Source organism: Vanessa tameamea, chromosome 7, assembly GCF_037043105.1.
Source record: "Vanessa tameamea isolate UH-Manoa-2023 chromosome 7, ilVanTame1 primary haplotype, whole genome shotgun sequence".
Lineage (NCBI taxonomy): Eukaryota > Metazoa > Arthropoda > Insecta > Lepidoptera > Nymphalidae > Vanessa > Vanessa tameamea.
This window is the reverse complement of record NC_087315.1, coordinates 1,310,462-1,454,640: the sequence shown is the minus strand read 5'-3', so window position 1 is coordinate 1,454,640 and position 144,179 is coordinate 1,310,462. Positions and strand designations below refer to the sequence as shown.

Here is a 144,179-nt window from a genome sequence, read left to right as displayed (position 1 = left end):
TATCTTAGTAAGTACGAGCATCACTCATATGAATGCATGATGATAATAATTTAATATTTGTGGTGCGCTTGTATGAGTAACTAGATATTTGACTCTATATTTTACTTTATTTACCAAATCCACCTCTACAATTAGGGCTGCTTTCTACCACTTTGTCACTCGAATCCCATTGCTCTGGTGTTTTTGCTACTATGGATAAAGCGTGTACACCATTTTGAAGTTCATCTTTCAGTATGTCATTTACTAGCCGATGTCTCTGAAATGGGATTTGAATAATATTACATTCACTATTCAATAACTGGACTTAAGCCATTGTGGAAGCCTATAATACTTAATACTAAATATTTCTCTGTTTTGGTTTGAAGAATGAGTCACCTGGTGTAATTGTAGTGATGAGGAAGGTGTAGGTCAATTGATTGTTATGTTTGTTCCATCATGTTGGTGTACATTTATCCAAAATACTCTTTGTAATGAAGAAAAAAGAATTACAATCAGAAATAAATATGTTTTCAATGTTTAGATGAACTCATTTTTTAATACTTATCATTTTGCACCTTAAGAATGTTAACAAATTGCTTTATTTTCTTAACTTTTTTATACACAGATGTATTAATGGTAAATAGAATTAAATTACTTAAACAAATACTATTCTTCCTATGACCTATTAAAAAGTATGAGATGAATATAATTTTTTATGTATTAACATATTAGTGCTCTGTACATGATAACTGAGATTTTGAGTGTTAGGCGAATATGTGTAAAACTTCAAGCATCAGATGACATCAGTGTAAGACATATTTACACATCAATTCTTGTGAGTATGTTTGCATTCACAGATTTTCTTTTTATTAGATGGAGTACAAAGTATGGATCATATTGACAATCTATAACAATATTTTAAATGGGAAATTCTGTTTGCTACTCTTTCACAACCAAATCACTGTATCGAATGTGATGAATTCTGGTAAGGAAGGACCGAGAGTATTTCATGCTTAACAACAGATGATCAAACCTTAAATCGAAAGCGAAGCCGCTGGCGACAACTAATATATTTATATTCTTCTTTAAGTACTATTCAATATGTAATGAATTTTAATGTAATAATTTATTCACCTTTATTAAAGCTAGTCCGTCGAATTTGTCTGACACAACAACAACTTTGAAGTGCGTCTCCGCGTTTTTAGGTACATTGTGCATATGGGATTCATTTATAACTTCTAAGTGTTTCGTTTGTAAAGCTGATTGAAGTTTAGTTCTAATAGCATTCGTAATTATCCCCGTCGTACTCATTGATCTTGAATAACCTAAAGTGTTATAATAAAAATAAGATACACGCTCTGTGATTACTGATATTAATTTTTAGAACACTATATCACCTAAGCGAAGCGTATGATGCATAAATAATTTTGCCGTTTCGAGTGTTAAATGAAGAACGCAAATTGTTCAATAAATCAGCTGAATGCTGATCAAAATATTTTCATGTTAAAATTGACGTTTGACAATTAAAAGTTGGTTGACCGAAGGTGACATCGTTGACATTAGGCGAAGGTTCTGAATTTTTATAAAAAATAGTTACTTATAAATATTAATGTAATAGTTACTTATTAATAAAATTATAAAAATTAGTAGTTTTAGTAATTAGTATTCGTTAGTAGTATGATAACTTATAATCATTCTAAAAATTATTAACGATGTCTCCTAACTCCGCTTAGACTTTTTTTTATTAATAAACTTTCTAATTAATATTTCTAACCTATCAACTAACATTTAGTGTCCGACCGAACCTGGTTTTTACGACCGAAACCGAAACCGAAACCGAATTTCGGCAGCGGTCTCAGTTTCGGCCGAAACCGAAACCGAAACTTTCTTACAGGAATCATGTTTAGAGGGAAAATAGAAAAACAATGATAATCAGTCTGTTTTAATTGTATTCTTAAAATCACATAGTTTTAAAAATGCGTTAAAAAATAATAACTTAAATTATTTAAGTTGTTACCTAATATCACAATAGTTATAGGTAGGTACTTAATATTTAAACAGTTAGACTTATTGTATAACTAACATCCTCCGTGTAAATCCTCAAATGGTTTTCTATTTCTAAGTTGGCAATGTCAACTTCATCAGAATTCAGATATGTGCTTTTAAATCTTGGGTCCAGTAATGTTGCAGTTATTAGTGCAGGCTGTCCTTTGACGTATGCAAATCGTCGATTCATTGATTCATGCAACCGTGTTTTCATGTTTCTCATTATTTTCCTTTCATTTTCGTCTCTAGTTTGCAGCTTCCTATTTAATAGTGATATCAAAGGAATTGCAAGGGAAATGCATGCAGATCAAGTGTAGCTTCATAAAAAAACTTTAGTACCTCAGTAAGATACTTTATAATATCCCAGTCCCAACTCACAACAAACAAAACGCATTGCGAACACAAGCAAGTCACGGCATGATTAGACAATTACCGCTCCGATCATGACCGAGCACAGCGCGGCAACTCCCGAACGCAGTTTCGGTTTCGGTCGCAGTTTCGGCAAGTTTATCGCCGAAACCGAAACTAAACCGAAACTCATTATTTTGTCGAAACTCAACCGAAACCGAAACCGAACTTTCGGTCGGAAATTACTAAGATTATCGCAAAGATTTTATTAAATTAAAAACATTATAGAAATGTATAATGATATAAATAAAAATAGTAAAGCCTGTAACCAAAAAACATTTCTTACTCAAAAATATAACAAATTTAATAAAAAACTATAAGTAATCTTCGTGGTTTTTCACAATATCAATGTTCACGAGTGAGCGATCTAAAAAATAAATATCATTCCATGTCCATAGAATTCCTTAAAAAGGTCTCATTGGGTTCAGGCTTTGTCCTATACTATACTATGCAAGTACGGTGTTTAAACCACAACAAATTTTTGAATTAGCGATTCGACATATTATACGAATACTTTTTGCATGCCACGATGTGTTTTCAAATCTTATGGTCAGTAATTCTCGTTTGCTTTCGGAGCTATAACCGCTTAATTTGTTCGTATATTCTATTCACTGAACCGTATTGGTTTATTAAGCTTATTTTATTATATTTATTAAATTATTCTAATTCTTATACATATATATATATATATATATATATATATATATATATATATATATATATAAGTTAACTCATTCCAACTAAATTTTCTAGAATAGATCCTCAACATCCTTAAATTAAAGTGTATGAAAAAAAAAAGCAATAACCGCGATGAATCCGAATTGTGTCAAAATGCCAGTTCATATTAAATCTCTCATAGATTTTAACTTGCATTTTATAAGATTGAAAAGAAGTTATGACATACCGAATTAACCCTGAAAAAAAGAACTATGAAAAATCCTTCCGAGCCATAAAACGATATTAACTTTCCCTAACATTTTTTTTATCGAGTTTGATGGATTGATTTTTCATTGGATATTTGGGCAAGTTTGTTTTTGCGATCTGTCCCATTCCTTTGATATATAGCGCGATCAAATAATGCCGGTTATGTTTTATACTTACCAATCTTTTATGAGGTTTATGCGATTGCTTTGTTTCTTTTCAAAAATGAAATGTAGATAAATCTTTTTATCATTTTGTGGAAGTAATCTGTATGATAACCGTAATTTTATCAGCTATTCGACTACGATAAAATTATATTATAGAATGAACGACGTACTTATAAAATATTCTTATTCATTAAAGTATTTATATTTCGGACATAGACTAGAATACATCATAGAAAACTGTTTTAATGGGAAAGCGATTTGTTGAGTCCGGAGTCTCAAGATCTACGGTTTTAAGTAACTGAATTTTTTGACTACAAAAAGCCGAATAACTATTACTGGCGTGATATAGTATTTGAACCAAGGATATTGGCATATGCAGCCTATATATATATATATATATATATGTACGTTAGACAAACAAGATTTTTCTTTTTCGTTTTTTGACCAACGGAGCAAAAATTTCCACTATTGAATCTATTGCTAAATTAAATTTCACATATGGTTAAACTTGATCATCTGAGATACTTATAAATAAATATTAAAATAGATAATACGATACGATAATAAAACGTCTAAACAAGCACATCTAGCAATAATTAAATCAACTCATCAGCTTAAACACTCGTTCTCAATGTAGTTGTCAATGTCAGCATTCGTTACGAGTGCTTCCAACGCGTCCAATTTCCGCTTTTGTGACTCTAGTTGATAATAGGATAGCTCGCGAGTCAAACAATGCTATGTCCCTATGAAATGACTAGCAGTACGACTCACGCGTGTGCCCCAGTTAAGGTGATCATTGGCATGCTTTGTTAACTGATGTTAACGAATTTTTAGTTCAAGTTTCGATTCAGTTACAGCTAAATTTTTATATTTTCGTCGAATTGAATTTGATATTTTTTACAAGAAGGTTTTCTATAGAAGAGGATTTTCTAAATAAATAAAATAAAATGACTGGCTGACATAGTACCCTACAAAAGTACAGCTTTAACCAATGGGTCTAACAAGAGAAATCTGAGAAGAGAATAGAGGAGGAATTCCTTATAGAACGTAGATGAGCACTAAGGACAGTTTATAATATTTCGGTTAGGTTTGAGTTTTTGTAAATTAACTGAAATTCAGTTAAATGTATTATAATCTAATGAAAAATAATGCGTTAAATTCTAAGCAGTATGTTACGGTCAGCCGGTTACAAGTAGTGTTTTGGCTATCTCCTTTACACCCAAAAAATATTTCAATTCCAAGAATTTGGAATGGACTATTGGGGTTAATAAATTAAAAGGGGCGCCTGGGCACCCTGTGTTAAGACGGGCCTATAACCTATAACGGGCGAAGTAAGTATTATCTAACGTTGTTTACAATTTAACTTGGTGGTAGAGCTTTGTGCAAGCCCGTCTTGGTAGTGACCACTCACTTATCAGATATTTTACCGCCTAATAACAGTACTCAGTATTGTTGGGTTCCAGTTTGAAAGGTGAGTGAGCCAGTGTACTACAGGCACAAGGGACATAACATCTTAGTTCCCAAGGTCGGGAACATTGGTGTAAGAAATGGTTAATATTTCTTACAGCGCCATTGTCTATGGGCGATGGTGACCACTTACCATCAGGTGGCCCGTATGCTCGTCAGCCAACCTATGCCATAACAGAAAAAAATGATGACATGTATAATGTGAACAAATGCGCAACGTGGCCAAGGGAAACGAAAAAAAAAACTTCGAAAGGCACGCCCACAAAACTGTCGAGATATAGTTAATAAAAAATAATTTTCAATCGCGAATCGTATGAGTTAATTGTTTATAAATAAACTTAAAGGCGCATCAGATTAGCTGGAATTGTTACCGGATCGTATTACCAATAAAAGACTTTTTGAATATAATATCGTGAGTTCGTTTTATTTTTTATAAAACCATTATATGATTTTGTTTTCAAGAATTACGTAGGTATGATTCTATCATTTTATTGTCATAGACGAATATTGAAGTTTTTAAAGTGAAACTTTGAGCTCATGAGAATATGTATTTCAAGGTTGATTTAGATATTCTAGGGCTATATTCTATAGCCCAACACCAATATTTATTTACTGTGTTCTGCTTTGATACGTGAAAAGTTTAACTAAAGGCACAAGACACATCTTAGTTCCCATAGTTGGTGGTGCATTGCCGATGTAAGGGTTGGTTAATATTTTTACAGATTATATCTCTATTAGACGTTCTGGCAACACCATCAGGTGACCCATTTGCCTGTCCGCCTACATATATGAAATAAAAAAAAAAGTTGCAGGCTCAAGTAAGTTTCAAGTCACTAAAGTCTAATGTCGAACTGCTTATATAGAGACAGTTTAGGTAACGTAAAGTTGTACACTCATTGTAGCACCTCCAGTACCGTCTAGTACCATTCTAACACGCTGCTAAAGTGCTTATAAGCAGAATTTTATCCAAAAGATAAAGGTTTTTGCAAGCAGTTATGAGTGCGAGATGATTCATAAACACAAATTAAGAACATAAAAAGACAAAGGTGACTGGATTTTAATCCGCACTCGATTACATTCCACATATTAAGTCCGCTGAACCTTTTCGGTTCTTCAAATAAATAAAGTTCATAACCGTTAGGGTACCTGTATACATTTTATTTCTGGAAAAATATTTGTTGTGGCCATGACCACTTACAATTAAAAACATTTATTAATCATGTATTGTATCAAAAATGTTTCGTGTTGTAAAGCCTTAAAGCCACTATCAGGAAATCTTCGCAATGTAATGCAGCTAAAATAATGTTCATTGCAGTGCAATAAACGGAACGAGGAACAGCTGTATGGCGACTGTAAAAGAATAAAAACATTTGTTATGATACTGTTAAGCTTTGCCGGATAATTCTAGGAAAAATAATGAATAGCTTCTGTTCCAGAGCGGTAAAATAATGTTGGCTATGATCTGAAATTTAAATCTTAGATCTTGCGGTATTGTTGTACGACTCTTCACATTTACTGAGATTACTTTACAAGATTACAACTTATAGTACCTATAACTTTATAATATTCATAATTGCGGAAAACGCTGGCAAGTAGCACTGAATTTTCATGTGCTTAATTTGTGTTTATAACCAGGAGACCGGCACTTTTCTAATTTCAACTATATTCTAAAAAAAATGTATCCAACCCACATTGGAGAAGCGAAATTTATAAGTTGTTATTATACTAAACTATTTTATATTTACCAATAAAAAAATTAATTAAAAGCTCGTATTTATAAATAGCCACATTATAGTAAACAAGATGATATCTTATAATAATTAATGCGAAGACGTTTGTTTCGTAATGCCTCACTGAAAAAACTTCTGCGTCTCGGAGAAGGTACAATATTATTATACGAGTAGTTTCGCTGCATATTTCCAACCGCTTTAAGTTTAAGCTTGACGTACCAAGCGTGAAAGTCATGACTTAGCTAATAATAGAAAAGATTTGAGCTTTCGTTTTCAATGATTTTCGTATATGATTATTAAATGACGTATCCAGTATAACAGGTACAAGAGACATATATATTATAAACATCTCAGTTAACGAGGTGGTGGCGATAAAATATGAGGTAAGCTTAAAAAAAATTACGGCGCCAATGTCTATTTTTTATGGTATCGATAGGCGGACGAGAAAATGGGCCACCTGATGGTAAGTGGTGACAACTTAACACACCATTGGTTCTTCTAGGTGGAATCTTCACTGTAAGAGCCAATTTGAATTAAGAGAATATTTCTAACCAACGATTCAAATATCCTTTGCAGTTAAAACTGACCTTCGTTAGAGCGAAAATTCTTATTAAACGTATTAATTTGTTTTATCGCCTCCTGGTGACCGAAGAGTTTGATTTTTCGTGATACGCCACGTGATAGGAATCCTACCAATATTCCTCGCAGTAAAAATACAGAAGCCATTGTTAATTATGTTTAAATATTTATTTAAATGTCAACAATTGTTTTGTTAAAGAATAAATATATACAGACTTTAAAAATATATAATTCGTCATTTTCTTCGGTAAAGGAAAATATTTTGAGGAAATCTTCAGACATTGTCTCGTAATGTTTCCTTCAAAAGGGACGCATACTAATGATCCGTGGAGAAAATAGTACGATGTTGCTCCCAACAAAAAATCAGTTGAAATGAAACAAAAAATTGTTAAAGAAGAAAATTCAATGTAAATATTTCACGAGTTTCATGTTTATTGTTACGATACTGCTTACTTAAATGTTATAAGTGTAAAAAGTGCTTAAATTGTTTAATATTATTTTTTAAAACTAAAATAAAAAGCATGTATTATTTATTAAAAGCATGCAAACATTTTTTACTATAAAAATGAATTAATTAATTATTTCATATAATATCGATGAATCGATAAAATTGACAAAGAAAATTGTTGTTGTAATGAAGAGGTACAAAAACAGTCACGGGCAGCCGAGTAAAATGAAACATTGAAAACCAATTTACAAGTAAGGCGCAACTTCGATGAAAACATAGAGTTTTGTAACGATAATAAATACATCATTAAATAAATATGTGTCTTATTAAAAGATTAATTATATAAAAATGACGTATATAGTGTACACACACACTCATAATTACTCTCAAAAAAGTAGAGAACGGCGGTAGAAAGGGGTTCTGACAGTATGGAAAAGTCTTGCCATTAAAGTGGAATGAATTCATCACATCCAGTCAGTATTATATATTAATAAAACTATACTTTCCATATTGATACGAGCGTTCATGCTGTCAACCACTTGAAACATTTATTCATCGAATATAAATGAACATTTTCAATCAACTACCACTGCAGTATAATCGTAAATAGACATTTATAATTTATAGAAATATATTTGAACGTTGTGTTTAATAATTTTAATGTTACTAAAATGTTCTTTAATGCTTTTTAACTTATATATATATCTATGTATCAAATATTTATTAGGTCCTTCTGACAGTTTTTGCCAACGCAAAAACTTCTCAACGAAAACTAGCCGTGAGACAAGACGAAAGTGTGCGTGTAAATAAAATGAACTCTTTATTCTTTTACTATTGTGATCCGATGGGATTGCATGGATATGAAAGACACGATCGAAGAAATATTTATATCGTTTCAACAGATATAACAGGTTATCAGAAGGTTATCTAATATAATCGGAATCCGATCGGATGTGGAAGTTTTAACTTTCTGAGACATTCAGAGAATTGGAGACCTGTCTGGATGCAGAAGTCGGATCACCGAGAGCTTTGGTGATGATGATTGGCTGAATTATGATGATGAAGAAATGTTTGGTCAATGGGGAGTGGAAATGGTCCAGTGAATAAAATGGAGCTTAAACAAAAATCGCCGGTTCGTACGTAAATTTCACTTAATTTTCCATATGCTAAATTAATTTTGATCATCGTTGGCAACGCTAATGAAGAAAACATCAGGTTATTCCGATCACAGGACTATTGAAACCTTCTTACTAAATATCCGCTGCGGTTACCATTCTTAATGTAGACGGAAGCTAAAACGATAACCTATCTTAATATTTATCAGTGATCCAAAGAATATTGGCTTCAAGATAGTGATATTTTGAAACATTTTTGTGAAGAGAATAAATTACTTGAATATATTTCATTAAATTAAAATACGATGATGCGGTTTAATTATGCAAAAATAATTAAATGTAAAACAAATTATCTCGCGCTAAGCCGCTAGGAGCGTAACGCTCTATAAATAACGACCAAGGCCAGAAGAAAATGTTTATTAAGCTTTCTAAAATGCAAGCGGCACTGTACCGGCACGTTGGCTAAATACGCGATTATTTCGAATTCACAAGGAGTAGAATATTTTTCTGCTATAAATTAAAAATACCCCCTACATTTAAGTGAGTCTTAGAATAGAGGCCACGGATCTAGACTGCTGCGTAACCAGTGCAGTTCGCTTTCCAGCGAGGTAGAATGACCTGAAGAAGCTAACGGAATCCGATTGGATGTGGAAGTTTTAACTTTCTGAGACGTTCAGAGAATTGGAGACCTGTCTGGATGCAGAAGTCGGACCACCGAGAGCTTTGGTGATGATGATTGGCTGAATGATGATGATGAATTTTGAAAGAGCAATTGTTTGGGCAACCGTGTGACAGATAGAGATAGATATATACGAAAATAAATATTGCTTAGTATGTCAATGGAACAAACCTTTCAAACATTGGAACTGATATGCGATTGTAATTTCACCGATGTACCCACTTTTCGAATCGTAACATAGCAATAGAACGTATTCCTGCTTGCGGTAGAATAACTAACGAGACGAACGTACCCAACGAGCTTGCATAAAGCCCTATCACGTCTTGGAAACAGCTAGTTCATCCCTTCTTTGTGTCCATCAGATTTTTATGATTTTTATGTCACTTTATTAAATAGATATATTGCAGTGTCTACATTGAGCGGTTAGTATTCTGCATTTCAAATTACCAGTATTTATAGCGAAATATTTTTTCAACGATCATCGAAAAATAAGCTTTAAATGGTTTCCGGTTGCGTTGAAATTTGTATAAACCTCGGCAAATGAAAATGTATGAAATATCATTTGATGAACACGGAAAGCACTCACTTTGAATAAATTTGCATGTGGTTTACGTGATATGTAAAGGTATGCTCTTAATGGCACTTCTTTGATTTAAATAACTTGAGAGTGTTATCCGAAACACTTGGATTGATCATATTATTTTTTTCCATTATCTACTTTTCTATCTTATTAAATGATAATTACATTTTACATTTACATTTACAATTACATTATACACAAAAGGTTTGATTAGGTTAAATTAAACTCAGCAAATAAATGACTCTGTTGTCCCAGATTTAAAAGTAGTTTATTTTTTGGAACAGTTTTATATATTTCCATTGGAAATTTTATTCTAACGATGTGTGTTTACTTAACAAGTTAGTGAAATTGTGATAGGCATCAATAACGGTTGACCTGTTCTCTCAATGATGAATCCAAATCAGTTATCCCCACACAGCGTTCGTTAGTTTCATTAATTGGCGCAACTTAGTATTTCAAGCGCTGCAAAGGCTGCGCTATACACTTGCTGGTGAATATTTGAAAAAGAATATATATTGGCCAACATTATAATTGCATAATAATTTAATTTTAAGTTCATCTATATTTATAAAGTCCATTATCTAAAATATCAGTTGAAACACAGCTGAACTGTGACTGATCCCGTCACCTAATATGTATATTAGCATACCCATTCTGCAATTATTTAGCGTGATCGAAAATTAAATTTTAGGTCCTATATTCATGGTATTTTTAATTAATTTTGTGGTCATTTATAAGTCGTTATTGGTTTCCTTAAAGAAACGGTTAATCTGTTCTATATTTTCTCTGTCTTCCAAGCTGGCTTCGTTGATATTGTTAAGAATGAAGATACACAACTACGAACTTCACTTGTACAAATAACAAACTAAAGTCAACTACAAGTAGATCGTATCGTTGTTGAGTTAGTTCTTTCCCATCATAAGTGGTTGAGATGTTCACGATTATAACTCAAAAGTAGGATTGCATTCTGAACCTTAAGATTTAGGTATATAAGATTAGTAATTATATGTGCACATATAATTTACACTTAACATATATTTACAGAGCCGAGATGGCCCAGTGGTTAGAACGGGTGCATCTTAACCGATGATTTCGGATTCAAACCCAGGCAGGCACCACTGAATTTTCAAGTGCTTAATTTGTGTTTATAATTCATCTCGTGCTCTAATTTCAACGAGATTCTACCATGTGTATTACACCAACCCGCGTTGGAGCAGCGTGGTGGAATATGCTCTAACGTTCTCCTCAAAGGGAGAGGAGGCCTTAGCGCAGCAGTGGGAAATTTACAGGCTGCTAATGTATATATTTACAAGCATATATTATTAAAAAGGGATTCCGAAATCTAAACAACCAACGTGGACCAACATTGTTTTTACTGGTACGACAACATATGACAGATTTGTAGCGTGACCATTGAAAATACACATTATACTTACTATAAAATTATTATAATATGTTTTGGATTTAAATTTGGAACAGGTATATTTATATAAATTCGTAACAATTAAAATCTGTCAGACAAATTTAATTATTGCCAGTTCGACCGATTCGAAACAATACAAATGGTCAATAAATAATTGATACGAGTTAAATATAATTAAATATGAAAAGCTAAAACAACGCAAATCACGCCCGTGTCTATTTGAATGCTAAATATGGAAAATTTTAATTGCTGTTATTGGTATATTTCTACTGAAATGCTCGTTCATTTGTACTTGTAATAAATAATGTGTCTGTCTATACTTGAAATAATAAAAATATGATAAGTCGTATTGTCGTGTTGTCTGTTAATAAATTTTAATCATGTGTTAAGGAACAATAATATAGCTTAATACAATTCAGTATTCGTTGATTTCCATACATGATATATACATTTTGTTTGATATTTTATTTGAGTAAAGTTTTGGTTCCTAACCTGTTATAGATTAAGTATTGTATGTAACACAATAAATATTATTAAAGAGTGACTTCTATAGAGGCGGACTGGCAGATGACCACCACCTGACCACCCGATGGTGAGTGGTAACTATTGGCCATACTACGAGAAATATTATTCATTCTTCATATCATCAATGCACCACCAAACTTGGGGAGTACGAACACAATAATACTAACTATTGTTGTTTGGGGGCAGAAAATAATATGATAAGTAGATGAGCTCGCGCAAAGCCCTACCACTAAGTAATACTACTACTGAATCTTTTACCGGCTCTGTTACTAATCCTATAACATGACGATTTAATCCTACCTAGCGTACCTACTTCTATGAAGTAAATTTTGACGTCATCATGTTACGAAAACGAATAGTTTAAAACTACATTGATATATCCACTGACCCTTTTTGATATCATATGTATAACATATAAATGCAGACGAGTCAATTGATCACTTATGGGAAGTCATAACTACCATATTAATTGGCATTGAAACATTAATCTTATCATATACGGTGAATGTACCGGCAATCAAGGCAATTAAGATGATCTGTTCCTCGTGCTTTAACTACGCCGTCTCCCACTTCAAACTGGAACAGTTGTGTTAATATTATAAATGCGAAAGTAACTATGTCTGTTACGCTTTCACTGAACCGAATTTGATGTAATTTGGTATAAACTCAAGAAAAGATAAGCTCGTATTTTATACCCAAAAACCTTTGAACCAAAATACGGGAGAAGACGGGGCTGAGAATTATTTGTTGATAAATCAAACAAAACACAAAGTCCTACCAAGAAAAACTTACATTTTCAAGATTCATATTTTTTTATGAATACGTTTTGAAAAATTGTACCAATATTCAAACGAATTCGTAGGATACAGTTCTCTGTCTGAGTTCAATCGAGTTTATTTTGTCTGCTCAATACAAATACAGAATAGTCGTTCAATATTAAAAGGTCTATAAAAGAATAATAAACAATTCGTGTTTCAATATCTCGTGAATTATTATTGACTCCGAAATGGAACTGACTGGCGAAATATACTAAAATGATTAGTTTGAGTGCTTCGAATATATCGTTTTAATGTTTTACACGCAAAAACCTCAACGTCGATTAATTTTCAAGTATATCTGTGATAGCAATCGATTTTTTCGATTCCATTTGAAACAAGTTCTTTTAGCTTTGAGATGTCGCTCCATCAACGTTCGTGTACATTTTGTTACGCCTCGTGCGACGTGTCGATAAAGTATTTTCTGTATTTTCATCCGTTTGTTATTCTAGATGTATTTTCAGACAATACGTCGTTCTACGTTATTGAGCTGTATTCATTATACTTCGTCGAAGCTTTTCTTTGACGAGACTTTCCGGGGATTGGATCGCATCAAGCATATGAGTTACTGTTTTACCGTAGGATATATCAGAGTGTTTATTTTTCTTGTTTGATAAACTTGTAGTTGTGTTATTTAAAATTTTGACAAAGGCTATTATGTACTTCCGAGAGAACTATTTCGTTTCATAGAATAAAATATTTTATTGACGACCATAAACGTACTTACATATAGTTAAACAATTGTTTAATTTCTATATTGACGTCATAAAACATTTTTATCATTTAGTACAGTATAAATATTAATATAATGGAATAGGACAGCCTTTAAATTTCCCACTGCTGGGCTAAGGCCTCCTCTCTCTTTGAGGTGAAGGTTAGGAGTATATTCCACTTCGCTGCTCCAATGCGGGTTGGTGGCTTCCCATGTGGCAGAATCCAGACACATGCAGGTTTCCTCACGATGGTTTCCTTCCTTCGCCGAGCTCAAGATGAATTCTAAACACAAATTAAGAACTTGAAAATTCAGTGGAGCTTGCCTGGGTTGCACTCAGAGATATTAAATATTACGGCCTATAAAATTATGTAAATCATTTTTTTGATTTAGCCAGCTCGATGTTGAATGTGGAGGTGATACTTCCTCGCCGATTTTCATTGGCATCATGCTTCATAACATTACAATGCATTTCGTGTTTCGGTTATAGATTTCATAACACTGCTACTCTGGCAAGTAATTTTAAAACTTGTCATCCTGCATTACAAACTCAGGAATACAAACATCAAAGTTTTCCCACTAACGGAAAGAATACTAGAATTCCTCGTTTTTTATGCACGACCGCCTTTACAGCGAGCGTTAAAGTTGCTCTAACTATTAACTTTTGTTTACGTGATGGAGGCGTTCTTTTTGAAGGGGGGAACAAATTTTGTTGGCCCGCGATAAATCTGAAGAGTTCGTATTTTTACGCTCGACCGTGTTGAAATGCATTTCATCGTGTCCACTATCTCTCGTTTATTTGCACCGCTCGCTTTAAGGTACAGATTAATAATCTTTTAAGGTTCAGATTTACTTGATGGTAGCGCCTAGTGCAGGCCAGACCATGATTCGTCAGATATTTTACCGCCATACAGAAATATTTAGTATTTCTGTGTTCCGGCTTGAAGGAGGAGTGAGCCAGTGAAACTAAAGGCACAAGGAACATAAGATCTTAGCTCTCTAGGTTGGTGGAAAAATCTTCTCATAAACTTATAAACAGCATAACAAAATACAAGATGAATTACAAAATAACCTACAGTTCATTATAAATATTACATAATTAAAAACTAGTTGCTTGTGTTCAAAACCGCAAATTGATTAAGATTTACGTGTGCCTCGCAAATTATATTTTTATAATTGCTACTAATTACCTAAAATAAGCTCTGAGTGTTAGCTACTCTGTGGATCGGATTGTCGAGGACAGGATGGTAACGGGCGGAAGGAAAACAATTTATAATATAGTGCCTTGTTCGTAAATAAAAGCAGCATTTTAGTCATCATAGCCCAGTAAGCACCTTGGGAAATGGCAGTTGAAGTTTTATTTCCTTAGTGTTTATTCTTAAGAGCTTTAGTACTTATTTTATTTATTCGTACTTGCTTTCACTTTTAAAGTCATGTTCAATACTCCTATATAAATAGTTCTTTGCATGTAAACTTAATATTTCATTTATAAATTTAAAGTTATTTGAACACCGTATTGTTCAAGAATAAAATGATAAATATGATTTAGTTTCAACTTGTAGTCTGACTTTTTACGTAAAATAACTTGTAAAGTAATTTATTCCTACTAATTAAAAGTTATTAAACTGAGTTAACAATTGTTTGGCTTCAAAGAGCACGTCTAATTATGGAATTGTTTGGAAGGTGCATGCTATACGAATACAATTCATCAATTGCTTTTTTTTATCGATACTAAAGTTACTAAGTTTTAGTTAAGGGCCCTGGTACCGCATCGCCTTGCTTTGTGATAGCTACGTCACTGAAATAAATATGATATCTCCTATTCCTTGACCGAGCTGGTTCCATAGTTAATGCTATTTTATAATCATTTACTAGTTGCAATCTGTCTTAAGCCATCCGCGGTACTTCATCACGAGCTCTTCAGGCAGCGCTGCAACGACGAGAGCTCTCATAAAAAATAAAATATTTAATATTTACATAAGAAAATATTTCATGACATGCTTTGTTTCAAATCATTTATAAGTAAAAAATAATTGATATTCACAATTCTTAAAATATATACGAATAATTTATGTGAGATTGATGTTCAATTGTTTAATGTACTGTAATGTGATTTCTTTGTACGTTTGTCCTTCAATATAAACATTCTGTGTAGGTAATCTACCCGTACGAAACCGGAACGGATTGCTAGTACAGATATAAATGTATACAATTTTCCGCCAGTGTACGACCTATTTTCAACTATTAAACACTAAAATTTCATGAATGAAACAGTGCTTAAGGCTATTATTCGACGCGGAACTCATTTAATGTTACGTATTATTCATATCTTCAACGCTATATACCTCAAAGGTCGAGTGTATACTAATTGCACCGTTAGATAAATATCAAGGCAGGTAAAATATCAAAGTTTATAATTAGAACGTCCCAGGCATACATTTTAGATCTTTTTAAATAATATGAAATTGGTCTTAAGATGCTTAAAGTCGGAGTACGTCTCAGCTCTGGACTAAGACCGTCTCTCCATTTTTAGGAGAAGGATTGGAGCTGATTCCAACACGTTGATCGAATGTGAGTTGTTTTTTTTTGTTTGGGTCACCTGATGGTAAGTGGTCACTGCCCATAGACAATGGCGCTGTAAGAATGATTAACCATACCTTACATCGCCAATGGGCCACCAACCTTGGGAACTAAGATAATATGTCACTCGCCTTTCAAGTACAACAGTACTGGGTATCTCTGAACACAAAGTCCTATCACCAAGAATCGAGCAAGAAGATTTTCACAACACATGCATGTTGCCGTTCTATGTTTTCCAGCGCCGACCACGAGATGAAATATTTAAGAACATAAAAAAAATCTGGTGCTTGCATAGGTTTGAACCTGCAACAATCGGCTAAAAATCACAAGTTCTGATCGCTTGGCAATGTCTATACTTGTATCATAAATGCGAAAGTAACTCTATCTGTTTGTCTGCTACGCTTTCAACGAACATCTGACGGTCCCTAAAACTTGAGCGGAGCCGAAGGTGATAATTAGTTAAGCATAAAACTCAATTATAAAATTTTCTTTTCTAATATTACACTTACTGTGTACAAACTGTGACTGCAATATGTAGTAACTTTCATTCTTTCAAGTGTTCATATGGTTATAAAGCAATTTACATAGAGTTTAGTCAACTTAGTCGACGTTGTGAACTTTCAAGACGTTAAGACGGGGCGGTACGGGGTGACAATTATCGAATAACTTTAAAACGTTTCTCCCCTTTCAGTGTTGCTAGCTCTTAGAATATGCTCCACATATTTAGGGGATTACGGAAAATGAATCGGTAATCGTTGACCGTCGTTTTAATTTTATCCTATTAATAATTATTAAATATTGGTTTCCAGAAAAACCATCGAATGGAATACACGTTCTAAATTTAAAACCCCATTCATAGTCCCATCGGTAGTCCCAAAACATGTCTGTTCATTTTTTTATTGGCCCCGAATTTTGAACTAAAGACCTCAGGATTTGCAGCCTTAAGATTTTCTTACCTTTGTAATATTAATTATTCGACAAAGATTGACGAATACAATTAAATATAAATATAACTACGTCATCACGGTATTGCAAGGTTTCGAAGGTATTGTTTTTATATTTGAAACGAACGGTAGGTAGACTAACGAGCTACACCTTTTTACACTTCGACGGCCACCGACGACGTGAGGGTCGAAACGCTGATTGAGAAAGAACTGCTGAATAATATTATTTTCTTTTGCAATGTTTCTAGATGTGTTATTATTTTTTGTTATAATCTAAGGCAGTTTAACTACAGACAAAAGGGATATCTGATGAGGAATGCTTATTAATATAATTTGTTACTGTACCAATGACAGCGGTGACCACTTACCATCAGGTAGATCATTTGCAAGTAACCACTACTATATAAAATAAAATAAAAATTACAACAATACACAGCACACTCAAAGCTACTGAGCCTAAAAAGCTGAAATTTGGAACATCAGTTTATTTTATAAATATACTAGCGACCCGACCCGGCTTCCCACGGATGCAATGCTGATACTAAAATATACTACAGAATGTCTTACAACGTTCACAGTTTTTCAGCCATTAGACAAAACAAACCGCTATGTCCATGCGTTTATATTCATTATTAATTCAAATTACACGCTGTAAAGGACCATATTGATCTATATTAATTGGATAGGGATTAATGATGTATTCATTGTAATATCTAGACGTTTCGAAAAAAAGTTAATTGTAATTTCAGTAGTTCGGGATGGCAAAATAAAATTATGTTTTACAATGATGCTCCAATCTCTCTATATGTCTTTACAAACCCCTCACAATCATCCAATTGTTTTCCTTATGACAGCTCAATCATTTATAAAATAAGAAATAGTGTTACATGCCAGTATTAAATGTTATCCCATAAAATAATATTAACTAAAGTTGTACAAATTATTGATCAATTAATTATAATAATAATTGTATATATTTATAATATGTGATATTATTAATGATATAATTAATTATGATATCCTATGACGTAGCACCGTATTGGAGGCTAGGGCTAGTCTCTAACATAATGTTTCTCTAGTATATTGTGCATGAATTATACATAGAAACCTTCTTCTTGAATCAATATATCTATTGAAAACCGCATCTAAAACCGTTGTGTAATTTTAATGATCTAAGCATACACAGGGACAGACAGCGGTGAGCGACTTTGTTTTATACTATGTAATGATGTAATAGAAATATTCTAACATAAAATATAATACACTAGCGAGCTACCCGGTTTCGCGCGGGTGTTATTTATGAATAAAGGAAATATTTTATATCATAATATAAATATAATTTATACTCTATACAACACAGGAGTAATGTATGTATCTTTACAATCATGAAGAAATTTTATAATTAGATCATCATTAGTTCTGGAGATTACTTCCTACATACAAACAAACAATTTTTACCTTTTTACAATATTAGTATAGATTAAAAAGTAAAGTTAAGATGTTTTAGTTTCGAATGGTTTTAAATTGTTTTTTCTTTTTGTTTCGTTTACCAGGTTTCCTAACAACATTTTTGTACATACAAATATGACAGTTTTAAAGTTATAAGCTACTAAAACGTAATGTTAAGCTTATTAGCGTAAACATCGCATGCAATAAGGATTTAAATAACAATAACTTACAACAAAAATTCGAGAAATTAACTAACAATAAAAAAATTATACCCAGTTACGTTAAATTGTACTGACTTTTTATGTTTCAATTGAAATATATAATATGCTAGCCGGTCCAAATGTAATTAGAATAGGACCTTTCGGAATGGAACATGTGACGTCAACTGATGCCTCCAAGTACCGTTAGCAACATTATCGATGTTACATATTTTTATTATACTTTGAGACCAATGTGTGTTTAAATACGAGAAGTGCTCGGAAAAAGCGGATAACAGTATTAGTGTACCGTTTGAAAAACAAAGATTCGTGTGCTTTTCAATTTTATTTTAGTATTTATTTAATTTGAAATGAAAATGACGTATTAAATATTAAAACTTATTTATTTATATCCAATTGATTAGACTGGAAACACAACACTGACTTCGAGAGAAATATATTAGGTCTTTATCAGTAACTGAGAGTTTGATTTAAAAAAAAAAATCATTAAAAAGTTTTTAGTTAGGCTATTATAATAGGCCGTATGACTTTACACTACGAGCCTCAGGAACGGGCAGTGACAATACACGTGAACCAATCTGCTAGCTGTACTCGATTTTAGTTAATGACATGCACGTGGTTATAGTTATCGTATATGTATATTTGAATCATGTATAGTATTCATTTAAATTGATGAAACCGCGATGATGTATAATATATTATATATTCATCACGCATTATTTCATAATATAAAATATTTAATTTAAAGATTCTATTTTGCACCCCGCTGCGTTCGTGTTAATAAAGTCTTTCATTAAGCTGCGGGCCTTTACGCTCCGACACGTCTTTATATTAGGTATCAGTTGTAATTTATGAACGATGCCCTGCTTTTATCTTTCGAAGGATGCGTTTATGAACTGGTTTGACTTCTAAGCGATTGTAGCCGAGAAATTTATCAATATCAAATTATAGTATAAAGTTACATATTAAAACTATTTCATTATGTTGTAGTCCAAAATTTATAAATTTTTAAGACATAATTTTATTAAGATTGTTTTTTGTTTTTATGATCTCCTTCTGTATAATAAAAGTCAAATGAAGTTTTAAATTTTTACATGAGACGTAAGAAATTTAGGAACACCGCACGAGAATTAACGTACGCGTCGCCAGAGCTAGAACCTTCCTATGTATTGGAGGTCTATATAGGGAAGCCTATCGTTGGGACGTCACGGTAGCATGTGCAATTGATTCTCTGTCCGTAAAGACGTGAAGTAGATACCGCTGGTTTTTATTAGTAAATAGTTTTAAATTGTTTGTGAGGCCCACATAGTTCCAAATGCGTAAAAGCGTTTTCAGCGAAACAAAAAAACAATAATGGCTCTTATTAAGTCAATTTAATTACTAATTACTTTTACTTAAAGTAACACCCAGTATTGTCCGATGCTATGCAGATATTTCCTCTTAAGGAGAAAGTTTGTAGATTTTCCATGCTCGATGCATGCCACCGTGCCCGATATTGGATACAAATGTGTTTAAATTTCAACCAATACATGCACGATCACGATGTTTTCCTTAACCAATCACGAGATGAGTAAACAAAAATTAATCTCATACAGATCTAGAGGTGCTTGTTCAGATTTCAACCAACAATCTTCGTTTAAATTTCCGGTGTTTTAACCACTGGGTCATCGTACCAGTAATGAATGTCATGAATCCATAAATATATATTCCATTTTAAATTATTTCCACGAGTCGTGTTGTATAATACTTACTATTTGTATTGGAGGAATTTTAAGAAAAAAAATTAAGTAAAAACGAATACTAAAATTAACTTTTGCAAAGTTATTTATTGTACAGTCTTAGACTGCTTTATGGATAAAAATAATATTTTTTTAAGTCTGAGCCTTGTTATTCTTCAAACTAACATCCCAGTTTTCTTGACTTTAATATTCTTGAATAAATCAAACGTTTTGTTGATACAGATCAAGAAAAATAAAGCCTGTATTCTCGTAATACTCTTACGAGACTTACTTTGATCTTGAAATCATATCATTATGATATGCCTACATATATGACTTTATGAATAGTAGTTACATAGAAAATTAATTTTACTTTAAAATGTAAAACTTAATATTTCATCAGAGAACAAAGGAGGTTGTATAACAAGTCAAACCTCAAAAAAAAAAAAAAAAAACTAAAGTATTCCAAGAATATTAATTTTAAGAATTTAAAATAAAACAAGAAACGATAGAAAAGTCTAGTTTAAAATTTTCAGTTTTATCTTCCATAATTACATAATTTGTTGCGCGTCGGAGACTGTTCCATTAGTGACTGTCCTTTTTGATTCTATTAATTTTCCGTTTAATTCGTTCAGTGTAAGCAGCAACTATATTCGAGAGCAGCGGTAATGTTGATGACCTTTCATCATCTTTAACACCGACCTCTGCACATAGTTCCGTCCTTGTCCTCTTAACTGTCGGCATAGCTGCCTCTGAAGTCATCACGGAGGCGGTGTAGAGGTACCCATTCCACTCCAAGTATTCCTTAACAAGCTCATTGACTAACAAAACTTCGTCGGTCGCCTTTGGTGCACCCAAACTTTTGAATCCAGGGTTTAATGACATTTGTCTCTGTTGGAGAATTTCTGTAACTTTTGCTCGCATCTGAAGACATAGAACGTGAACAGTTACGAAACTATTGATCAATAAGGCGTATTACTCGATAACATATCATATAGGTGATACATAATTATGGAGTGAGCATTCATTGATTTATATGTAGAAAAATTATATTACATTACTAATACATATAATTAATATAACATAAAAACTATTAAATTTACATTATTATATATAAAATTATTATTGTGATTAATTGTTTAATAATTTGTATTAGTTTAGTTAATATTATTTTATGTGGCATAATATTTAAGACTGGCTTATAAACTATTATTGTTTTTTTTTTAAAAGATTGATCTGTCACGGAAAATAATCACATTATTGCGAGGAATTGCGATATGTATTTATCACACTTGAATTTATTTTGTTCATCCTGACCTACTGCAATTACACTTGTTAAATGTCGATTCTAAGAGCGTACTTCAAAAAAATATAATTTTAGTTGAATTGGCTCAAATCTATTTGAAACATTCATAATAAACTGTGTTTTATTTAAGAACGGGGCATGTCTAAAAATAAATCGTAGACAAGAGTTTATTTTATAAAACCGAGCAAAATATAACAGAACAATGTTAAATGAAATTTACTTTTACAATAGAAGAAATGTTTCAATTCGAAGGTAGCAAATTTTGATGTTAGCTTAATTGAATTAACGAAGGTGCGCATTGCACTTTTCATCTATTTAAAATGAGATCTAAAAAATTAAGCTTTTCATTCAATTAGGACGTAACATCGAGCAGGAATTTTTAATTTCTTTGCAGGGAATTTTTTACAGTATTCTGACATCAAACAGCGATGTTTAACGAAGAAAAAATTAACTAGTGCCTATATCTTTGTTCTTATTAAATATTTATGGCTGAGGGGTACACGTGACGTCATTATTCGTATTAAATGATCACTAGAAGTAAAACACTCAATTTTATATAATAAACGAAATACGTTACGCTTAAACAAGAATTTGTTTAAAGAAATTCGTACCTCCGCTTGAAATTTATTCAGCTGACCGCTCTTCCTCAAAAGATTTTTTATTGCGTCCAGAAGCTCTTTTTCGGAAATTGTCTGGTTTTCGTTCATTTCGTTTGAAATTTAATTATTTCCAAACGAAGTATTATTTGTGTAACGATGTTAATTTGTTGTTATCTGATATGAAGTACTCTTTTTGTATTTAACGTAAAATAATAACGATAAATAATTTTTCATGTGATTCAATATGACAAGATATCAATCAAATGTCAATGACCCTTTATAACGGTTTTAACGGTTCGTTGTTTTCTTTTATGCTGCCAGGGTTTTTAATAAATATATATTTGCTCCATCGGAAAGAATTTCATTTAATAAAGATATTTATTTGAATGATAAAATAAATTGCATCTTTATTAGTTAAACTTATATTTTTACTTAAATCTATTATTAGAATTTAAATTAAAATATTAAGGCATCGTACTAGGTAGCAGGAATTCACTCTCCGCCAAATACTCTTATATCACTTTCATAGTATATATATAGAAATATATTAAATAAAAAGAAAACATTTTGAGATACTCTTTCCTAAAATTCTCTCTTTCATAAACAATCCCACACTAAATTATAATTTTAGGACAGTAAATGAAAGTTTTGCTCTTCTCTAGAAGGAAGACGATTGATGATCTAATGATAGCTAGAAATGTCTTTGTAATAAATATATTATATACTAAATTCACTTTAATGGCCGCCGAGATGGGCCAGTGGTTAGACCATCTAAATTTTAACCGAAGATTGTGGGTGAATTTGGATGTATTTAATTTCTGATTATAATTCATTTTTTGCTTGGTAGTGAAGAAAAACATAATGATCATGCATTTTGCGGATTAAATTCTACTACATTTCTAACCAACATTCCACCCGCATCATGGTGGAACCAATAAACCTTCTACATAAGTGACATTTGCGTAATGGTATATTTACTGGGTGTTTAGGTGCTGGATTTTAAGTTAAAAGTATTATCAATTAGTCCTACTAAGATCACTAAGAAAACTAAGATCATATACAAGAACGCACTGCAAGTATCCTCACAACTTATGTTTAATATTCAGGTAACCAAATAATAAAAACTGTATTAACACCCAAAAGTAAATTATTACCCGAAAACAAAGCAGAAAACATATTATTATTATTTATAAAAAAAATCTAATAATGCCTAAAACCTCACGAACCTTTAACGGTGCCTTTAATTTTCTACGAAGACTAGAAAAAACTTCATGTATCAAAAACCAATCATCTTTAAGTGATACGTCGAAGCAATCGAAGCTAAACCGAGGGACAATTTTATATGAGAGACACGAAACTATTCGTGTTATCGGTCTATCCGCCTAAATTGCCGTCACAGACGATATTTCAAAATCAAATTACTTCCACCGCGGCACCGGATATGACTAACATTGTGTAGCTACCACGAACACAGAAATTATTCTGTTGAAAATGTATTGGAAGATATTATATATCGTATTTGATTGGAGTACTTTCTGTCCCTTTGTTTTGAATGGAGTGACTCGTGAATCGTAAATTCGCCGAGTGTGCTGTATCTAGTGACTAATTCGTACAAATAATGCGTTAAATTGCAATTATATTTCACGGTGCACAATATTTCGACAGTTTACAATCTGACGAGAGAGATTGTAATCTAACGATGTATGTAATCTTACGGTGACATATATAAAATTAATTGTATTTTATTGCCTAAATTCTCTAATTAAAATATTGAATAAGAGTAACTACTGAGTTTCTTGCCAGTACTTTTTAATATAATCTATTTTTCGAACGAGCGTTTGATTTATATTTCATTCAATACTGTTACATGATTCAAAAGTGATTTTATGTGCATATTTGAATAAAGAATATTATGATATGATTTGAATGGTTTAATTCAAATACCTGTAGACATTACAATTTTTTATATCTGTATGTAATAAATTTAAATACAACGAAACTTGATTAAAATAATTATTAATTTACCGCACGTGATGGTTTCATGTCCCAAAAAATCAAGAATTCTTTGTATTTTTTTTTCAATATAAAAAAAATATATTTAGTTCTTGTTCTGCCTGTGGTCTCCTATAGTTGAAGGAGCACACAACATTTAAGCCCTATATTGTTTAATATTAAAAATATTTAGTGCGTATCTTTTGTTGGAGATTATCAGAAAACTTAAGAGCGTTTATGCCGTATTAGGGTTTTATAAAAGGAAATGTGACCCAAATATTTGTCAAAGACTTAAAAAAATACTATAATTAATCACAGCTAACACAGGAACGTCACCTGTCAGGTAAGCTAGTTATTAAATAGTTATTTGTTTTAAAATTTCACCTTGAAGTTCTGTATATTGTTATTATATAATTCAATGAATGGTTATCGATTCGGTTGTATTTTTTTATTTTATTTTTGTTTACACAGAATTTACGAAGCTATTTGGGAAGTTATTTTCTTGTTTGGGATATTTCTCGTTTGGTTTCATTTTTATTTTAAGGAAAAACATGATGTCGGTTATTTTTTTGTTAAATTTGCTGTCGCTGATAAAGTTGATAGTTAGATTTTGTTTTATGGTATAGATGGACAGGTGAGCAAATGAGTCACCTAACGGTTAGTGGTCACCACCTCCCATTAGCCCTATTAAAGCCCTACCATAAAAAAAAGTGTGTTTTCATTCGACAAAAAAAACTATAAGCTATTAAATCTTGGAGATCAATCCTTAAGGATATTTTAAATAAAGTATACTTTGACATTTAAAATTTTAATCAATAATATTTTTTTAAGCTTACTTACTATAAAATAAATAATTAGTTTTTTACAATACAGAATCAGCGTTTATCATTAGATGTTTTTGAGAACTACAGTTAAAATCATCTCTTATTAAAATGTAAAACTAAATTTCTACAGATACATACATATGTTTGTTAAAAACATGTATACATAATACATGACGAAATAGAAGAATGATAACATAAAAGCAAAAAGGTTGTATACATTGATTTAAATAAAACATTTTTTTGTAACAGTTTAATCCTTTTTGATTACCATATTCGAATTCGGTAAAAAACTAACTAAGAAAAGGTAGTAAACGACAATTACTTGTTACAGAATATTGATATAGATTTGTTTATACGGATGTCAGTTAGAAATCAGACAGAAGCCCTTCACCGGGCTTGTATCTGAACAAAATAAAAGAGAGTAGATTGAAATGTTCCAACCAGCAGTTCGTAGTGACGATAAGAGTTCATCAAATGTCACAGCGCGTGTATCGTTCGAGCACCACTATGGAATAGTTTTAAAATGACCGCAATCTAAAATAATATATTTGTAACGTATTTTTTTCTGTAAAATATTGCGTTAATTGACGATATTAACAAAATGTAAAAAAAAAAAAAGTATTTTTTATATTCTATTTGAACCTAGATCACCTACTAGTTGGAACAAGAAAAACAAGGAAATCGAGTTTTAATCCATCTACCCATGCCATGCTTCAAATTCTTGATATAAAATATTTTTATAATAATCTCCTAGGAAATAAAATGAAACAATGAAGTTTTACTCAAAAGCCTATTATTGGTAATGCGGTACGGTAACATCGGCTAATTTTTCCGGCTAACGTGATGTTCCTTTAAATTGATTTATAAACATTTATCAATTACGATTTGCGACACGTTATTTTACCCCCATTGCCCTACCGCCAAGTAAAAGATTTCATTCATTCAACATTATATTAATCGCTGCTAGATGGATACGATAATCTTAGCACCCAGTGAATGAGATGATCGCGTCCAGGCTGTTGCAAATAACGATGTTATTTTATGAAAACAATGATTGTAAAAAATGACATTTAAAATAAATCCCACTGAGTTTCTTTCGCCAGTTCTTTTCAGGTCCGACGTGTTAATTCCGAACCGGTGTTGGTTTTTTGACCATCGATAAGCAAGTATACAAACAAGTAACACTTCTATAATGAATAAAGATTTTTGAGTTTTGAATGTGAATCACTTCTAAAACAAGTTTATCCTAATTTGCGAGACATTGGGAGGCAGTAATTCCTTGAAAACCTTTTAATAATTTAAATAAAAAAAAATGTGTTTCTGTCAATATTTAAGAATGGCAATCACGGACACTTATTTACTATGTTTTTGTTATATACAAAAAAATATTAGGAATTTCCTCAAGAACACAACCGACAGTTCAATTTTTACCAGCGTGATAACCAAAGATGGATGCCCCTTTCTTTTACTTCATGAGACCGGTGACGTCACTTTACTCAGTTGAACAGTCAGTCATTGACCACGTTACTCAGTTTTCATGCAAATATATAACATGTTTGCATAATAAACGTATATTATGAATTATATATGAATAAATGAACGATCATAAGTAAAGTCGAACATTTGTTTTGTATTAATAAGTAAATAAGGTTCAAATTCTCCTTCGCAGGACATTAGTGCAGCAGTTTGTAACTAATGTAACGGGTGTTATCGTGCAAGCTACAACTGTCCCAGACTTTAGTCTTTATAGCTTTCGACTTGGGAGTAAATAACACATTAATATAAATCTTTAAAACAATAAAATTTATTAAAGCTGATTAAATCCTCATTAAAATGTTATTAGTACTACTATTCGTTTAGATAATGCCAACAGTTCTACGCTTTTAATTTTTTTAGTATTGCTATAATAAACGAACTTATTATATAGTTTTTCCAAAATAAATAACCTTGAACATTGTTCATTTTAATAGTTGTATAGTGCTCCACTGACAAAGTTGGCGTTCTGTGGTATTTCGTCCAGCGATGGACGGCAAAAGGCTGAAAAAAAATGCTCCACTCCATCGTAGCGTAAAGTTAAATCAAATCAAATCAAAATACTCTTTATTGTTCACCAGTAAACATAAAGTTGAATCACATTTAAGAAAGATGCACAAGAGGCGGCCTTATCGCTAAACAGCGATCTCTTCCAGGCAACCTTTGGGTAGAGGAAAGAAACAGATGTAGAAAGAGGTAGAGGTGTACAAGGCAGATATAACATAATATACGAATACATTACAGTGAAATAATAATATATTTAAAATAAAATAATGTACAGCACCCGGTAGCTAACAGGCATACATATATGTATGTATCTCATTAGATATAAATTATATATAAAATTAAACTAAAATTCTCTCGAATTAAATACAACATTAAAGTGCAAGATAGTATTGTTTCAACATAGTTTTAAATGAAGCAGGTGATTGTGCACGTCTTACTTCAACAGGAAGAGAGTTCCACAGACGAATAGCCTGAACAGTAAAGGAATTTGTATAGATGAAGTCGAATGAGGAGGAATTTTTAAAAGTAAATTATCTTCAGAACGAAGCGTTCGTAGATCATGAGTAGTACATAAAAATTTAAAATTCTCCTTTAAATAGAGCGGAGTTGAAGGATGAAAAAGAATTGAGTAAAGAAGATGGAGAATATGAGTATTCCTGCGATAGCGAATTGGGAGCCACTTGAGCTTTTTGCGAAAGTCGGAGATGTGATCATATTTACGAAAACCAAATATGAAACGAATGCAAAGATTTTGAAGACGCTCAAGCTTGTTTAATTGCTCCTCTTTTAAGTCAACATAGCAAGTGTCAGCATAATCGAGAATTGTTAATATGAGGCTCTGTGCAAGCGAAATTTTAGTGGGAATTGGTAGAAAGTTTCGCAACCTTCGGAGCGACCCTACAGCAAAAACACATTTTTTTACTTAAGTTACTTATATGTGGTTCCCACGATAAATGTTGATAAAAAATAACCCCTAAATTTTTACAATTTGTGCTAAACGGTATGTCAACATTATCCAAGCGAACAGTGTCTAAGTTAGAAAAAGAAATGCGTGATATTAATTTAGAACTCCCGATGATTAAAACTTGGGTTTTTGTAGGGTTTACCTTTAATCCCAAAGATTTTGATCATTTAGCAATTTTATCTAAATTGTCATTCACTAAATAAATAGTTTTAGCTAAATCCGAAACTTTACTTAGTGAGTAGATTTGAAGATCGTCCGCATACAAGTGGTAGAGAGATGTAATATGAGAGGAGATAGAATTTATAAATATTGAAAACAAGAGAGGGGATAACACGCCACCCTGCGGCAGGTTAGCAGTTGTAGGAGACCACTTAGAGAAAAAACCGTTAACTTCAACACGCTGCCGACGCCCACGCAGGTAAGAATGAAACCAATCAATTACTGGTGGAGATATGTTAAGAGAACCGAGGACAGCAAGAAGGATATCAAAGTCCACGGTGTTGAAGGCATTACTAAAAACTAATATGTAAAATTGTCCATTCCTAGCCTAATATCATCAGAAACCTTGATCAAAGCAGTAGTCGTACTGTGACCAGGTCGGAAGCTAGATTGTAAAGGATTCAGAAGGATATTTCTGGAAAGGAAATAATTGTATATGGATGAGACGTTCAAGTACTTTCGAAAGAAAGGGAAGGATAGAAATGGGACGATAATCAGAAAAAGAAGATGGATTTGCTTTTTTTTGGAGGGGGAATAATTTGAGCGTCCTTCCAGGAATCAGGATATTCACCAGTATTCATGGAAAGGTTAAAAATGGAAGTGATAATAGGAGAAATAATGTCTAGGATAGGAACGATCATTTTACGACTAATGCAATCCGATCCAATAGCGTTAGAATCAATTGCGAGGATATTCTTCTTAACATCACACTCAGTAAATTGATTAAAGACAAAAGCAGGAAAGTCAGGAGTGGATTTAGCTGAAAGTTCATTTAAAGTGTTACACTTAATAGTGGTATCGAAAGTTTCAGAACAAGAGAAATGCTCATTGAGCTTATTTAAATTAAAATTGGTATAATTTACACTTTGAGTAGCTTTTCCAACTCCTAAAGAATTGAGAAATTTCCAGACTTTAGCTGGTTCTTCCTCTTTAGAAACAGATTTATGAATGTGGCGTCGTTGACTGTCTCTACACGTCATGTTGCAACGATTTCTCACCTTTATATATTACGGTTGTTGTCAGTTGGATTAGTTTTATATTTTAATTTGGCCCCATTTTTCTTTTCTTGTATTAGATTAATTTCTTGAGTAAAGCAAGGCGCTAGAAGGTGTTTTATTCGGACCGGTCGAATTCGTGCGTGGACATCATATAAGTTAGTTAAGTAGGAATTAAAAAAAAATTATGATAATACAAAATATCTTAATTGTAACTTAGCTACTGAACTGTTTATGTATCTAAATTTTATTTTAAATTTGTATTAAGTAAGTTAAGTAAATATGTAAGTTTTTTTACATTGGTTATTATTTTAAATCAATTTTGTGGGAATCGGTCATGTTCGAATACGAATTTCCACCAGCGTCCTTTCTGATCATTTTATTTCGGTTGCTTTGAAATAAGTTCCTAGTTTTTATACATTTTCGGAAAGCTAAGTAAAGGATTATGTTTTTAAAATAATCTGCAGAACAAGTTTCATAATGTTTTTTTTTTGTTTTTCAGGCATATTTGAGGTAAAAAAAATATATATATATATTGAAATAATATCGTTTTCCGTCTCGCATTTTTAAATTTGGACCGATAATTATTGTTTAAATATTGAAAAATATCCAGTGTTTAATCGTTTTTATAAATCAGAAGAAAAAAATAGATTTTAATTCATACTTTTTTTTTAATAAATTTTTGAAGATGCATTTTTCACTTATTTTGAAAAAATCTAAAAAACGAGATAACTCAAAAATGGTTCACTTTTGCATAATGCATATGGGGGTTACAATTATTGAAAATGGTCACCCCTATTACCTCCTAACGGGAATACGTCGAATTACCAATAACCCTGTATATCTATAAACGGTCTGTCTAACACGAAAATATTTTTAAAAAACGACCGGTTCTTTTGCTAAGTACGTTCAGACACATAACCTCTCTTGTTTTATAATATCATAGATCAAGACTCTGACTAAGATAAAGCTATGAATTTAGATTGTTCATTTCGTCAGAACTTCAGCGAGGTCAGAAAATTAAGACGTCTGACTACAAAGCTAACATCGTTGTAGTCACGAGTTGTGTTTACTTATAATTAAAGAAATACATAGTAGAATAGTTTAAGTAAAGATTTATTTAATTTTATTTCGTATTTTTCTTGTAATGTATTACTACTTTATACCGTAAGAGTTTAGGTGTCCTACTGCTTGTCTAAAACTCCTCTGGGCATGTTTTTTTTTTTTAATGAAAATCAAAGTCGAATAGTGTCTTATTGTTTGTGATCAAATCCCTCGCGATACAATCTGAATTTATTAAATTAATTCACTAAACTTTTAACGAAGATATTTTAAGAAAAAAATACAAAGGAGCATGGAGTCTCCCTTTAATGTATTCAGGGTCATATTGTGAGAAGTATTATAACAAAATTGGCCAAAAAATTCAACAATTTTCATACAAATACTAGCCTTTGTATTAGATGAGAGGTAATCAATTGATCTGAAACGATGCAGAATGACTTCTAAACAAAAACATCAAACGATGTAGATAGTAAAATCTAATTATAATAAGTATTTCACTGAACCCTTAAAATAAACGTAATTTATTTTATTATTAAAATTTTAAGAAAATGCCAAATCGTAATATTGTATTAGCAACACCAATATATGGGAAGTAGGAAATGGGTAAACGGCACGGATTCAAGCGAATTGACACTTTTGTGACATTTTATATAATTAAAAAAAAAAAAATTATAAATATAATTTTTAATGTAACAAGGTAATAAAACCTCCCTGATTTGTTTACTCAATTATAAATAACGATAGGATATAAATTGCTACAAAGTCCCTCGTCCCTGAAAAAAAGCCGGCATGTGAAACATCACAGTAAATGGTTATTAAAATAAATAAATGAAAATAAATAAAAACATAAATTTCTTATTATAAATATATATGTATAATAACGGAGTCATATAGACATTTTTTTTTACATCTAACGATTTGTCGTATCTGACACTGAGAAGGATATTCCTTGCATTGGACAAATCACGTTCTTCGAGTGTGACCGATCTCAAGGATCGCGAGAGGTTTCCCGCAGACGTTCCATCGATCCGGACTTTATCAAATACCAGTGCTTTATCATGAGATAAATTGTAATTGGTTTTGTGAGATTAAATTAATAGATAAATTATCCTACTGTCTCAATGGAAACACAATTTGAATTAAACAAGATTGTATTAAATAATTCTTTAAGCCTACAGTAGGAGTTTCTTGCTGTAACTATTTAAAAAAATTAGTAGCTTAGCTGTGAAGAAAGACCTCCTTAAGAAACATGAACGCTTCAGATAATATATAGCTACATGTATATATATCTACTGTACACCAATTCGCCTCCACTTGGAACTTATTTCATCACGTCTTAGCAAGAGGAGAGCAGGCTTTTGCCCAGCGATGGGATATTTACTTTTCACGTTAAACATCACTGCTCCACTCCCTTGGGACATACCGTGTTATATTACATGGAATAAACCATTCCCAATAAATATGCTATAGTCAAAGAATGTTTCATATCAGTCTGGTCTGTCCGAAGGTTAATGCGCTCAAACTAACGAACAAGTTCTTCACCTTTGAAGTATTAGTATTTTTATATACGATATTGGATTTTCGCCTGGAGCTTGAATGACTAAGATGTTCAAAGAATTCAATCTAGACGAACGAAATGTGAAATATACGGGAGCAACAATTCTGTCATCTCCGATATTTTTATAAAATTTTATTTAACTTCATTCAAGTACGATTTTTTTTTAAATTAATAGGCAGACGAGCGAATTAACCGCCTGTTGGCAACTAGTCAGCACGGCCTACAATAATGCTGGCGTTGGCGTGTTGGCGCTGTAAGGAATATTAAGCATTCCTTACATCGCCACCAACATTGAAAATTAATATCTTATGTTCCTTGTGTCTGTTGTTACACTGGCTCAGTTAACAGAACACAACAATACGAAGTACTGCTGTTGGGCGGACCATAAGTTACCATCAATAAAGCTGACACTCACAAGATTACTTACGTTTTTTTTATTATAGTTTTTTGTTTTATTCACGGAAATATGAAAATGTTGGTATAAAAAAATTGAGAAAGGTTATTTTATAAAAATTTTTCGATATTTATAGTAAGCAATAGAATGATTCTGAATGATGATTTGGAAGTAAAATTGCTTGGTAGTAGGGCTTTGTGCAAGCTCGTTTGGGTAGGTATCACCACTCATCAGATATTCTATCGTCAAACAGCAGTACTCTGAATTGTTGTGTTCCGGTTCGAAGGGTGAGTGAGGTCAGTGTAACCACAGGCACAAGTGACATAACATCTTACTTCTCAAGGTTTGTGGCGCATTGGCGATGTAAGGAATGGTTAAATTTCTTAAAATTAATTAAATTTAATATTTCTTATAGATTTTTCTTTCTTTTTTTAATTAGCTCGTCCACCTACCATCATAATTTTTTTTAAGTATTTTAGTAGAACGCATGGCAGAACCACCAGCTGTCTCTTGTTATACCTCATCTTTATTAGATAATAGAAGTTTTAAGATTTATTTAGTAAATAAATGTTATTGGTTTACAAAGTCTCTTTTTGGTAACTGGATTATTGGTTTACTTTTAAGGTTAAAGGTTGAGCAATCGTGTGGAAATTCAGAGAAATGATAGTGATTTTTCCGCCAGAAAACATCTCACTAGTAGGCCGGAGTCACGAAGTTAGCGGCATTACATTCTCCAAAATTCAGATAATTTGACAAAACTCCTTTAATTTTGGTAATTATTTTACTGTTACATATGACATGAACCAGCGATGTTCTGTTTAATTTTCCTCTCTTTTGTGTCATTCAGACAACGGCGTGATAAATAATGAAATAAGTACTATTATACGTGTAGAAGGTCTGCTACTGGAGGAGAGTACAACTTTTAGGAAATAAAATTAAAGAAAATTTTTCAATTATTTTTTTCACGTTGATACTGAAAGCAATGTATATTACATATTTACCCTCTATATACATATACAGCTAGAGACAATTATTTGTATATTATTTTTATTATTAATATTTATACGTGTTTTGGAGATACATACATTTATTTTCAAAGGTATTCTATTAGGCAGTTAAAGTATTCGATGAAAGCAAAACAGAAAGAAGAAAATATTTTTTTACAAAAATTAAATATGTTTTTTTTTTGTAGCTTAAAATTTTATCGCGACTTGATATTCTGTCACATAATTATTAAGCAAAGGCACAAAGATAAATAGACACAATCTGTTAAACTCTCTTTAAAAAAAAAAAGGTACAGCGGTAATTCTGCTACGATGTTTTAATGTAGATTGGTATAGTTGATGTGATACGTATGTGGCTGAATTTAATTTATATATGCAGGCGTCCTCACAGTATTTTCCTTCACAACTGAGCACGAAACCCAAGACATTTGTCTGGACCTCATTCCTCGATATTAAATAAATAAATATTGGACAACATCACATACATTACTCTGATCTCAATGTAAGTAGCTAAAGCACTTGTGTTATGGAAAATCAGCAGTAACGACGGTACCACAAACACACAGACCCAAGACAACATAGAAAACTAATGAACTTTTTCTACATCGACTCGGCCGGGAATCGAACCCGGGACCTCGGAGTGGCGTACCTATGAAAACCGGTGTACACACTCGACCACGGAGGTCGATTTCGGTCGGATATTTCTATTGGGATGAACATTTTTTAACTACTGGACCTCTCAGCTCATAACTGATATTATGTTATAATTATATGATCGTAAAATAAATTATAGTTACGTAGTTGTCATTCAGAAGAGGTATTCTTGTAACAACTAATCGTATTGTTCAAACTTGGCACGGTAACTGCGAGCTACTTAGACACGCTGTATCACTTTGAATGAAGAAATATCAAAGATAATCTTCTTGGCAAGATATAACGCCAAATAATCCTGGATTTCAAATTTCGAATAGAGTCCCGTGCTAAAGGAACGTTCTTTAATCGAGTTTCAATATAATATTTTTTAATTTGAGCAGTAATAACTAATTCTTAAAAGAGTTTTATTTATTTTTTTATTAGGTTGTTGTTTATAGATAACAATATAAATTAATGTATTAATATATTTGTATTAAACATTACATTACATTACATTAACAGCCTGTAAAATTCCCACTGCTGGGCTAAGGCCTCCTTTCCCTTTGAGGAGAAGGTTTGGAGCATATTCCACCACGTTGCTCCAATGCGGGTTGATGGAATACACACGTGGCAGAATTTCGTTGAAATTAGACACATGCAGGTTTCCTCACGATGTTTTCCTTCAACGCCGAGCACGAGATGAATTATAAACACAAATTAAGCACATGAAAATTCGGTGTTGCTTACCTGGTTTTGAACCCGAAATCATCGATTAAGATGCACGCGTTCTAACAACTGGGTCATCTCGTATTAAACATATAAATATAATATAATTGTATTAAATAAGTATGTATTGATAATAAAGATTATTGTTTGTAATATTATATATATTATGTACCCATAGAATTCGTCAAAATTCGTTAAGGCAAACTCAAATAGATTGAAAATTAAATTTAGGAAGTTTCAAAACATAAGATCGCGCCATGAACTTCTTAAGTTATTCTTAATCGTTATTTATATCCTGAAATGCTTTTAAGAGATTAAAATGAAACTCAATTCGCGTAAATATCTTAGGAATAGGTCTTCGCTCTCGCTATATTGTTCGAGTGTATTCGATTTTCAAATTTGAATTGTTGGCGTCTGGCTCGCCCATAGTGTCGCCGTGTCGCTCAGTTTGCCAGTCTTACTCCGACCGTCAAGTTAGACGTTTGTTCCGACTCCATATACTTGACGCGTGTCCTGTGACAGTGAAATGCGCGTGTGCCATAATTTCGTGATCACATTCCTCGTGAGGACATAATATGAGTGACTGATTGTATATTGTGTTATTTCGGATTTTTTCAGGTACGTAACGAGTATTTATAAAGTTTGACGATAAAAAGATTATTTGAGTTTTAACTTTATTTTGTTTTGATACGTTCTCTTAATGTGTTGCCAAGCTTAAACTTCTGTTGGAATAAGTTTAAGTTGAATAGTTTTGGGTAGAAACATTTGAAGTTTAGTTGAAATGTGTTGCATAAACGGTTTGGAACTTCGTCTTTGCTTTTAAAATATTAAGTGGTTTGACAGACTGTTGACGAAAGTTGAAGTTTAAAGGCAAGGGACACATAAAAAAAAATAGACTTATTATTTTGTCTTGTATAAAAATTATATTCCATTTTCAAAAATCCTGTGCCAATCCTAGCTTACTATTAATTATTGAATCTTTGAAGACATATAATATTTAGCCATACATAGACAATGTTATCAAACATAATTATTATTTCATTTATAGACATGTTCAATCGAATCAATAAAAATAAGTTCATGATTAACTTTTAAATAATTCTTTTACCATGAATGTTCCACCCGAGACGAACGGATAAGTAAGTCATATGGATTGTAATAGATACATTTAAATATATGTATATATTAAACATTTTTATATCCTAAGTAATATTATACTTAAATGCGAAAGGGAGTTTGATACGCGTTCGTCCTAGTTACTCTGATCAGCATGAAATTTTATCATATCTTTATTTAGTATTCACCCACATTGAGAAACAACTACATAACATTTTTATTGCAAATTAATTACATACTAAGTTAGCCTATAATTAGCATATACTTTGTAAGATTATTTTTATGTATTGCACAATTAATGCATTCAAAAATCAAAATATACTTTTTTCGAGTAGGCTTTTACAAGCACTTTTGAATAGTCATTTTACAAAACTATAATAAAAGTAAAGTTACCACTGGTTCGGAATGTAGATTATACCGGGAAGAACAGGCAAGAAATTTGGTAGTTACTCTTTTCTAACATACAAATATATTAAAGTGAAAAATAAATAAAATATATATATGTTTAAGGGTGATATTAGTTGACATAGAGAATCTGCAACACAATGGCACTATATTAGGTTTAATAAATACTTTTGTTTTGTTTGTTTTTTTATATAAAAGTTATTTATCATCGTTCCTGTTTGATGTATATGTACTTTTAGTTGAATCAATGTACAGTTTTTTTTATTATAGTTAAAACTCTAAACGTAACGGTGCACAACTCGAATAACAGAGATTAATGTTTGTTGAACTGAAACAAAAGGTTGACTAAAAAAATCACAATATATTTCTGTGATAAATAAAATCGTGTACGGTCAGCAAAAAAATTCGAAATTCGAGTGTATGATCTTGATTTTTATACATTGCTTTGGAAAACAGGGGATGTAAATAGACATTCTCGCCGTTAAAACGTGAACGTATGAAGTTTATTCCACGTCGCTACTCTACACTATATTTACCATCACTGGCGTGAATAATAATGAAAATTAATTAAATAGATAAAAACTAAGATAAATTTTAATTGAAAAATTTTAATAATATTTTTTGTAAACAGTACATTTCAACCGTGAAATAAAAATTTGATACTACATAGACACATTTAAATAAGTAATATTTAATTCTCTAAAATAACAGATGTCAAACTTGGTATATAAGCATCGCGGGTTCCGTATAATTTTTGAAAAAAAAAATACGGTGACACCGAAAAAAAGATGAATATTTACTTATAAAAATATAAAAGAGACATTGATGGGATGTCGTCCTAACCGATTGCGGCTACTCTCTAGAGAGACTAGCTCACTCGCGACTTAATATATTACCTATAGTACACAAGTTTGTGCGCAAATAAATGTGTCCTCTCTGATCCCTCACTCTAATAATTCGATGGGACGGCAAATCCGACACGGCCGGATACATCTCTCTGTTTGTTCTGTATACGTTCGTATTAGTCATCATTCAGTTAAATATAAACAATGTATGGTTGATGTTGACACTCGTGCAAAGATTTATCTCTTGTCTTAGTACTAATGTACAATAGCTGGCATTCATTTTATATTGAAGCTAAAAGAAGTGGTGCAACTCATCCCTGGAATTCATAAAAACACATGGAATATTGAAATAAGTAAATTATAACCGCTGAGTAATTGTATGCCTCGTTGGTCTAGTGTTCTGATTTATTTCTAGTGTTGTGTCTAGTGTTCAAGCTCCGAGTTGGACTGAAAAAAAATAATTAGGTTATTCTTTCGAACCTCACTAACCATTTAGATGTTGACAGTGACACTTCTCTGCTTTGAAAAGTAAGCCGTTTGTTTTGCGCTCGAATTCTATTGGGATTTGCTGGATTATGACGTTGCGCACTACAATTTATCCTTCGTGGTTGACTAGCTAAGATTTGTCAAGATGACATGTAATTTATCAGAATAATTTTATCAACATCACCCCCAAATATGTTTTTGCCAACAAAAAAACATAATTGTCTTCGCTTTCAATGTAATCGTTCCTATAAGGAACCCTACTCACGAAAATTGCAAAACCCGCTTCGTTTCCTTATACGTAATTTCTAATGAGTTTCCTTAAATCCGAACAATTCACAGCGCTAAGCAATTACGTCAGCGAAGCCATTACAAGAAAAAAAAAATCTTAGAAAAATATTGTCTTAAAGTTAATTTCACCGTTCAGATTCAATTATTCCTTTTTGTTTATATCATTGAATATATAAATTGACCTAGTAACGGGTCGTTCGATATAATCGTTCAACTTTAATTTATTATATAGTAATACTTGAAAACTTAATCGACTGTATTGTAGCCGATTTAGGTAGGTTTACTGATCTCATAGCGGTACACTTCGTAGTTACTACTGTGTTATTATGTTCATAATAAATTGAATTTGAAGGTAAAGTCATCTGATATTAAATGTAACATATAGATATCGTCATTGTTAAAAATATCGACCATTCCTTAAATCATTGTTTACAAGCTTTGTAACCTTGAGAACTGAGCAATTATATCTTACAGCTGCTGTAACTGGCTCACTCACTCTTCAAACCGTAACTAAACAAAATACTGCTGTTTGGTCTTAGAATTTGGGATGGGTTTGGTACCAACCCAGACGTTCTCAAAGCCCATTAGCTATGCACGTTTATGATATTCCTTTTATTTTCAAAGTATAATAGATGAATATGATAGGTTTCAATTGCTCGTTAAAATAGTCTTTGAATTACATGAATAAGTTTTAGACAATACAGAGATTTGATATTGATTTTGAATGTCACGCTTCCATAATGATTATATTGAATGAATGTTTGACTTACGGCAGTGAACATACTGTTTAACTTATTTTTTATTTAAAATTATTATTACTTTTTTTTTTAATTTTATAGTATTTCTGTATTTTTTTTTAAAGTTATTTTTGCGAATGTGAAATACTTTTCATACAAATAATTCACGTAAATCTATTTACATTTAATGTTTTTTTTTATTAAGACTTACTATGAACATTATTTTACTTTATTGGATATAGTTGCTTAGACTGTCGAATGGGTCACATAATGGTATGTGGTCGCCACGGATATTTACTCTGTATGAAATATTAACCATCTCTGACATGGACTATGCACCACCAGCCTTGAGGCCGGCCAGATGTTCTTAGTGTCTGTACCATTCAAATCAGAACACGATAATACTAAGTATTTCTGCTTGTTAGAGGAATATATGATTCAAGTATACCTAAGGAAACGTTATACAAGTTATATAGTTTTTTGTTTTCTCAAATGTACAATCAATGCTTAATGTCTTTTGTGTATTTTTTTTAATGTTCGAATCAATGATTATTTGTATATGCCTGTATTTTTGTTTTCCACACAAGATCGCAACCTGAATTTTAACATTATTACTGACTACACAAATGTTAATTGGACTTTACGACGACGATTTATTCATTGATTTAAAATGTTATGTGCATATACCGATCGTATGTTTACACAATGCTCTTTCCTTTTCTATCAAATGTCAAATTATTGATGTCAGAAAGAGAAACACCGATGTGTCACTGCAATGTGATATGTCTACGTTTATCTTACTTATAATATCTTACTTTTTTATTACTATTATAAATGCGAAAGTTTGGATGGATGGATATTTCTTACTCAATCACGCAAGAACTACTACTTTTAATCCCGAAAAATATATGACACCTGTACGAGTGTCCACACAACAGAGAATATACATACTTAATGATAATATAATTTATTGTTAAGATTATCTATCTCTATGGAAAGCGACTAATAAATCATCAGAAGTCATTTTTCGTTTCTAAGAAAGAAGATTCTTTCCAACGGATAGTCCAAAATTGTATTTCCAAGTCTGAAGTCCACACAAACGAAGTTGCCGGCACGTATTGTATTTGAAAAAGAAATCTAAACTAAGAGAAGCTAGTAAACTGTTTTCTTTGTGATACTCTGTTGCTAACTTTAACTTTACGTAGGAAACTTAACTAAACTTATGTTATTTTATTACATAATGACAAAGAATCAAATTATTACATGTACATTTTTTATGATCGATGAAGTAGAGTAACCACTGAAATTTTGCGTGTCCTCTGGATAGAATACGATACAAAAATTAACGCAGTCAAACGAAAAAGTGCTTCTAAGAGCTTACTTGAATTAAGTACATTTTGATTTTGATATTTTGGTTATGTTTTACTTGGTGGTAGGGCTTTGTGCAAGCCCGTCTGAGTAGGTACCACCCACTCATCAGATATTCTACCGCCAAAGAGCAGTACTCAGTATTGTTGTGTTCCGGTTTGAAGGATGAGTGAGCAGTGTAACTACAGGCACAAGGGACGTAACATCTTAGTTCCCAAGGTTGGTGGCGCATTGGTGATGTAAGGAATGGTTATTATATTTCTTACAACGCCATTGTCTATGGGCGGTAGTGACCACTTACCATTTGCTCGTCCGCCTACCGATATCATAAAAAAAAAAAACAGAAATACTTATAATTATTGAATTAAGAAAGTAGTGTTTTCGTTTTCTTTCAAAATAAACTTATCATTAATTGTATAGACTAAAGATCTAAAGAGACTTCAAAAACAAAGAGGGTAACGATTTAGCCTTATTTTATTTATTTATTTTACCTCAGTTAGAGTGTACATCATCGATAGATTCATTGACTGTGAAACAAATTTTAATATTTCTTCTGTTAACAGCAACAAAATTTAATTTTTCTTATTTTATTCATAGTTTCATGAAAAAGGCTAAGAGTAGAGTGTAGGAGATTGTTGTGCTTAAAATACTCGATTTTTTCGATTAAATCCGAAAACACTGATTTTTTATCATGTTCTCGAATGATACATCTTGAAAAATAAATCGTACTTAAGGTTTATGAGAATGCATAGATATGTCAAAAGAAAATATTCCTTTACATAAATACGTTATAACGATCATTGCAAAGATGTTAAGAAATATTTCCATATCAACGTTATAACTCTGACGTTACTCCGTCGGTCTGTTTAGCTTACATGATTAAAATGGATAACCCATTATAATAATGGTATTAAGATAGATAGAGTCCGGGGGGAAAACATGGCGAATAGCTAGGGCTATTTCAAATCAACCCCAAAGAGGGTAAAATATAAAGTACTAATTTTACTTAAATGAAAACGCTGGCGCTGAATACATACTATAAGTTACGTATGCGGCTATTCACCCTAGCGATTCGATTTAACTCTCCTCGCCCGGTAGAGTTATTCTGTAATAATAAACTCGAAAATTATCTCAGAGTCCAATCTTAAAATGTCATATTGATATTGACTAATAATTATAACAAGCTTAGATTTTATCTAGACAGAGTGTCGCATTACAAAGTAACAAAAACAAACGAGCCAACTTCTTAATCGTGGTGTGCGTGGCAGCTACGCTTGACGCCATACGTCATACTAGAACTCGTTCTCAGCTCTGAACATCTGCTTCAAGGCTGAGTCTAGTACTCGCCCCAACGCCCGGTAACGCTGTAAAGGCCAGCAGGGCCAGCAGCACGACTACAAACCGACACAAAAAAATTGAGCATCAAGACGTGTAAATAATCGCAGATTAAAATAATGTTCACGTCGAAATAGCGTTTCAATACTATACGAATGCGATACGCACTTATCCGACTAACGTATCCTCATGCAGTAGAGTTATTCTGTAATTCTATAAAAACAAATCTGAAACTCACCGATGGACTTCATCGTGAAATGTCAAAAAGTGATATGCGACATTTCCTATAGTCATTCATTCGAGCATCAAAATAACGTATCTCCATACGTAAGTTCTGAGCAGTTCACGAATGAGATACGAAGTTCTTACAGAATAGCGCTGCTGATATCAATAGGCACTTGATTTATACTCGACTGTAAGCGGAGGGACATACGTGCGCATTGTATTGTAATTTGTTATGGTGTATACGAGGATTGATAGCACAAAAGTTGACCCTTTTTTTGTATATACTCATACTTTCGGGTAGCACTGGTTTTTTTCTTTGTATTTTATATTAACTTACTCGTTGATTGTCAAATTAAAAACTACCATATTGGAAATACATGTTATTAAAAAAATAATTAAAGAAAATATACAGATTATTAATATGTACAATATAAACATACTCGAACATGTACATATTTATAACACACACATAGTACAATATCAATTGAATTTTAAATATTCCAATTCTAAAGTTGTGTAAATCATCTTTTCGTGTAATAAATAATTTGAATTCTATAGATTACATTAATTTTAATTCATATTTGTTACATATGATCCAAACAGCTACACTCGGCCGTTTATTTGTGACAAAGTTCTAAATACTACGGTTCCTCATCTCGCTCACTATGCATAAGTTTTTGTTGTTTAGTAACTCAATTAGGAAGGCCTTAGAGCTATATAATACTGTTTGGTGTTGCACCCGAGCTTTACCGATTGCAGCCGAAGTTAAACTTGTGCAGTAACAACAGGAATCGCGCAGTTTACCCTCAACCGTCGTGGCGAGAGGACGTGTTGAATTTTCATAGTTTTCCTCTTACGCGACTGTGATTGTGAAATAAACGAGTGTATTTATTCCGTGAAGGGATATTTGAAAACATAATTTTGAGTGAATGTATGAGTTCAAAAAATAAATTTGTGGTTTTATTCAGGTTAGTAAGTTATGATTATTAATACGGATTTTGTAAATTTTTATTTTATTAAATTGTTCATTTGAATATTTTAAGTATACTAATTATAATTAATAATTATATTTTAATTAACTTAAAATATTTTCTTAGCATTTTTAGATTTCGGGATACCATTAGTAACAATTATAATTTATCGAAAGATTAAAAATAACCTATTTGTTCAAAGCAAGATTTATGTTCATCTGATAATTGTATTGATGAATGAGAGATCATTTTTGATAACGAAAAAAATAGTTTTTGCTATGTAACTTTAATTTCTAAACTTTACTTTTGACTAGATAAGTAATTCATTTCTAAGTGGTTCTTACTTAACACGAATAAGGAAAATATAATTATAAAAAACTTATTATATACTACGTTTATTTTTCGTTTCAATTATGTCTTCAAAATTAATATTGTAAAGCCTTTCTTTAACAAATCATTACCATTTATGGTATTAATTTTTATTTCCTCTATTGTCTGTAGGAATTCAGCGTTGTCTTGTTTATAAAATTCAATCTATTATGTTTTTGTGCCTATTTTTGGGACAATGACTTTTGTGTGAATGAATAAACTGTCATTGCCCTTTTATAAATACCATATAAATATACGACAATTTTAAATGTTCACGTTTAATATATTATATTTAGCTCTGTTATGGAAATTCAAATATTGATATATATATATACGATTGATTGAAATGACTTATTAGTTGTGTATTGAAAGATAAATCAACTCTGTAGCGGTCGCTCACGAGTTTGATTATAATATTGGTCAATTACAAACTTGCAGATTCTGGAATGTACTAATTGTTAGAACTTTCTTTTATGTAATATATGTTTTATTAATTATTATTGTAGACTAAAAAATAATTTATTTTAAAAAGAAAGTGATTGCTCTCGTCAGTCAGTGAGATTTAAATTAGAAGGAAGCATGTATCATAGCAATTTTTTTTAGTTCTTCCTTTGTTACTATGCATTATTTTACATAATAAGATTAATAAATGTTATTTTAAATATAAATTCAATTTTGTTTTGACGCAATGAAACCATTGAGGTCTCTTTGTTTTTTATAAAAAAAAAAATTAGGCAGACGGTCAAATGGACTGATGGTAAGATGTTACTATCAGCCATATATATTGGCACTGTAAGAATAATCGACCATTATTTTTCAATGCACCACCAGCCTTGGATTCTAAAATGTTATCTCCCTTATGCCCGTAGTTACACTGGCTTACTCAATACTGTGTTGCGTTACCCTCGAATAATGCTGTTCTGTTCTGTTGTCATGGGTAAGCAAAAGACGAATAAAATCAATAGCAAGTTGGCTCATCAAAACAATTTGTACTTGTTCAGATTGGAACCTGTTGTCTTCGGTTAAGATCTATGTGTCCTATTCACTTGGCTTTTTATATATTATGTATTGATTGAAATTGACTTTATTGGCATACATGCTATTAGAGGTACAGATAAAGACATAGGGAAGCACTCCTCGTCGCTTTCCGTCAAAGACGGATAAACCAGTGAACAGAAACTAGTTTAAATTTGAAAAAAAATCAAGTAATGAGTTTTAAGTTGTTTAATATACTATTATTTTTAAAGGTATTGAAAATAATTCAATTTCTTTTTGGACTGTATGAATAGTACACAATTTTTCGTAGAGGGTCTACGGCGTAGACGTATTGCTAAATCGAATTTATAAATATTTACACATATAATTAATATGATAAGCATTTAAATGTATGTAAATTAATTTGAATACGTCGATGAATATTAGATTTAAAAATAGTAATTCATCTTTTGTAAGCTAGGAATAAAAAAATATGGATGTTTCATCTAAGTCAAGTAGGGTAATTCTGTAAGATTTTATTTCGTATCTCACTCGTGAAATATTGACAACCGACTTACTGACATGCCAATTTGGTACGTGTATCCCATAAGTTTCACAATTATTTCTGTCAATATCGCATATTATAAATTCTAGTATTTTACGCTCGTGATCTGTGTATTTGTTATTTATGTAATAATATATTAAAATAAGAATGTAGATTCTACCGAGAAGAACCGGCAAGAAAGTCAGTAGTTACTCTTTTTCAAAGTTTAAAAATACAGTCGTGTAAGTTAAATACAATTATATATTTATGTAATATATCCTGCCTGGAAGTCAAAAGTATTAACTCCACGCTTTTTTATCATCTGTATAATTTTGTATTGAATAATATGCCTTCTTTACCAATGTATTGTTTACAAATGATTTGAATTTATGAAACGACAAAGTTAAAAATGTCTGCAGAAAGCACTAATAATACTGTATTTTAAACAGAAAAATTATAGTAAATAAATAATAAAATATCTTAATATCAATATATCTATCGAAATAAATTGATCTCCATTTAATACTTAGGTGTCTTCCCTCCTTAGTGGTAGGGCTATGTGCAAGACCATATGGGTAGGTTACCTCACCCACTCATAATATGTTATTAATATCTTACTTGGCGGTAGAGTTTTGAGCAAAGTTTTCTGGGTAGGTACCACCAACTCATCGGATATTCTACCGCCAAACAGCAGTACTCAGTATTGTTGTGTTCTGATTTGAAGGGTGAGTAGGCCAGTGTAACTATAGGCACGAGAGAAATAACATCTTAGTACCAAGATCGTCGGCGCATTAGTGATGCAAGAATTGGTTAATTTGTTAAATGGCAACTTAGCATTAAGTGAAACATCAGCCAGACCTCCCACCTACGGTATAAAAAAGAAAACTATAAATAGTAACTGATGAATAGAACGATTTGAACAATATAAGGATTTTTTCAAAACGTAAACATATTACTATAAAAAATTTTTTGGTAAGCCAAATAAGTATGATCTAAATATAATAAGTCTTTGGATAGTATATCTCAGAGGTGTGGTATCAAAATAATAAGCTCATTAACAAAGAGGGCAAAGATATCTACTATACGTTATGTTTTTAAGTCTTATTAATTGCGTATAACGTTTGCTGCGTTTAATAATGCTCAGATACTCGCGACAGAACGCCATTACATACCCCGACTGGTACGAGAAGCCATTGAAATTACTAAATATAGTAATTTCAATAGGGAAGATGGGTTTCAACTGTCGAAAGTACGGAATCCAGTGATAAAGTTATGCAAACCCTTGAATAATAATATAAAAAAATTCGCGAATCGATACGTTGAGTTTCGTTTGTAAAACACGGGATCGAGTTTCGAGTGTAAATAAAACAAATAGTAGGGGTGAAAGTGACAGTGGTAGTGGTAACCAGTGATACGCAGCAAACGTACGAGAAAGGAGGTAGTCCGATATGGACACTTCTAATGCCGTCAACATCTACCCGCAAACGTCAGTCTCGTGAACAAGACATTCGTAGATAATGTCGAAATATCGAGCTCCACCAAATAAAAATAAAAAACATGGTAAATATCCCGTTTTAAATACTGTTAGTAAGATATAGGACATTATTTAATTCTTAAATTACCGAAAGTACCTTAAATTCAAAGCTTTTATTACGAACATCCGGTCCAATTAACTTGGATGAAGCCTTTCTGTCCCGCGGGGCTTATTTTCATAAACGGTTGTTTAACTTGCCTTTTTGGGTTACATAAGTGCTCAACTCGATTTAGTTAAATTTAATCGGTATTGGATATTAAATTTTGATTTATGATGTTTTTACTTTGAGCAAATGTTTATTTGGGTATCATTTTTAAAATATCGTATAATTATGTTTATTGATATATGTATATATAGATTTAATTTTATAAGCTAAAGAATAATTAATAATTTAATTTATTCTAAATTATTTTATTTTATGGTTTTAAATTATTTTCTGTTGACTTGCATTGCGAATCATTTTTTAATTAATTTGATCATTCTGAAAAATCTATTCTAAAATACGAGTACATTCAAATACAAAAACTCATTAAATTTACATACCTAAGGGGACACCCGTTGGGCCATAGCCCAGCAAGCCCCTGATCGTCCGATGGGAGGAGGGTCTGGGGTCACCCACGGCAGGCCTGGCGACAGTGGAGGCGGTTCGTCCATACTTGAGTCGCTGGGTCAAGAGAAAGCGTGGCACGCTCACGTTCAGGATGGGGCAGGTACTTACCGGGCACGGATGCTTCGGTAAGTACCTGCACGGGATAGTGCGGAGGGAGGTGTCACCCTCCTGCCATCAGTGTGGTGCGTCAGTGGACATGGCGTACCACACCCTGACTGAGTGTGCTGCGTGGGGGCCCCAGAGGTATTCCTGGTGGCGACTTTGGGCGGAGACCTCTCGCTGCCGAGTGCTGGTCAGAAATGCGCTCTTTCTGCGAAAACGTCATGTCGCAGAAGGAGGCAGCGGAACGGGAGCGGGAAATGGACAAATGAAGTTTGACATGACGTGTCATTGACATGTAAACTATAGATGTCAACTATGTTTGTAACAAACGCATAATAGTGTATGCAATGTTTTTTATACTAAATATATATTAAATGTATTTCTAATGTATGTGATATAAAATATTAACTTTATGCACTTCTCCGTATGAACTTTAATCGTACCAAATTTCATATTCCATGCGTCTGCGTAATTTTCATACAAGCGATGTAAGTTTTAGCTTATCGTATTAATACAGATAGGAAAGGTAGAAGTGCTACCTGATATCTTGAATAAAATGCTACAGGACTATCTTTTGAACGGCGTATTTCTATATATTTTTTTATATTTAAATTGTATCTTATTTAAATCATATATTGTTTTAGAAGTGAATCTAGTCCTTTTTTAAATAGACGATGATGCAACTTGATGGTGAGTTGGTGGTGCATAATGTACAATAAAAAAGTGGAATACAATATTTTTAGATTAATTATTTAAAAAAAAATAAAAGCATAATAAATCAACGAGAAAAAAAAACGAGAAACTATTTCAAACCTTGTTTGGAAATTAAAATGTTGAAATATAAAATTTACGTCTCGTATATTTTTTCCATGTACAAAATAATAATTTACCTCACATCTATATATCAGTCAGGGCGAGAGATTAATGTATATCGAAGTAATACAAAAGTTTCACAAAAAACGACTAAATATTTCGCTATAAATTTTTTATACAGTTGTCAGAAAAGTCTTTCTGAGTTATGAGTACTACTGAAAACGAATCACAATGTTTGTGATATCTCAGTCTCTAAGGCCTAAATATTATCTTGACGAATATTTGCTAATATACTAAATACGAAAGTCTGTATAAAAAATGGTCTAAATAAAAAAAAGGACGTAACAGTCTGTAAATGTCTACTAGGGAAAGGCTTTTTGCATTTAAGGAAAATATTTGGAGTATATTGTACCACGCTATTCGTCTTTGCTCTAGATTTCATTTGATATACGATTTCTCAAAATGTTTACCTGAACTGCCGTGTATAGGATGAATTATAAAGCCCTTAAAACCCCTTGAGCTATTGTTGACTCCACTCTTAATAGAACCTTGACGGATAACTGGAGGGAAAATTGGAATATTATTATTACCATAAAAAGGCGTAGCTTGTTTAAGCGATGCACAATATATCAAATAGACTCTATTATTTTTTTGTTCGGATATCATAGAAAAGTTTCTCTAGATTGATTTAATAGATTAGACCGCTGTTGCTCACTCATTATCCATTGTCATTATAGTCTAATTTTAGTAAGTAAACTAGAGTGGATTAAAATTTAAGTTACTAACTAAATTTAAATAGTAATAGCCGGTGAATTTTCTACTGCTGGGCTAAGGCCTTCTTTACCTTAGAGGAGAAGGATTTAATTATTTATTTATTTATTTATTTATTTATTTAATCGATACACCACAGTATTTGAAATATAGCACTTAAAACAAGAATACAATAAAATGACAAATACAATTTCAAACACTTAATAGGTATATACAGCATTAATAGTTACGTTAGCCTCCAATAACAATTTTTTTAACAATACTCTATTTAATAAATACTACAGACCGCAATATAGACGCTTATTAATTATTTAACATTTAAACAATTAGCAGAAAAATTAAATGAATTAAAAAAAATAAATAAATAACTAACAATAATTACAACAATGACAAATTAAGATTTTTTGAGATAAATCCATAGTTTACAATGTTCTAATATTAAGTAGAATATAACAAACTAAATACAATAGTAAAGATATCAAAACAATAAGGCTCCCAGCGTTAATTTTTTGCAAAAAATTGGTAGTGAGTCGTGAAAAATGTCAATGCCTTCACTGTTGACTTTATTATACAAGTTTATGAGGTGGTTGAGTGGAGAGTATTTACCTATATTTGTTTTGGAAGTTCGAGAGGAGAAAATTTTTTTTAGAGGTTGTCTAGGTGCAGTACGTGGCACTGCTATGTTAATATCTTGTAGTAGATCTGTTGCATCCAAGTGGTTATTCAATAATTTATAGAGAGTAATTAGAGAAGCAATTTCGCGGCGTTTTTCTAGAGTGCACAGTCCAAAATACTTTAAACGTGATTCATAGTCGGCCTTATAAGGACAACTGTTACTTCTACTAGCTAGTAATTTTGTAAATTTGTGTTGTATGCGTTCCAACCTTTCAATGTAAATCTTATAATGCGGATTCCATACTACAACCGCATATTCTAAAGCGCTACGTATAAACGAATTGTACAAAGTTATGATAGTTGCCGGTCTCTTAAAATCATTGCAGTTACGTCTGACAAAACCGAAGTTTTTCCAGGCCTTCGTGGCAATATGATTTATGTGAGTATTAAATTTAAGTTTGGCGTCGATCATAACACCTAAATCACGAACAACCGAAACTTCTCCGAGCGGTTTGCCCTGTAAGCTATACTGATGTCTTATTATGTTTTTGTTACGCGTAAACTTAATAAACTGGCACTTATCGACATTTAGTTCCATTCCATTCAAATCACACCATTTTTGTATAGAGTTTAGATCGTCTTGGAGCAATTTGCAATCATTCATGGATGTTATAGAGCGGTAAATCTTTAAATTAGACACATTTAGGTTACCTCACGATGTTTTCCTTCACCGCCGAGCACGAGATGAATTATAAACACAAATTAAGCACATGAAAATTCAGTGGTGCTTGCCGGCGTTTGAACCTGCAATTATTGGTTAAGATGTACGCGTTCTAACTACTGGGCGATCTCAGCTTCAGGCTATAGTAACATGAAACTATATATAATAGTAACGGATACTCGTATATGACTTACATAATGTCAAACTACTATCGTTTTGTAAAGTAAAATACACTCAAAAGAACACTGGATTTTGCTTTTTTTAATTACTTACTTTTTATTACAGCAAAGTAATAAAAATAAATCCAGGAGGCGACCGTTTCATTACTGAGGTGTACCATCATTGAACTCACCGATTTTAAAACAACCTTTGCACGCAAGCGCTTCTATATATGTATATATTTATTTAATTTAGTATTTTTAACAGTTTTGGGATCCCGTTTTAAAACCATTGCCCCACAAGAGTTACTGACTATGCAGTCGAGCAACAGGAGTAATCACTTTGTGTTTGTTCCTCGTTATTTATGTATCTATACAGACTTAACCAAAGTATGAAGGGCATTTTTATATGGCATGTGTGATATATAGATGATATAGTATTAGTATATACTATTATAAATGCGACAGTAACTTTATCTGTCTGTTGCTCTTTGACGGTCCAACCACTGCACCGAATTTGATGAAATTCAGCATGTAGCAAGCTTGAACTTCAAGGAAGGATGATACTTTTTGATGTCTAACATCCGACGGCCAATCCCTAAAATGCGAGTGAAACCGCGGGCGACAACTAGTTATATACTTACATATATAGATTATGTTACACAGTAAAACTATAGGGAATTCAAAATTATAATAACAATAGCGACTAGGTAAGAGTTAAGTCATGCTTAGAATCGTTAGTCAGCTGAAATTTATTAATACCTTCATTTGTTTCCGAGATATGCAAAACGTAGACGAACATTACGGATATACGTAAGTATAATATAGACGGTTACCAAACGACTCGCTGAAGAGCTCGATTGATGGATGCACTTAACAAAAATTCCCTGAGTCGGCTCTCACGACACTGACGGGTTGAGATGAAGTGGCTCTATTCTAATTCACTGGAACCATACGATGTTCTTAGCATACATATACATTCAACATATAAAGTAACAGCTATTTACTTGGTGGTAGGACTTTGTGCAAGCTCGTCTAGGTAGCTACCACCTACTCATCAGATATTCTACCACCAAACAGCAATAGTATTATTGTACAGGCACAAGAGACAATATCTTAGTTGTAAGGTTGGTGGAGTGGTGACCACTTATCATCAAGTGACAAATTTGCTCATCCCCCTACCTATATTTTAAGAATGGTTATTAATTTTTTCTACTGCTGGGCTAAGCTCTACCTCTTAGGTTTGAAGCTTTAGTCCACCATACTGCTTTAATAAATTAGTGTTTTACTTGTACAATCGGTCGCTGGAGTATTTTCTGTATTTACAGAACTGTATTAAAAGTAAAGCTACCACCTGTTCGGAATGTAGATTATACTGACAAGAACTGGTAAGAAACTCAATAGTTACTCTTTTCCAACATTTGAAACAACAATACGATTATTTTATTCTACATATAGTATAAATGATTATTAATGCATTATTTCCGCTAAGACTCTTTTCAATACTGTTGCTTGTTTTGCAAGTAAAATAAAATTAGATATAGCTTAATTTTCTTAATTTGTGGTCAATTCCTTCAACCTCTCAAACCGAGTTTTTCTGTTGTGTAGCATACCATTAAAATTTCCCAAATATCGTCTTAGCACAATAAGTAAATGTTCTATAAATAACTACATATATATTATAGAAGTATCAAAGTAGATACCAAATACCAAGCGAAGAATAATACAACCCCACGGACAAAATATGTTCTATAAACCATTACGACTTTTTGTTGTTTAAATGCCTTATAGAAGTAACAAACACGATAACTATTAAGGCGCCATTTATTATAGACTTTGTTATATTAAAACGTTCGATAAACGTTTATCGACGGAATAATTCGACAATTATGAAATACATTCAGTCTGTTTAATGTTGGTGTAATATAATTGACTAGACGTTTAAATACACATAAGTGTATACACAACTTTATTATTCAACCATACGAATAATGATCGTTAACCTGATTAAGTCACCAATGGAAAAATCTTAATACGAATCATACATGACTATTGAAATAGTTAGCATAATATCTAGCATTGCCTTTAATAACAATTGTTTACAGATTTCAGTCGTTTTATATAACGTTTTAATAAAAAAAATAACCTAAGTCCTTCTCTAAACTCACTATGGCCATATAAATTTTCATCTGAATCGGTTCAGCGGTTCAAGCGTGGAGAGGTAAGAAAGATATTCATATAATATTGGTATATGACGGTAACATTATGGGTTTAAAGTCACACGAAACTCACGTAATAACTTTAGCTTTAATAATCGTCGTGTAAACAAAGTCCAAGTCAAAAATCTTTATTCAATATTGAATTGCTACACTTGCTTATTGATAATCAAAAATCTACCACCGTTTCGGACATTAATAACTCGGACTTGAGAAGAACTGACGAAAGAAACTTTTTTTTAAATGTCATGTTTTCAACTATTAATTTCATACACTAACAATAAATATATTTTCGTTATTTGAAACAGAGGCCTGAAGCCTAGAGGCCTTCTCATTCCCAAGGTGCAATCAACTAATATTATTTATTAATTAATAAACATTAATCAGATAATAGTGTTGCCATAAACATTATACACGAAGTGGAGCAGCGTGGAATAATTCTACCAGTCTCCTCAGAACTGTTTCTATGTTTGGGTCATGTATCAGTCAGTACGATTATAAAGATTGCATACCCATATAAAATAAGTATTCAACCAAGTATTAAATCACCCGCTGGAAATATCCATTCCGAGAATCTTACAAACATTTAAATGAATTTTGGCGTAATGGTGCAGTAGTCGGATTATCGTGGCCTACTTGTACTTTTCAGTATCAAATGTTTAGAATTCTACTGATACTACAAACGTTGAAATATTTCGTTAAATATTTAATGAAGACGCTGCAACTGCTATGTTAAATAATTAATAATAATTAACATTAAGATTATCGTTTTTTTCTTGTTATATTTTTATTTTGTGTATGTTGTCGATGCCTTTGGTGTATTTAACGTGTATGTGTTATTTCAGTGAATCTGCATGTTTTTTATTACCAACATCATAGTGATGAGCTTAAGAATATTATTTTGATCAAATGAATACCAATCCATGTATAAATATCTGTCAATATAAGCATATGTCTGCATTAGAAGCCGTGGCTTTCGGACGGCATCTTCATCGACTCGGGTATTGTGACAATTGTGACGGCGGTGTATGACTAACCCAAATCAGAGTATCGTGATGGAAAAAGCGATACTCCTTAGAGGTGTACTTCCGTTTAGCCAAAAAAACATCAATATTTTTATTACCTACAACTTTTATTGAGACGTTTTTTCTCTAACGGCAATATTTATCGCAATAAATAAAATATTTCTTCGATTTGACCTTGAAAACAATATTACGACAAGCGTAATCGTCAGACATAACATTGACATATACCAAAATTCAGATCAATCGAAGGTATGGCCTAAGCGAAAGATCCATCATTAGCCTGGATAACTCCTTCTCAGTTATTCTATGAACGCACCTCATTTGAAAGAAAGAGAAAGAAGATATTTAATTCATAGTATAAGGATAATATAAACTTCAATGACATTATGTGTTATGTAAGCGATGGCCGAGATGAAAAATAATTTTTCACTTACCTTTATTTATGAAGACTTGTAAAATCTACGATAAAAATATCTAGCGACTTTCATCTAAACCTAAAAGGGTCGCAGCGCTAAGCACTTTTTCGTCCGTAACCATTAAAGGGGAAATTTTCACACAAAATGTGCCCGTGACGCAACAAAAAGGAATCAGCTGATGAAGGTCGAGTCGGAAATTGAATGAGTGTTATTGTAATGTTATTTTTAAATCTAGCATAACATTTACGACGTAAATTTTTAATACATGACTCGTTGCCCGTCCTGTCTTCTTACTAGTGACATGAGAATTATATATTTTTGTTAAAAAAAAAAAATGGAGCTGATCACAGAACCTACTGGTCCTATTTAAACCATCCAGAAGCCCAAATACATTTTTGAAAAACATCAAAATCAGTCCAGCCGCTTAGGAGGGGTTTATAAATATAAAATCACAAGTGAATTTCCGTAATGGTTCACAGGACAAATGCCTCTTGTTCTATAAAAGAAAAACTGAAATCCATATCAATGACTAGTTGAGCTGTATAATTTCAAACTATATAATAATGAAGGTTTGTTATGAGCATGATGAGAAAATCTTTGTTGTTGAGCGTCAGAGTTATTATACGACTAGTTGTGGCGTGGCTTCGCTCGTGTTTTAGGAATTGTTTATTAGATGTTAGGCATAAAAAGTCCTGTGTCCTCCCTTGAAATTCAAATCTGCTTAGTATCAAATTTCATCAAATTCGTTTCTGGGGTTGGGCGGTGAAAGAGTGACAGACAGAGTAACTTTTGCATTTACAATTTGAGTATAGATTAGTTATCGCTCGTGGCGTCACTGGCGTAAGAGAGGGGGAGAAGGGGAGTGGATCAGGTATTGGATATCCTATGTTCGTATTTATGCTAAATTTGATTAAGATCGATTGAGCAGTTAAGAGATGAATGCGTAACAAACAAATAAATAAGCAAACTTTCTATAATGAAACTAGTACGAAATAAATTAGGTATTGGTTACCCAAACTACCGATAGCACGTACTCTGGGGAAGCTTTATCAATGGTTAAAATAGTGTATACACTCCATCTCGGCGAAGGTAAAACCATCGTTACTTAACCTGAATGTATAGAAAAAATGTGTATTGATGCGAGATTTCTATCGGCGCGCCTTGGGGGTAAGGCCGACGCGTATGTATCGAAACGGTATAACGCTCTCTTATTTGGTTCTGCTTCCTACTCCATTACGTGTAAACATATACTTTATTGCGCGGCCCGTTCTGGAATTTAACCGTTGGAATGATATCCAAAAATAATTTAATCTGTTAGAAATGTAAAATAATCATCAAAATAGTCCAAAAAATTTTCCTGTCAATTCAAGTGTGAAATGTCAAAACATCGTAACTTGCGAAAAAACTTACTTATTGGGTCGATTTTTTTAAATAAACTCTTCTAAATAATTGTAGGGACTGTGAATGGTTCGTGTCGTTTAATTGATAAATAAAAATAATCGTATATCTATATATACATATATATTTTTATACATCCACATATTGGTGTTTTCTTTGAGATTTACCAATAAGTTTAGCAATAATTTTTCGATTCTATGAGTGTTATGAGACGTTTAGATTTTCCAAATATTGGTATTATAATAAGAACATAAATTTAGTTTCCGAACGAATCTCTAAACTTATATTTATTTATAGGTTACCTTAAATAATAAATCCTTTTAATATTAATTTCACTTCGGCTGCTACGATAATATTTTTTTCATACAACTTTACTTATCAGATATTTATAATCTTACTTTTGTTAAAATGTATACAATACAAGTACTGCAAGTAACTGTATTTATCCCAGTGGATCATGCTACGTTTGATAGTTAATAAAACTTACAGACTTGTATAAAATAGGTAGATAAAACCCCGTTTACATCTTCGTCTCATCTTATATAAATGCCCTCATTTCGTATTCATTAGGTACTTTTCATAAATTATTTTATTATTTTAACTCCGGTTTTGTCATTGTAAAAATATAAAAGTTAAGTGTCTCTGTTTATTTTGAGGTTTTATTTTCTTCTATTTTTATTATATAGGTAGGCGGACGAGCAAATAGACCACTTGATGGTAAGTGCCCACTGCCCATAGACAATGGCGCTGTAAGAAATATTACCCACAGTTTAAATCGTCATTGCGCTAACTTTGGGAAATTAGTTGTTATGTCTCTTCAAACCGAAACACAACGTTACTGTGTACTGCTTTTTGGCGGGAGAATACTGAGGAGGGGGTGGCACCTACCCAGGCGGGCTCGCCCAAGACCTTATTAACATAAAATATTTCACCACTCTGACAGCCTTTCATACGAAATATATAGGTTTTCGCTCAATGTTTTTTTTTCACTTAGTTGGTCTAATGATAAAGCTGCAGATCCTGAGTCCAAACCCCAGGTAGGGCCATTAAAAAATTACTGGGTTTTCTGTTGAACAATTCTCAGTAGCAGACTTGAGTCTGGACGTTGGAAAAATACCCTAAAACATAAGCCAAGTTAAAAATAACAGTGGAATCTTATTAAAGAAATGAATACCGAGCCCCAGGCAGGATGTATTAACTTTGCGAAGTCGGTAACTAGGTGTTATTTATTTATTTTTTCTCCTCGTATTTTTTTTGAAGATCTATATGATTGCGAATAAATTATTGTAAATATTTGGTGCGGCAATTGAAAGTCTGAGGTAAGTGTAAATTTAAATTGAATTGTTTTATTTATATGTATTTAAAGTGTTGTACATAATATAGTAGTTGTCGCCCGTGGTTTTGCTCGCGTTATAGGGGTTGATCGTCAGATATCGGCATGACAAAATTAAAGCCTAAGACCTGGAGTGTCAAATCAGTTTTGTGATTTTCCGTGATTTAATGTATGTATTTTGAATCTTCGAAAAGAGTAATCACTGAGTTTTTTAGCTTCTAATCTACATTCCGAACCGATTCAAAAGAGCTTGTAAAAGTTTAATTGAATAAAGTATATTTTGATTTTGATTTTAAAGAGTAGCAGACATACAGACAGAATAGGACTTAGTATAGGTAAACAAAATAAAACAATCGAGAATTGAATACAATAGACTACAACCGAGATTAACATAAACACTGTTTGTCAGGGAAATATTACACAATTATTATTATCCAAACACATGACAGGCAACTGAGTGAGAACAAAATTAAATTATGATAATTTACTTCGCAAACATTTAAACTATTAAGGAATTACTTGAACCGAGTAGAAAAATAAACCCGTCTTAATCGTTACGTGGTAGAGTCACGCAGTACATTCAATGCACGTGTAGCTTCCATATAACGTATAAATAAAATGCGAAATAGGTTTTTGTTTTTATTCGAAGTAATTCCGGGGAAGCGGTCTGCCTGTATGAGCATCAATGGCTGGTATTACTTAAAAAACTTGCAAAGATAGTAAATATTGTAGTGTTAAATATGGCTTTGTTCAAGTCGGGGTAATACCATCTAATATATATAGCCATATAATCTAATAGAAGTACATACATAAACATAAACATAATATATAGAAATAGCTACAATAAATATTGTTTTGTTCTGGTTTATAGATTCTTCGTGGTAAGGCTTTGTGCAAGCCCGTCTGGGTTGGTACCATCTACTCATCAGATATTCTATCGCTAAACAACAGTACTCAGTATTGTCGTGTTTCGGTTTGAAGGGTGAGTGTGCCAGAGTAACTACAGGTACAAGGGACATAACATCTTAGTTCCCAAGGTTGGTGGCGCATTAGCTTCATAACCACATTGATGGGGTGAACAGTGGTGCTTGCCCAGATTTGAACTTAGAATTATCATTATAGATTCTCATCTTGTATCCACTGGGCTATTTGAACATATTCAGTCATCAGTTAAAATCCACGTATTCAAACCAATGAGACTATATCGACTTCAGTATGATTGTTTTCTGTTACAATTGAAATTTAAATTATTCTATTGTAGTAAATAATATTGATTCTGATTTTTAATTTACTCCCGAATTAATAAGCCCTGTTTATAGTTAGATTATCATCTGTCTTCTACTTTAAAATCTAAAATTATTGATGACAGAATGAGAGAAATTAATGATGAACTATTTATTTCAGTCAATGCTTTAAATGCGAAACGTATAAATATTCATTAATTCATTAAATTCTCTCATCATTTCCGAGTGTCATTATTATTAATTATTTCTGTCAACTCGGTACTGAATACATATATTAAAGTTTGAATACAGAAATAAAAGAATTTTGAGACAAGTTTTATATTCCTATTACTTTTATTCATAAAACTGTGTTAGAAAGATGTAAAATAAATATTAGTTTAATTATATTGTTCGCTAAGCTGGAGTATATTACATTTAATTTATAACTTCGCCAGCAGATGGCGTAGGCAGTGAAAAGAGGTCTTATTCGGTTCGGTAATAAATTATTATATTTAGTCTGTAAATGATTTGTAAACTTATTACTGTCGAAATAAATAGAGACTCAGTTTATTTGTGTGGGTAATATATATAATTTTTTTTTTTTTCTAATATAAGTTTTTGTAGATTTTTTTTTCAGTAACAACAAACCGTTATAAAGTTTATAAATAAACTCATAGAGAAAATACGTATTAATGAAATACTAGTGTATCGCCCGCGAAACTACGCGTTTATTCTGATATTTTTCAGGAATTTCAAAAGCTATGTCAGGTTTTGTTTTGATTTAATTTTATTGTAAACTACAAGTCACTCATCTACAGTTGACGCCAAAATGAATTTGCAAACAAGAATCCTCTTCAATTTTCTGCACATCAACTGCTGGAGCTCTAGAAAATGAGACCATAACCGATTTTTATGTCCCATTTTTATGACCCAAGAAACGTTGGATGGATTGCGTGAAAGACGATATGGTTAGAAAGAATGTTACTTGTGAGATGACGTCCGACAGAGAAGTATGGAAGAGGAAGACATGCTGCGCCGACCCCAAGTAAAATTGGGATAAGGGCGGGAGGATGATATATGAACCGATTTTTTATGTGCAGCTATCGTCCCATAATCACTGGGACAAAAATCAGCTAACGATATTAACATGTAAGATTAATAGGAATTCAATATAAACATAAAAAAAACAAACCAGAGAAAATATGAATTTCAATATAAATAATAATCATAATAATTTCGTAAAATGAAACTGAAATATTTGAATAAAATTTAAATACATTTTAAATACATCATTTTTTTTTAAATTCTGTAACGGATACGAAATACTGTTGTTCCATTTCTAAGCAGGATTATAATTGTATTCCCTTCAGAAATCACAGCGTAACTACAGACACAAAAGACATAACGTCTTCATTAATAGTTCTTAAAGTACCAATTTTTATGAGCAGAGGTGACTATTAAAAATCGAATGGCCAATTTGCTAGGCTGCCAACTTAAATGACGTAAAAAAAACTGAAGCCGATTCTCCTAACGGTTCTGATACGTTCTCCATCCAATTTCGACTATTCCTCACTAAAATTAACATCAGCTTAATCGTAACTGAGGTGTATTTCTACTTATGTATATAGGTTACTATAGGAAAGCCGAGATGGCTCAGTGGTTAAAACGCGGATTCTTTAATTTTTAAAATAAAAAGACGTCTTTCAATATATGACGATGTGAACAATGCTCTCTCTGAAATAGTAAATTGGTTTAGTGTTCATAATTGGGGTTCGGGAGAGTTGACGAAGAGAATTTACGCGCATCGTTCATTCGAGCATAGAAGCGCATGAACTCCCAAAATGCTGTTAACCAAACCAGTCTATGGTCGAAGTCTGTTATAACCGTTTTTCATGAATACTTCTAACGATTAATACAAGAGCACGCGAAATACACATATATTAAATTTAAAATCTTTTGTCTCAAGTGATTTAAGAAAGAAAACTATCGACTCTATCTAGACTTTATGGTCGTATATAAAATAATATTATTTAGAAATATTTATTCGTATATTTCGCATACCCGCATGTACCGCGTAACCGCTGACTCGGGTTCCGGCTGTGGAGCGCAGTGCAGGATATTCTCTTATTTCCTCAACATAAGGAACGTTTGTATTTATATTTCAATGTTCTTGAGTTTTATTGCTAGAAATATAATATAATGGAATTTTTGTTTCGATACTTTAGTCATCATAAAAATGGATTTAGTGGCTCGTTATAAAGGCGAGGTCCTGGATTCAAATTAATTGGCTGGTAATAAGATTAGTGTACAAAGCACGTAGAATTGGTCCTGCGCCTCAACTCTATGAGACTCTATGGGACTATGGGAGTTATAGAGAGACCATCTTTGTTTAAGCACATACCTGTACTCACATATGTACTGCGTAGTTGCCTACTCACCCTCAAAATTACCCGTCGTGGTTAAATCGGTTAAGACGGCGTTATTACCATGTTTCAAATTTTTAACATGGATTGACGTTGAGTTTATAATTTATAATGGAAAGGCAGATACACAACTTAGCCACGAGACCAAATTGGAGCAGTAGAAGATCTATATTTACAAATGATTTGATTTATGAATCGGCAAAGTTAAACATCTGTGGATTTTTATTATGGAAACGGATACCTTGCCCGAAGAAGGATTTATTGACTTTGAGGAGTCAGAAACTTGGCGTTATAAACTTACCCTTACGTCTCATTTACATACAATGTCTATCACAGATTTTATATTATTAAAGTGATCAATGTTACTGTTAATAAGAACATATACAATATTGTTGTAAGTGTATTATGACGCAATAGTGAGTATTCCTACTTTGTTAAAAAGATCCAGAAGGGATTCCGAACACATTAGTTGGGACGACAATACGTCGGGTACTTTCATCCTAACGAATATGAAAGTGAGTTTATTTGTTACGCTTTCACGTCTTCAATCATATAGAAAAGGACGCCGGGTATCTAACATTACCACATCCCCTCTTACTTAATTTAACCCCCCCCTAACTTAATCCTTGCACGTGGGGAAAGCTTGTTGTTTTTTTTTTTCGCTGTGCCATAGCCTCATTTAGTTTATTCATACACGTATAGAGAACAGGAATTTCAATTTGATTCTGATGTTTCATTGTGTCCATCTGAATGGAATCAAATATAAATTTATTATACGTTTGTTAAAATTCTACATAAAATAGAATGATTGAAAACAAACGCTTTTCCGGTATTAAGTTGCATTTAACTTAATTCTATAGATGGTGGGACTCTGCACATATGTGCGTGATGGGCTATCATTTGGCTACTATTATGCGACAAAGGGCCATACCATATATAAGTACAGCTGTGCAGCCAAGTTTGTATATAAAGAAATTACGTCACGGACGCCCGACAGATCTGATGTGATTATTGAAATAATTTATAATTTTATATAATATGCAATAAAATAAATACTGCAATAGATTTTTCTACAAAAATGAATATTGTTTTATTATATTTAAGATAGGATTCGATAAAGCCTTTACTTGGTAGGGCTTTGTGCAAACCCGTCTAGGTAGGTACCACCCACTTCACGTATTCTGCCGCCAAACAGCAACACTTAGTATTTATGTGTTACAAGTTGAAGGGTGAGTGAGCCAGTTAACTGAAGCTACACATGGGATTCTACGCTTGGGACATAACTCCCAAGGTTTGTTTGACCATTTGTCCTTTCGTCCGTTTTAATACATAAAAAGTACAATTGCAAAGTACAAGTAAAAACCAATTGCGTGTTTATCATCTAAATAGTTTCTGAAACGCTTTTTGTCCGATTACCAGTTGTCATAAGTATTTCATGAAACATTAGGTACTAAATAAAATGAAATCGATCCATTAAAATTTTACAGCAATAATTATAATTATCATTAATTTTCCAAAAAGTTAAGGTTATCTAGGAAAATTCACAAAACGAATAATCACCGAAACTATAGAGATATAACAAAATGGGGGATTACCGAAAATACTGCGCTTTGCGAACTCAAACCGTTAGGAAGTTTAACCGATTATTATACTAGTTCCGACGTTACCTCAGTCTGATAATGATTTTGGCTAACTTTTAATAGAATCTCGGGGTAATACGTCAAAGAAACACAAAGATTGGAAATTGGATTTGTTGGGTAAACACTTCGCGGGTAAATATTGATTGGAATTTCGTAATATTGGTACTTGATCCTGTATTAGCTAGATATGATGTATGTTGGCTGGTCCGTTGGCTTGTCCGTTGGCAAGATTGTATGACTGTAGGTCCCGTGGTTCAATTGACAGGTTGACGACATTATTATTGGCTGTAGCGCATATTTGCGTCTGTTCCAAATGATTTTTATGCAAATTTAATTGGACAAGCAGTGTTTTTTATCTATAAGTGCATTCATCAGATACATTTGAACTGATGATATTGCGTTTGGAATAGGTACTATATTATAAAAATATTCCTAGTGATAACTGTTCTTAGATAATAGTCTAAAACTCTTTACATCTTGAGTCTTTAAGTTGGAAGCACTTAGTGACCTCGCGGAGAAATAAGATAGTATTTTGTCTTTACAAGTGGTATCTTTATCGCAGTCTTACTTTATCTTAGGAAACATATAGTTTTTAGCTCTTTACTTATTTTTTCTTTCGTACATCTCCAAACAGTCACGTTAAGTGAAGTAGCATTATAGCACAAACTACGAGTTTATATGTCATAAGGATATATTTATTATAAAAAAACCAGACATTAGCAGCCTGTAAATTTCCCACTGCTGGGATAAGGCCTCCTCTCTCTTTGAGGAGAAGGTTTGGAGCATATTCCACCACGCTGCTCCAATGCGGGTTGGTGGAATACGCATGTGGCAGAATTTCGTTGAAATTAGACACATGCAGGTTTCCTCACGATGTTTTCCTTCACCGCCGAGCACGAGATGAATTATAAACACAAATTAAGCACATGAAATTCAGTGGTGCTTGCCCGGGTTTGAACCCGAATCCATCGGTTAAGATGCACGCGTTCTAACCACTGGGTCATCTCGGCTCAAAATCGTCATCGTGTTGTAAATCGTGCTACAGGGTGCTGTTTAGGTTTAGGTTATTTCAGTGCTCGTACAGAATTTTCTCCTTGATGGTCAAATCTTAAGCAATGATGGTCAAATCTCGAATATAAATTAAGAAGTTAAAATAGCTCTATCAAGAAGGCTTTAGGCGTTTACCATGCAGTTCTAATATTATATTTTATATGCTGGGGGACCTAAGAATATTTGATGAGTGGGCGATACCTACCCAGATGGATCTGCAAGCAGGCCTACCTACCCCACTAAGTGAATAAACATGTAATAATATTTCACTTGAAACATGCAGGTATTCTCGCTATTTTTACCGTCATTTTCGAGTACGATATATATTTTAAGCACAATAAGCACCTAAAATTCCACCAGCTCGGGTCATCCTGGTTTTTGAATCACAAAGTGAACCTCTACTCGTCTTACTGGAACATTAAAACCCAACTGAGAGCATACGTCAAAATATCTGGTAAAGAAGTATATATTTTGATGTTGTTTTAGGTAAAAATCGAATTTAACTGATCAGGCGAAACTCGTAGCGTGTTCAAAGCATGAAAAAACAGGAGACACATTAAGATTAAACGGTCGATCAGCCGATCGCTTTATTGAACGACAGACATTAGCCTGCCTTATTGCAGTCATGATGGCTTTAAAGATCGTGTTTCTGCTTTACTTTTGCGTTTATGAGAATTTCCATCAGAAAAAACTTATAAAGTGCAATGAAATTCCTGTAGTTTTATTAACGATGCATAGGAGATAATCTTTTTTAAATCGAAATTCAAAATTATTCGAATTCATTTTGAACTTTTGTAACGAGGCAGATAAAGAATTAAGGTTTCATAACCTTAAATAAATATTAAGGTTCCATAATAAACAAAGGTTTTATTATTGGTTATTTTTTAAATATACCTCATCTATATATGGTTATTGTAGTGGAACTTACCAGTTAGTTTGCCCGTGTCTGTCAAAAAAGCTACAAAAAAACAAGTTTAAATTTTTTCAACAACACCTTACACCAAAAAGTATAAATATATTTATAGTATATGCCGACATGGTCCAGTGGTTCGAACGCTTGCATCTCAACTAATGATGGTTCAAACTCAACTACGCATCACTGAATTGACATGCGCTTAATTTGTGTTTATAATTCATATCGTGCACGGTGGTAAAAGAAAACATCTTTAGGAACCTGCGTGTGTCAAATTCAAAGAATTTAATAAATGAAATGACAAATGGTGTCCGTAGAATTAAGTCCAATACCTTCCTCTTAAAGGTAAATGAGACCTTAGCCTGACAGTTAGTCATTTACTCACTGTTACTTCACTTTATATGAATAATAATAATAATAATAAATCTAAATCGTATTCTGTCTTGCAATATAAACGGGAATTACACGTCTTATTTTCAATTGTTGAAGATTAAACCAGGCAACGCAAACTCAATACGTCGTTCGTGTTTTCAAAGACGGTAAAAACTTCCGACAAGTACGTGAATGTCAAAATTTCAGTCTCGAGCACGGCGACACTGATGCCAAGATACAGAGGACTACTTAACTTTAAGAAGAGTCGTTCCTTTTAAAAATAGAAAAACTTCACCACAGACACGAGTGCGACAGGAATCTGAGGCGTCGAGACGTTTAATATTTTAATGTTTTGTTTTTCTTAAGCCGGGTCAACACATTCTGTAGTTTAATTAAGCGAACATAAGTTATTAGTATGAATAATAATTTCATACAAAATATAAGTCAAGTCAAATTATTTTTTGTCTCATTTGCTGTTGAAACCCTTGAACCTTGGAGTAGTAGTGCAAAAAATCAAAATCAAAATATACTTTATTCAAGTAGGCTTTTACAAGCACTTTTGAATCAACATTTAACAAACTATAAGTGAAGCTACCACCGGTTCGGAAAACAGATTTTAAAATACAAAGGCCTGTTAGTTACATACAATTATATATGTATATAACACATCCTACCTGGAAGTCAACAAGTATCAGCTCCACACTTTTTTATCATCTATATAATCTTGAATTGAATAATATGCCTTCTTTACCAATATATTTTTTTACAAATGATTTGAATTTATATTTGAAAATATCTGCGGAGTTTTATTAAACAGACGGATACTTGCTCGAAGAAGGATTTATTGACTTTGCGGAGTCGGAAACTTGGCATTATAAGCTTATCCTTACGTCTTGTGCAATGATTCTTTCAAAATGATCAATGTTATTGTGAATATATATAATAGTGCAAAAAAGCTTCATTAAAAGTATAAAACCTCGCGTTATTGCCTCCCCTGGTGACTGGTGGCTGGTTCATTTTTTGCCCAGAGAATCGGAATTGCGATTCAACGGGGAAATGCTGTTAGCATTCTTGTTACAATTCCAATGTCACCAGGTCAAGATATATACAGTAACTATTTTTTATTCATATTTGTGTATATTTAAGGAGTTAATATAAATAATTCTTACCTTATTATAATTATATTTATTAGTAATTAATTAAATCAAATCCTTATTATTGAATACAATATAAAGTATATATACAGTTATATTTGGTTTGAACGATTTATTATTTCATTATTTGAATAATATGTCGCATTTAAAAGTAAGCGTGGTATTATTAATTTGTCTTACAGGAAAATTTGCATGTGTACCATCTGATCTTGAGTTCACCACTGTACGTACTAGGTTTAATATATACAAAAATGATTGAAACAGCGACCGTTTTGTGAATAAACATTAAAATATTACATAACACACAGACAGTGACTAAAATACGCAAAATATTTTTCTGTCTATTCTTATGTCAAAAATCGTAAATACAGTATCAGGTATGTACTTAGAGTTTTTAGATAAAAAAAAAAAACAAGTAATGCATTGACGATCTCACTTGATAAAAGTTAGAAAGATTCATAGGATAGTTTCTTAAATTCTTTAGTACGTAGTAGCCAAAGCCTCGTAGAATGCCAATGTTAATGGCAAGTGGTGTCTACTTACCATCAAATGGCCCATTTGCACGTCTGCTTTGCTAGAATTAATAAAAAGAACGCGGCTCCCTCAATAGCAACGTTTTTGTCCTGCATTGCGGAGAGGTAATCTTTTCGCTATTTTTTTTTTACAACATAACACCAAGCTTTTAAGTGCAGTTTCGGGATAATGGCTCGACTTTTTTCTGACTAAATAGAACAGTGCTTTACACTTGAATATTGTGTGTTTTTTTAATACAACCATATTAGCATAGCTTTGATTTACGATACGAATTATTGTATTTATTGATAGAATATATGTTATATCTAATATACTATTTTTTGCTTTTGTCCAACCCTAAAACTATGAGCATATCTGTTCTGTAATGCTGTCATACTTAACATATAACACAAATAAATATACTCATAAAACATAATCAGCCTGTAAATTTCCCACTGCTGGGCTAAGGCCTCCTCTCCCGTCGAGGAGAAGGTATGGAGCATATTCCACCACGTTGCTCCAATGCGGGTTGGTGGAATACACACGTGGCAGAATTTCGTTGAAATTAGACACATGCAGGTTTCCTCACGATGTTTTCCTTCACCGCCGAGCACGAGATGAATTATAAACAAATTAAGCACATGTACCTACACAGACGAGCTTAAACATATCGCTACCACCAAGTGAATATGTAATTCCTGAGTGTTATAATGTATAAATTATAATTATATCATATAATTTTCTTTATTAATAAATTGCAACCGTGCAAATCTCGCGGTTCGCTAGTGAAAAATATTTAAGCAAAACTTGAAACTACAAATTCGTAGCTATCATTAAAAACTTATTAAAACTATTAAGGTTGTAAATTGCGATGTCCTAGAACTTCGTGTTTTTAGGTTATTCGTTCCTCGTTTTTAATTTATAAGTTTTGCTTTCCAGCCTCACGTCATGAAAGATTAAACATTTCTTTTATAAAACTAGCCTATATTGATTTATGCTGCCGTCATGAACACAGATAATATTTAAAAAAAATATCGTTCAGTTGTTCCGTTCAAAATGAGAATTAAAAAGATAAAATACAGAATCTGTGCACGTTTTCAGTCGAAGAGAATTGCTGTCCGCATTAACCGTGCTTTGTACAATTTAGATTCTGAATTTCTTTGTACAATTTGAAAAGCAATTTTTTCTTGTCTTTTATGAATTTTTACAAAACTTTTCTAATATGAACAAGTAGCCACTTTAGTAGCCAATTATGTTATATCTCGCATAACTGTAAATGTCCAGCTAACATAAATAAAATACAAAATTCCTACTGGCTGTGTGTGCTTCAAAATATTATTTTCAGTTCGCATTTTAATAGTGAATTGTAGTTCGAATTTCAAAATCAGTTTTGTTTTTAAAGAATATATATTTATATATACAATTGTATCGTCTTTATATGTGTGTGTCTATGTGATCGTGTTTGTACATACATGTAATAAATGCAAGTAAATACTTACGATGCTAAATATTTATTTCTTTTCGAATATTATGGTAACAAAATATTAAATCATCTCCAAGCTACATCTATTCGACGCGCATAATGTACAATTATACTTTTACACTTGGAAAAGTTCTCACTATCGTCGATACTTGGTGTCAAGGATTTGTGCGAGCCAGTCTGGGAAGGTATCACACGCTCATCATATATTGGCGGTAGAATATTATAAATACGTAGTTTTTTTGTGTTCCGGTTTAAATTGAGCCAGTATAACTACAGCAAGAGAGACATAACATCTTAGTTCCCATGGGTGGTGATATTGAGGAATCGATATTCTTCCAACACCAGCACCAGTATAGCCTATGGGCAGTGGTGGTTATTACCATCAGATGCTCCAATTGCCAGTCCTCCAATCTATAAAAAAAATACTGCACTTTTTTATTAATAAGAACTGCAAGGCTTAATTAATAATATGAGCTATCTACATACATATGTATTTTATTTATAAAAGATTGTTTTAAAATAAAAACTAGTTAAAATAAAAATAAAAGATGAAACGACTTCAATCAAATATAAAAAAAATACATACTTCTTAGTTATATTTTCACTTATTAAAAAACGAAATTGTTAAACAACTCTCGGTAACGAATATTTTTACGTAGAAAATTCTCGAAATTTATATATGATTGGCTCTTAAAAATATTTCATTAAGGCATGAAAATATTCCAACGGCTATTTCGTAATTAATCTTGAATATTTTCAAGGCATTCATTCGGGCTTCATTGATCTTATCTTATTTATTTTGGGTCGGCGAATTGTGTTATAGTAAAAATCTCCCGATAATATTGGTAAAATAATGGCAGTTCGTCTGCGTAATGCTAACCCTTAAACAGTTAACGTTAACCTATGCCTTAGGAGAGCTTTGTCGACAGGTTGATTTTTCGACATCAAAATATGTGGTCATGGCACTAATTGCTTTATGCCTCCAGCACGAACATTTTCAATATAAATGTAACTCTAAAAAAATGGTATAAAAGTTGTATGTATGGATGTTTGTTACTTTTCCACGAAGAACTACTGAATCGTTTTTAATGAAACTTTACAATAATATAGCTCATACATTACAATAACACATAGCTTATAATTTATAAATATATTGTGTGAATAATACCTGACAACCAATCCCTACAACGTGAGCGAAGCTGGTTTAAAATATATATTATTTTTATTCACAAATTTGTAAAATATGTATCACTTTATATATTTTATCTTATATGTAACACATATCACTGGAATATATAAATGTCGTATATGCCAACAAATATATCATTTAACTTATTTAATTTTGAACTGATCAACTTAATTAACATCCTGTTAATGTTCCACTGCTGGGCTAAGGCCTCCTCTCCCTTTGTGGAGAAGGTTTTGGAGCTTATTCCACCACGCTGCTCCTACTGATACTTACGTGACCGAATTTCTTAATTGAATAATTATGCTGGTTTTCAAGATCACGAAATCAATTATAAAAAAACAAATTTTTCACATGAATCCAGTGGCGATTGCCTGGGTTTGAACCTGAAATCTTCAGTTAAGTTGCACGCGTTCTAACCACTGGGCCATCTCGGTTTTTAAATTATAAATAGAATATTGATGAAATTTCTTCTCAATTTCTTCTGTCTCTCTGTCGTTCTTTTTTTTTTATGAGACACTGAAGGAATTTGATGATATTTGGTTGAAGCTTGAACTCCAAGGAAGGAAATAGGCTACTTTTTACATCTAAAACCTACAACTGCCCCAAAAACGCGAGCGAAATCTTTTATTTAATAAATATGAACGATTATCGGTTGTTCGTTTTTAAATCATTCTATTCACGAATCTCACTTTCAAAGTAACATTATATGAAAATTCAGTTCTAAATGTGTGAATAAATCCAGCACGCAATCTTTTCATTAGCAGTCGTTTATCTCATTGCAATTGTGCAAATGAATAGAAAATGAATAGTCTTGCACTATTCCGTGCAAAAAACATCACTAATGACCCGCGCACGTCATTCGAACCGGCTGCGAAGCTTTATATTGCAATGAAAACTAATTTCTTTGTAAACGAGAAAATAATTGGGTATAAATTTCGTGACGGTCTAAATTAATTTTCACTTTTAATAATTTCTATAGAAATGCTACAGTTGTACAAGGGATGCGACTCGATTGGACTATTGGAACAATATAAAAAAAAAATCAAATCAAAATGTACTTTATTCAAGTAGGCTTTTACAAGCACTTTTGAATCGTCATTTAACAAAATATTTAAAGTAAAGCTACCACCGGTTCGGAATGTAGATTCTACCGAGAAGAACCGGCAAGAAACTCAGTAGTTACTCTTTTTCAACATCTAAAAATACAGTCATAAATAAGCATATTATTACGATACATGTGTATTATAATTAATTCCAATATTATTTTTTATAACTCGCGTTACTGACGAGCAAATATGCCACCTAATGATAGTCCTAGATAATGGCGCCGTAAAAAACTTTAAGCATTCCTTACATCGCCAATGCGCCACCAACCTTGGAACCAAGTCCAACTGTTCAAACTGGAATAAAACTATATTGTTTTACTATATTTGGTAACTATTGGTGAGCTAGTGAACCTACAAGTACAGGGGCCGTAATATTTTAGTTCCCAAAGTTGGTGGCGCTTTGGTTATGTATAATTTTATACGGCGCTTGTGTCTATGGGCAGTGGTCACCATTTTATCAGGTGGCCCATTAGGCATCCACCTACTTATGCCATAAAATTGTTTCTTGAATATAGTAACACGACATTAAACAATTGAACGTACAGGTTGAAGCTTCTATTTACCTGAACCGCGACAGAAGTAGTTGCAAACAGTAGTATGTAAAGTTGCTGGACAGTATAAAGATTATTCTATCTAGCTCCACGACCATTCGAGAGATTTTTACATAGGAAATTGAATTCTTCTGCGTCCGCATATAAATCGAGATCCTCTTAAGCGAATCTATTTGTTTTACTTGAAGAGTTCTGAATGAATATCGACCTTATAATGCGGTAAATGCATTGTTTATTCGAAATGAAATTTCTTTTTTCTTCTTCTCCATTTTGATTTAGTTTAATTACGCTCACTTTTCAAACTCAATCAAAACGATAGAGTTACAATAACGAATTTATAATACCTATTCAGATGGATTTGTTCAAACCCTACCCATAAAATATTTTGTGTGGTTTGTTTGATATTTATATAATACAATATTATTGTATAATTCAGACATTGTTTTCCGTTCTCGCCAAGACGAGTTCCTTACAAAGGAAATAAAATCTAGCAGCATTAAAACTACGTCCGTACGGAGGTTAGAGCTACACGTTACAAAGGGACTTAGCTTATCCTAGGATTAGTTGGTAAAGCTTCGCTTGGGGACGGAAAGACATATTATATTAAGAAGGTATGTTATTTTATAACTGTCCATATAATTGATTGTTATTAAAAATCCCGTGAGAAATAAAACAATAACAAAAAATAAGTATTAATTAAACCGTATATAAAATAAAGTGAGAGCGACAAAAAGAAAGAGAGGAGAGATGTGCCTGGAATAACGCTTTTCCTTACGTGACGATTTCTGCCATTCCACCATCAGCTGACTACAGAACATCGTTTCAAAAAATATAAATGTATATTTATTACTAACAGTATTTAAAACGTGACTAGTCTCGAGAACAAGACATTCGTAGATAATGTCGAAATATCGAGCTCCACCAAATAAAAATAAAAAACATGGTAAATATCCCGTTTTAAATACTGTTAGTAATAAAAATAACCATGTTAATTTAAAATCTTGTATATTTATTTCTTGTTTACACACGAGTAAGATAACCTAACTGCTAAAACTGGTAGGTCTAAACCTACATTCTGAATTTTAAGGTCGCGGGGCGAAATTATTCACTTAATTTGGAAATGTTGGTCTATGATCTAAATTTATGTTCCTACTTAATTAATTTTATCTTATTTGTTTCCTTAAAAAATAACAATTTGATATATTAGTTTGAATTTCTTAATAGATTTCAATAAAAGGTATGTTACTGTGTTGTAACGACTCGTTAGATTTCTTGAAGAACCAAATAAAAGTTGTTCTACAAGGAAATAGTTACTAGCTTCTCAAGAGTTTGCGGTGTTATATTCTACCTAAGATAGGTACCTTTGGTCGTCTCGATCAAAGTTTAATTTGGCTTTAATTCCAATAGTCACTGATCAGAGTCAGCTGATGTGGTTACAAATGACCAATGAACATACGAAATTTAGTTACTTATTTTCAGAAACTGGAAGTTAATATCTTAAGCGCGTGTTGAGCTGTGATTAATTTTACTCGTGAAAACATTCGATATCAACTCAGCAGACCATTGATAAACGCAGGAAATTAGCACAAGAAAGGAATATATATTATTTTTAGAATTGTGAGCGGCGTTCGTTGTGTTTGCGTAAACATGGAGATAACGTTATTTTTTATACTCCAGGGACATTTTTATTTTATATACAGTCACTGACTTTTATAGAAATTCGAAGGTTTGCGAGTGTTCTGTTCACCGAGAGATAAACAGGTAGAAAATGAAACGTACACAATATATCAATTTCAAAAGTTATTATTGAAATAATCAAATAACGGAAATCTAATAGGGCTTTATATAAGCTTCTCTGGGTTGGTAGCCCGAAATTGACGACCGTGATAGAATTGTAACCATTTCTTAAAATATCTTCGCTCATAACTACAAATATATTATTTATATATCTGTATGTATATAAGGAAGTAGTGAGGTTTATTTAAAAAATATATTTCTGTTTAAATATAATAACGAGAGGTTTCGTGGGATACCAAATCAAATCAAATCAAAATCAATTTATTCAAGTAAACTTCACAACGAAGCGTTTTTGAATCGTCGATATTGAAATACTACCACCGTTTCGGAAAGCAGCTTCAAGCGAGAAGAAACGGCAAGAGACTCGCATAGTTGCTCTTTTCAAATAAACATATTTACAATGCTGTTTTTTTTTTTACAATAATTACTGTCCTGTGATGGAACCCGAGCTTAAATCCAGGCGTTTTTTTCTAAACAGTATTGTTTTAATGAATAATAAGATTTATTTATTAATTTAGTCTTAATAAACTGTTTTAATTTTAGTAAATGGTAAATTGGTTATATTTCCCGGTATCTTATTATATATGCGTATATCCTTGCAAAAACGTTTTCTGTACCGTATGCAAACGGATAGAACGGGATTGCCTACGCTATATATTAAGCTTTAAATAATAATAGTCACGATGATAAATTAACAACGTTTGAGAATAAATTGACAATAAATAAAATTGTTATTAAATTACCGTGTGAATAAAAACAATAACAAAAAATAAGTTTAAATTAAACCGTACATAAAATAAAGTGACAGCGAGAAAAAGAATGAGAGGGAGGGTGAGGGGGGGGGCGTCGTCAGCATTACGCTTTTTCATTACGTGTCGATTTCTGCCATCTCACTCTACTCATCTCACCATCAGCTAACAAATGGACATCGTTTCAAAAAACATATATATATTTCCTTGTTAGCACACGAGTAAGGTCTAGTGGCTAAAACTGTTAGATCTAAATCGAGGTTCAAAAGGTTTAAATTTTAAGGTTGCGGGGCGAAATTGAGCTTCCACATACTGTGTGCTTGTAATCCATCTCTTATCCGATTTGAAAGAAAATATAGTAAAAATGCAGCAAAGTATACATTACCCTATAATGTCGACTGGTGAAATAAAGTAAAAAATAACTTCTTGACGAAGAAGTTGCAAAGGTTGAGAAGGCGTTTTACACCTGTGCGAGATTTACGACCTTATTGCCTTATCTCGCTAGAGAATACTTTTTAAAAATGGTGCATATGACATTTTAATTTCCTTTCTTAAGATTACGTCACAAAACTCTGTAAAAAAAAACCACACGGATTAATTACCAGTTGAAAGTTTTTTTATTTCCAATCCTAAACTCGTGAGTTCGGTCGTTAACTTCAATATGAGTGACGTTAATTTTATTTTTCCAGATATCCAGTGAAAATGACGTAAACGCGTGTCACGATGAAGATCGTTAGCTTGCTGTTGACACTCGTCTGTGTCATGACATTCAAGGTCACGCATGCTAAAATCGGTGAGTTGTGTCGAAATGGTTTTATTATGCTTATCTATTAGCTGTCAAACTAAATACCTTCTCTAACAACATTATACGTTTACGTAAAGAAAAAAATGGCTTAAGATAGTGATTTGTACAATATAATGTAATATAACATATAAAATTTAGTCAAAGTTAGAATAAGATCATTATTATTTTTTAATTTAGTAATTCGATTTACTAAAAACAATGGAAAATGTTTGAGCGCAGTAGAGAAGGGGAGGTCCTCCCCAACTGATCGAAGTCAATCAATTTTACGACCGAATACGGAGACTTATCGCGGCCCCTTAGCGGGAGGATTCTCTATTGTAACAGTTCAGATTCGAACATTACATTAGTGACAGAAAAGAACCGAGTATTATATCGCTTCGTCCGACATTGTCATAACAACTGACTCAACCGCAGGCGAATGCTAAAAACGAAAAAGAGATTGTGACATTACAGGAGAGAGCTCCTTGTGAGGGGCTTCCCCTAAATATATTTTTTTATTTAGATGTGCATTATTTATATATTAAGGTTCCTATCCAACCAGTGGACACATAGTTAAATAATAAACATTAATCATACTATGTGATACGCGTTACAGGGAATGGATTAATTTAATATATACAAATATTATAATGGCGAAAGTAGCTCTGTATGTCTGTCTGTTGCTCTCTCGAGGCCAAACCACTGAACTGTATTTAACTCAAAATAAGGACAGCTACTTTATTATGCCTAAAGCTTGACGAGAAACGAAAAACGCGAGTGAAGTCACAGGCGACAACTAGTTTCATATAATTGACTATGTGTATTTCATTTAATAAAAATAGTACTGAATATTTAACGGTTCTTCTCGATGTCATATTTATCCTGAAACGTTGGTAGTTTTACGTTTCATTTAATATAAAATTACGATTCAAAAGTGATTATTCAATTATATATATTGTTATAATGTATGAGATAATAATCTGTCAGACTTAGTACTCACGCCGACTCATACCTGACACTTAACCTCGTATTTTCTTGTGTAACAATTTCTTGCCACAATACGAGTGGTTGAGGCGCTTACGTGATAGAGTGATGAATGAGCTTAGTAAAAATTCGGCTCTAACTATACCCATGGGCTCAGAACATGTACATATATAATATTATATAAATACTGTTAGTAATGTTGAAATTGAAGAGGTATTTGCGCATGTCATTAATGTTTAATGATATAATAAAAGATAATTTAGTAACCAGGTACGAGTAGGTAATGGTTCTGAGAATAATCAAAATATATTTTATTCATTATATTTTATTATGAAGTATTTTTTAGTATGGTAATTTGTTTATTGTAGATATTAAATACTAGCGACCAGCCTAAGCTTTGCGCGAGTGCAATTTGTTAATAATGAAAAGGATATGATAAAACGGTAACTTGTCCAAACATCAACCAGTGAATGAAAATCATTTGGGCCATTAGTTCCGGAGATTACTAGATACATCCAAACAAACAAATTTTACCTTTTTATAATATCAGTATAGATTCCTGTAAGTCATTAAAAAAAAAGTTCGTAGATGACAGATTATTTATATATAACTTTAGTTCTATTTTTTAATTTTTTTTTTCTTTAATGCAGTTCTTGTGTGAAGCTGGATATGAAGGTATATTTGCCTTTCAACAATACATTTAAAACATAGTACTATATAAAGAACGATACCGTTATATATAACTCTATATATCGAACTCTAATTTTTTTCGTTCATTAACTTAATTTTTTTTTTAAATAAGAATTGATATATATTTTGAATCATGTTAAAGTGAAAACAACGTAATTTACAAAAAAAACTTAAACATAAATATTTTTGGATTAAGTAATTGCAAGTATTGAAAATTTTATTTTTAGTATTGCTTAGTATCGTTTAATTATAATCATTAATAAAATCCCACAAGAAAGAAATATAAAAACAAAACATAAGTCTTTTTTTTGTTTAGGTTTAAGATCTGGCAGTAAGTAAAATTGTTTTTTTTATTCGAATCAACTTTTGAATTTTGATTTTTTTTTTTAAAATGCGTCTTCGTACTAATACTCGTATGTAACTAAATGCAAAAGCTTACGTCATTGAAGTCGTATAATTGTTTTCAAAGCATATATTTACCACTCGTATTTTTCCATTTGCCTCGGTCGACCTTGCGTTACGAGATAAATTTCCCGAGAGACTTGCATTGCAAGATTACTTTGAGATACAGCTTGGATGGAAGGAATGTTTGTATACAAGATTAGCTAAACAAAAACGTTTACGTGTCACCTTACGTTAAGAGAAATGTGACAGAAACATATATTACGAACGTCCATTCCAACTACAAGAAGATATAAAGCAAATAAAAAGTTTTGACACTGAATTGTCTCGATATCATTGGTCAAGATCTTGAATAATATTTATGATATTAATTATGGATTTGCGATTGATATCACCGAAGTTGTTATAGGAATTTTGGAAGTATAAAGTGGATATAAGTAGTTAAGGAGTATATTGTTGTGTTATAAATAATGATATATTCATCAAGAATGTTTGTAGTGTATTATATAGCAAATAATATGTATATATAAATCGAAACTTTGTCTATCTTTACTCCTTCTTTGATTGGAATAGGGTATACACGATATTTTACATATTACTAGTTTTTGTCTACGGCTTTGTTCACGTTTTAGGGTTTGGTCTTCAGGTTTAAGTATTAATATGTATAATCCTTCCCTGGAGTTCAAGCTTGCTTAATAATTCTAACACCGAATGAACCCTCAAAACAACAGTTTCATAACTAACAACAAATCACTACTACAGACTTGAGATTTTAATTGAGCTTTGACATAAATTGATAAGGCAATGTAATTTTTTATAAATTGCGAAAGGAGTTTTAATTACTTTTTAGTTGTAATTTCTTTTTACTCGCATGCGGATGTTAGCTGAATTTACGTTGTTAATTTAAAAAAAATATACAAATAAAAAAACCGACTTAAGATATCTGAACATGCATTTGAACTATTTTTTTTTTTAATGACGGTCTTGATATATGGCTAACAAACTTCTTTAGTTAAATGCGACCTCATATAATACGTGCGCAGTGAGAAATGTTCAACACGACTTAGCTGTTAACACTGTATAACTATTTTATACAATTAATATTTTTAATCAAATACTTAGTAAATAGTATTTTTACTTAAGTTTAAAAATAGCTTCAGATCAGATTTTACTCAAACCTTTAAAAATATAAAGCAGTTTTAGTATAGGAAATCGGTTGTATTGTTATTGTGAAATAAATCCATTTTAAAACAAATTCTCTTGTCTAATAAATATATTTATAACCGATTTTCTGTAAAATGTTCTGTTATCACTGTAAAAAAAGTATATAGAACCACAAGAAAAACCTAACACCATACACCACAGTTAACATCACCTCAGAATGAAACTTAAATCTTCGACACTGATGCAGTTGTTGTGATTATATATTTAAAAAAAAACAGTTTCAATAAATAAAAAAAACAGTGTAATTAATTAAAAAGTTTGAAATAATATTTAAATTTCAATCATAAATTGTAACCGAAGTGATGATAGAAATAATTCTAAAAGTTATTTAAAGTTTAGCTTGCTTGTTGTCTGCTATATTTATATTTTATTATTTTTTAATAATTATAATAATTTAATTAGAAATAACTCCTTACATTTAAATTTTACGTAAAAAAGAAGAAATGTTTCCAAATATAAAAAATAAACATTACATTCTTAAATCGTACTTAAGTGACGTAAGATTCAATTACAAGATTCCATTGCGTTCCATAGTTAAATATGTGTTAAGTAAAATACAGCGTTTAAAAATAGAACCCACGAATAGATTGCCCTCTGATAAAGCTTATTACCTTCATTCAAATTTTGTTTCAATCGCGATTGGTCATTTAAATGTCGGTTGAAAATACAATACGTAGATAACCAATCGCGTTTTAATTTTAGAACAAAATTGAAAGCTTTTCATAAAAGGAATGTCGATTGTTTTTCAGCGATCCTATGAAAATACATCACTTCAAATACAGGTGAAGTAATTGCGTATTTTCCATATGTAAATGCGAATGATTTGTTGGTTTAGCTTCGTTATACTTTTTGCCTTTTAGATATTGTTTATTTGTACACGGCGTCCCGCTGAACGATTTTATGGGATTGTTTCGAAAGGAATATATTAGGCTAAATTGTTTTTGTATTAAAAGTTATGTCACACGATAGGACGATTTGAATTTTTTTTCAAATAAAAATAAAAAAATTATATAATGCTTTACGATAGATTTTTTAAATGATGTTTTAGTTATTCGTCTTTTGTTGCTCTAGTGGCTTCATTCGACACTGAGATTCTGGGTTAAAACACTGGACTGTAAAGGTATTGGGTTTATCTGTTGAGCAAGTCTCAGCAGCAGTCTGTACCCAGATTAAACAAGTTTGTAGGTGTTTCTGCTTCTGTACCTCGGAAAGTAAGTAAAACCTTTGGCTGAATCTGAACTCTTTCCGTGTTGAATTCGCGTAATGTATTACAGAGATCGCAACGGCTTTGTATTATTGTAAAAGAAATATTATGTTACCAAAATCATACCTATTATTATTTCTATCTATCTATTATATCTGTTATATATATCTCTGTTACATATTTTTTGATTTGGTAGCTATTGACGACCTATACTATTTTCTATAATAAATTTAGAAATATGAGCGAAGAAAAAAGTCTTTAAACATAAAAAGTAATAAATGATTTCCTCATATTTTCAATTTCAATTATAGTCGAATTTCAACCAACGTGTCAACGCTTTGATTGACATATAAAAACACAACTGTTGATTAATAGAATATACTATAATTATCTGAGGGATACAGTCAAGACAATATTAACAAATAAAAATAAAACTAATAAACAAAAACATCGTCTAATCTATACTAATATTATAAATGCAAAAGTAACTCAAGCTGTTGGTCTGTTGGTCTTTAATGGCCAAACTATTGAACCGACTTTGATAGAATTAGGTATGAAGCAAAACTTCAAGGAAGGAGATAGTCTTACAGCAGATTATGCCAATCCACAATAAAGTATTACAATCTTCCAATTACAGCTGTTAATAAACATATTTAATTAATTTTCACTTAATATCGTGCGTGTGACAATCCTTTTTTTTAAGGAAAGTGCCGCCTCACTAACGTACGCTTTGCTCCGCCAGATTGCCAGTAACAAGACACTCTTTTAATACACACGTAGTCATATTGAAAATTAATAAGTATCTAAATCCCATTTTGATAGTTAGTCATTTGTGTCTCTTTTACATTTAATAAATATATTCAATTTAATTTTTTGGTTTATAAGCCGCTAGGAAGACTGTCCACCTGATGCTAAATGGTCACCAACACATAAAGACATTGTCACTGTAAGGTATATTACCCACCAATTACATCGCCAATGCGCAACCAACGTTTGGACATTCACACTTCATACTTTAAATCTAAGAATACTTATATATCTAAATCCAGTATCGAACTTGGGCCAACTTAACATCTTAGTGTGCGTAACAGTTGACACACTTGACATTCGCCAAACGTCATACTAATTTACTGGTGTGCGTGTACTTGGTGACCAACTATTACTTTCTTCTACGCGTTCTCAGCTTTGACAGTCTATTTAGACCAATATAGATTTTTAAAATGAATTACAGATTTTCTCATTCCGATATTTGATGGCTATATCTATAATTACTGGCTGGTCTGGTATTGAGTTATCGATTAGGGCCTTACAGCAAACACACTGATGTCCCGTTGGCCACATGATTTTATTTATTCATGAGCTACGTACACTGCTAACGGACTATCGGCCTATTACGAAACCTTTTAGGCACCTGGCTAAGCCGTAGACCGGTATGAAATTTAGTACGAAGATAATTCGTCACGAGCGGTTTTGTTTGCGTTTAATTAAACTATGTTTGTTTGTTAGTTTAAAAATATAAAATAAACGTTATTGTTAGTTTAAAAATTTGTTTAAATTTTATTTGTGTCTAGCAGAAACTTCGGCTTTGCACGACTTGAATTCGGTGACGATATTAACCCCTGGAAGGGGTAAAAGAATATATCCGTCCTTGGGGTTTAAGCGTGCTTCATTCCAAATTCCATCAAAATGATTCAATAGTTTAGCCGTATAAGCGTAACAGACAGACAGACATATGTATTGTCGCATTTATAACATTTATACAGATGTTACCTATAAGTTCTGCCACATTTGTATCCACCAACCCGCATTTGAGCAGCGTGGAGGAATATGCTCCAAACCTTTCCTCAAAATGAGAGGAGGCCTTTGCCCAGCAGTGGGAAATTACATCTCAGATTATAAAACAAAAGCAAGACAGAGCACAGTCGTCCCAGTAGTACAGTGCCTTAATAATAATTAATACGTAATTAAGGCACTTTTGACCTATAAAAAAAATTACGCGTTTTTAATTCGAGTGTTCCGTATACATTCTTGATCAAACTTCGCTCTATTTCCTCATTTCTGTTCTATTTTAGAAAACATTATTGAACAAAATGTATTTATGAGTATTTGTGTGAAAGGCTTACTTAATATCTGAAGGCAATCTCTACCAGTCAACAGCTTCTGTGAAAATCATCACGACGGTAGTAAAACTTGAAATAATTTACACGCAAAAATTATCAAAATATTATTACATAATGGAATTAATAATATCATGACGACCTCCCGCGGGGTTGGAAAGGACATTTGAGAGGAAACTGTTCTAAACTTTAATATAATATTAATTAGCCTTCTGCATTGATTCATTTTAGGAATTTCTCCAAAGTAAGCTTGAGGTTTAAATCCGTTACCTTGAGACTTCTAACCGTATAAGCTAGCCAAAATGCCAACACACCATCAATAAAGTCGTGTTTGATAAACATTTTATAAAAAAAATCTACAAAGCAATATATAGAGGTTCATCGCCGATACTGTTTACCGTTCAAAATGTTTGGTTGCCAATATCAATCGTTGTTATATTGAAAAATAGAAACATATGTCGGTATTCTCTTTTAACCTCATGTATTTGATTGAGAGTTCTAGAATATTTAAGTAAAACTTCACGCGGCAGTGCGATAAGGAATTCACTTATTACAGAATCGTGTAATGTTGACAACCGACTTACGGTGATACGCCGTTTTGATACAGGTATCTTATAAATTTTATTTTAGTCGATGTCGCAAATCACATTCTGACATTGTCGCGCGTGTTCTGAAATGAGTTTCTGTTAACAGAATAGTTCTTCAGGCTAATATATATAGTATACTTGTTGACTAAGTAATCATTTAAAATCTAAAGTAAAAACATTCATGAATAAGATGCATTGTTTTGTACAATTAGGTCCGCCTCAATCACATTACAGGGGGCATATTAGGTGGCGCCTCGTCGATAATGGTCAAGTTTTAAACGATTGGAATTGGACGCTACATATCTTGTTTGGGTTGTATCGTCGGAGAACTTCTTGCGTCTAGGCGCTTGTTGTGCTTTAGACGAGCTGTGTTCAATATTATTTAGATTTAAAAACAGTGACCTTAGTAGTAGTAAATTCTAATACAGAACAAAAATAAAAGAGAGCCAAAGGATATGTCAATGCCGAGCTGGTCTTCTCTCTTTAGAAGAAAGTTTATTCCACCTAAACACGTGGCAGGATTTGAACCGACCCAAGCTTTCCGTTACGATGTTTTATTTCACTGCGCGCGAAGTGAATTACGAATATGAGCACATGGAAAATGCAATTCAGTCTAGATTCGCGTGTTCTACGTACGAATCTACGTTCCACGCCGTTGGTTTATATTTTATTTATGTTGAAAAATGACGCTGCAAGCTAGAGAGTATCCGGATTTTGATGAATACATATTAAAATTTTAACAGTTATTATCCACTATTTCTAGTTTAATGATCCTAATACTCAGAGACTTTTCTGCTTTTATTATTCAAGCTTAACTGAAAACTATGGATGTCTAAAACCAGCGCCGGCTACGTACCTTTATAAAAATCTATGAAATATAATGAACTAAAGCTCATAGAAGGATAAAACTTGTTACGGGGCCCACGTGATATAACATTCTCGCGTTATATGTACGTGATTATTTTAGCCTGTATTTTCCATGACCTTGAGAGAATATTCAGCTATTCGCGATGTTTTACCTTATGACAGACGAAATACGGTCGGTTAAATCCTATATGCTGAAATGAATAGGATGTTTTAAGCGTAAATACATTTTCTATACGTCAATTGGATTGCTGTATAATAAAAACATTTCTGAAATCCGTAAATGTATTTTAGAATAGTAAATTTTGATGCGTGCTTTTAGATTTATTAATATTAAATCTCGTTGGTTTTGTTGCCTGTAAGGCTGCGGGTCCAGAGGTTCTGAGTTCAAATGCTAAGCTTGTATATTAAAAATGTATTATAGTTTTCAATCAAAACATTCTTGTACCAATACCAAAAGAGTTTGACTGACTACCTTAAATATTTACATATTATGTTTTTCATGAAAATGTTTTTATGCTATTCATTTTTCTGTAAGCTGCCGCTAGATTTTCTTGGTGGCAGGGCTTTGCAAGCTCCCCTTTGGATAGGTACCAACTCATCAGGTATTTTATCGCATAACAGCAACTTTAACAGCCTGTAAATTTCCCACTCCTCCACTCCTTTTGAGAAGAAGGTTTGGTGCATATTCCACTAAGCGGCTCCAATGCGGGTTGGTGAAATACACCTGTGGCAGAATTTCGTTGAAATTAGACACATGCAGGTTTCCTCGCGATGTTTTCCTTCACCGCCAAGCACGAGATGAATTTTATTATACATAAACACAAATTAACCACATGAAAACTCAGTGATGCTTGTCTGGGCTTGAACCCTCAATCATCGGTTAAAATGCATGCGTTCTAAGTTAAAATCGCATAATAGCAATACTTAGTATTATCATATTCCGGTTTGAAGGGTTGTTAAGGGAACAGGCACAGGACTACAAGCACACAAGACATAGCATCTAATTTCCCAATTGGTGATCTCAGTAATAATTAATATTCCTTTCAGTAACAATGTCGTTGGAAGCAACGATTTACCATCGGGGGGCCCATTTGTCCGTTCACATTTATAGTATAAAAAAAAAGAAAAAGCAATCACCATATATATTGGTATTTAAACAAAGACAGAAAGTGTTGCTAGGATAAAATAGATAATTAGCGAGGTATTTAAATGCCAACGAGAATTAACAAAGCATTAATATCGTTCTACGTTAGCTGCTAATTCCAACTTCATGCATACCAAATAACACTTCAATTACTTAGTTCGTGTACATTGCAAATCGCTATATACTTAAGGATTATCATATCGTTAAAGTTTCGGTGAACATTATCAAAATTTTACCGTAAGAGGATTTAGTGTGTTCGTCATCTCATATTAATTTTACCTTTGCACCTCGGTTCGCTTGTAACTTCACTTAACTGTTAAATGTTTGATGGATCTTTGATATCTTCGGTTCTTGCTGGTGTTACAGTTTAAGGGTCACGTGTGAAAACAGTCTTAAGTCCCTTTAATCTAGTATGAAGGTTATAAGGTTGGAGATTTTTCTGTGCAACATTTTATTTCTGAGTTAGAACTTTACCATTTACCACTAAAAACACTCGCCCTAAGCTATCATTAATAAAACGCAAATTGCGTTGATTCTTGCTGTTTTAAATGCGCGAAATTTGGAGAGAGCGTAACTTCAGCCCGGCGAAGTTACGTTGCGCGTATCATGAATCTAGATATAATTTTGTAAAAATTAAAATGTCAATACATTTTGCCTTTTTTCGTTTTTAGTTATAATCCTGAGATTTTTACATGCGATAAATTGTAGCGATGTAAATATATACAGTGCAAGTGACATAAACTGTAATTAATTTACCATTCATTGTCTTGTAAAACACATTGTGTTTCTTGAAACGTCAAAGACTATGAGGACGGACACTGACTGGTACTTAAAAGTATTTGTGCTGAATTTAAATATAATTCATTAAGTATTAAAAACTCAAAGAAAAATTTCAATCATTTTTTATAAATAATTATTAGATTAAGTTTGTTTTTAAGTGAAATGGATTTGATGCAATGTAAAATATTAATGATTTATTTGTTTATAATAATAATAACGGTGACTAGTCACCAAACAAAAATAAAGCAAATCGATTGACCACAGATGAGAAACTTTGTCTTATGTTATGTACAGAACTTTGTTTTCTTTGCATATTTATATATAAGTAGATATTGTTAATCGACGTTTCAAATAGAAGCCCAATGTAACAAAATAACTGTGTATTTGATTTTGAAATTCATCCAGAAACTTGTAATCTAATTAATAGTACTCTCTATACGTTCAAAAAACTTTCTTCAATTAAGCATTGTTAGGAGCTAAGGTTACTTCAATTTCCTGTTAATACAATATTCGTTTAGTTCGGGTACCCTTAACGAGAGCTTTGTAGTCGGGCAAGTCAAATAACAGTTAATTATAATTCGAGTAATAATTTTCTTAGCATTAATTTTTTTTTCTGAATTGATTAACGACCGAGAAAGGTTTTTTTTTAATAAATGATTTAATAACACTGGAATTAGCTGAAGTCTGTTAGATAACACATTAAGGTTTATATTGTAAAATAAAAGAGCATTTATTGAGTGTCAAAATAATATGCAGGACAAGTTTCATAACGATTTTTTTTTAATTTTTAAGGCATTTTTTAAGACATTAAAGAGGTTTCATATTTTATATGTAGTCTAAATAATATATATATTTGAATACAATGATTAGTAAGAAATCCTATTAGAAATAATATTAGGTCGCGATTGGGCTAGTGGGAGATGGCAATGTCACGTGAATCTTAACCAAAGATTGCCCGTTCAAACTCGGTCAAGTATCAGTGAATTTATGTGCTTAATTTTGTTTCTATAATGTATCTCGTGTTACACAGTAAAGGAACATCATCAGGAAACTTGGAAATGAGTTTATAAGAAACCTCGTTATAGCAGTGTGGTGGAATTAGCTCTAACTTCCTCCTCATTTACAGCCACGTCAAGTAAGCCAAAGATCTGGAATAGATAGTTTTCTCTGCGACAAGACCGCCTTTGTACGACTCTTCCTACGTATTTTTATATTATTGTTTTTGATAAATTGTTCAATAAAGATATTATTTTAAATGTAGAACCAAGTATGGACAAAAAACTGATAAATTGCTTGTTGGTAGGGCTTTATGCAAACCTCTCTGGGCAGGTACTACTCACTCATTTAATATTCTACCGCCGAGCAATAATACTTAGTATGATTATGTTCCGGTTTGAAGGGTGTGTGAGCCAGTGTAACAGGGTATATAATAACTTGGTTCCAAGGTTGGTGATGCATTGAATATGTAAGGAATACTTAAAATTTCTTACGACGCCAATGTTTGAATAGTGTATCAGGTGGTCGTTGCTCGTTGCCAACCCATCTTACAGAAAAATAACATGAAAATTAAGAATAATTCACATCTATGTAGGTGACGTAGTAACTTAATAATTTCATAAAAACTTTTGCGGAAGCAAAACAAATCGAAACAAATAAAAAATCTAAAAATAGTAATTATTATAAGTCTATTTATAAGCATGTACTTCTTTATTGCTCATTATTAGAATCAATTTAATTATTATTCTAGCTATAACTTCTTACGTACAATGAGAATAATATTCTTTATAACAAACTGATCATCTCAATTTCGAAGACGTTAAGTATACTTAACAGACGCTTTGAGTTTTCACAGACTTTGTATAAACTTGCTTTGTGTATGTACTTATCAGATGTTTCTCACCTTTGAAGATATAGTACCTGACATAAGACATTATTAATATTAAGCTACCTCAGAGCTTGCTTGTTAATTTCATTATTTTAACTACTCTAATGGAGCTTTATTTATACAAAATTTATTGTTTCCGTTGGTCGTTGAGGTGTTTCAATATATGAAGCCAATCCTCACTGTACAAGCAGGTCAGACTTACCATAAAAATTAATTGCCATCGCAACTGACTCATCATGTTATATAAAAAATCCGTAGGAAGAAAAGTTAAGTGTAAGACTTGCATGACTACGTGGAAGAATTAAATACAAGATTATAGAAATACATTATTTTAAAATATAATGTACATGTTGTACACTACTGTACTGTGTAATATGTACCATTACTGATTCATCCTTGAAGTTCACAATTCACTTGGCCTCTCACATTTCCCTTCCCTATGATAAAGCATTCCACCGCTTGATAGAATATCGTCCATCTATAACGATCTTGGAATATTGCCATGCATTTGATAGATTTGCTAATGTATTCACTCCAATCCAATTTAAGGATGTGTGAATATCTGCAAGCTTATACTGATGCTTGTACCTAAATGATTTGACTGCCTTGTTGGTCTTGGCTAGCTCATTATGCAGCTCAAGGTCCTAGGTTTAAGCTCCTGGTCGGGTCAATTAAATTATTATCAGGTTTTTCTATTGGAAAATTCGAGCTAAGATGGTAAAATGGTTAGAACACGTCCGACTAAACAGATGATTGCGCGTTCAAACCCAGTCAAGCACTATTGAATTTATTTGAGTCACTGATCTCATCTCGTGCTCAGCGGTTAAAAGAAAATATCGTGAGGAAACCTGTCAATTAAATTCTGACACATATGTCCACTAATCTGTATTGGATCAACGAAATGGAATAAGCCCTTAACCTTCTCCTCAAAGGCCAGGCCCAGCAGTGGAATATTTATCGGCTATTTTTTTATTCGTAAAATTCTCAGTAGCATTCCGTTTGCCACCACTCGCCTACCAAAATTATATAAAAATAACTTTAAAAAATATATCTTAATGTTTACATAATGTATATTTTTATCGAGACATCATTTTTTCAAAGATAAAACTGAATTGTTCTCGCATTATTAAATTATCGATCGTTTTTATAAAATAATAAAATGAAGTATTGAAAGTGGATCTCCTTAAAAAAGCTACGAAATAAAAATCTCAAGGGACTACTTCGTCGTGTCTCTTTCTCAAAGACACTTAATTTCACGGCGCAATGGTTTGGAGTACCTACTCTTTTATTCTATTTTTATCATCTAACAAACAAAAATAAATACAAATAAAAACACGAATATTATTTATTATTTGATAAGCATTTTCTTATTTCAAACAACTCTTCAATGTCTTATTAATTTTCTTACGTTTACAATAAAACATGAAGTTCGAAAATTAAAATATTAATATTTAATCAAATAAAATATATTATCTTATGGAATAAAATATATATTCTGCCAAATTTCTTTCGTTAGTTAATCTTGGTCTGAAGTAATAATAACCTTTGAAAATTAAATTAATATTTAATTATATAAAGTACAATAAGCTAAATTATAAAAAATATACAAAGAATAAATGTCTAAGGAGTTTCTTTTGCCATTACATATCAGATCAGAGGATGGAATGCACACATTTAGAGCAGCTAGATACGGCATATTCATTAGTTGGTAGTAAAACCGAGCGTGTCATCTTTTTTATACCTACGATGACGTCACCTTAGCCATACTCGAATATAATCATAAAATTATTTTAAAATTAATTACAGAAATTTGAGCAACAAAAATAATTACTAAGTCGTACCTCCACTGTATCGATTGACATTATAAAGGCACAATTACACAAACACAAACTAAAGTCAAGTCAAGTTTGCATAGCACAAACTTCGGGCACGCTTGGTCGGATGTTTTGTGGTATGTCTTATGGTACTTTAAATCTGTACTTGAATGTAATTTCTTGGCTTATTAGAAATTTCACGATTAATTAAATCTACCAATTAGTAGTCTTCATTGAGAATGAAAATCGAGGGCAAAATCGGGCAAAATAAAAAAAAAAACTATGTTTTGACTATCGAAACTTAATAATAGATTTGAATGATTCAGTAAAACTAATGAATTGTTTTATTTCATGATTTATCGACTTAGGTTAGCAAATATGCTCTACACACAGTAAACTAATTCAAAATAAGTGTTTACTAATGGATTATTCGTGTTCGACGTGATAAATTTCATGTCAGAATACTCGTAAACATAGGTATTCGTATGCTCGTTGATAATACATAGTCGTATCAAATTGTTATCAATATGCTATTTAATTGTAATTTTTTTTAATAATGAATTTATATTTTAATTCCAATTTCACGTAGATCTTCTTTTCGCTGTCCGTGTTCCAATCTATTTGGGATCGGGGCTTGTTTTTTCCTTTCATTCTCCTCTACTATACGTCATATCCCTCCTAACACACTCTATTCACGTCTTTTTAAGTCGTTCTAATGCCCCCCCCCTCTATGCTCTTGCTCATCACTCTTTTAGTTACGCGTGTTTATTTACTTACTTTATTATTTATTACTTAACTCTCTAACTCAAACGTTTTCTTTTTTCTGTTATTGGCGCTACTTTTGGGTATCCTCTAATATATTCGTATCTTATCCTACCCATTCTCGTTGCATATATTTATCTCAACATCCTATTTCTTTTCATCCTTCTCCTTCACGGCCCAGCATTCCGATTTCATCTCGCGAGTTTGTACACTATCGGAAGATTGTGAATGGTGCTTAAACTTACAACAAAACGTACAAAATTTCTTTCAATATAATCTATCAAAAAATTGTATAAGCAGTATGTTACGGTTCCCAATATTGCGACAGTTTAAAATCATTCGAGAATGATTATAATTTAACGATATTTAAAATATTACGGTGTCATATACATATATAAATAAATAAATACAATTGATGTGTCTCTTTTTCATTTCAAAATATTTGCCATTTCATTTAGTATGGCTTTTAGACAAAATCAAAAGTAGAGTCATTTTTATTTTCGTCTGTCTGTTTGTCCGGTATATTTTAAATATGAAGCATCCAAACTTCGCGCTAAAAAGTAAACTCAAGTCACTATGACAGGCGATCGCGCTTTTTTTTAATTTTTTTTCGTAATACGTTTCAAGGTATTATATATATATGTCGGAGGAGCAGGATGCCGAACGGTTGGGTTCGGGGATTTATCCGACATTTGGAAGACTAATAATTCATCTCGATTAAGCAACCATCGCATTCGAGTAGCTTGTCAAAACATAACGATTCGCGTTGCCATGACACTTACAGCTCCATTCGGGGTGACCCGCTCTTAAAAGTAAATCAGCCATCAGACATTATTGCCAACTATTCATTAATTATCCAAATCAACAAAGTAAACTCGCCCCGTTATATATATATAAATAAATTAGATTAAATCAGCGTAAAACTCTCCATACAATTAAGTTGTAAAAGGCAAATTCTCAATGATTACTTTATTTATTAAGAATGTAACAGGCACTTTCTATTATATATTTATCAAAAACTTCTGAAAATATATCTTATTACTTTATATTTATTCTAGATAATGAGTAAAATTATGTTCTCAACTACGGGCGTATGTGATAATTTAGGCGTGCTAATCACAGGCCGCCTGTCTCTTCGTCGAAGGGCATACTTGATTGATGACGCCGTTGGCTTGAACGCTAATCTTCAAATTGCCCTACGATATTGAACCCTCTAACATTACTAACATTCAAATTATATTCAATAATAGTTCTTTTTGAATTGAATTGTTTTTTTTTTTTCTTTTTTTACTTGAACATGGTTCTTTGTATTTAAGGTTTTCTTAAGGGTTCCGTACCCAGAGGGTAAAATGGGACTTTTTTACTAACATTCTGTCCGTATGTCTGTCCGTCTGTCACCAAGCTGTATCTCATGTCTGTCTAACTATCACTAATTAGACAATTGGATATTGGTACGAAACCCTTCGTGCGCGAGTCCGACTCGCACTTAGTTTTTTACTTGAAATAGTTTTATTGGCTTCTAATTTCTTCAATATTTATTTCAGTAAATTCATTTGTTAATAATTTAATTTCGAAACGAAAAATATATTAGCAATAAATGTAAGGATCCTAGGTTTATCTTTAATAGTAATAATCGTAATATGTAATGACGGAGCCTTTGCTCGAGCTGGGGGAGCTAATTTGAGAATGTATCTATCCGAGTAATGAGCTACGTCCAAATAGGCTACAATCTTTACTGGGGGGATTACCTTATAGAACTAAAAATACTAATAACTTAATATGAAGCACTAATATATAAGGAACAAAAAATAGAATAGTCCTGAAGTCAAAGTAAATAATCACTATTAAATGTATATGAGTTATTTATTACACGTTCGAAAGGAAAACCTGAGACCTTGGAAGTGTAGGCTGAAAAAACTCAACGGGAATTTTCTTTTCTATTTACCTATTAGTATTACTATTGTTAAGATAATATATATTATAGAATAGCTTTTGTCTTGTGATGATATATATGTTAGAGTAAATGAATTTACACGGGTATAGTACGACACAACTTAGATGTAGCATCGGCAAAATTCGTAAAACCGATCACATCCGAATTAAGTGCATATTAAAAATCATCAATCTCTATCTATTTGTTACGCGAAAATGATACGTATACAAACGTAATAATTTATAAAGTCGTATAACCAAATACATTCGCCGAATTGACGATTAATTGCTTTTTTTTTAAATTCCATGCTACATTTAAATTGTGTCGTACTATATACGACCTCTTTTATTAGAATGACAATAACACACAACGTGATTAGCGTTTTAAAGGTTGTCAGTGGAGAATATAAAGATTCAATGGTGTATTTGTCAGTGTGTGTTCCTTTGTTGAGAGAGGCACTTGGTCTCTTGGTCTTGGGACAGTGCCAGCGCCAGACGTGCGTACTGACTGAATTAGTAAAATGAACATATATATACATTTTTGTTTAAAGTTTTGAATCGCATGCTGGCTGCTAGTGGGTATAATAGTAAACTCTAGACGTGTGCGGGAAATACAACATCATGTTAAAAAAAATTAATAGTTACGATACGATATGGTTGCTAATTGGAAAATATTCATCAGTTTGATTAAAATCAACTTTTACTTAGTTCACCGTTTCATTTATTTTTTTTATAAATTCATAGAATTTATTCATTTTATGACCGGGACAATAATGCAGGGTCTAATTTTTTTTAAATATATTTTTCTGCTGGGCTAAGGCCTCCTCTCCCTTTGAGGAGAAGGTTTGGAGTATATTCCACCACGCTGCTGCAATGCGGGTTTGTGGAATAAACACGTGGCAGAATTTCGTTGAAATTAGACACCTGCAGGTTTCCCTCACGATGTTTTCCTTCACCGCCGAGCACGAGATGAATTATAAACACTAATTAAGCACATGAAAATTCAGTAGTGCCTACCTTGGTTTGAACTCGAAATCATTGGATAAGATGCACGCGTTCTAACCACTGGGCCCATAGCTTTCTCAATTATCTAAAAATATAATTTAGTTTTCATCAAAAGCAAGCCCGAAACTTCTTTAAGATTTTTTTTTGCAATTCCTTGCATTTTTTAAATATTTAGTATTCGTATAAGCGAATGGGCCAACTAATGCTAAGTGGTCACCATCGGCCCATAAGGCCGTAAGAAATGATCACCATTCTTAACAACATAAATGCGCCACCAAACTTGGGAACTAGTTTATTATGTCCCTTGTGTCTATAGTAACACCTTCACCCTTCAAACCAAGCGTTGACCAAGTGAACTCAACTGAGAGATTTAAGATGAATTGTTTTGTTTATTTTTTGGATTTACAGACGAACTCTTGGAGGTAGACTTGTGCAAGTCCGTTGTCAATAAACAAAAATCAATTGGGCTATCGCTAAACAGCACTGCTATGAGCTAACCAGTTTAAATACACGCACAAGGGTAACTTCTTAGTTCGCCGACTTAGTGGCGCATTGAAGATGTTAGAAATGGTTGGTATCTTTTATAACGCTAATGTCTATGGCAATTGATCAATTATCATCAGGTGATATAATTCATAGTCAGCCTGTTTTTTACAAATAAAATATTATGTATGATTTTTCTGTTTGATATGAGACTTTCGCATCGTGATAGTCGGATTAAATTTTGCAATAACCGTGCACTGGAAATGTCAGAAAAACAATTACATCTTATTTAAATGCGAAATAAATGACAGATGTAGTGTTAATTAATAGCGTTTTATTGTAAAAATGTTTTATTCGTTATTTTGGCGATTTCCATATTTCAACTGCAGTTAATGTTAAATAATACTTTGCATGATCTTTGTGAGTAAAAAGCAAGTACACTCAAAGTCAAATAATATGTTTTATTCAAGTAGGCTTTTACAAGTTCTTTTGAATGTTTCAGGAGCTATCTGAATTGGTACGGAGAGTTGGTCTCATTGTAGAATGTAAGCCGAATATCTGGCTTTTGCTCTCTGATTACATGTCAAATGATTTACTTGGTGGTAAGTCTGGATGGTACCACCCATACATCATTTACTCTACCGTCACAAGACAAACTATCTTAGCTTCTATCTAATTACGTGTCAAATAATTTACTTGGTGGTAAGTCTGGGTGGTACCACCCACACATCATACATTCTACCGTCACGGGACAAACTATCTTAGCTCCTAAAGTTTGTTGCGCATTGGTGAGGAATGATTAGTATTTCTTAAAAGTACCAATGTCTATTGAGCGTGGTGACTATTACTAAACCATTTGTTACTGTTCTGTAATTGTATTTCGTTGTATTAATTTTTTCTTATGTTTTATTTAAAGGTCGAATTACAACACGGTTTGACGCGAGAAGACGAAGAAGCTTCACTTTTGTCGTATTGTGTACATGTAAAACAAATTGCACTTGGTTTAATTTTTATTTATACTTTATACATTATTATTTTATGTGGTACCATAATTAAACACCATAAACTTTAACATCATAACATATACAATTAACACCATAAATCAAATCTAGAACTAAATTGTTATTCATTAAGTCTTCATTTAACTTCATGAATAACAGTTTATGACGCACGTATCATTTTAGTTTATACTCTGTGTATCCTTTATATTTTTTTTAACATACTAAGATGTGTTAACTTCATTTCAGCAGAGACTGGAAATAATCAATCGTAACATTTGATCCACACAATTTATTTATAATGGAGCGACATTGAAGTAGTCGGTTCATTAATTATTTTATTTAGAGTTTTTGTAATATCTGATAATTCCGAATGGAGTTATGTTTGGTCTATTAGTGATCGTGATGATACTTTGAAAGAGTCGCCACGCAATGCGCACCTATAAAATCATTGATTTTAAATGTAATTTTATTCATATGCATTTGTATTTGTTGTCTTAAATAAAATCAGTAGGCTTTTACAAGCACGTTTGAATCGTCATTTTTGTAGTATATTAAATGTAAATCTATCACGGGTTCGGAATGTAGATTCTACCAATAAGAACTGCCTAGTAACTCAGTGAGAAAGTTATGCTTTAACAGAATTTTAAATACAAAATTATGTCAATTAAATACAATAAAATTTATATAATATAATTCATTGTACTGGCTTATATATATACACCTGTACGTATACTTCCATGGAATACCAAGAAATGCTGAATAAAAAATAAAATGTATAGCCGTAGCTGCTCCGTAATCCGATGTATATAATATTATATAGTTTCATATAGTCAAGTAAATGCTTTTAAATATTTCCTCTTAGTACGAAGTTGAAATAAAAAATATCGAATATGGTTTTTGTTTTAACATGGGATTACAAAAAACTTTCGCACATACTTGTAAACAATTTAGTTATGCGCTAAGTTTAGTTAAACACTTTTATCTCGTTCTAACAACATTGATTTCACATTCGATAAAAGAAAACAGCTATATTTATCGACCTTCCCTCTAAATAACATTTGGGTAATGGATGTTTAGTATCGGAAACTTAATCTTTTTGTAAGATTTTTTTTATGTGTAGTTTTTATTTAAATTATTTAATTTCTGTCGATATACGTTCAATAAACGATTAATAAACTACCCTAGACATGTTACAATGAGTAGTATCGTTTCGATGGAACACGCGATGGTGGCGTGATCGTTTGTAGATAGGGGTCACGCACGCCCAGTAACCACATAATAACCCCTTGATTGATGAATACATCCCTTCGAGTTTGTGTGATGAGGCCTGACTGACGCTGCCAATGACTTCCTCCTAGGCTTCCATTAGGGAGGATAATTTGAACGGAACTCGTCGTGAAATTATTGGGGTTGTATATGAGGGTCAAACACCACTATGAATGAACGATTAATTAACTCCAGATATTTGAAAGGATTATTTGGGGTCGCTTCGGTATTGTAAACTCTTTCAAATGATTTTTTCTTTCATGGACATATCTCTTATTGATTAATTAAAGTTAAAACGTTATGCATTTCATTACACTAAACTACATATAATAATAAATATTACTACATAGTATAAAACGAAGTCCATCCAGCTGTCGGTCTGTCCATGTATATTGTTAGGTCTTTAAAACTACGCAATGGATTTTGATGCGGTTTATATGCATATGATACGCAAGTGATTTAAAGCAATACAGCATTAATCCTTGTCCAATTAAGTACCTTAAATACATTGTGCATTTAATATAGATCAACATGGTCCTTTACAGTATGTAATTTAAATGAATATTTTCGAAGACATTACAGATTTAAAATGCAGGGACATAGCGGTTTGTATTGTCTAATGACAAAAAAGCTGTGAACGTTGTATAAAAAGTCATTCTGTAGTATATTTACTATCAGCATTGCACTCGTGCAAAGTCGGGCGTATCGCTAGTATAATAATAAAAAAAAACCTATCAAAATAAACCGCATGTCAGGAGTCATTAGACGAGCTATTTGATAGAATTACATGTATTTAACGTGGAGATCAGAATTTGATAAGCGAGTATAACACGGAACAATAGAATATAATGCCAATAAATTAGTCGAGCAAAAATCGAAATATATACTTGACTATGTAAAATAAATTACTAGACAGTAACAATTTTATTTAGTGAATAATCTTTAGTTGTTAGTAAGTTACAGCAAGATACTGATGCAAAGGCGTCTTGTTCAGAATAGCATTCAATGGAACTGGATGCGATGTGTCTGAATTATTCATAGACTTCGAAAGAAGGACTAATCGAGTAAAATGGCTCAGAATCTGGAACTTTCTGACAGATACTAGACTTGTTAAAGTGTAGGTAATTGAGAGATTTTCTTTTTAATTCGCCTCGTTTGAATTATAGTTGTTATTCTTAAGGCTTTACTAGGGTAAGTCAAAATCAAAACCAAAATCAAAATTTACTTTATTCGAGTAGGCTTTTACAAGCACTTTTGAATCTTCATTTAACAAACTATTTAAAGTAAAGCTACCACCGGTTCGGAATGTAGATTCTACCGAGAAGAACCGGCAAGAAACTCAGTAGCTACTCTTTTTCAACGTCTAAAAATACAGCCATGTTAGTTAAACACAATTATATATGTATGTTATGTCTCCTGCCTGGAAGTCAACAAGCATTAACTCCACGCTTTTTTATCATCTATATAATATTGTAGTACCAGCAATATTAAGCATTATTGTGTTCTGATTGAGTCAGTCTTTGTAACTACAGGCATAACATCTTAGTTGCCAAGATTGGTGGCACCTTTGTGATATGTGGAATGGTTAATATTTATCACAGTGTTACGTCTATTGGTAGTGGTGACTGCTTATCATCAGGTGGCCCATTTGCCAGTCCCACTGTCTATATATAAAATAGGCGCTTAGTGTAGTTACGTTGAGCTAGTGCTCATTGTTTCCCCTGAGGAAAGCTTCGCCGTTTCACGAGTACGGACGCGGGTGCGTTATATATACAGGATACCACGGCCTCTTAGTGGGTAGGAATTCCATTTAAAAGGGTCTTGGGTATCTTTAAAAATAAATAAATAATAAGCGACGATTTATTGATCTTATATTTTTGTCTACAACCTACCTACTACTAAATTCATTGGTCCAAGGTCCTAAGTTCAAGGTTGATAGTTTCATTCACCAACCGACGTTGGAACAGTCTCCTTATGGGAATATATCCTTTACTTTATGGGATATAAAGAAGGTATAAATAAAAGAAAGGAAGGATATAAATGATGTACATCATGATCATCATCCAATTTTACTTGGGGTCGGCGCAGCATGTCTTCTCCTTCCATACTTCTCTGTCGGACGTCATCTCACAAGTAACATTCTTTCTAACCATATCGTCTTTCACACAATCCATCCAACGTTTCTTTGGTTGTCCCCTACCTCTATATCCATCCACATCCATTCTCAAAACCTTTCTCACAACATGGCCCTCATTCCTCCACATAACATGCCCATACCAAGACAGCTGGTTTCCACATAGCTTCTCGGTTACTGGTGCCACTTTCAAACTTCCTCTTATGTACTCATTCCTTACTCTATCCATTCGCGTAACACCACACATTCCTCTCAGCATTCTCATCTCCGCCACATGAATAATAATAATGAAGGCGTACAATTTTTTATTAATAGTTTGCTGAATTTCAGGTCGAATTCAAAACAGATTCTTAAAAATCTTGTTTTTATTCTTTCAAAATAATAATTTCCCCTTTTTTATCATAGCAACGGATGTAATGTAATGCAGAAATGGCAATGTGAAAAATAATTTTCCGCTGTTCTACAAAGAGTACTTTAAAAATACGAGGAAGCGAATTAATATTTCATAGTTTACTAACGAAAGCCGACCGAGAATGTCCTGTCTGCGTATATTTATTTACCGAAGCATTACTGTATATACACAAATGGGAGATCTGTATTTGGTGAAACATGAGATTGATAATGACAGTAGTGTGATTAAAAATAAACCCTATATAAATATGACGAAAGACATTTCGTTCGTCTATAAACAACGTTCATTATTTACGTATGTTAAACAATTTATATGTATTTAATTATTTACGTGTGTTGAATCTACTACTATTATCCCTTCAAATTTAAATTAACTCTATCACGCCTAATGTGCCGTTCAATATCCAACTTTTTTTTTTTTTTTTTTATGGCATTGATTGGCGGACGAGCATATGGGCCACCTGATGGTAAGTGGTCACTACGGCCCATAAACAAAGGCGCTGTAAGAAATATTAACCATTCCTTACATCACCTATGCGCCACCAACCTTGGGAACTAAGATGTTATGTCCCTTGTGCCTGTGATTACACTGGCTCACTCACCCTTCTAACCGGAACACAACAATACAGAGTACTGTTATTTGGCGGTAGAATATCTGATGAGTGGGTGGTACCTACCCAGACGGGCTTGCACAAAGCCCTACCACCAAGTAAACTTATTTTTTCCTTTGCATCTGACATTGACAAAATAATATTATATAAATGGAGGCTATAGCATTTAATATTCTGCACCAATGCCTAGTGGCGAACTACAACAAAAATAGTATAAAAACCTTGTCCATAAAAAATACATATTTCATGCTAACTGTCACGGTGATACGTTTTCGGATTCTTTTATCTCCATCAGATACCAATATCTATTTATATATATTAGAGCCGAGATAGCCCAGTGGTTAGAACGCGTGCATCTTAACCGATGATTTCGTGTTCAAACCCAGGCAGGCACCACTGGATTTATATGTGCTTAATTTGTGTTTATAATTCATCTCGTGCTCGGCGGTGAAGGAAAACATCGTGAGAAAACCTGCATGTGTCTAATTTCAACGAAATTCTGCCACATGTGTATTCCGCCAACCCGCATTGGAGCAGCGTGGTGGAATATGCTCCAAACCATCTCCTCAAAGGGAGAGGAGGCCTTTAGCCCAGCAGTGGGAAATTTACAGGCTGCTAATGCATGCACGCATTTATATATATTTAGATGATACTGAGGATCAGATCTGTTGGTCTGTTTTTTTAGGTTAAATTTTGCATTTATACATTGGTTTACCTCGTCGGTCTGGCTTATAAATTCTGAGGTCCTGGATACAAAGCTAGCTAAATAGCTAGTCCTTGAGATAATAAAACGTGGCCGAACTTGGGCAAGTTAGTTGTTATCAGCATATAATATTTAAACATTTTCGTTGAAAACTACTAAAACATGAAGATTATTAAAATTGAATCCTCTAGTATTTTATTCAGAAATATTAAATTAAAATTATAATACTAAGAAAACTTAAATCGTTAAATTGCAACGTTTTATTTCTTGGATGCTCAGTAACCTGACTTTTCAGAGCTTCAACATTGAGGTTAGTGTAAACTAATTAAGTCTGCAGTACGCTAATGAAGTTTATAGAATCGTTAGAAACTTGAACGTGAAATTGGCAAGATTGTTCATACTAACAACTACACAAACCGATTACGAAAGCATTTTTGATGTTAAATCTTGTTATAGTGACGTCATTTACTATGTTTATTTGTTATGGGATTCTCGATATGTTTACTCATTAGATTCACAGATTCAAGCGTCGTAATTAATTAATAACTATATTGTAATGTTTATTTAGGAAAACAATGTTAAAAGACACATATGATGCCACAATTTAAACATATACTGGATTAAACAATATGTATATTTTTGGTGATTAACAATATTTGCAACTGTAATATTTTGTCCCATATATACATACGAATGTTCTTTCAGCCTCCAAGTTGTGTTCCAAAACCCTATCCTGATTTTTAACGATACCACTTTAGGTTGAAACGACATCGTCGTTGGTGAGGTGTAACTTAATATTCATTTAATAATTCATCACAATTATTATTTCATACAATTGCCCTGGAGGGGGTGGGGGAGGCGGACACAGGTTAGCACATGTTCATATTAGTGTAAAAGAGTTTCTTGGATAAAACGTTTATTTTATAACATGTGTTTATTCTGTACCTTGTATGGTAGTCGCTCATTCAAAATAGATTCATCAAACGTCACATTTTTATAGAGATTTTCATAGACAAATAATATCCAAATTTGCGAGGTTTCATGTGACCGTTTGTCAAGCTATGAATTTTAAGTTGACAAATATTTGCACGTCCTGACTTTGCCCGCAAGAAATAAGAGTTTTATTTATGGTATATAAATCGCAGTGCCACCTACTGGGTCTAATTTAATCCAGAAACAACGACTCAAATAGATCAAACAAAATCATCAAAATCGGTCCATCAGTTTAGGAGGAATTCGGTGGCTAAATAAAAAAAAATGTTTTTGTTTGCTTTGTAGAAATTTATCCTTGCGGTTTTATCCGTGATTAATTTGTATTTATTTGCCTGATTCGTCGAATCGAAACTGAAGTCGTCAGGTAATTTAAAATTCAGTAATAAGAATGTTAGCGCCATAATATTTATGTTTAACGCGTAATACCGTTGAAATAATATCCCTTTACGGGCCATAAATAAGACGAATCTTCATCACCTGCTGTAATGTTAATATATCATCATTCAAGTCGCCCTGGAAGATATATAAATCTATTTAAATACATTTCTATATACGACTGTCGACACTAAACGTAGAATACTTGTTTTCGCCTGCGGCTTCGCTTACGTTTTAAGGTTAGTAGTAGTCGTTAGGTTTTAAGCAATAAAAATTTTGAAATGGTCACCTTCAGGCCATTACGAATATCATGTCTTAAACCTCATTTTTGAAGATAATAATTGCTATATTTGCTTACGGCTTTATGCAAGCCAGCTTGGGTAGGTACAACTCTCTCCTCAGATATTCTCCCGCCAAATAGCAATCCTTAGTATTGTTGGGTTCTGGGTTGAAATTTTTCCACATGTGTATCCATCAACCCGAATTGGAGCAACATGGTAAGCTCTAAATCTTCTCCTCAAAGGGAGAGGAATACTTAGCCCAGTGGGAAATTTACAGGCTGTTACTTAAAACCTTGGTTTTCAGCTTAGAGGTATCTCTTTACGAACCGGTGGTAGTCTTTTTACAATCTAAAAGGAATTAAAACACGCTATATTGAATATATGATATGTGTTTGACTAAAAAAATAAATTAATATTTTTTACTCACGACGACCTTTGATTAACGTTTTATTAAATTCAGACAACAAATTCAAACAAACAATGATATTAAATTCAGAGAAATGAGATAACAGTCGAATGTTTCAATTATTCAGTACACACAAATAACGAGTTCAACCTTACTATTTCATGTAATTTGATTTATAGTACAAGTCTTAGAATTGTATCGCCTTAATTTCAATTAGGACTTGACAATCACAATATCTAATTAATTCACTGCTTTATGATTTATAATTAAAATACGTATTCGTTTTAATTAAGAAAACGAATAACTATGTTTTTCATTTACAGATAGAATAGCTTGTTTTATTCGCCTATGTTTTTAGGTGTTGCGGCATCGCAATACCCTTTTTTGTTCCATTAAGTGAATCTCTTTGGTTGCGATGAGTTTTAAATTTTAAAGTAGAATTTTAATGAATCACTTCTGTATGTAGCGTTTTATTTAAGTCACGTGATACTCGGAAGGTATTCGGTGTTAATACATCGTGAGGTATTAGGCGTATAACATACGACGACGCGCTGCGCGACAGATGCGTTCTTAAGGTTGACCGTAAAATACCTCAATTTGTATACAAAATACGCACAGGGACGACTTATCAAAGCTTCGCTCTCGCTTCGAGCACACGGCAGAATTCTTTAGGGTATGACACATTTAAATCTGCAAAATTGCACGGTTTTTATAAACAATGATTATATCCATATCATGTGTATCCATCTACTCCAGCAGTAGCCTTTCGAATTATCTTTATTGTATAGACAGATTGACAAATGGCCCTCGACCGTAGGTATGTACACTGCATGAAATGTAAACAATCATTAAATTGACAGTGCACTATCAACTTTAGGAACTAAATTATTGTCCCTCGTGCCTGTAAATATAGACTCACCCTTCAAACTGGAATACAACAATTCCATGTATTCCTGTATAACGGTGGTATATATGATGATGAACCTACCTACCCAGACAGGCTTGCACAAAGCACTTATTTTTCTAAATTAAATAAAATTTGCATTTGTCTTATTTTTTCTAAATTAAATTAATTTAAATTGCATCACATTGCATTCTTTAAAATGAATTGTATTGATGAATAAGATTGCTTCTATAGTTTAGATTTTTTTATATAGAGGTAGCATCTTTTAGCCGGAGCTTTAGCACGGATTGCCGTTTCTGAAAAGTTTTCCTTAGTAACACAATGGCGTGGTTTCTTGGCAATAATTTTTCGCCATCGTAATCACAAGCATGATGGCGTGTTTACGTCCCCTGTATAGCGTCTGTTATTCTAGAAAGCCAGAGCTTTAATGCGTCAAATGGGTATTTAATAGTGGAGGCCGATACAATCTGAGCGAGACGTTGCAGCGAGGGCTATTTTTATCTCCCTAATTAAATTCAACTTTCGTTTATATCTATATTAAAAGTATTTTTTGGCTTATATACTGCTGTTGTAACAGTTTTAGTCTTAAATATTTCTATATATATGTTCCCGCTTAAACAGGAAAACTGTATAATATAAGTAATATAGAGTTAAGAAGACTTGTTCCCGCTTAGAACACGCATTTTCTTCTAAGGGCCATTAATCAGCTGTTTTTGCCTCAACTTGGGTCGTTGCAGATAAGTTCAAATTACAGCGACACGGTTTTCTTATGGCTTAGAGAATTCTGCGCAATTTGTTTTTATATATACCGTTTTGTTCGCTAATGTTTTTATGTAAACTCGTTCTGGTAAACGTTTAGGTATTTTATATATTACTCGGGAAAAGATTTTCGTTATTTTATTACTTATAATTAATTTCGTTCCTTAGGAAGATGTTTCATTAATAAACGTCAGAAAGTCGGTTAGATTAAAATGTAATGAGTAATAAATTTTAATATTAAATGTTTATCCTTTATTCATGAGTAATTATTTTTTTCTCTACGGAAGGTTAGAATAGACAGTTTTAATGGAATACTTAAGACTTTGGATGGTTGGTAACTGAAAGTTAAGCGCCAACGTTTGTATATAACTTAGTCAAATTCGTGTTGGTCGGCCTTGGTTGTCAGGTGTAAACTAAAAACAAATTAAAAAAAAAGTAGTTTTGTAATTTAAATATTGTATTGTAATGAGATTTATTTTATCAGTTAAATTATAAAATAACAAAATAAAAGCAATCGGTAATAAAAACAATTCATTAAAACTACAAAATTGTATTTAATTATAATATGATTAAAACTTTTCAACAAATATTCGATCATTTTAATAGCCTTAATTTATTTATCAAATCAAATTTTTCTGCTGTCATTTTGAATAATGATAGCTTGAGTTTGTTGAGTCGACGGCATTTTTAGGGATAACCCTTGACTCCAAACTTCAGTGGGGCACCCATTTGTATGCCCTAGCAGGGAAACTAAGTAGTGCCATTTATGCAATAAAAACAATAAGAAAACTCACGGACATAAGTACTGCTAGACTAGTTTATTTTAGTAATTTTCACAGTCTTATGTCATATGGAATGTTGTTATGGGGTAATGCAGCAGATATTGAAATAGTATTTATTCTGCAGAAAAGAGCTATCCGAACTATTTGCAATATTAGCTCTAGGACATCATTACGCGAAAAATTTAAAGAAATAGGTGTATTAATGGCTGCTTCACAATATATTTATGATAATATAATGTTTATACAGAAGAATATACAAAAGTATTCCATAAAAGCTGATATACATACTATTCATACAAGAAATAAGAATAAACTTGTAACCCTTGCTTTCCGTTTGCATACGGTACAGAGAACGTTTTTGGGCAATGGTATACGCATATATAATAAGATACCGGGAAATGTAACCATTTACCATTTACGAAATTTAAAAAGTTTATTAACACTAAATTAATAAATAAGTCTTATTATTCATTAAAAGAGTACTTCTAAAGAGCAACTATGGGAGTTTCTTGCCGTTTCTTCTCGCTTGAAGCTGCATTCCGAAACGGTGGCAGTTTTTTAATATTGACGATTCAAAAACGCTTCGTTGTGAAGTTTACTTGAATAAAATTGATTTGATTTGATTTACGCGTTCCTGAGAAAAAAAAATATTTTCGTATAGGCAAACAGATAGGACAAACGAACAAACAAACAGGTAAAATTTTAAACTAAAAATATAACACGAACATTATATCAGCATGCGACTCTTTGAAAACAGAAGAAAAACTTTATGAAGTGTTTTATAATATATTTTATAATTATTACATACTAGTTGTAGCTCCCGGATTCGCTTGCCTTATAGGGATTAATCGTCAGCAGTTAGTCATAAAAAGTAGCCTATGTCTCTCCTTGGAGTTGAAGTTAGCTTCATAACAAATTTCATCAAATTAGTTTTAGTGGTGTGTCCTTTAAATTATGATATAAGTAAGATCTAGCAAATGGGCCGACTGGTGGTAAGTGGTCACCACTGCCCATAGACAATGGCGCTACAAGAAATGTTAACTATTCCTTACATCGCCAACGCGCCACCAACATTGGGAACTAAACTGTTATGTCCCTTGTGCCTGTAGTTACACGGGCTCACTCACTCTTGTAACTGGAACACACTGTAGAATGTCTGAAGAATGGGTGGTACCTATCCAGACGGGCGAGCAGAAAGCCTTACCACCAAGTAAAAAGAGTTACAGACAGACAGACAGTGTTTCTTTGGTATTAATAATATTAGTATAGATTATAAACATTTACGATTTTAACAAGTACTCCTTCAAAAGAATGTCGTGTAATTGACGATAGTTATCTCAATTACTTACGACACTTACATTACTTAACTTCAACCTGAAAACTTTTAATTAAAATACAAAAATTTTGATTAACTCTAGTAATCAAGTAACCGAGTATCGGACGTGATATGCGACCGAATGAACTACAAATATGTTATTCTTATCAGAGCTGGATGGATCGGTCTAGTGGTTAGAACATATATACGTTTATCTTAACTGATGGTGGTGAGTTCAAGTCCAAGCAAGCACTGAATTTCCACGTGCTTGATTAATTAGAAATAAAATATTTAACGTAAATAATCGACGGTAACTAAGCTTAATTGAAAAAGATTTTCAATTATACTGATTTGATATTAGAAATTATTTTAAAGTAGATGCTGCACCTCTCAAGCTGTCGATATCGTAAGAGCCGACTAAGGGAATTTATGTTAAGCGCATCTATCAATCAAGATGTGAGCGCTTCAATAACCCGTATGGTGGCGGAGAACCGATTTACCATCAAACCTATTCGCAGAGAGGTTTTTGTTTGTAAAAACTGGAAATTAGCCCTGATAGTATGTGGTCACCACATATCATAGACTTTGGCGTTGTAAGAACTTATGTTCCTTGAGACTGTAGTGTGATTACTCACCCTTTAAACTATAATTCAAAAAATATTGAGTGGTACTGTTTAGCTGATTGTAAAATTCTGCCGATTGTTTCCATCCTAGCCTTTCACATCAGTACAATTAAAAAATAATTAAACAATCAATTAATTACGTTACTATTACGAACAATTTAACATATTGAAAACAACAAAATATTGACGTCTTCTAAAATTATTTTGATAGTTCATAGTAGAAACTAGTTTAACAATAATTGATTATATTCGTAGTCGAGACGGCAGCAATTTTCCTCTATCGACATCAATAATATAGCGATCGAAATGAAAGACTTAATTCTCGGTTCTGGAAATCCACTAATTAATAGAAACTAATAGGCATTAAATATTGGATATGGCTATCACGAAAAGATTCCACAGGGGAATTTTTTTTACTACGAACTGTTTTATCTATAAATAAATAAATATTGGACAACATCACCTACATTACTCTGATCCCAATGTAAGTAGCTAAAGCACTTGTGTTATGGAAAATCAGAAGTAACAACGGTACCACAAACACCCAGACCCAAGACAACATAGAAAACTAATGAACATTTTCTACATCGACTCGGCCGGGGATCGAACCCGGGACCTCGGAGTGGCGTACCCATGAAAACCGGTGTACACACTACTCGACCACGGAGGTCGTCAATCTATACATATATAGTATAATTTCAAAAGAATTCGCGTTTTATAATAACTCTCCAACAAATATGTTTTTCAATGATCTCCAATCATCTCATTATTACTCGTGACAGATAAATATTAAAAAAAAAAGTATTTGTGCCAGTCTCAAATAGTGCGTCAAATAAAATAGTATTTAACAAATTATTAAACAACTAATTATAACAATAATTTTATAAGTACATAATGATGTAAAATAAATAGCTTCGATTGTAATCATTATATGTAATAATGTGATATAGTTAATTATGACATCCTATGACGTAACACCGTATTGGAGGCTAGGGCTACTCGCTAACAATAGTTTTAATTAAATGTATTATGTATTGTCTATGTATATAAAAGACACCGATGACATTGTAAAATACGATTATTTCTAAGTGATCGATTACACGATATACGTACAAGATAAATCCTGCGAAATCTTTATTAGTTTTAATTTCTTACATGTTTGACAGTGCTAAATGGACATATGTTATAGCCGCTGATAATAATAAATAAATCCAATTTATAACTGTATTTATTAATATTAAGAGACACTTATAAAACTAGTATGCATTAACAATAAATTAAAATAAAAACATAAATTTTAAACCTCTTTTCTTGACGCGACAAATATCATTGTACGTTAAGCTTACATCACTTTGTAACTGAGTAAGTTGCTCTCGGTTTCAAAGTAATTGAACGTCAAGTGGATTCTTAAGAAACGCACCGACAATACATTTTATTTTATCTTTAATAGAACTCTATTGAACAAATCGCTGCTAACGATTCAAATAATTTGCGAGTACATGTACAGGTCGTTTGTAATTACGGCGTCTAAAATATGAAGTTAGACAAAACTATCCGATTTGCACCGGGCAGTTCTCTCCCAACTTCGTATTGTGGAGCAGTAATGTGCTCGCTAATTCTATGTCAAGAGTGAATGTTAAGTGGTAGCGGGCCGGAGCTACTGTGTTAAGTGTTTTACAAGCCCCATTTTTAGAATTGTGTATCCATTCGCATTGGGGTCGCACTATTTTTATTTGCCATTTAAAATATAATATCTGCAGTGTTGTTTTTTATTTGGTTTCATGTTCGGGATGTGTTTTGTTACTGATTGGTTTAATTTTGATGCTAGTTCCTTGAATTTCTATGTTACCATACCAACCTATGAATCGATTGTTTTTTTTAAAGATTGGCTTAGCTATTATTAGGTAAACAGACGGGCAAATGGGCCACCTGATGGTAAGTGGTGACCACCGAAAGACATAAGCGCTGTAAGAAATATTAACCATTTCCAATATCCCCAAAATGCTACCAACCTTCGGAGCTAAGATTTTATGTCCCATGTGTCTGTATTTACATTGATTCAATTACCCTCAAACTGTTTGGCGGTAGAATATCTAATGAGTAGCTGGTATCTACTCAGACGGGTTCGTAGAAAGCGCTACTACGATGTAAATGTAAAAATTTATTCACTTTACGTATAGAAACGCTCATAAAATTATACATTTCGCTTGGTTGACTAAGCGACTATCTCTAACAAAATTTATTATTTCAAGCAAAGTTGTTAACAAAAAAAGCTAACAGGACGTTATAATAATTAAAATCAAGAACACACCTTAGTTAACATTTTTTTATAATATTTATTACAATTCACAAATACAAAAGCCGAAACATTTGAGCTTCGACAGTAGAAGTGTATATAATATTTCTTACATTTATGATATTTACTTTAAGAGAATGAAATGGAAGAAGAGAAAATATTACTATTATATTTCAAAGTAACATAATTCGGATTTGAAATAATATACCACCGTAGAGCATAGTTAAATTAGAATATGAAATATGCAGTTAGTTTAGGCTCTCGTAGGCCGGACTATCCCTTGGGCTAACTGAAAATCAGATATGCCTCTAGGCTGGAGTAATTAGTTAAACCTCGTAAATTACTATCTTTAGTATAATTCGATGCTGAATACATATTTGAGTGTATGTACATTTTATTTGACTTGTTATATATTACTTGAACTAATATTTGAATAACTGATAAATATTTTAAAGCTAAATTAAGTTATTTTTTTATGTTATAGGTAGGCGGACGAGCAAGTGGGCCACCTGATGTTAAATGGTCACCACCACCTATAGACTATGGTGCTGTAAGAAGTATTAACAAGTCCTTACACCGCGAATGCGCCACCAATCTTAGGAACTAAGATTTTATGTCCCTTGTGCCTGTAGTTACACTGGGTCACTCATCCTTCAAACCGGTACAGAACAATACTAGGTACTGCTGTTTAGCGGTAGAATATCTGATGAGTGGATGGTACCTACCCAGATGAGCTAGCACAAAACCCTACCACTAAAATAAATATTTTCTTATAAATACTCCTTAAATGCCGGTAACGCACTTGCAAGTCCCCCGGTGTTGCATATGTCCATGGGCGGTCCATCAGGTGAGCATCCTGCTCGTTTTCCACCTATCACATAAAAAAAGACTACTAATTCGAAGTAATTTATTTATTTTAATTTGCATCCATTAAGAGTGATCGTGATTGTAAACTTCAAATAGCGTTAAAAACAATCAAATTGCGTTAAACATCTGCAAATGTAATTACGATTAAAATTGAATAACACTCACTTTCATTGTCCAAGATCAAAGGAGAATGCTTTCTATTAATTATTATTCATCAAAGGTTATTTAAAAGCAAATTAACGGGTTGATGCCCAAAAATATTCCCCTGTCAGAAAAATGCCTTCTTATGATATGGAAAAGGCTTGAAGCTCATTTCACCGCTGCTTTAACATGGGTTTCTATGTGCACGTCAAAGAATGATTTTAAATATAAGTATTCTTAGGAAGTTTTCAAAGTAGTTACCTTTACGTTACGAATGGTAAAAAGTATGTTTGATGATCTTCGATTTAGTTAAACATCAAATGGCATAAAATATTTTTTAATGACTACTTTTTTGTCTAATTCTCTGTGAATACACATTAATATTGTAAGCAGTGTTCATTATCTTGTATAACGTAATGGCTCGGCAACTGCGATTGTCTATGGAGATTAGCCAGATGTCCAAAAGATTTTATACTACATAAGTGTTGCGCAAAAACAGGTAAACTTTTGCTCACTCTCATAATTAGATTAGACAGTCGGACACAACGGATGAGTTCAGGTATGAGATACAGACATTACGTACTTTCTGGGTATAACACCAAAGACTTCTAAACGTCGGGCTAAGAAGTTGGATTTGACAGAAAAACACTATAACAATTTACTGACTCTCTCACTTAGGTTTTGAGTCAATCATCTTAAAAAGTGCAGTCTTATAAGTTAGCCATTAAATTAACGAGGAAAAATACTATTTATTTCATTATAATTATAGTTATTTGCTTGGTTTTGATTTAATAATCATAAGCAATGCATTCCTTTTCTCAAGTCGCTATTCTTCATACGAAAATGTTCTAGGTCTGAAAACATGCTTGAGACTTTTTATAACCTAAGTTTTTGTTTCAGGATACTTCTGGCATATAACGGACTTTCATTACGACCCACTTTACACCGCACAGGGCGATACTAGAAGACGTAGGTATAAAATTATGACGAAGAAATTCATAAAGTAATGATTAATATTGACTTTCTGAAATGTATATGGAAAAAAGAGCAATATTTTATCATCTATACTAATGTTATAAATCAGAAAGTAGCTATGTATGTCTATTTGTTATAACATGACTAATTTGAATAAAAGGTAACAAATTTAACATTGATCCCAGGGCCCTGGATGAGGGTATAGGTACATAAATTACGTTGACATGGGCGGAGGCGTAGAGAATAGTTAGTTAATTAACCTAATAAAATTAATTAATGTTGATTTATTTTTTTAACGGAATCATCAATAAACTTAATTCAAATAGTATAATAAAATATATGTTGTAGATTGTCGAAGAGCAGACGAACGAGGAAGTTCAGGTCACCACCGCGCACTCGGGCGTCTCGGTGATTACTCATGCGATAGCTCTCTTGAGCTCATCCAATCAGCATTACGATATATGCGTACGAGACACTCGGAAAACGTTGAATTCGTACTCTGGACGGGGTAAGTGTTCATTTAGTTCAAACTAAACTGTAAAATAATTTTACTCTCCTCATCATCATCACCTGATGATGATCAGTAGATTTTAGTTTACTACTGGCCATCTCCCATATTATGCTAATTGGCTCTATTACCAACTCTCCCCGGATCCTTGCTCGCTGCTTTCTAAATATCATCAACTCAACCTAGCTACAAGACGCCTTACACTACGCATGACTATAAAAATAAAATTGTGTATGACGTCATTTTTAAAAAAAATCTAACCTAACCCTAATGTCTGATGTCATTTGTGACTTCTAATTCCAAAAGTATTATATCACTTAAGATTAACAGAGACACTTCGCAATACCAGCATTCGCGTCATTAAATTTATTAAAAAACTTATGTATCAGGAACGCCATAGATCACTTTCAAAGTTACTCGGAAGACATTGCTCGTTAGCGATAAGGCCAGCTTTTGTGCTATTAGACTGTTTTATTAGTTGCACTGTATCTGGTTTACCATCGTATACAAACTTGAAAGTCGATTTATCCTTAAAGATTTTTCGTGGCCTCAAATTTTGGAGTAAAAATCACCAGTCCTATTTTAACGTACCCCGTAGCACTTACTTCTATAATAATCATTGTGACTTGTGTAACATGTGTTTTAATTTTGTAGTGACATCGTCGCCGATCAATATTCCAGTAATGAAGACAATAGGTACCAGGCGATCAGAAACGTGACGGAGCTTCTTCGGATGACATTCAGTTCCCACTTCGTTTTTCCTGTCCTGGGTCACACAGATCCTGCACCGTCTGAAACATTAACCAACCTTTGGAGTCATTGGCTTCCAATGGAAGCTTTACAAACGTTGAAAAATGGTACGTAATAATAAAAATCATACTCGATTGTTAGTGGGTAATATCATAATTTTAGCATGTTGTTCAAGCCTTCATATTTGTTAGTGCAAGCGCAGAAACGTAAACCTAAGAAAACACTGCCCATAGTCATTGGTATCGTAAAAACCAACCTTGGCAGCTAAAATGTTATGTCCCTTGCCACTTGCCTTGCTAGTCACACTGGCTCACTCATCATTTAAAGCCGAATACAACAGCATTAAATATTGTTGTTTCGCGGTAGAAAATGTGATGGATTGGTAGTATCTACGAAGACGGACTTACACGAAGCCTACGTTATTTCGATGCTACCAACCTCAGGTAGCATCAAAGATTGCTATGAAATTAGGTCCACTAGTAAAAATAATGATATTAACGCTTGATACAACCCTTAACGTCTGCCTCTGATTTGTTTTCCCTTATATTGCGTTGTTTCATTACAAAAAGCTTTGTGTTTATTTTCTGAATTTCAAATAATAACACAAAGAGACATTGCTGTGTAATTATTGAACTGCTACGCATAGTTAATTATTAGTAAGGACTTTTTATTCAGATAACAGAAGCCTTTAATTCATTGTTCAATTAATAACATGTTCTGGAAATAAATAAATGAGATACATTTCATTTTCAAAAAGAAATTATTAAATTGAATTACTGTTGTTGTTTATTTAACTATTTTTAAAATTCTTAACTATAAATATCCACCGCCGTTCCTAGTTGATTGTTTTGCAATTTAGCTCGCTGCAATACCTTAAAAAAAACCTTTCAATTTGAATGGTACTTTAGAATGGAGTGCATTTTACTTTGACGCCAAGCTATTCTGAGTTTTTGCTAATCGGATAAAGATAAAACAGTCAGAACGTTCTTGATTTTTACCGAGTTTCGTTATAAACGATTTGATTTTTGCTTTGACTATTTCACCAAAATGTTTTCTAAAATTGAAAAAGAGAAAATTCTAGTTTCAATTTCTGCAGTTTAAAACTTATTTGTAAACATTTGATTAAACTTTGCGATTTGAAAATGCAAATAAAATTTACATTCAGTTTTACATTTTTCATTTACAAGTTAATCGAATCGGTTTAATTTTTGTATATTCAACTTTTGACATATGTTATAAGATGCTCTAACTTTAAGTGTATACACGTTCGTGTGTGTGTGTTTCTGTGTGTCTGTGTGTGTTTTCATATACCACTCTTAGCTTGACAGTTATTGAATTAATCATCGGTTTAGAAAAGGTTAATGTACGCGAAAACCAAATCAAAACGGACTTATAACAGTTTTATTATGACGACATATATATTTTTTCTAATATTAAATTGAGTTTAATTGCGATGAATAACACAAAAGACATTTTTATAAAAATATACATTGGAGTTATTTTGTACAGTTATTTATTTTTCACCACAGGTGGTTACTACACAATAGAGCAGTCACACAGCAAACTGAGGATTGTAGCTCTAAACACGAACCTGTTTAGCCTCGGTGAAGCAAATGGCGTGCATGCACGACGTCAATGGGAATGGTTGGATCAAGTATTGGAAAAAGCAACGACCAACAACGAAATGGTAAGTGTGTAAAATAAGTTTACAATTAAAATTAATATATTCCATTTGACCAAACATCGGCGATGATGGTCAATCACGGATATATTAGAGTATGCAAGTATGTGCCTAAATATACGTACACTGTGCATTTCCTTATTCTCATTATCTGAAGGGATGACAATATGACTGTTACGATATCACACGCAGAATAGAGTTTGCGCGCTTTCAGATCTACGTGAGTTTAATCCAGGCAAATTGTACCGGATGATGCTTCTAGATGATTCCAGAATTGCTTCAGTGAGAAATCAAAACATTTTTATTGATTATGTGCAATCACAACTGACCTCATAATTTGCAGCCATGCACAGTAAGACAGTTTACAGAATTCAATTATCTCAAACGATGATTATTATCCAATTGTTCTGTTTTCATATCCAAGTTCTGCTATATGAATTTGTTAACGTTTAAAGTTTGGTTCAACCCGGAACGGTAACATTTTCGCTGCTAACTCTTGAAGTCAATTTCGTAATTCGCTTGTAAGAATAATTTTAAAGCATTTCAGGTAAAAATAATGTTTATGTATTGATTTTTAATAATGAAATCATTTTAAAAAAATAATGTGGTTAAATATTGTAAGTAAAGCCTCGTCTGACTTTTTTTTTTCATTTTAGATATTTAATTGCTGATTGGTGATTTATGCATCGAGTTTATATATAAAATTTAAAGTTTTAGTCACGTGACGTTGGGACAAAAAATAATATGAAGTAACAATATTGTACAAAAACAAACAAACCCATCATGACTTAAGAGAGTGTCATGCAGTTTGCCATGGGACGGGGTACGAATCGGTATTACCTATAAGGCACGAATGAATGTTTCACGTCAAACACGAATATCTTTTGTATATATCAAAAGATATTCGAAACAAGAAAGGCTTCTACAATGAGCCTATAGCGTAATCTTGCTTAAGTCAGATTTCTAAGAAATGTCTGTATAATTTAAATTAAATTATACACACGTCCTCCCACGCGACATGAATAATCATATGTTAGTATTACATCAGGTGACGGATATTTGTCTTATTTATGACGTAAAATGGAAAATTATTCCATTTTTCGTATTATTCGTTATAACGTTTTTCGTATTAAGATGACAGACGACCAAGTAGACCAAGTAGACCAAGTTTTCGTAAGCGGGTGAATTTACTATAATTTTAGTCTGAAGCAACATTAGGGCAGCGAAATCAAATCATTAGTAGAAACATTCTCATAGTTGGTGCCAGGAAACGACTGCCTGTAAAATAAATGGTTGGTTACAGAAAAGTACAGAAATAACGGTGATGATTTGTTTAATATTTGTTAACTTCTATTACACACACACATCAGCTCGCATTCGTCCACTGCTGGACATAGGCCTCTCCAAATGCACGCCACTGTGGTCTTTCTTCGGCAAGTCGCATCCAGCTCCTGCCAGCCGTCTTGCGCAAATCGTTCTTGCGCAAAACTTCTATTAGTTATATATAATTCAAAGAGCGGGTAAGTTGTTTAAGGGACGTAGCAGCGAAAAATTCTCAGTAACAGCTCATAGATTGGAAGATGGTGAAGTGTGTGCTCCCGTGCCTCAGAAAGCACGTGAGGTGATTGGTCCTGTACCTGAACTCTTTCCGGTCGTATTGGATTACAATGGAGGAATACAGAGTGCACTGTGTCCTGCTGTTGTCGGCTGGTCTTCCTTGTGATAGGTTCCGTAGTCGACGGTCAAAATGACATCAATTTATCAATGACTTATTTACAAGAGATATAAATTTATTAATAAGTAATTTAAAAAATATCATACGATAACTATATTGAAAAATGATTTTGATTTTGACCTTAATGATTTGGAAAAGTGCATTAATTACATACAGGTAGCTAATGAGGTTTCTCTTAAATTAATGATGTTTTTAAAATGTATCATTATGTTTATTGTCTGAAAATCCGATGCAATTATGAGTTTTTAGGCTTTTGTATTCGTTTTAATGACGCAACATTGTATTCAACTTTGATTTAGGTCACATATTATGATAGGAGTTCAAGTACTGAGGCTTCATTATCGTTATGGACTCTCTTGATCTTACTAATTCTGATATTGTAATTTATTCATTTTTTATTTACGTTCGCAATCCACAACTGATATTTTCTGAGTCAGAACCAGCTTTCGCTGGAGGCAGTGAGGCCAGCCTGTTTGCCTATTATTCAATTTAAAAAAAAAAAAACTTCATTACGCAACGTAAAGCATGTGACGAGTGTCGAATATATAATTTCATGAATAGTGGAATTATAGTTAAATGCATGACTTGCATTAAAGGCCGTTGTTTGTCTGTTTCACATTCTGGGTTTTTTTATTGAATGGTATTCGGCCAATCTGTTCAATATTACAAAGACCTTCCTTGAAGGACGGCAACGCATCTGCAAGCCCTCCTGTGTTGCAGATGTCCATGGGCGGTGGTAGTCACTTTCGATCAGTTGAGCTTCCTGCTCGTTTGCCACCTATAACATAATTAAAAAAAAAACAACATTAAATATTGTAATTAGTTTTTAAACGACGTAATCCTTTAAAAACGAATTATAATATTATGTGTATTCATGTATTTTAATAATTTAAAGTTCACGTCGTAAGGGATTAAATAATTTTGTTTGACTATATATAGAAACAGTTTATACAAAAGACATTAAATATATTCACTGATACGGAATGTGTATTTTTATTAATAGCCTGTTTCTACTCGATCGGTTTTTGTCGATATTGCTTTTCTGTTTTCCCTGACATCAAACTTCACCTGGCAATTTGACTGTCCATTTCTAGCATCCATTTTTAGGTATTTTCATTTAAATAATGTGTTTGCTTTTAAAATGATATTGGAAACATCAATTTCTTTTAGCTCATATGTTATGGATGGGTGATTATAAATTTTATATTTTGACTTATAACCGTTTCAGCAAATTAAACTTTTATTTTAATACTAGGGTTAATTTTTTAGTAATACAGCTAAATTTATCAAGTACTAGCTCCAGACTTTTTAATGAACTAATATTGCGTTGGGTAAAATGTTTTATTTATTAATGTATTTTAACAAATTATTTTGCAGTTTTACAGATTTTTTTTCTATAAAATTTCGAATCAAAAGTGCTTGTAAAAACCTACTAGAATATATATATTTTTTATTTTTGACTTTCAAATAATGTTCTTCCAATGATAACCTTAACTACTACTAGAATACTAGAAATCAAGTCGCTCCGGATCGCAAGTAATCACGTAATACAAATTTTCTATGATAAGTCGTAAAATTATACCAATTTATTAAAGATTTCGTATGAATTACACGAAGGAGTTTCTAATCTCGTAATTTATGAACCTAGATCCGGACTTCCTTTGCGGTTCCGGCGTGCTGGTTATAATACCGTCAACTAACAAGATCCATTCCAAACTTGAATTACTGAGCTATAATGACACTTAATGGACTAATAATACCTAATTAAAAATATACTTGTATAATAAAAATGATAAAAATTAATTGAAAATAATGATTTTAATACGTACTTTACTTATTTAAGAAAGATACTTGATACTTTAGTTGATAAATTAATCAAAATTTAAAATTGGAATACAATTGATACATTTAAAAATATATGTGATTAAATTTTTTTTTTTATTAATATTAAGTCCTAACAATATATGAATAAGAATTAAAAATTGTTACTGTATAATTCATGACCGCGTGGGAATGCTAGCATCATTTCTCCGTTTAATTGCAATCGTGATCCTCTGGGCAAAAATGAACCAGCCTGTCACCAGTGAAGGCAACATGAGGAGGTGTTATACTTTTATGAAACTTTTCAGGCCGTGTTTGTGTGTGTGTTTCAACAACAATTGAGGCAAAAACATAATTTGGAATCAGAAAAGAATATTTGGATCGTTTGTTCGCCAAGGACATAGCGTAATGAATAAATAATAATACCCTTAGTTTGTATAAATTTGCTGAAACAAAATTCAATCCCATTAGCAGACAAAAACTTAATAAATTTATACGTAAAACATACACACAATGAATAATAATAATAAAATTAATCATAACAATAACAAAATTTTGCAAGATAAGATAAATTGCAAAAGGTCCCATTATATTCTTGAAGTACAAATACTATTCAGAAGTACGAAAATCTACAGAGCAATAAATAAAATTGCATTTAATTACCTTGGCCAAGATGGCCCAGTGGTTAGAACGCGTGCACCTTAACCGATAATTGCGGTCAAACCTAGGCAAGCACCAATGAATTTTGATTTCCTTAATTTGATTTTATAATTCATCTCGTGCTCGTTAAAGAAAAACATGTTAAGGAAATCTGCACGTGCACATGTGTAATTTTTATGAAATACTGCTTCATGTGCATCCACCATGCATTGGAGCAGGGTTGTTGGAATTAGCGCCAAACCTTCTCCTCAAAGGGGCGGAGGAGGCCTTTGCAGTGTACTATTTATAGGTAACTTACCTTTAGTATTTATTTTAAAGACAAGCTTTACATTTGCTAAACAAGTATTCTTATAATATGTTAAACGGATATATTTATTAGAGGAAACGTCGTTATTTCAGCATATTCATGTTGCGCGTTGCATTGTCTAAGAAAATATGCAAATACAAATATTATTTTAGAAGCCCCATCTTTATTGTTACATTCAGGACGTTTCCGCATTCACAATTATGAATAATAACGATATGGTAACCATATTTCACGGTTACACACGGTAACAAAACACTAGAGACGTTATAATTATTATCATGTAAGTTACGAATGTTTGCTTGCGAAGACAGAGAGAGGAAAGGGATATGCGTGTAATATTAATATAGAAGGCATTTGGTGGTTGTAGAAAGTTGGTTTTTGGAAGATTTTCTTTGTTTCTTTGATTAGTGGACCTTTGGAAGGCACCCGGGTCCGTATCGATGACTTGAGACATAAGGAAATTGTCATATTAGATCGAAATTCAGGCCCACTTTTGGACGTAGGTCTTTCATAATTGGCCCAACTTCTACCAACTCTGGATTGGTCAGAGGACACAGGACCTTATGACTATTACTTTTTTAAATCACTTATTCAAACATTACATAATATTGTCATGGAAATTTTGCTAATTACTATTTAGTGGACGTAACACGAAGTTAAAAGAAGATTTCCGATTAAAATCCAACCATATACTGTTGTGATGCCGGGGTTATTTTTTGTTTATAAAAAAATTATCTCGGACGGAAGCCTATTTTATTGAAGTTTTGAATGATGTTCACAACCACTTGAGACTAATTTTACTAGGTTTCAGTGACAGTCAAATGGAATGAGTTGCATATTTTCTCCTTGAAATACAAGAAGAGGTTTTGTCCAGGAATATTTACCGTCTGTTATTGTGACTACAAACTATCTTTATTTCATTTACATGCAAACAAATCCGATTTTCAATATAAGGGATTACGAATATGTCAAGTTTTGGTTCTGAAACTCTGAAATATAAGGAAATATTTGACATACTTTTTTTTTCTTACAAAGGGCTCGCGGAATCAATTTATGCTTGATTTTGTCGCCTCGAGAAACCGGGGATTTGGAGGCAATTTAGACAAAATATATTTCAAGGCTGAAGATGTTGTTTTGTTTATTCGAATAAATCGAAAGCATCATTTGAATGTCTTGGTTATCCGTTGAGTTTGTATGCTTCATTATTATTTGACATTTACTTAAAGAACCTGTTTTTTTTAATTTTGTTTTTATGTGTAAAGAATAATTCGATGCGAATGAGATGTAGTAGATATGGCCAAAAAATTCTGCAGCCTCGCCGTGTTGAGAGTGACCATTGCATTAGATTTATCGAGTAAAGAACCAAAATTTCCTCAGTTTCTCTAGAACTTATTGTCTTTTGACTTTTTGTTTTATATAGGAGTAATTATATTTTGAAGACTCCGCCAAACTCTTTTTTATGCATACAGACTACGCTTAACTCAAATTAATGGAATAGTAGATACCACCCACTTATGATATATTTTATCCTTATTTATTCCGGTTTGAAGGGTGAGTGAGCTAGTGTGACTGTAAGCACAAGAGACATAACATCTCACTTCTGAAGGTCGGTGGCGCATTGGCGACGGAAGGAATGGCAAAAATTGCTAACGGCGCCAATGTCTATGCCCAGTGCAGTGGTCACCACTTACAATAGGAGTTTAAACAGAACTTGGAGATTGAAAGACAAGCATAAGAAGAAGAAAAAAAAATCGATATATATAATATATATAATACATACATATAAGCCTTTTTCTCTCCTCACTCTATTTATTCATGAAAATTCCATTTAAATCCATTGCGTAGATTTGTAAGGAGTGTTATTGATACTTATTTTATTTATTGGTTTTTAATAATTTTGGTAACAGCTGACCGATTTCTCTGTTTTTTTACCTCAATACATATGTTTTTATTAATTGTGTACGATATACGATACTAAATGTATTATATTTGGTTAATAGGTCTACATTGTGGGCCACGCAGCGCCCGGCTCCGATTCCAGATATAACGCCTACTCCGTCGATGCCAACACTAAATACCTCCGGCTTGTACGGCGACACGCGCGGATCATAGCTGGACAGTTCTTCGGACATCTACATGTTGATACCTTCAGAGTCATTTATGATAAAGGTAATACTAATTATAATTCAATATTTTGAATTCAAAATTATAATCTGTCATATTTATGGTTAATCATAAACAAAAATGTAAAAACAATAATGTTACAACAAGTATTTAATACTTGTTGTAACATTATTGGTGGAGCTCTATATATCGACATTAACTCCAAATAAAAATAAAAAACATGGTAAATATCCTGTATTAAATACTTGTAGTAATAAAAATAACCATGTTAATTTAAAATCTTATATAGTAATGTTATACAGTCCATAAGTATTTTAATTTTAGCGGACTAGTTGGCGTTTTATACCATTCATACGGGTTACTCATTTTCACACATAAACACGTTAAACCTATTACATCGCTGTTTTTCTTTCGATTGCTAAAGTATATTTACCTTTTCGAGGTTCATTGTATAATTAATAATCATAGGACTTACGAGACGCTCTAGGTATTTGCTTAAATGAGCTGAGTAAATGAATTGTACTTATCCCCGTTGCACGAATTCATATTAATGACTTCAATACAATTAAGAAATTCCACAGTGATTTATGGAATTATATTTATGTATATAGAAATCATACTAATATTATACATGTGATTTGGATGATATTTGATTTGAGAGCTAATTTATACCCTGCTGTTTGGTGGTAGAATATCCGATGAGTGGGTGGTACCTACTGCGGGCTAGCACAAAGTCCTACCACCAAGTAAATAATTGTTTTATATATACAGTATAGAAAATGCTGAAAATAGTTAATTGTATCTAAGGTGGATTGTAAGCATATTAAATCAAATCAAATTTATTTCACGTATCTGGTTAACTTTTCAAAAAGTAAAACATCATAGAAGGGTTAAATTTGCTTCTTGTTTGTCGAAAATATACCATCAGTTCGGAAACAAACACCACGGACCCGAGAAGAACCGGTGAAACAAATTCAAAAAGACTATTTTTTTTATTTATACTAGCTTATGATCCTTAATATTGACTTAACGAAAAACAAAAAAAAAAGAGAACGGATTGACACACATGGAAAAGAATGTACTGAACTGTTTTTGACTTCGCTCGGGTGCAACTTACATATTTTACAACGTCTATTTATTTATTAATTTAAGTATGTCTTAAACGGGACTTCCGAATAAAATATAAGTTATCAGAGGCCTTAACACTAAGATAATCTTATATCTTCAAATTGTATTCCAAAATCTTAAATGTCTTCGATATAGACTACCAACCATACAGAATTTACGTGAAGGAAATATCCGAAATGTTGGCAGTATTTAGTCTTTGTTAGGCCAAGCATAGTCCTTGGTCGATGTAGCTCACAGGGGACAGTACTTAGGTGCCCCGTCGACTCGATAAGCCGTTTTGAAATATATTTGAATAAAGACCAGGATTTAAACATCTAGAACTGTTACTCGAGTGTTTTCCATCTTTATTAGAAAATACCAATACTGATGTGAAAGGAAATGTTGAGGTTTTATTTAAATATAGAATACAAGGAAGTAAGTGGTGTATGCTAGATCTGTAAAGATATAATGAAGAAAATAAGGTCAATTATTGGCTTCATATAGTAATCAACTAGTGTTGCCAGTACTGAAAATATAAATATCGATTTATTGGAATATAAAATCGAGTAAGAATCATCAGTCTCGTCAACGTTATTCATATGAAGTTTAATTAACCTTTAATGAATGATTTAATAATTTACTTTAACAATTAAGGCGGAATTGTTAATTTTTTTTGAAAACAGTATAAATCTGATTCAAAAGTAAAAGCATTACTATAAAATATATTTCTACTTTACTTACGCTTTATATATAGTTTTACTATTTAATAATATTATATTTAAACGATTAACGGCAAACCACAATCTGAAATATCTCGTACCATGGACACGGAATACACAAACAGCTCTCGCTATTAATCCGGCCGTGCCTTCGCAACGTCCTCTGGTATTTGAGCAATCCCACTTACTACACAATATGATGTATCTTGAATTTTGAAGAGTCAAATAATACCCAATATATAGACTACAAATTCATCGGACATCAAAATCAACCATCAAAATCATTTTTACATTAACAGCCTGTAAATTTACCAATGCTGGGCTAAGGCCTCCTCTCCCTTTGAGGAGAAGGTATGAGCATATTCCACCACGCTGCTCCAATGCGGGTTGGTGGAATACACATGTGGCAGAATTTCGTTGAAATTAGACACATGCAGGTTTCCTCACGATGTTTTCCTTCACCGCCGAGCACGAGATTAATTATAAACACAAATACGGTACGGTAGACATATATAAAATTAATTATCGCATAAAATAAAGCTACTAATTTCCACAACGATTCCCTATATTAAACTACACAATTCAACGCTTCACGCTAGTTTGCGACGATAAAATGTTTAAACATAGTTAATAATTGCGTGTGTATTTAAAACACGAACTAACTTTTTCGAAACCGCTTTAATGATGCCGTGAAGCAAAGCCTTGCATGTTGAACACAGCCTACAATTTACGGGAACATTTTAAATCGATATCGTTTGATTAGTGCCGGATAAAAAACATTCGTTCTATGGTATTAATTTTCGTTTCTGTTATTTACTTCTTAGGTACAGATATATTCATTAGTTTTATATTTATCTTTAAATTATTTATTTTTTACTAAAAAAACTACAAAAATATAATTTAACGTCAAGTGGGCTGGTGAGTGAATAGATCTACACGTTTATGCTAAAATACACATAAACTACAAAGATTATTTAATTACACAATAAATAAAATACAACATAACTGTTATGGTTATTCAACCATTAATTTTATTGATAGACTTTAATAAATTTAAATTATAAGATCATTTAAATGTATTATTATTTCACCTAGACATTTTACGTCAGATTAATTATTATTAATTTCAGCTGATATTGAAGCTCTATCGCAATCAAAATATTCGCTACCGTGTTATTGCTATAAGTAAAGTTTAGAAAGAAAACGATTTGACAAAAAGCGATATGGTTACATTTTAAGCTTAACATTGAAGTGACGTATTTGACGCATATCAAAACGTATTTTTCGTCTATGACAAAAGTTCAGGCTTTTTTCTAACTGTACATTTAGTCGGTTTGGAAATCAACATACCTACGAGAAATTTAATATATAAAATGTACCCGATTGCTCTTTGAAATGCAGTGTTATTTATCAGACTCCTTTTTATTAATTTTTTTTTATGTTAGAGTTGGCAAACGAGCAGGAGATTCACCTGATGGAAAGTGACTACCACCATTAAATGAATATTCTATTAGTTTTTTTCAATGGCCGTGTGTTCCATATTGTGAGATAGATGTGTGAGTATGTCTTTCGGATTGTTAATCATTTTATATTTTAATAATCTAATCCATTTGATGATAGCATTACTGTAGTCCTTTCTGGGTCGGTACCATTCACAAATCAAATATTATTTTGCCAAACATCAATACAAGTAGTATTATTGTGTTTCGATTAAAAGGAACATAATATATTAGTTCCTATAGCTAATGGAGCGTTGGCGATGTTAGAAATGGTTAATATTTCTTAAAGCGTCAATGCCCGTGGACGGTTATGACTTGTATCATAAGATTGTTCATTAACAAAAGTCTTTAATTTTCGATTATGATGTCTGTTATGATAAAGTTGTTTTATTATAATGTTTAATACATACATACGAAGAGCAACCGCTGTAAATATTAAGGTTAAAATTAAGCTGATGAATAATGAAATCATCCCTGTAAACTAGCGATGAGTAATCGTCCCAGATACAAAAATACATTTAAAATATATTCATGACTGTTGTAGGGTTAACATGTATGGACCACTCATACTAAAATTCTATATAGGTCCTAAATATATATAAAGAGAATATCAGTTTGACTCTACTGTTTTATTCGAAAGTTCCACATAAATATCTCACATCACAACACATACATTGGATTTTGTTTTCGATTACTTTTTTTAAGAGTGAAATTATTGTGCGAATATTAAATTGTAAGTTTCAGTGATATTTTTTATATATTTATATATCAGGTGCCTAAGCTGTTAATTTTTTTTTCCACGCGAAGAAACGCGATACTAAAATGTGCGCGATTAAGCACTACAACCTACACAATATTTAAATTATTATACGGAATATTGTTATAATTAAGCTCAACAACAAATCGTGATTACCTCGAGGCACGTGAAATAATAATATTGAATAACATTTAGATTAAAGTATTTACTTTAACAAAATTGCCATGAATATATATTTTTATTACGTTTTAGAACAACCCGTTTCTTGGGCGTTTCTCGCGCCATCTGTGAGCCCTCATCACGACCCAGCGGGATCGTCCAATCCAGGTCTAAGGCTTTACAAATTCGATTCCGACAATGGTAAGGTAAGTAAGCTATATTTTATAAGGTGATTAAGAAATGTACTAACGTACAAGTATATGTAAGGCTACATACATACATACAGCTATGAAATGATGTCTAGTTTTTGAGTGGTATTTAAAGGTTACAATTATAGGTCGCTTTCAAATTGAATGGTACTTGAAACTGGAGTTTTCGAATAAACGCTTCAAAAGTATTTGGCTCTTAGTAAATGTATTAATGTTTAAATATATATTCCCTTATGTCGAATTCGTGTCTGGAACTCCAAAGCAATCTAATTTAAACAAAACAAACTATTGAAGCGTTTATTTTATCGTTTTTTATGTCTTTTTATCATTTTTCTTTATTTCTCTTCAATTATTTATTAAGCAACAAAAATGTTGTACAAATGACTGTGTGTACTGTATACGTATAAACAATGATGGATTAAAAAAATATTCTTTTTACTGTTATTGTCAATAAGATAGTTACTACCTAATGCAAGACTTTAAGCTTGTAGTTCTGTCAGTTTCATGTTTTTTTTTTTTAAATCTACTAAGTTTGTATATTATGGGATTAATCTACAATCTTCCGTGATTTTTTTTTACTTAACAATTGAACAAAAAATAGTTACCATAATAATTATAATATGCATTTCATTACTTTAAAATGGCTTGTTTATTTTACGAAATTATTAAAAAAATTAACAAAAACTCTCGAGATTTGAAGTTATGTCATAAATTAATCACCTGACCTCTAACATTTGATATTCATGTTTGATTATACTATAAAGCAATATCAAAGTATTAAGAGTACAGTCAATTAACAATGAACTACCAACCGAACGGACATGAATGGAAACGTCCTTTGTTCCTATAATTACACCAGCTCACCCGGCAATTACACCGGGAGACAGGAGAGCATTGTTATTTGACAGTAGAACTTCAAGTGACATTCGTGTTTACATTGTTTTTTTTTATCAGTCTTTGTTAGTATCAAACATAAAACATAAGCAATAAGGTATTAACATTTGACATACAATATACGGTTATAACGTTTGTATAATAAAATACTTTAATAATCATAGAAATTATTTTAATATACGTAAATTAGAATCACAAAATATGTTTGTACGATAAAAGAATAATAACGACGACATTGAATTTGAAATTTTAAAGTTTAAAGTTGAGGAGTCATTTTTAAAGTATTTTTAAATTACTTGTAATAGTCTTGTATTAGTTTAGTAAATAATAGCTTAAAGAAGTGTCTCAAATCATAAATGTAATTGAACAGGTATTAGATTACACGCAGTTTTATTTGGACTTGGCTGTGGCTAACCGGGCGGGAGCGGGAGCGGGAGCGGGAGCGGTGGCGGGCGCTGAATGGGTCGCGGAATACAATTTGACACAATATTACGTGCTGAGAGACGTGTCTGCTGAATCGTTGCACCATCTAGCTGACAAGCTGAGGATAGGCACGACGCAAGAAATGACGATGTTTTACAAGTAAGTCATTCTTATATATACGAATTGATGACAATAGTACATTTTGGTTTTGATTTAAACTACTATTAATCAATTTTTAAGAGGTATTGTTTCATGGTTTTTGTGTATGTCATGTTATTTTTTTGTTTTCTCTAGATATTTACGCGCATACAATGTCAGGCATGAAAGTGCTGACAACTGCGACGGCGCATGCGCGCACCAACACTTTTGCGCCATCACTTGTTTAGAACATATAGCGTACCGTCAGTGCGTGGAAGCGGCAGCTAGCGCTCTTGCCGCTTCTGGTCGTTCCGCTTCGCTCACCGCTCCGCTTGTGAACATGATATTAACCCTAATAATAAGTATCGTTGTGCTTTAATTGTTTTATCGTTTGAATATGGGAATGAAGAAATAACAGTGCTTTAATGAAGGAGTTATGTGGTGATAAAACTATAATATGTGTAATTAAACATACACTGCTGGTTATGCTCAGGATCTTTGTGATATGACGTGACTTTACCTTTTAATACGAGTTAGTGTATTTTAATTAATCGCTGGTGAAATAATAAAGTATGATTGTTAAATTTATTTTTTAATTTTTAAGGTTTTTAAAATTGAGTAGTTTAAAATGTGTCAAACTTTGATTCGTTTTCTTTTAATTGTTAGATCATAGCTCAATTATATGTTCATTAATGCTGTAATAAGTAGCAAAATTATACTCATAGAATATAGGTGATTAAATTTTTTATACGGCAGTATTCGGCGTAAACGTCATTCGGTAATTATAAGTATCAATAAATATAAGTATACTTTTGTGAATATTTTAAGATTATAATTATTCAAAAAGTTTGATTTTTTTAATAATTATTATTAATTTAATACAAACATACTCATCATCAATTAATGATTTAATACAAAATTATTATAATATTAATTTAAAAAAAACTAAATTCATAGTTGCCTTAAATTCGTATTTGTAAATGCAAAGGCAGAGTCGTAAGTCGTTATTTGTTTTTCAATGAAAAAAAAAAACTGTAAATAATTGTAATTTAGATCTCAATTTATAAAGGAGGAGCAACTAGAAAATAAGATTTACCTTAAGACTAGCCTACTTTGATTTGATTGCAGTGACCAATATTATGTGTAGAAATTAATTTTAATGACGTCATAAATCCGAAAGAAACATACCTTCAAGGAGGTTTAGGTTCTTAAGATTAGTTTGGTAATTGAATATGACTGAGGGCGTATCTAAGATCACATACTACATAACTTATAGAACGGAGCGAAATATTAATGTATTCAATAAAATAATTTATCGAATTATTTTTATGTTTATGTTATTGTTAAGAATGGCCTACCCGATGTTAAGTCCTCACCAATAAATATTGGACAACATCACATACATTACTCTGATCCCAATGTAAGTAGCTAAAGCACTTGTGTTATGGAAAATCAGAAGTAACGACGGTACCACATACACCCAGACCCGAGACAACATAGACACTTTAACTTTTTCTACATCGACTCGGCGTACCCATGAAAACACACTGCTCGACCACGGAGATCGTCAATACCCATAGACATTGGGACTGTAAGATATATTGAACATTCCTTACATAACCAATGGAACCAGCCTTGGGAACTGGAATGTTATGTTCCTTCCGCGTAGTTATACTGGCTCACTCACTATTCAAACCGGAACACAACAATACTAAGTATTGCGGTTTGCGGAAAATCTGGTGAGTAGGACTCACACTACAAGCCCCACCAAGTCAAAAAATTACAGAAAATATTTTATAAAATGAATGTAATTTTATTTGAATGTGGAAGATTTTTTTACACAAACTGTTTTTACAGAAGTTTTTAAAACATATGCCGTTCAGCCAATGAAATGCATGGCATCGTCACGTTCGTTACGACGAGGTCATATAGCGTTTTTAAAGCGTTTTCATTTCACTATCAATACTAAAACAAACCGAAACAGTCAATGTGGTTGGTGGATTGTTGTTTTATATAAGGAAAATGACCGAGAAAAATTAAAAATTTTAATTTGATAATGAAGTATTACATAGGGTGTCATCGTTAATTAATTAATTAATACCTTTATGTTAAAATTTTAAATAAGAGTTTGAGTCGAGTATAATAACAAGATGTATAGGTTTTGGAAAATATAATATAAAATATGGCTTAAAGGACAGACGACTAATACCGTCCGCATTATTGATTTGAAATATCAATTCGGGCCTTTGGGGTAAACTGACTTACGAGTGACACGGCCCACGTGTTGTGACGGCGAATAGTCCGAAGCTTATTTACGCCCAATGTCCGCTGGCACTCTGTACTCCCTGGCACGTATATTATATACTTCATTGTTATATATTATATCGAGCCCATCTCAACCTCGTACGGGTAAACATTGATTTAAAATTACATTTTTCTAAATTTAAAGAACAAAGACTTTCATACAAAGTTACCCTACCTTTCCCATTTAACGTGCTATACGAGGCTGTGAAGGACTTAAAGCTACCAACTTTGGGCTGCTACTGAGATTTTCTTGACAACAAAACTCAATTACTTTTATATGCCACCCAGAGTTTGAAACCCAGAGCTCAAGATCTACATCTTCACGTGAACTTCAACCTTGTAAGTGTGTTACATTTAGAGCACTATAATATAAACGGTACTTTACATTTGAAATCAATTAAACTGTCTGTACGTTGTTTCGCTCTGTTCTAAAGTTATTTTGCCTTAAGTAATTTTAAATTTTAATATGTGGTCACACAACGCTCCGCGATTTTCGATGCTTGCAACGATGACTTTTTTTTTTAACAAACAGTAAATAGATTAAAAAAATATATTTTCTAAGTCAATATATTTAGATTATATTTTAATTCGAAAATGAAAATCAATTTTTAAATTGTTAGCAGAGTCAGCGTTGATTTTATTAAGTATTTGTGATATTGAATTTGTTTTAAATTCTAACTTTCCGGTAGCATGAAATCGAAATAATAGTGTAAAACTGCGTATCTTTCGATTGTAAATATTTTATCCACAGCTTTATATAACGAACGTGTTGATTATGTATTACGATAAATGTATATTAAAATGAATGTTTTGAATTAATTTTAATAAAGAATCGAAATTATATTTGAAGTTTTATTTTAAAAAAAAACGAGTCGTGTAGTGGTACACCTCGCTGGAACGAAGTTGCTTTTGCTATTACGTATTAAATAAAAGAAACAATGAAATAAATGAACAATGCTTAAGAATAATGAAATGTCAAGAAAAAATAAATTTGTTATCAAAAATCCAGCCTCAATTAAAACAATGATAAAATAACTTTAAATAATATTATACAAAACTACATACAATAGAAAGAGACAGAGAGAAATGGAAAGAGATAAAAGGTTCCCTGGAGGGGGCATAACGCTTTCCTTACGTGAGGATTTCTTCCGGTCCACTCTACTATAAGCCATCTAAAAGAACTGCATTGCAAAAAATAGTTATTTCAAAAAAATGCTTTTATGTTATTTGTATTGAAATTGCATATGTAACACGTATTACATAAACACTTACATAGGTATATACTTAAGGTTAGGTTTGGCATACAACTGCTGACTTTCCAATTTAAATATTAAATTTAAATAATTATGTCAAACAACATTACATAAAATTCTAATCATATTATAGTTGATTAAAAGTAAAGAGATATCGATTACATCTATCAAAATATGCTTATTTCCAGTAGACTCTTATACTTATAATTGAATATTATTTTACAAGAATACATTCTCCTAGTCCAAGTGCCTTAGCCCGCGTGTAGGGGGCCGGTGAGGCAGGACATATTAGGTATGAAATTTTCTGTATCCCTTGTATGTAAAATTTCGTAATGATTTTCGCACTTTATAATAAAAGTGTATTTTAGGCTCAGACGTTAACGTTGGTTCTGAAAAAAAGTAAAGGTATTTAAATGCCTATCGCCTATGCCTAAAATATCTACGAAACAGGACTGAATACATTCTGAAGCGATGGTAGCATTTTATAAATTTTGTAATACTAATAAAAAATTAAATAATGCGTGCCAATGAAATCCCCGCCAAAATCGGTCCAGCCATTTCACAGATTAGCCGGAACAAACAGACAGACAGACAAAAATTGTAAAAAAAATGTTACATATGCATTTAGTAAATTTAGGTTATTTTAATATTACAAACAGACACTGCAATTTTAACATATGTATAGATATATACAATAACATAGTATTGTAAAATATCCAATCGTATTAAATTTTAGATACCTATTCTAAAATTATTATATCACCTATTTCACGGTTGGTCGTCCTTTGGGATAGTCATTGGGCCTGTTACACGCATTAGCTATTCCTAATATTATCAATGTTCTACCAACCATGGGATCTAAATTGCTACGTCCTTTGTCCCTCCATTAGCACGGACTGACACAACCTAATACTGTGTTGCAGTAGTTTAACATTAGATAGTATTATTCGACAAAATTAAGATGGTACTTTGAATGGTCTTGTTGCAGAATTAAATTCAAATTCTTAATCCTCTATTCAATATAGTGGCATTACACATACTTTTTGATTGACCAATTTAAAACTACCATCGGTTCTGAACAGTAAATACGTCGACCTCAAAGAAATATCATAGATTTCAGATATGAAATGATCAAGAAATATTTAAAGTAACTACCGGTTCAGAATGTAGGTTCCATCGAAGAGAACTGTGATGAATTACATAATTTATCTCTTAAATATATATCCTGTATGGAAATCAAATAATACTTCAATTTTTTTATCATCTATAGGTATATTCTAGTATTGTATTTATAATTTTTGCCGATTGAAAAATTTAAAGCTCAGGTCAAAACCATTGGTGAATTAGGTATACAAGATTATATGAAGGCAAGATATACAAAAATTTAATTGTACTTTATTGACTTACTCCGTAACTGAAATGGTGGCAAAGAGTAACTACTGAGTTTTTGGCCGGTTCTTCTCGTAGAATCTACTTTACGAACCATTGGCAGCATTACATTTAATTCAACACTGTAAAAGTAATATCTGTACTATTTTATAGCAATAACCTTGACCCAGTACCCAGTATGCCTACGTTAAATCTCTATACATAAGTACAAATATAAAGGCATTAAATCTTTACCTTAAAGGCCGTAATTTTCTGACATAAATAGAAGCATATTGTGCTCTATACGATCAAAAGCCTCAGATAAATCACAGAGTACGCCAAATTCATAACACGTATAGGAAGTGGAGTTCCAGCATCAGATGTCGAGTGATGATGACTTTAAATAATTTGTATATAAATTTAATCGAAAAGTTGATTTAAAATATATTATTATGGGATAACAAGTGGGTATGTAATTTGTATTGAAAGGATACATTACTGCAAATTTAATTGGACATGTCGCTAATCTAGGATCAGTCAAATCCGAAAATCTAATTAAATGGACAACAGAGATTATTTTATTGACATAATATTACATTTATGTAAATTAAATTTGATATAAATAAACTTAGAACACGAGTAGCGTGTAGGAAAGAGTCAAGGCGAACGTAGTTGCTACTTCGAGGAATAAATAAAAAAGAATTGGTGTATCTCTTTTTAAGTCTCTCTGACAGGACACGGGAGAGATCAAGCGTAGATCCAAGAGCTATTCCTGCATTACGATGTATGACGGTGACACGTTATACCGATTTGATAGTTTCAAGGAGTAATTACTTTGATATGTTATGTATGTTAACATAAATATGTTCTTATTATGAAAAAAAAACAAAGTTATAATAACGAGAAATAGATATTATCAACAGTTCGTGACTGCAACATCGGGTTGTTAGAGTTTTTTTCCTTCCACAGGAACCGTTAATATATGATCCAATACTGAAAAAGTGTTACTAGACCATGTTATATTTCCTAGAATCTCGAGAATTATGCAAGTCGTTCGCAATGGTTTCCTTTAGAAAGTTCATATATAAAATGAAATAAAATTTAACTGTTGACTTTTTGGCGTTTTATCGGTTTTGGAACCGTGTTTGACACGAATAACTTTATTAGCTACAATGTACGAATGCAACGAATAATTGAATATTATTTGTATTTACATACAAATTTATTTATTTATAGCATAGAACAGTAATTATAATAAAGCTTTGGACACATAAAATACCGAACGTGCGGAATCCAAATTAAACGAGCTTTACTGCAGAACAAAACAAAGCGTTTTGTATTCGCCTGTTTAGAAGTTCCTGTTCCGTTACCTTTACAAATAGACGATTCAAATATGACTGTTAAAAATACTTAAAGTCCATAAGCTAGCTTTCGTGTTACGTTGACTTAGTATTGTTTTCATGTAACATAAGACTTCCTATTTCCTTATTCAATTTATGTAAATGCCAAATGGGCAACTCAAACTCAAACTCAAATTCTTTTATTCAATATAGAAGCATTACACTTACTTATTGATAGTTAAATGAAACACTACCACCGATTCGGGAAAGAAAATAGAAATAGATAAAAGGAATTAAATAAGCGTCGTAGTTTATACCTACCCAGATGGGTTTACACAAAGCAACCAAGTAAATATATAAGTAGGTCTTAGGTCTTAATATATAAGGCGCTTAGTCTCTTAGTTAGTGATCTTAAAAAGGTATTTTGAATTTCTAAGCTGTAATTTCATTCAGACTTTATTTAATTATGTCTTTATTTTTATTTATTTTTGTTTATAAATAATAAATTATCAAAATTTAATTTATTTTATTATAACCCTGAAAACATTGCACTAATGATTTGGGTAGCCGTGTAAAAAGTAGGAACTATAATAAAAAGTTTAGTGGCACAATAAACGATAGCGCATAAATTGCTTATTTCATTTCCTCATAACAAAAAGGAACTTGTAACTTCGTTTTTGTCAAAACAATAATAATAAATATTATCGATAAAATTCGCGTTTATAGATAACAACTTAAACTTTTACAGCGGCTTTAGTCGCCTGCATTTTTACGGAAAAAAAATGATTATACTGTATTGATACGTTGTGTTTACATATTAACAACCGGGTAAATAAAAAGAGTATATAATAAATAGTATGATATTAAGATTATAACAACAAATGTTTTACTGACTGATTTAGGATTTCACACGAGCGATTTCACGTGAGACTAGCGAACTATTCAACTTGTGTTGGGGCACAAACGCCATGGCGTCAATACAAGTTCATTCTCTATTCCCTCACTCTCGACTTCGACTGTTATTGGCAAATTGGCAATAACTTTTCATCGACCTGAGCTATAGTTTGGTGAGTATATGATATTAACCCATGCTCCCACAAAGGCCTGGTAGGGCTCTCTAAATGAGTGGTATTAAAGGAGCAATAATAATCCTAACCTATCTGTACTAATATTAATAAAAGCGAAAGTAACTCTGTCTGTCTCTTTGACTGTAGCCCTTTCACGGCCAAAACACGGAACCGAATTTGACGATATTTTGTATAAAGCAACATGAACTCCAAAGAAAATAGACTTGCCCAAAAATTATTTTGTTTGTTTGTCAGTTTTCAAGTCTTAACAGCTCAACCAATTCTTTTGAAATTGCGTAAACGATATCAAGAGTACAGAAAAATACATAGGGTACCTAAAAACTTCATCCTTTCCTCATGCGTGAGTAAAGCCGCGCACAGAAACGAGTAATTAATAAGTACTTACGTTTGTTTCTTCAAAATCAAACGGACAAAGCAACAGACACATTTATAAGATTAGTAGGGGTAGAATACAATTACAATGTCTATTGTAACTTTCAAGTAATATTACTTTCAACAATCGTTAAAACAGTGAAACTTAACACATTATCATTGTAAGTATTTTAAGTTAGTATCGCATTTAATAAAAGTATAGTTTTCTTGTTAACAGTTTTTATACGATTATGGAGAAGTGCAGCTGAGACGCTTCAGTGGATGGTACGGATGGAATAAAATCTTATTTAGTTTGATTATAATTGTAATTGTAATTAAATGTCGTGTTTGTAGTACAGCTGTTGGCCCTATTGGCCTTTACAGCGTCACCGGGTGTTGGGGTGAGTACTAGATTCAGCCTTGAAATTTGAGCCTTTTCGAGCTCGAGAGTGACATTTGTCCTGAGGGTGTCTCCTATAAGATCGCACCTCGGCTCAGAACGTAGTCGGTGGGGTGGGAAATACTTCTGATCGGAGCACTGATGAATCTATTGACATCACCGCCGCCTCCGTGACGTCACTAATCTGGGAAAGATTATAAGTGATCATCGTGGTTTATATAATATGTTGCTCGTTAATATATGCGCGCCATTAGCCAGTCCTTAAAATCGTCGTAATGAAGTAAAAATCGAGAGTTGTAGGACTCTTGCTTGCAACTAAATTGCTTTCGCTACATTATGAATTAAACAGACACCATGATATAAATTAACCAAGTTTGAGAATAATTAAATCACATTGACAATTTTTTTATTAAATGTATCATAACAAAAAATAATTTTATAATATAAAACTGTATACGATAGAAAGAGACAGAGAGAAACAGAAAAATGAGGCAAACGTTGCATAACAACAGTTTTTCCTTACGTGACAATTTCTGCCAATTCGTTCTATAGTACAAGAACAACGTTCCGAAAATTAAGTTTTCTGACGAGCAAGAGGTCAAGAATATTAAATACAATTCGCATGTTTTCTTCGTTGTGATATGTCACGAAAGGTGAACATCCCATCGACGGATAATCTCTCGAGGGCGGTATCATGTTCAGTGTTGTAAGCACAAAGCTGAAAGCATATTGTGATGGAAATTTATGCAAAGCACGAAAGTCGATATTTCGTCTCTTGATGAAACAAGACATATTGCACTTGTAATATGAACTAGCTTGAATGTTATTTGAACATGTGGTGTTTGGCTCTTCAACTTTACAGCATTATAATATATAGTTTGTGTGCGTATCGTTTACACACATATACACGGAGTAGGTATTATAACTATGATATAAATTGTTCGTACTTTCTTTAAATTTCTGTCACAGATAAATGTTAAAAATTAAGCCGAGTGGAAGTTTTTTGTGGAAAATTTCGCGCTAGAAATATAACAGATATTAACGTAGTATTCAAAGATTATTTTTGTATGAAATCCGGAAAAGTGCGAATTTACATAAACCATAACCAATTAGGAATGGGCTTATTACGCTATGTCAAATAAAACAGATAGACAGTAGAAAGATCTTATCGTTAGTAAATTCCACAAGAAGTCCGTGAGGTAATTTTGTTATTCATTTAAAACATCAATTGATGTTTAGGGACTGTGGAGACGGAATCGTGTGCCGTAACGGTAAACGATAAAATGCTCTCATAAAGCTTTTTTTTATTCTGTTCTCATATGACGGCGTACTCTGCTGCTCTCTGCTGTTCTCTGCTCCTTTGTGTGTGTGCATTTACTTCTTCATTGTATCATCAAGATCAGCCTGTATTATTACTCTGCTGGATCCTCCCTCCCCCCTCATCCTCGTTCCACCAGCCACCTTCCGTACATCGGCGCTCCACCGTACCACAGGACATTCTACACTACGTTTGCCGATTCGCGGTCTCCACTCTAGAATCATCTTGCCCTAACAGCTAACAGTTCTTCGACAGACGTGACCGGCCCGCCACTTCAGCTGGCTTATCCTCTGAACTATGTCGACCACCTTCGTTCTCTGTTGAATCACCTCATTCTATTATTGTTCGTTTGTTCGTTCTATTATTTTCGTAATAATAATACGACTTTTATATATAGGTTTCATTTTAAATTAGTGTTTAATAAACTTCGGTCGGCGTCATTTTTTTTATATGCCATTTTTATATCTGGAATTCTTCTAGCTGACTTTTCTCTTATTAGAGAAAACGGCAACCAATTGTTCTTGTTTGTCTTTGAGTTAAAGCGATTAATTAAATATCACGAGACTTGCTTTATTATATGCCGTAATAATTAAAAAACAATAAGAGGGAAAAGCTCCAGTACGTTCGTGTGAAGTCATGATAATTTCAGAATGTGTTAAATTTGTTAAAATTTGTTTATTATTTCTTATAATAAAAAAAAAACTATTTATCGTGAAGGGTAATACTGTATCTATACTAATATTATAAAGCTGATTTTTTTGTTTGTTTGGTTGAACGCGCGAATCGCAGGTACAACTGGTCAGATTAAAAAAAAAAATCAAGCCCAGTGATCGGAAAAGTTCACTCTCCGACCAATGATTTGAAATGAAATATATTCTGAATCTTAAATGAATCTGTAATATAGCCGAGCGAAGTCAGGACGAGCAGCTAGTTACATACGATAATGCAATTTTCTGCTACATTTGACGATTTTTGTAAAATATTATAGCTTATATTTTTACTTTCAAATTTATCCAAGACAGGGTCACTGCTCTGATCAAATAGTTGGGTATCAAAGAATTATTTAACTTTTTCTCGATCACAGTTGATATTTATGTAAAATATATATTCATGCAACGAATTTGAATAAACAAGTGCCACTCCGTGGTTGTTTTAAGAATCCTAATTTATATATCAATGACCACAGAATAATCATAAATACACCGGTTTTAACCATATGAAAATACTAATCACAAGATGTTGTCCAGTAACGATTATTTTAACATCGACTCTGTACTGTGTGTTAATCTGTTATTGATGAATAGATCGAATTCTAATCGAAGTAAGAGTAAAGATAAACGAATCTTAGATTTACATATTCTACGTAGTTTATTAATTACTCAGCTACATAATAAATAAATAAATAAATATTGGACAACATCACATATATTACTCTGATCCCAATGTAAGTAGCTAAAGCACCTGTGTCATGGAAAATCAGAAGTAACGAATGTACCACAAACACCAAAACCCAAGACAACATAGAAAACTAATGAACTTTTTCTACATCGACTCGGCCGGGAATCGAACCCGGGACCTTAGAGTGGCGTACCCATGAAAACTGGTGTACACACTACTTGACCACGGAGATCATCGCATCATATTGTACACTAAGAGTTCTGATTAATATATATTAATTTTGTTTGACTGTCTCGTTGGTTTTGTAGCTTGATACAGGACCACAGATCGCAAGGTTCTGGGTTCAACCCCAGATGGAGCTGATAATCTTTTTTGGATTTTTTGTAACGAAAGATTCTCAGTAACAGCGCAAAATCTGGAACATGGATTGGGTACGCTCCCGGGCCTCGGGTGGGTAAAGCCGTCGGTTCTGCGCTCGAACCCTTTCTGGTCGTGTCGTATTTGCCGTCTCATCGGATTTCGAGAGTGACGGAATAGAGTGCACCTGTATTTGCACGCACACTTATGCACTATGATATGTCCTGCGTAGTTGGTTGATCTTCCATAAGATTGATCGCCGTAACAGTAATCAGAATATCATTGATTATTCAAGCTCTCGACCAATGATATCGCGTAAATTCATTGTTAAATGTTTATTCGTCGTATGTCCGCTTGTAGTTGGAATAGGCTATAGATGCCAAAACATGTCTCTTTTCGATCTTCAGCAAAAACTTAACATTGCACTTCAAGTATTATACGATCTTGTAGCTTCTCATATTCGTGCTAGGAGGAGGGGGGTCAAGGCTTTCGTTTTGGTACATTAAGTGGCGGTTACACTTATATTAAATATTATTGTTTGTGAATGAATCGACAAAAAACATTTGACCCTCAATCCCTATGTACGAGTAGTCGACGGGCTATTTGTTCAACGGGTTATACAATAGCACCGTTGTAAGTAACTTGTAGTTGTAAAGCCGGTGTATATAGAATAGAATAGAATAGAATAGAATAATTCTTTATTTACAACAACACACTATACATATTTTCTATACTTAGACAATACAGCTGAAGAAGTACATATTATTTAGAATAAAAAAAAAACAAAAGATAATTAATTATTTATACAGGCACAAGGGACATAGTTCTTACGGCGCAAGTATATATGGCCAGTGGTGACCACTAAAAAAAATATTATCCAAATTAATCTAAGCCAGATAATCCATCAATGTATTGAAATAAAATAAGTATCAATTTTTTTTATTAGTATAAAATGTTTGTTCCAAATTTAAAATTATTTAATCAAAAATTAACAAGTGTTAACTAATAAATAAACAAATATATAATTAGTCTTAAGTCATAAATAAATGTAGTATGTTTTCATTTGTTAGAAATAATTATCTGATTACATCAAGGTCGGATATCGCGTGAGAAGTTACAGGTCAATGCGACTTAATATAATTCCTAGCTTTCTTTATTATTGGTAAAAAACTTAATGAGGTGCCAACGATTATATTAATACGAACATTGGACTACTTAATGAAATCGCCTTAAGGCTCCCAGGAAAAGTTTTTTGAATTTTTTATTCTCATTATAAGTGTCTAGAATGGAGTCGCATTAATCTTTGTGAATATATAAGATTGTTAGTCGTTTATCAAAAGTATAATAAATAAAAATTTTAACAAAAGAAAACTGACTTAAAAATTCAAAACAAATTAATATGCACTAAAAAGTAAAAAAATAATTGCATATTTCTCTACAACTTAATAATCCATTTACTTTTTCTACTCATCAATATATAGGTACGATCTATGAATTTACCACGCAAGAAGGTAGGTACGTAGAGAAAACCTACCCACTTTAAATCTAACTCAACACACATCTATGAATAACAAACAATGATCAAAATATTTTGTAGAGTTATCCTAAGTAAAATGAAATTAAAAATATTAGACTACTTAAAAGTCCATTAACGATAATATAATGTAGTTACAACTATTGTTAGTTTTGGAGTTCAATAATTTATTTATCTATACCATTATCTATCTATCTATCTATCTATCTATCTATCTATCTATATATATCTATACCATTATTATAGATTCGAAAGTAACACTGTCTGTTAGTTAAGCTTTCACAACTATAACACTAAACCGAATTTGATGAAATTAATAGAGCAAGATTGAATTTCAAGGAAAGATATATATATAGCCTTTATATCTAAAAACTACGACCGCAAAACATACAATCCCCCCCTCATACACGGTTAAAAAAAGTTTATAATAAAGAAAATACAATTCTGTAAAATTTGGTTCATTTCTAAAATAGCAATAGTTTTAATAATTTTCATTATTTTAAACACTGTTTTAGTGGCTCAATATAAATCTATATACATTGCCTGCCTCTTAAAGGGACTAACAGACCCCTACCCCACCGCTCTAATGACCGCGTGAAGAGAAATATTATAGCAATAAATTATTTTGTATCGAACCTACCATGTACGTATTTGTATATTTTAGATTTATCCTAAAAAATATATAGGGAAATACGCTGCGTATTTCCGAGTATGGGTTATTTATTCGCTGAACGATCGTATTTTTCCGGTTTATTTGATTTTTGACCTAACTGGGAAGGTACCTACTAGCTTTTCGGGTAATTACAGATACATAATGTCTTAAATTTCATGGTAAACGAGGCCTTGACGGTGTTACGAGTTACTTCTAGCAGTTCAGAAAAAAAAATACGTTTGCGTGGCTAGCGCTGAGTGAGGAGTCGTAGTTACTGCTGCCGTATACGTAAGAGAAAGGGAAGCCAGACAGATTGGCGCCGTAACGAGTTACGTAACGAAGCAGTTTACCCTCACAATAAGAAATTATCACTTCAAAAACATTTTTATTTCTCTGGTTTTATTGGTAGAACGAGTTAGACAGTTTAATTACAGGAACAGATCACTTTGGATCTCGTTGTGTGGACGATGTACGTGCCTTAAATGATTTATAGTGCCAGTGCATAAGGGTTGCCATTGGTCTGTTTTCATAAAAAGACTTAAAAATCGTATTGATCGCAAATGTATTTTATACAGCGTAAATGTATATGGACAGTGTGGTCAACACTTAACGTCATGTGGCCTAATTAAATATTTTTTTATAAAAGTCGAATACAGAACGTACTTGTCTTGAAGACGCCGATTCTTTCCTGGCCTGATGACACCCGAATTATAACTCTAAGCAAAAATGGACGTGTTATCATCATTACCGACTTAATATGGTTCCAGTCAGCGGATTGACAAAATTTCACGCAAATGAAGGCGTAAATTAATATCATATAAATTAATATGCAACCTTTTATATCCAGCTATTAGGACTTACATTTAGTTTGCTAATATATCTGCACGCTGACTTTACAGTAAGAGGATCTTTACTTTAAATTAATTCATTTATTTTATTTTATTTGGTTCTTCAACAATGTGTACACTGATTATAATAATATAATATAACAAAGTAAAATTATATTCTAAGTGTCACAATTACTTAAAGAAGAACACAGCATGCACAAAAAGAAAACAATCAACATCTTAACCTAATTTGTAAACTATTTAAATAAAATTTAAATAACTATCTAATTAAAAGTATATAAAAGTAAAAAAAAAAATAACTATGTAATAAAAATACAAGGATGTATCAACTCAGACATTATTTTTGCTGCCCAGTACGATCTTTTTCATGGACGCAATGGACGTAACATTTAGATCGACACTGTTTTGAGCATCATAAGCATTGTACATTTGTGAAAGCGGGCTATGTAGTTTAAGATTTGTGCGATGCTTTGCTTTATTAAACAAGTGTAAATTATTTGACCTAGGTAATCTGGTAGGAACATTAAAAGTAAGCTTTAGTAATAGGAGAATTCATAGTCTTTAATATCTGGGATATCGTTACATTTGGCGATGAGTTAATATGAAATATTTAAAATTTTATGTTCATTACAAAATGCATAGTTTGTTATTATAAATAATAACGATACTTGAAAGTATATAAATGTCATGTTATGTTATTTAGTTATTAGGGCCTTTAAGATAAATTATATTGTTTTCATATCACGTACATATGTACGATATCTCCAACACGATTAAAAATAAATGATAGATAATACTTACTCGTAATATGCTGTGTTTGAGATTTCATTTCTCTTAAACGACGAATGGTTACAATGAAATTGGAATTAAGGGAAAGATATTATCATTTACAAATGTGCAATCCGACGCATTTCTGTGACGCTGATAACAGAAGGGATTTACGGAAAATTCGGTCGGTTGAATTTTCCTTAAACATTTATTTAACGACTACATTCGTTCGGATTTTTCAACTTTCAAGGATTATATTGGAGTATATTATGTAGATTAAAACTTCATAAGTTTAATTTATTTCAAGAATTATTAGGTTACGAGATAAATTTGTCAACTGTTACCCGTGTTCAAAACAAACTACATAAAAATATTTTGTACTTCTACTTCTGGTCTATTTATGGTTAGACTATATATTTTAATTTGTTGTGTATGTATACCTTACCGGTAATTACATTATGGTGGGATACAAATTTTTTGAAGTTATGATATAACTAAAAGTAATTTGTGTCGGTAAAGTAGATATAAGAATTTGTTAATAATTAAACTCGATCAAATCGTTCAGAATGAATACTCATGTCCGACATTCATTATACGATAATTGTAGTAGAGTAACAGTCCATAAGTATCCCACAGCCGAGGTATGGTCTGGTAACGTCATAAGGGAAAGATTGTTTCCATTAAAATGATCCAATATGGGTCTTTATTTATAAAACTTGGTTGTAACTTTTGTCCCAGTCATTTATGTCAACGCTATGTGTTGCTTGGAAATAATTAAGCAGACTTACGCCCAGTAGCTTGACATCAATCATCTTCCATCTCCCCTTGAAAATATTTAAGCTGAGTCGGTTGGTTTCCCACCGTCATAAATATTTAAATGTTAATAGTATTCATTGGATGCGCTTGATACAAATGATTTTTTTAGTTACACATCCCGTGATGCCACCAAAAGATGGAGACTGTACCGCAGTTTTTCTAGTGGGTATTCCGGTGCACTGGGATGCATTAGGTGTCTTAAGCACCGACGAGCCAAATACACAAAGAGTATATGCCAAATATATATGAGTATATAAACTTAACGCGGGGCAAACGCGTAAGGTGTTTTCCCAGTGTGATAAAAAAAGGTGTAATGCCATCGCTCAACTTGTTTTTATTACCAATCAGTAATTTTATGTATCGCCGTGTTTCGGTCGAAAAGATCACGTAACCCGATTAGTTGGTCTGGTCAGGAGCCCACTAAATTCAACACATCAGTTTACGAAACCCATGTTGCCGTGAATAGATATTTATTTATATTATATCAAAGTTAGTTAATAATTATTTTAGACAATTTTATCAACGTAGTAATTAATGTATTTTGTCTTTTTTACTCTCTCCATCCATCAAAGCAATTGCTTCCATTATTTTTAAACCAATAAAACCCCCCGTAACTCCCCTACTGATTATTTACAATCAGTTTTAGATGAAAAGCTTTAAGCAATTCAAGAACATAGTTTTGTGTGAAAAACCTACGTTCTTTAAAAATAATTCATATTCAATATTTAAATAAATAGAGTTACCGATTCATCCTCCCCGAATTTTTTATTTTTGGCCTTAATTTTTATTTATGTCAAGGTTGGCATGTCAGGACTGGCAAATAGCTGGATAATAAGTGGTCACTACTGCCCATAGGCATTGGCACGGTATGAAATTTTAACCTTCTCTTATATAACCACCGCGCTATAAACCTTCAGAAATAAGATGTTATATTGGCACTAGAAAATATGTATGATGAGTGGATATCTTAACAAACGAGCTTGGAAAAAACCTTAACACCAAGCGAACCAACCGTTACAACATTATTTTACAGTCAAATAATAATGCCGTATATTTCGGTGGCACAGTTTGAAGGGTTAGTGATCTAAATGAATTACAGATCCAAGGTATATGACGTTTTAGATCTTATGTCGGCACGACATGATATCTCAACGTTTTGTATTTTTATTTAAATCGGATAATAAATATAGAAAACTACATAAGAAAGCAAATAAAAATTTATTATAAGACAATAATTACAAAAAAACTTGATAAGATGTAATTGGTAAAGTAGATAAAGATGTTTATATAAAACAAATAAATGTTAAATCAATTGATTCCTTGGTCTATTAACTTATAGAGATGAATGTTCCTAGGTCCTGGTCTCAAATCTAACAGTAAATCTGGTTTGGTAAAAATGTATACTTTTCGTGAGACTCCTGTTCATTTTTTGTATACAATCGAGTATGTCACATGGTTGTAATATGTAGAAATATTTTCCAAGACCGCTGCAACTGTGGACAATATTCAGGTGAAACACGCGACTTAAACGACTTTGTCATACTCATCATGCTGCAAGACGGGTAACGTATCTGATATATTAAAAATATTATATTATATTATATTATATTATATTATATTATATTATATTATATTATATTATATTATATTATATTATATTATATTATATTATATTATATTATATTATATTATATTATATTATATTATATTATATTATATTATATTATATTATATTATATTATATTATATTATATTATATTATATTATAGTATATTGAATACCATTTGTTATCCTCCTATTTTGTTCCTCCTGTCATCCTTTTTCTATGTCTTATGTTAATCCCGGTGTACCTAGCTCCAGTTTAGTCCATTACTCCAATGGCGAAATGGAAACTACATCATTTTGTATTATTATTAAAAAAAACATAGCATGAATGAAAATTAAAAATCTGTCTTAAAACGTAACTACGTAATTTGAAAACAATTAACTTTTTTCACCGTTTTTCCAACATTTTTAACCTCAGAAATTTAATGAGGAATATGAAAATAACAAGATGATGTTGAGCTTTATAACAAAGAATCATCAATCTTGTTCAAAGAGACAACTATAAAGAGTTCAGGGTGTTTTTTAGGTTGAAAAATGTCTCTGCTGTATAAATCTATTTCGATAACGTTAAGTTTGGTTTGCTATTTTACGTCATTATTATGAACTGAAATATTGACCTTTTTAATATTCAAATAATTTAGTTTCTCATTAATAATAACCAATTTAAGTTCGTTTCTAATTCGATGTTTTTGTATCAATAATTATTTATATCCAATTATAGCCGAGGTGAATAAACTTAAAACATTAATCTGTCACTGGTAATAAATTCAAAATGGCGACCAGAATCCACCTTTACGTTAGCCGCCATTTTGGGATTTAAGTGAGAATTGTTTCTGCTGAATAAGGCGGCTAATTACATTACGAAAAAATGGCGACGGCTTTAGTTGTACATTTTTAAGTTGAACGAGAAATCCATTCATTAAAGTTAAAGCAGCCTTAACAAACAGTTTACTAACAACGTTTGCAATTTAAGGAAATATATTGCAAGTAAGTTAGTAAGCAACCGAAACAGAGAAGCTAGAAAAATCGATAATAATGATTCAGCCAAAAAATTATAAGAATAATTATTGTTTTATTACAACAAGAGTGCTTAGAATAATGCATTTTTTTCTGTAATACTTTCAGAGAAGAAAAAACACCTTTAAAAAATTTGACTGGTAATTCAATTAATAAATTAGATAAGGGCGGGTAAAGGATTATGATACTAATAATTCACTTTTTAATAACTATCTTACTGAACTTGTGTGTTTGTAATATAGCCGTGAATTCTGCCAACGATGCTCACTCTAAGATGGCCCAGGGTTATTTTAATAGACGAGATTTTTATATATAAAGTATTGTAATGGACTTTGTGATGATAATAAAACCCTTTTAGTTTTTTATAGCCAATGGGCAATCTAATTGTTAGGGAAGACCCCTTACATTTAAACTGCTGGTAAACTTTAGCGCTTTAAGAAATATTAACCACCACATATAAAACCGAACACAAAATTGCTGTTAGTAGCTCTGTATGTGTAGTATCTATATCTCTTCCTATTACTAAACTTTTTTGGGATAACAATTTCGTATACTAATCCTGTTTCAGAATTGCATGAACGTAACTTTATTAGGGAAATTAGGAAGAGAATCAGAAAAGGCAATTAGAGTTTGTGGCGTAGGATGAACCACACGGCCAAGGTTTCAACGCGTTATAGATAATGTTTTATATAACTATATGAGTATTTATTTTTCCAATAATTGTTTAGAAATCTATCAGAATAGCAGTCAAGCAAATCTTTGTCTGCCATCTTGGGAATAGTAACCATTATTTCTATTCTGTCGTCAATGTGTCATTCAGTTTCCGTATTTGGTTTTGGACAATTGTAAGTTACTTGGAATATAACAGTTAGAAGATGATCAGCATTTTGTCCGTGAGCATATCACAATGTGACGAGTTTGAACGTAAATTAAAAAACATGTAAAGCTTCATTCTAAGATCAAACTGATAACCAACCGTAGAAAACGATTGTTTAATGTGAAAAAGTCATAGGCGACATTGATTTTAATAATAATTATAAGATACAGGAGACACGAATTTCTCCCGTTACTAAGGAAACGTATGTATTAAATATTCCGACATTTTGGTATGTCATAGAACGAAATTAACTATCTGTCTTTTGTGTGAAATCTTATTGATACCCTCGCGGCATCATAAAGCCAATACCTCTGGAATATTTCATAGCGAATGGCATCAATTTGACAAGGGTGTGACACGGGTTGGTCGACAATTATACATCTGGAAGCACACTTTCAGGAATCAGTATAGTTATGGAAATGTGAATGAATTTTGATTTGCGATCGCTTTTATGAAATTCTTGACTTTTTAAATTAAATTTCATATGACATGTTTTATTAAATATGTTTTACTTAATCTTGATTTTTAGTTATGGAATTTAAATCGCTATTCTTTATTTGAAGTTAAATAGTACGAGCTGAATTTGGGCAAAGGCTTCCTGTCTTATTTTAGTGCGGGTGATCGAAAGTGTACTGACTTATGCAGATTTCTTTACGATATAATACTTCATCTTAAACACGCATAAAGAACTTTCGCTCCAAAATTATATTTAATAGTAACAGCTATTACGCACCACGTACTAAACATTTTTGTATATCATAAAGTATAAATTAATATAAAATAAAAGACATTATTTGTAAAACGTTGTCGTTTTAATTTAAAAAAAACTAGTCTTAACACAAGAAATAATTAACAAACATTATAAGTCTTAAAGTAGCATGCTCTTTCGGTCAATACTGCTTTTTGTGTATGCCCATTATCGAAATTATATAATTTTGTTGTTGATTCTTTCTTTCCTTACAAGACATTGCGTGACACGTGTCATTGAATGTTAACCAAATTTTTCCTTGTACAGAAATATTCCGTTACCATCCCATGGGGCTGCAGATATCCGGGAAACAGCGAGAAAATGGCTTTATTCAATTCACGTAGTCGTGTTTTTTAGAATTATATTATGATACACCGAACATATATTGTAAGAAAAATCAACAGTAGCTTATTGTTAATTTAAAGTATTGTATAAATGATATTATTATATTTAATACTAATGATTTCGCACAGGATTTGCACTGGTGCAATTTATATATAGTAAGGAGTTTTTATGTATAATAAAATATTTATATATTTTATTTAAATTAACACAATTAGGTCGGTTTAAAAGATTTTGTAAGACTTATTTTTAATTCATTCATTCATTTGTTTATATAAGTACTAGTAGAATTTATTATAAGAACAGTTCAGATCAGTTTATGACATATTAGTTTCTACTTGGGCTTCGTGTGCGTGTGAGGGAGATGGGCAGCGTGTTACCTTGTCTTTTTACGAACCTCTGACAACGTGTATGGAAATCATAACGATCAATTGAGCTG

The 144,179-nt window shown here is 32.3% G+C and overlaps 3 protein-coding genes across 5 annotated transcripts in view; 1 reads left to right on the top strand and 2 right to left on the bottom strand.

The window, feature by feature from the left end:
- LOC113392209 (bolA-like protein DDB_G0274169) overlaps positions 1 to 1,494 on the bottom strand; it is a 1,587-nt gene extending 93 nt beyond the window's left edge. The window contains exons 1-3 of one of the 2 annotated variants that reach the window (XM_026628504.2): positions 1,377 to 1,494; positions 1,114 to 1,294; positions 1 to 256 (exon numbers count right to left, since the gene is read on the bottom strand). The exon at positions 1 to 256 is cut by the window's left edge and continues 93 nt beyond it. In XM_026628504.2, the coding sequence (XP_026484289.1) occupies positions 107 to 256; positions 1,114 to 1,290 (327 nt within the window). In that variant the 5' untranslated portion in view covers positions 1,291 to 1,294; positions 1,377 to 1,494 and the 3' untranslated portion in view covers positions 1 to 106. Of the gene's footprint in view, positions 257 to 1,113; positions 1,305 to 1,376 lie in introns of both variants that reach the window. The other variant, XM_026628503.2, reaches the window with a different exon arrangement.
- A 19,559-nt stretch (positions 1,495 to 21,053) lies between these two features.
- On the bottom strand, positions 21,054 to 22,619 carry LOC113392189 (centrosomal protein 20). Its single transcript, XM_026628483.2, has 2 exons — positions 22,421 to 22,619; positions 21,054 to 21,427 (listed from the first exon to the last, which is right to left on the bottom strand). Exons 1-2 carry the CDS (start codon positions 22,514 to 22,516, stop codon positions 21,089 to 21,091), a joined length of 435 nt encoding a protein of 144 aa, XP_026484268.1. The 5' UTR covers positions 22,517 to 22,619; the 3' UTR covers positions 21,054 to 21,088.
- Positions 22,620 to 35,291: 12,672 nt separating this feature from the next.
- LOC113392211 (acid sphingomyelinase-like phosphodiesterase 3a) lies at positions 35,292 to 124,209 on the top strand. Of its 2 annotated transcripts, none has more exons than XM_026628507.2 (10): positions 35,292 to 35,437; positions 73,048 to 73,151; positions 107,791 to 107,859; positions 108,214 to 108,373; positions 109,028 to 109,230; positions 110,653 to 110,810; positions 117,328 to 117,496; positions 121,786 to 121,898; positions 123,166 to 123,377; positions 123,513 to 124,209. In XM_026628507.2, exons 2-10 carry the CDS (start codon positions 73,082 to 73,084, stop codon positions 123,733 to 123,735), a joined length of 1,377 nt encoding a protein of 458 aa, XP_026484292.2. In that variant the 5' UTR covers positions 35,292 to 35,437; positions 73,048 to 73,081; the 3' UTR covers positions 123,736 to 124,209. The 2 variants fall into 2 exon arrangements, with proteins under 2 accessions (XP_026484292.2, XP_026484293.2); XM_026628508.2 differs by lacking the exon at positions 35,292 to 35,437 and adding an exon at positions 42,435 to 42,592.
- The last annotated feature ends 19,970 nt before the right edge of the window (positions 124,210 to 144,179 follow it).

Excerpts from the sequence above, each read along its gene's own strand:
- LOC113392189 (XM_026628483.2), bottom strand. The coding sequence starts at position 22,516 with ATGAACGAAAACCAGACAATTTCCGAAAAAGAGCTTCTGGACGCAATA. Across the intron at positions 21,428-22,420 it reads TGAATAAATTTCAAGCGGAG|ATGCGAGCAAAAGTTACAGA; the intron begins GTACGAATTTCT and ends CTATGTCTTCAG.
- LOC113392211 (XM_026628507.2), top strand. The coding sequence starts at position 73,082 with ATGAAGATCGTTAGCTTGCTGTTGACACTCGTCTGTGTCATGACATTC. Across the intron at positions 109,231-110,652 it reads TTTACAAACGTTGAAAAATG|GTGGTTACTACACAATAGAG; the intron begins GTACGTAATAAT and ends TTTTCACCACAG. Across the intron at positions 123,378-123,512 it reads GAAATGACGATGTTTTACAA|ATATTTACGCGCATACAATG; the intron begins GTAAGTCATTCT and ends TGTTTTCTCTAG.